Source organism: Sminthopsis crassicaudata, chromosome 1, assembly GCF_048593235.1.
Source record: "Sminthopsis crassicaudata isolate SCR6 chromosome 1, ASM4859323v1, whole genome shotgun sequence".
Taxonomy (NCBI): Eukaryota; Metazoa; Chordata; class Mammalia; order Dasyuromorphia; family Dasyuridae; genus Sminthopsis; species Sminthopsis crassicaudata.
Window position 1 is genome coordinate 214,247,219 of NC_133617.1, and position 144,179 is coordinate 214,391,397.

Consider the following 144,179-nt stretch of genomic DNA (forward strand, 5'->3'; position numbering starts at 1 on the left):
ATGAATTTCTCATGACAAATAGCATAAAACACATCATTAATAAATAATTAATAAAAACACATTATCTATCACCACTACCCACCACAGTCATCACCCTCAAAAAGAGGAAAAGTAGTCTTGTATAGAAAGACACCAAATGGAAAGCCTAAGTATACTATTTCATTCAGTGTTCACATTGGTGCCTTTGGATTCAATTTTTAGCTGTATACTAATGATGCTCATTCTACTGAACTCTAGTGTCATATCTGCTATTGACTATCTTGAAGTAGATGTGCATATAACCTTCTTAAATTCAACAAATTAAAGTTCAATTTATCTTTTCTCTAGTCCCTCTCCTCTTTTTTCTTGTTGTTGAGGGTTACTCAATGCAAATCTAACCTTGTACCATTAATCCCCTTAAATAAACTCCAGTCATTCTCTATCATCTCCAAAATGAAATAAAAATTCTTTATTTGACATCCAAAGTCCTCCTCACCTTTCCAGTCTTCTTAATATTTACACTTACTCTTTTGATTTCTATAGCCCAGTTTAGCCTTGCAGTTCTCTAGCTTAAAGATTGATTGCTAACTGAAAGAATATATAAATCCTACATTTAAGGAGAGAAGAAATTCATGTCTGGCTAATAAGAGAATGGTGAGGATTAGCAGATAGTATTTTCATATTGTATAGTGTTTCTGAATGGACCAATGACATTAAAGTCCTCAGACTAGAATTGTGAATTATTTTAAAGAAAATTGTTTTTTACCCCCTCTGTCATATGCTTTCCTGCTATGTTCCTGTAAAAGTGTGCTTTCAAAATACTAAGGAAATTGATGGGAGAATGACCTAGGTTTATATAGGGAATATGAAGGATTTTACTATTCATATGTTTAATATATAAGCACATATGATGTTCTAAATATTTCTTTTGCTTTATTAAATTAACGGTTTTGTTTAAGAGTAAAATGTGTCATTATTGTGGATCTCTGTTTATGTAAATGCAGCACCCAGGATGTGCAGGATCTATACTCAATGTAACCTGATATGTGTATAATATTATATTTAGCTCTTTTGTGGATAAAACCAGATGAGAGGTAGCCCAACTACAAAAAAAAAAAAAAAAAAGAATGCTTAACACAGAAAGCCAATAGTGGGGGTCTAGTAAAAGCCAAATCTGGGGCTCTTTAGGGGGGGAAAGTGAGATTTCAATAATAGGAAATAGTTGAACAAATTATGATACCTTATTGTTCTCTAAGATAATTAAGCCTAACAAATATGTGGAAAAAAAATATATATATATAATAATTGTGTATACACAACACACACATATACATAAAGAACTTCATGGAATACTTTTTCAAAGTAAAGTAAACAGAACCATCCACAAAATACTTATCTACCAAAGAAAAATAAATTAAAATGGAAATGAGTATAGATTATGTAAACTGAAATAAATTGATATGACCTGATTTGTCAGTAGAAATGTATTTATCCTCATCTGGGTTATACGTAGGACTTCATGGTAGTGATTCTTCTCTAAGAATCTAGACCTTCAAGGGTGACAGCTAGTTGTAGAGTGAGCCAGCTTCAGAAAATAAATAGGTATCAATACATCGTAGTGACAGGTCTAAGATCCTAGTAGTATATACTACTGTACTGTTATATACCTAGTACAAGAGAAGTTGGAGTTTCTATACCACAATATGAATACTGTAATCAAAGTTCTAGATTCCTTTTTTTTTTTTTTCCCAGAGGCAGTTGGTGTTAAGTGACTTGCCCAGGGTCAGATAGCTAGGAAGTGTTAAGTATCTTAAGATGAGATTTGAACTCAAGGTCCTCCTGACTTCAAAGCTTGTGCTCCATCTACTGTACCACCTAGCTGCACCTAGATTCTTTATAAAGGAGGGAAGGTGACATGGGGAAGGGTAGAAAACTGCTAACCTCATATAAACACAAAATACTAGTGCTATTTTTGATCATGCTGTCATTAGTAGTTTCTGAATTGTTAAGCCTTAAAGCAAGTTGAATAGGTGTTTTAACAAATACTTCTATCTTTACTAATCACTAAACCCTTTGATGATGGCAGGATCTTTGAGCTGAGCAACTTATAAAAAATATGCTTCACCAAATCATCACCATGCACATCTCACCTAAGCATCACTGAGCAAATCAATGACAGAGTAATCCAGCAAAGACAAGATTGGGGTATTCCCATCTCAGTAAATCTGGTTAATAAATGGTGACAGCACTGTTAGCTATTTCTATATTTAGCCAAAAATGTACTTGAGAGTAAAAGTTCATTGTTCATTTCTTTTTAAAAACCTCTCAGTGCAATAGGTTAAATACACACACACACATATATACATGCACAAACTGAAAAAGAATAAAAGGGCACATTCTTAATCTACATTTTGCATGCAAAATGAGCCTTTGTTAATTTGCCAGTTATGTTCCTTCAAGTTATAACAAAATGACCTAGTATTTTAAAGTCCTCTTAAAATTCATTCTTTTCCATACGTGTCTTTCCTTTTTCAGTTAATTTCATTTTCTTTTCTCACTAAATATACAGGGAATAAACTACACTCATTAAAAAAGGACTTTGAAAACATAAATCTGACTGTTGCTATTCTCTGGAATATTTTATTTTAAAGAATACACTGTATTATAAAAATCCCCATTAAAGAAAGGGATATGTCTGCCACTTCATAACGAATTTGGTCTTTAGAATTCAAAAGAAGCTATTCAATGTGAAAAGCAAGAAAGCACCCTATGGTGTATGTAAGATGACAAAAGATGAGGATTAAACTTTAGAGGACTTAAATGAATACAGTAGGCATGTCTATTCATGTAATCTAAAAGTATACTTGAATTAACAATCCTAGGAAACATTAGGGTAGACTAAAAAGCCTTGGTAGCAGCAAATACATAGAAAGAAGTAATACCAAAGATTAAACAAAAAATAAAAACCTATCTTCAATCACAAGGCTTAGTTATAACTTTCATTTTTGTATTTCATTATTAAAAATTGTTTATTTTTAAAAAAGGAATTCTCTATTTAAAGGGAGGCAGTGGTAATTTCTATCATCTTCAAGACATAGTGGGACAGTTTGATTCAATTTTACTCCTCACTTGTGAGTGGTAACAAACAACTCATCTTTCTTTAACAAGCAGAGTTGGAACACAGCTAATGAGATTTTGGCTTACAGAAGAGATTTTTTGTAGAGAGATGAGACAAATTCCATATTTTAAGTGATATTAAATTGCATCATACTCTTCCTCTTATTCCACAAATATTCCTGGAAATTGTCACAAACATAAGACACACATAGCTAATCAGTATTCTTTTAGCTGGGAAATCTAACCCTTTATACTCCATAAATTTATAGAAGGAGAGAGGAAGTTGTTTTCCTAAACTACAGAGCTTAGTATCTAGTTAGAAATAATGACCATGGGTTTTGTTCTTAAATGATGCTTCAATAAAACACTCTCATATGTTATTTTTTTACTGCAACGTTTTGTCTTCTGTCAAAAGGTTGTAGAATTCATAGCCTTCATGATAATTTCTGAGAATAGAACTGAATTATACTTGCATAACAATGATGTGAATTTTATTCCATGGTGCCAAGTTTAGAGGTATTTTATATTACTTGTAGTTTTTAAGCTGATAGAAACAACGGAACTTACTACTTATCTAGGTAAAGAATGATCAGTTTAAATCAAAAGCTGCCAGATGGGACAATAGGATGAACTTGTCTTCAGCATGATTCACGTCCTGCTTCTTGACAGGATCCTATGCAATATCTGTTCTTGTATCCTCCTTCTCACTCCTTCCCCTAACTACCATGGAAGTCTCTCTAACCATAGGGCTGGCTTCTCAGGATCTCTTTCTCTTAACCTGTCATCTTCTACACCAGTTGCCCCAGAGATGTTTGGTTGTCCTTCCCTGAAGTTTAACAATTTCTAATAATAACACTAGAGCAGAATGTCTAGATGCACAAAAACTAATATGAAAATTTGTCATTAAGTGAACAGATGAAAATCAATTACAAGAAAAAAAATGAATAAGAAGAATATTTTAAAATTTTAAATAATAGAAAAAAAAATGGACCAAAATGGAGGGGTCAGGAGCCTGAGTTAGGCTTATACATTTATGTTATTTTGCAAAGGCCTAGCTGGCTGATATCACTTGGATTTGGTTCTTAAATTCAAGTGGAAAAATATAACAAGAGCAAGGAGATGAGAAATAGATGAAATAAAACACATATTTACCCTTTTGGGAAAGCATCAGGAAACGCTTAAGAAACCTACATTTTAGTATGTGCCAGTAAATGTTCAATAGCTATCTCTTGGGGAGAAAAATGGATTGCTCTCTATGTGCATAATTTTAATCTACATTATCAATACTTTCTAAAATGTAGACATTCAATAAATCAAGTCCTGATTTGTTGATTTCTGAGGAATAAATACTCATACTGGCGCCGCTATTAATTGACTCTCAACAGCCAAGCAAGGAATGATTTCAGCACACCTATATCTCAGCTCTATCCTTTCTAATGAATGATGAATAAAATCTATTCATACTTCATAGAAACATGAGAGGTAAAAACATTTATGTATTAAAACAGGATAATAGAGTATATATTAGTAGTTAATTATTTAAAAAAGCAAATGAGAGTAGAAAAGTCGAATTCAGAACAATAGAGTCATGCAAAGAAATTTGTAATTTGGCAATTCAAAGGGAATAGAAAAATGGATATCAAAGACATTATTTGGACTTATTAGTTGTTTATTTTATAGATGAAACCAGACACAGGTAAGTAAACATCAGCCAAATCATCCTCTTAGCCTCCTAACTTACTCTCCCATCCAAAGGAGAATACAACAAAAATAAAACTCATTGCAAACATGTAAAGTCAATCAAAACTGATTTCTACTTTGGTAGAAAAAAGAAAAAAAAAATTATCCCATTGTGTAGCCTGAATCCTACATTTCTCTGCCAGAAGTGTAGGTAGCATGTTGCATCACTAGTCCTCTAGAATCATGACTGACCATTAAGCTGATATGAAATCAACAAAATAAGAATCTATTATATTTGTTTACCTTACTTGTTTATCAGTCCCCGAAATTCTAATTATCCCTTCAGATTCTTTGTCATGTGAAGAGAACTTTAAGAGACTTTCAATCAGTTCTTTTGGGGAAAAAAAAAACAAAAAAAACAAAAAAACAAAACAAAAACAAAAACAAAAACAAAAAACAGAAATAAACAGAAAATATAATCTACAAACACAGGAGTCCAGATAAACAAAAATCAAGATTAACAAATAAGGTTAAACAGGGAAAAATACATATTATTTAAAAGTTAAATTGTTTACATCCCTAAATAGGAAAATGATATCTGTAATTCTTTTTTTTTAATTTAATTTTTATTTTATTTTATAATTATAACTTTTTTTTTTTAATAGTACATATGCATGGGTAATTATTTACAACATTATCCTTTGCACTTACTTCTGTTCAGATTTTTTCCCTTCCTCCCCCAACCCCCTCCCCCAGATGGCAGGCAGTCTTATACATGTTAAATATATTACAATATATTCTAGATAAAATATATGTGTGTAGAACCGAATTTCTTGTTGCACAGGAAGAATTGGACTCAGAAGGTAAAAATAATAATTTACACTCATTTCCTAGTGTTCCTTTTCTGGATGTAGCTGATTCTGTCCATCATTAATCAATTGGAATTGGATTAGCTCTTCTCTATGTTGAAGATATCCACTTCCATCAGAATACATCCTCGTACAGTATCATTGTTGAAATGATCTTCTGGTTCTGCTCGTTTCACTTATCATCAGTTGATGTAAGTCTCTCCAAGCCTCTCTGTATTTCTCCTGTTGGTCATTTCTTACAAAACAATACTATTCCATAACATTCATATATCATAATTTACCCAGCCATTCTCCAATTGATGGACATCCATTCATCTTCCAGCTTCTAGCCACTATGAAAAGGGCTGCCACAAACATTTTGGCACATACAGGTCCCTTTCCCTTCTTTAGTAGTTCCTTGGGATATAAGCCCAGTAGTAGTATGGCTGGGTCAAAGGGTATGCACATTTTGATAACTTTTTGGGCATAATTCCAGATTGCTCTCCAGAATGGTTGGATTCGTTCACAACTCCACCAACAATGCATCAGTGTCCCAGTTATCCCACAACCCCTCCAACATTCATCGTTATTTGTTCCTGTCATCTTAGCCAATCTGACAGGTGTGTAATGATATCTCAGAGTTGTCTTAATTTGCATTTCTCTGATCAATAGTGATTTGGAACACTCTTTCATATGAATGGAAATAGTTTTAATTTCATCATCTGAAAATTGTCTGTTCATATACTTTGACCATTTATCAATTGGAGAATGGCTTGATTTCTTATAAATTAAAGTCAATTCTCTGTATATTTTGGAGATGAGGCCTTTATCAGAACCTTTAACTGTAAAAATGTTTTCCCAATTTGTTACTTCCCTTCTAATCTTGTTTGCATTAGTTTTGTTTGTGCAGAAACTTTTTAATTTGGTATAATCAAAATTTTCTATTTTGTGATCAATAATGGTCTCTAGTTCTCCCTTGGACACAAACTCCTTCCTCCTCCACAAGTCTGAGAGGTAAACCATCCCATGTTCCTCCAATTTATTTATGATTTCGTTCTTTATGCCTAAATCTTGGACCCATTTTGATCTAATCTTAGTATGTGGTGTTAAATGTAGGTCCATGCCTAGTTTCTGCCATACTAATTTCCAGTTTTCCCAGCAGTTTTTGTCAAATAATGAATTCTTATCCCAAAATTTGGGATCTTTGGGTTTGTCAAACACTAGATTGCTATTTTTATTCACTATCTTGCCCTGTGAACCTAACCTATGCCACTGATCAACCAGTCTATTTCTTAGCCAATACCAAATGGTTTTGGTGACTGTTGCTTTGTAATACAGTTCTAGATCAGGTACAGCTAGACCACCTTCACTTAATTTTTTTTTTTTCATTATTTCCCTTGAAATTCTCGACCTTTTGTTGTTCCATATGAATTCTTGTCATTTTTTCTAGGTTATTAAAATAGTTTCTTGGAAGTCTGATTGGTATAGCACTAAATAAATAGATTAGTTTAGGGAGTATTGTCATCTTAATTATATTCGCTCAGCCTATCCAAGAGCACTGAATGTCTTTCCAATTATTTAAATCTGACTTTATTTTTGTGGCAAGTGTTTTGTAATTTTGATCATATAATTCCTGACTCTCCTTTGGTAGATATATTCCCAAATATTTTATACTATCGACCGTTATTTTGAATGGAATTTCTCTTTGTATCTCTTGCTGTTGGATTGTTTTGGTAATGTATAAAAATGCTGAGGATTTATGTGGATTTATTTTGTATCCTGCAACTTTGCTAAAATTCTGAATTATTTCTAAGATATCTGTAATTCTTGAGAACTGTATCTGTCACTGAAGCAGACAGAGGATGGCATCACATAAATAGAGGTTATGGTACTGAATGGACTCTGATCTGATGATATCAAAGAAACAGACTTTAGGGGGTGGGAAAAGATCTGTACTGGAAAAAAAAAAAAAAGGAGGAAGGGGAAGACCTATTACACTCAATGGAAGGAGGAGAGAGGGGTGAGCATTGTCTAAAGCTTGAATTCAAAAGTTTCTCCTAAAAGAGAGAATAACTTAATCATTTAGTTGGATATAGAAATTTATGTAACCCTATAAAGAAGTAGGAGGAGAAAGAGGAAATAAAAGGGAGGAGCAGGATAAAAGGGAAGGCAGAGACACTAGAAAAAAAGGTAAGAAAAGAGGGGGGGAAGCTTTGATAGAAGAAAAAGTGGGTGGAGTGGGTTAAAAAAGCATACTAAGAGAAGGGGAAGGGACTAAAGGAGATAAGATAGTGTAAGGGGTGGCCAAAAAAACAAAAACAAACAAACAACAAAAAAAAAAAAACTAAGGAGAGAGTTGAAAGAAAGAACAAAATTATATACTGGGGGAGAATATAGGGTGGAGGCAAATGCAAAGCTGGAAATCATAATTATTAATGTGAAAGGGAAGGATTCTTCCATAAAAAGGAAGCAAATGGAAGAGTGGATTAAAAAACAGAATACTATAATATATTGTTTACAAGAAATACATTTGGCATAAGAGACACATAGAGAATAAAAGTAAAAGGCTGGAACAATGTATTATGCTTCAGCTGAAGTAAAAAAAGAAAAAAAACAGGGATAGCAATTCTGATTAGAGATAAAGCAAAAAAAAAAAAATTAGATCTTATTAAAAGAGATAAAGAATAGAGCAGCTAGTTGGCACAGTGAATAGAGCATCAGCTCTGAAGTCCAGAGGACCTGAGTTCAAATGTGGCCTCAGGCACTTAATACTTCCTGACTCTGTGACCCTGGGCAAGTCACTTCATCCCAATTGCCTCAGTTGATAAAAATTTAAAAGATATGAATAGACAGTATTCAGAAGAACAAATCAAAGTGATTTATAGTTACATGGAAAAGTGTCCTAAATCACTATTAATTGGAGATATACAAATTAAAACAACTATTAAGGACTACGCCTATCAACCTATCAGATTACCTTACATGATAGAAAAGAACAATGACAAATATTGGACAGGATGTGGACAAAATTTGGATGCTAATGCACTTTTGGTGGAGTTATGATAACCATTCTGGAAACCAATTTGAAACTGTGACCAAATGACAATAAACCATGCATTTACTTTGACACATCAATACACTCTTAGGCCTATATTCCAAAGACATCAAAGGAAAAAAGGGCCAATTTGTACAAATATATCTATAAAATCTTTTTTAGTATGGTAGAGAATTAGAAATTACAGGGATTACCATCAAATTGGATAAAGGCTGAACAAGCATGGTATATGATTATTATGAAATGCTAAATTATTAAAAGAAATGATGAGCAGCTTAGTTTCAGAAATTTTTGAGTAGAGTTATGTGAATTGATACAAAGTAAAGAGAGCAGAAACAGGAAATTATCATACCCAGTAACAGAAATATACAATATTTAACTGTGAATAAAAATTCTAACCAATACAATGATCCAAGACAATTCTGAAGGATTTGTGATGAACAATTGCTATCTACAAGTAATAAAAATCTAATAGAATCTGAAAGGAAATTGAAGCATACATTTTTCAACTTTATTTTTCATTTTCTTTTATTTTGTTTGTATTTTTTGATTTGTGTTTTATTTGCAACATGGTGAATATGGAAATGTGCTTTGTATGACTTCATTTGTCTTATCTGTATCAAATTGCTTCTTTTTTATAAAGATGATAGGGAAAGTAGGACAAAATTTGGAACACAAAAATTTTAATTAAATATTTTACATGTAATTGATAAAAATAATATAAGAGCAATCTGAAACAAACAAAAATAACTAGCCACAATTACAATAGGTGAAATTTAATTTCATTCCAAAATAAACACATTTGAAATTATAGACTCCTTCTGTGTGTGTGTGTGTGTGTGTATGTGTTTTAATTTTATGCAGTACAAAATCAAGTCATTTTATTCTTAACTTTTATTGAATAACAACTACATGGCACCTTTCAACATATATTTAACATAAAAGATTCAAAAGAAATAATAAACATAATACCTGCCTAAAGAACTTTGGAAAAGCAAATAGCTTGGTGTATTTAAGGGGGAAAAAGTAAAGCAAATGACTAGATCCAGGATTAGGAAAATTTGAATGATGCTTATAACTGAAATTTATATATGGTATTTTAAATTTTAACTAGCTTTACCCAGAATAATTATATATTAGTGATTTTTATGTTCCCTATATATGTACATACATATGTGTATTTATTTATTTGTTTCCCTATATATGTAAATAAATAAACACACATACATATATACATATATATGCATATATTATACATATATATATATATATATATATGAATGGATGTATATGTTTGTAAATAGATAGATAGATAGATACCTTATCTCCTAAACTCAACTTTTTCTGACTTTATACCCATGTTTCTCTAGGATTTTATATAAATCACTTACTTATCTTGCCTTTATTTTGTTACTGCTCTTTTGGGTAGTAATGGTGGTCTACAAATGTTCCTAAGAATCCAAATCCTTAATCAATAGTGAATATTACAATATTATGCCATATTAATCACAAAATTGGCCAACAGTAATCACTTGTATACTTGTCAAATGATATAGGATTGAATTGAAATAAGATTATGTTTTGCTCAAAACATTTAAGACTTGGGGAGTTTAGGAAGATTTTTGTCACTGCTGAAGTTAAGACCAAATTAAAAATAACACTGGGTTAAGAAGACATTTGAGAAGGATTTTTAGGTTCATGGACTACTCCTTTCACAGAAATATATGTTGAAAGGTTATATAACATTAAAAAGAATTAGAATAGATGAGAAAAGAATAGGAGGAAAAATGACAATTTTATATATATTCAGTCTCAGATAATTTCCTTCTGTGTAACTGGACTAATTACTTAACCCATTTACCTCAGGTTCCTCAGTTGCATCCACCATCTGCAAAATGAGCATAATAATGACACATACCTCCCATAGTTGTAGAGATTAAATAAGATAATAATTTTAAATTGTTTAACACAGTATATGGCACATAGTTAAGTGCTATATAAATGCTAGTCATTGTTTTTGATCAACAAATATTTATTAAATACCTTAATAGTGTTAGACATTGTTCTAATTACTAAAGAAAGAAATAAGATAAAAACAGAAATAAAAATATAGTCTTTGTTCTCAAAAACCATGCATTCTGATCAGGGAAAAAATATATAAACATGTAGAAAGAAAGAAACCAGGGATAATAAGACACATGAGTGATGATACAGAGCATTCCAGGCATGGAATACAGCTGATCAAGAGTAATAAAGAAGGGAGACAGTATCATGCTCAAAGAGCTATGAACAGGCCAGTATCTCTGGATCATAGTATCTATGAATCATAGGAAGGTAAGAAATACCAAAGTTTAGCCTCAAAGGTCAAAAAGAAGAGTTTAGTTTTTATCATGAAGATAATGGAGAGGCATTTGAGTTCCTTAAGTGGAAGATAGGTTGTACCATCAGGCTTACAATATGTAAAAATTACTTTGACAATTGAATGAATGACAGATTGAAATTCAAAATGACTTGAAGCAGACAGACCAGTTGGAAGGCTGTTTTATTAATCTATGCAAGGACTGATGAGAGCCTGACATGGTGGTTCACATCTAAATGGAAAGGTGAAGACATTTATGAGATGGAGAGTTAGAATGACAAAACTTGGCCAAAAAGTAGATATATAGGGTAAGTGAGAGTGAGAATTGAGTGTGACAGAAAATTGGTCAGCCTGGGTAACAGACATTGGTGCTTTTCACTGTGACATTGCAATTAAAAGGGGGGACTGGCATGGGTTTCAAAGAAAAACTAATGAGTTGAATTTGAAATACCTCTAGGACTTTTAGATGTCCACAAGGAAGCAGATGGTTGCAGGCTGTGGGTGGGGGACCATCAGGAAATGTTGTAAAAGTGATGTCACTGTCAAAATGAATAAAAATGCAGAAACCTGTCAAGAAGAGAACAATGAAGGGTAAAAAAAAATAATCAAAATAATGATTCTGAATGATTTTCTTTAACTGGGATTACTACCAAAATGTTAGAGAAGTAAATGAATATGAAAAAAGAAAAGGGAACAAAATCAGTGTCTTGTTTAATTTTTTAAGTATCCCCTCATTGGTGTTGCTTTTTTCAGTCTGTCTGTCTCTTGAAGATTTGGAGAATAAAATTTCATGTTCTATACATAGGTTAGCTATGTGTAATAAATAAAAAATTATTTTTCTGGGCAGTTCAAGAACTGCCTTTTTCATTTAAACTGAACGTGATTGATGAGTTAGCCTAAAGATAAGATTTACAATGGATAAAATAAAAGAGTATGGAAAAAACATCATACTGGGCTAGGTATTCAGATGAGATGGTGTTGAAGACCTGATGTGACTTCTGACACTGTTCTTCATCCAGTATTCACAGGTAAGGACTGAAAAAAAAATTTTTCTGTCAGTGTCATATAACATTAATAGCATTTTACAGGAAGAAGTGGAATTAAGCATGTTGTCTTTGTGGAAATTACAGTCATGCAGGTTTAAAGTGAGAAGGATTTTTTCTTCTATACTTTTTCAAAGATATGTAAGAGAAGGATCAGAGAAAATAAAAGCTAAAAGAATGATCAGAAACCAGAAAAGTAATCAAGGTGGAATGCAGAATGTTAAATAATATTTAGTGCAGAGAGGTTTTCAATAATGGAGTTTTCATTTCCTTTTGTTTTTCCAACTAAGAATTGGAGAGGAGAGAGAAAAATAGTTAAAAGATCATTAATGGGGGCAGCTAGGTGGTGTAGTGGATAGAACACTAGCCCTAAAGTCAGGAGGACTGAGTTCAAATCTGGCCTCAGACACTTAACACAGCTGTGTAAGCCTAGACAATTGCCTTAGCCAAAAAAAAAAAAAAATCATTAACGTTCAAGGTTTGACACAAGTTTTTTTGCCCCCACTTTTTCTAAGATTTTTCTCAATCATATGAAGACATTAACATATTCTTTGTAAATTTTGGGTTCTAAATTCTTTCACCCCTTCCATACCCTTACCTCTCCTTAAGGAAGTATAGATTATAGTATAGTATCTATACTATATATGTATAGATTATACATGTGAAGCCATACAAAACAATTCTTAATACCATATTAGAAAAAAGAATGATAAAAATTAGAAAAAATAAAATTTAAAAAGTATACGTCAACATGCTTTCTACTCGCTTCACTTTTCATCGGTTTATATAAATCTTCCCATGTTTTTTTGAAATCATTCTCATCATTCCATATAGCACAGTAGCATTCTGTAACAATTATATACTGAAACTTTTTCATCCATTTTCCAATTGATGATCATCCCTGAAGTTTCTAATCACCACTATAAAAAGAACTGCCATAAATATTTTTGCACATATAGGTTATTTTTTTTTTCTTTTGTCTTTTTGGGAAAATTGACCCAAGAGTGCCATTACTGGGTCAAAGGGTATGTAGTTTCATAGTCCAAATTTTATTCAATAATAGTAGGATCAGTCCACTATTGCACCAACATATTTGTGTAATTTTTTTCTTCATCCCCTCCATCATTTGTTGTAAAGGGCTAGAACTGAGCAAATGCACTTGGATAATGTAGCATGTGAGACTAATTGCCAATTGGACAATTGTCCATTAACATGTTTGAAGGTTGATCCTCCCCAACTATTCTGTGCTGACTTGATTGGTGGGACAAAGAAGGGGAAGTGACGAGTGTGGGTGGAGTAGGAGGAGGAAATTGATGTATTCTCCTGGCATTGGAGAGAGAGGAAGGTGCTGTGGGGATTGCTAGATTTCATCCCCTGACTGCCACTCCAAAAGGCCAAGAATAAAGATTTTTGGTGATCCTGACTACGGTTGATTTCTGGGAAGACAGAGTTCCATCAATTTGTCATTTCCCATAGTATAATGTCAAAGGTTCTTAGAGTTGTTTTAATTTGCCTATCTCAAAATAATAGTGATTTAGAATATTTTATTTGACTATGTATAGCTTTAACTTTTTCTGAAAACAAAATTTTCTTATCCTTTGACCATTTACAAATTGGAAAAGTAATATTTTTATGAATTTGACTCAGTTCTCTATTTGTTGATAATTGAAGGCTTTATAAAACAATGCGCTATCAATTTTTCTCATTTCCTGCTTCCTGTCTAATAGTGGATTATTAGTTTTCTTTATACAAAAACTTTAATTTCATGTAATCAGAATTTCTCATTTTACATCATGTAATATTCTCAATCTCTAATATAGTCATAAAATCTTACCCTATTCATACATATAATAGGTAAAATTGTTTTTCTTATGTAATCACTATTTATATCTAAATCATATACCTATTTTGATCTTATCTTATTATTCAGTGTGAATATTAGCATATATCAATTTTTTACCCAAACAATAAGTTTGTTAAAAAGAAAATTCCTGCCTCAAAAGATTACTACTTTTTTTTTTTGCTATATTGTGTGTACCTAATATATTACACTGCTCTACAACTCCATTTTTAAACCAGTGCCCATTTTTTTTTTGGAAGATTTTCATTTTGTAACACAGTTCTAAATTTTGTCCTACTAAGTCATGTTCCTTCACATTTTTTATGGTTTCACTTGATATTTTCAATATTATATTTTTCCAAAAAAATTTTTTTTTATTATTTATTCTGACTAGAAAATAATTTTTGGTAGTTTGATTGGTATAACAAAGCATAATTTAATTTAGGAAAGAATTGTCATGTATTTTTTATTGTTTCAATCTAACAATGATTATTTATCCAATTGTTAAAATGTGACCTTATTTATGTGGAAATAATTTTCTAATTGTGCTTATCTAGTTTTTATTGGAAAGCAGATCCCAAATATCTAATGATGTTCAACGTTATTTTAAATGGAATTTCTCTTTCTATCCCATCCAGCTGAACTTTATTGCTAATATATAGAAATGCTAATTATTTATGTGGGTTTATTTTAAAGCCTGCAATTAAACTAAAGGTGTTCATTGTTTAAATTAGTTAATTGATTCTCTAGCATTCTTTAACTATACTTTCAAATCATCTGCAAATGCCAGTTTTCTTTACTTATTTACTATTCTAATTTCTAAGATGTTTTATTGTTCCCTTATTGTTGTAGCTAACATTTCTGGTACAATATTGAATAACAATAGTGACTTCACACCATTACTTCACACTGATCTTACTGGGAAGGCTTCTTTACCTTTTCACTATTATATTTAAAGTTTGCTAAGGGTTTTAGATGAACAAAACATGTAATTTTTAAAAAAAGTCCACTGATTGCTATTTTTTTTTTTGCTTTTTTAATAAGAATCTAAGGTTTTCTGCAAAAATCATGAATTTTGTTTGCTTTTTTCTATTACTATCATCAATTAAATTGATAATTTTCTCAATATTGAATCAGTCCTGCATTTGTGATATGTAATCTCATCTTGTGATAATATATGATCCTTGTGATACATTATTATAATCTCCTTGGTAGTGCTTTTAAAACTTTTGATTAATGCTAATTAGGGAAAATTGTTCTAAATTTCTTATTCTGCTTTTTGTCTCTCCTTATTAAGTATTCATTACAATATTTGTGTCATTAAAAAAAAAAAGCAATATGTTAGGACTACTATTTTAACTTTTATTCCCCAAATCATTTGGATGGGATTGGAATTAGGTATACTTTTAATGTCTGGTAGAATTCCCTTGAATCCATCTGGTCCTGGGAATTTTGTCTTAGGGAGTCCATTTTTGATTTATTCAATTTATTTTTATAAGGTAGGGTTTTGTAAATATTCTATTTCCTCTTCTTTTATTCTGAGCAATATATATTTTTGTATATATTCATCCATTTCATGGAATAATTCTAAATTCATACCCACAACCCATATACTTATACACAAATATTTACTTACACATATACATACATAAATTTGAGCATAACATATATATATATATATATATATATATATATATATATATATATATATATATATATCTCATAATAATTGCTTGGATATTATCTTCATTGGTGGAGAATTCACAATTTTCTCCTTTGATTCAGATAAATTAGTTCTTTTATTCTTTTTTAAATCAAATTAAGCAATAGGTTATTTATGTTTTTTTTTTCCCCTGTCATAAAAGCAACTCCTACTTTTATTTATTACTTTAATGGTTTCTTGCTTTCAACTTCAATAATAATCTCTTCTTTGATTTTAAGGATTTGCTAAGGATAAGCTATTTGCTATTAAGGATTTTTAATTTGTTCTTTCTCTATTTTTTTTAATTACACACTGAATTTGTTGATTTGTTCTTTACTTTATTGATATAAGCATTTCAAAATTTAAACTTTCTCCTGAGTATTTCTTTGACTGCACCCACAAATTTTGGAATATTGTCTCATTGTTGTAATATTCTCTTTAATAAAATTATCAAGTATTTCTATGATTTGTCTTCTGATCCATTCTTTTTTTTTGATTAGATTATTTAGTTTCCAATTAATATTTAATATTTTAATAGTCTTTATTAAATGCAATTTTATTAAGTTATGATCTAGTATTCTATCACAATAATATACAATAACTTATTCAGCCATTTCCCAATTGATGGGAATCTTGTCATTTTCCAATTCTTTGAAATAAATAAAAGGAATCCCGTAAATATTTATATTTATATTGGTCCCTTTGATGTGTTTTGAGATCCCTTTAAAATTCCTTTCTCATTCCCAGCCTCCATGGCTGAAGAAGCTAGTACCTTTGATTCACAAATCCTGGTTAAAAGCACCCTTTTGAATTCCATTGAAAACCAGGCTTTCCCAGCCCCCACTCTAATGATCTGCTCAGGTCTCCCAAACCACAAACCCCATTATAAAAAGGGGAACCCTGGAGCCCATTCTTTGCAGGAGCCTCAAACATAGTATCCTTCTGGCCACGTAAGTGACCAGATCTGACCCTAGTGTCTTTCTACCTTTACCCTTGCTTCCAAACCCTTACAATAAACCCTTTTTTTTTTTTTTTTTTTTTTTAATCAATCTAGGTTTTTGGGCCCATAAATTCCTTTACAGGGGACAATGCACCATCACTGGACTGCATTTAAGTATGTATCCTTGTGCAGAACCAAAAGAGATTATCCCTTACCTAACTCTCATCACCTTAACCTTTTATTTTTCATAATTTAGTATACAGACTAAATAGGGAATTTTTTTAGTAAAAGGACACTTTCTTTTATAGTTTGGTGATTATTTTGGTAATAGTTCCACCTTGCTCTACAGAACATTTAAGTAAATATATGACTTCCTCAGGAATGCATTAATTTCTCAATTTTCCCACATTCCTTCCAAACTTAATTAATTTCCTGCCATATTAGTCAATTTGACAGATGTAGGATGTTACTACAAAATTATTTTGACTTCCATTTCTTTAATAAATAGTGCTTTTGGACATTTTAAAAAATATGACCATAAGTAATTGTGATTACATTGTTTGAAATCTGTGTTCAACATCTCTCAGATTGGCTAAGATGACAGAAAAAGATAATGGTGAATGTTGGAGGGGATGTGAGAAAACTGGGACACTGATGCATTGTTGATGGAGTTGTGAATGGATCCAACCATTCTGGAGAGCAATTTTGGAACCAAACTCAAAAAAGTTTTCAAACGGTGCATACCCTTTGATCCAGCAGTGTTACTATTGGGTTTATATCCCAAAGAGATATTAAAGAAGGGAAAGGGACCTACATGTGCAAAAGTGTTTGTGGCAGCCCTTTTCGTAGTAGCTAGAAACTGGAAATTGAATGCATGCCCATCATTTGGAGAATGGCTGAAAAAATTGTGGTATATGAATGTTGTGGAATATTATTGTTCTATAAGAAATGACCAGCAGGATGAATACAGAGAGGCTTGGAGAGACTTAAATGAACTGATGCTGAGTGAAATGAGCAGAACCAGGAGATCATTATACATTTCAACAACAATATTATATGATAATCAATTCTGATGGAAGTGGTTATTTTCAGCAATGAGATGATCCAAATAAGTTCTAATTGATCTGTAATGAACAGAACCAGCTATACCCAGAGAAAAAACATTAGGCAATGAGTATGAACCCCAACTTAGCATTTACACTCTTTCTGTTATTGTCTGCTTGCATTTTTGTTTTTTCTTCTCAGGTTATTTATACTTTCTTTCCAAATCTGATCTTTCTTGCAGCAAGATAATTGTATAAATATGTATTCATATATTTTATTTAACATATACTTTAACATATTTAACAGGTTTGGGACTACTTGCCATCTAGGGGACGGGGTAGAGGAAAGGAAGGGAAAATTTGAAATAGAAGTTTTTGTAAGGGTCAATGTTGAAAAACTATACATGCATATGTTTTGTATATAAAAAGCTATAATAAAAAATGTAAAAAAAAAGAAAACTGTGTTCATGTTTTAACCATTTATTAAAAACTGCTCTGTTTTCTGTAAATTTGACTTAATTACTTATATATTTGAGAAATGAGTTATCAGAGAAATCTGATATAATGTTTTTGTTATGGTTATTATGCATTTTTTATTTCCAATTGTTTATTCTATTCTCTTTATATCTCTCTGTAGCTCTCTTCTGCTTCTATCTCTGTCTCTGTCTTTGCCTCTCTCTCTCTCCTTCCTTCCCTCTTTCTCTTCCATTTCAGTATGTACCTTCTCAAAAGTCTTTTGCTTCTAGATTTTTAACTCACCCAATCTGTCTTCTATCAGCCCCTTCGTTCTCTTGTCCTCTTTTCTTAGTTTACTTGGTGGTAAGATAGATTGCTTATCCAGTTCATTGTGTATATTATTCTATCTACTCAATTAAGGTAAGAGCAAGGTTCACATTTTCCCCTACCATATCCATCATTTCCCCCTCCATTATAAAAGTTTTTTCACACCTATTTTATGTCAGATATTTTACCCCATTCTAAATCTTCCTATCCCTCTTTTCCTGTGCAGTCCTCTATCTCATCCATTAATTTTGTTTTTTAGATAAAGATCCCAAAATATTAAAATCGCACCTATGCCAATTCACACCTATGAATACTCTTTCTAATTGAGCTAATAGTGAGAAAGCTTTCCTGTAAAAAATATATTGTTGGTTTCTGGATCAATTTAAATGAGACTAAGGTTCCAGCATTGCCTACCACATTCCCAATAATCTTTTCCATTGTAAACTCTCTTGCTTCTGTGCTACTTTTATATGTAATTTTTTTGTTCTTCCCTTCTTTTTTTCCCATTCTTTAATGCATTCATTTTTCTCACTCCTTAATTTTATGTTTTTAAAATTATTAGCATAATTGACTATGTCAATAAACAAACAAAGACATGGGATTATCTCAATAGATGCAGAAAAAGCATTTGATATAATCTAAAAAACCATAAATAATAATAAAAAGATCATATTCATGAGGGTCCATCTTTCTTTTGCTTTATTGTAGTTTTTTTCTTTTTTTGTCTATTACATACTTTTTATTTTATTTTTTTCCCCTTTCAATCCCCCATCTCTCCTAAGCAGGCTACAGTTAAGCAGATTTACACACACACACACACACACACACACACACACACACACACACACACAGAAACACATACATTCATCCCCACCCAGAAAGCTACAAATAAACATATATCTACATACACACATACATACACGTGCACACATACCTACATATATTCAGACACACATATACATATGCATTTACTCATATGTAAACATGCACCTAAACAATATTAATGTTGCTGATATATAATGTAGATTTTTCTCATGATTAAATATTTAAAGAAAGGTCTGGTTTTGTCTAAGATCAATGACTACTAGTCCTACTTTTTTTTGTAAAACATTTTACTCCTGATCCTTGTTATTGTGTTTGTCTATATCTATTTTTTCTTGCCCTTGGTAACTCTTCTACTTTAATTTTTCTCATTATTTACCTTGCTATTACTTAACCTCCTCCCATCCATGAATCTCTTTTTTATCTTCTTCCTCCAACCTTTTCGTCCACCTTTATGCTATTCCCATCAATCTTTAATACTTTAATCTAAACATCCTCCTGGACCCCACCTTATCCTATGCCATCCTTTCCTGACTTTATCCATTTCTCATTAATCTACACACCTTGTCCCACTACCATAACTCTACAGACTCTTCTATATCCCACTTTGTTGTTTATTCCTGGTCCATTAATCTACATACCTTGCACCCAATACCATAAATCTGTGCATTCTTCTATATGTCACTTTATCCTATTCCTTCCCCACATTTCTTTATAGATTTTTGGAGGGTACTATACCATTTTTTGATACTTTTTAAATTAATTATATAATTATAATTTTTTTTGACAGTACATATGCATGGGTAATTTTAAAAAATTATCCCTTGCACTCACTTCTGTTCCAAATTTTCCCTTCCTTCCCTCCACCCCCTCCCCTAGATGTCAGGCAGTCCCATACATGTTAAATATTTTATAGTATATCCTAGGTACAATATATGTGTGCAGAATCAAAATTTTTGTTGCATAGGAAGAATTGGATTCAGAAGATAAAAATAAACTGGGAAGAAAAACAAAAATGCAAACAGTTTACATTCATTTCCCAGTGTTCATTCTCTGGGTGTAGCTGATTCTGTCCATCATTGATCAATTGGAACTGAATTAGATCTTCTCTTTGTTGCAGATATCTACTTCCATCAGAATACATCCTCATACAGTATTGTTGTTGAAGCGTACAATGATCTCTTGGTTCTGCTCATTTCACTCAGCATCAGTTCATGTAAGTCTCTTCAAGCCTCTCTGTATTCATCCTGCTGGTCATTTCGTACAGAACAATAATATTCCATAACATTCATATACCATAATTTACCCAACCATTCTCCAATTGATGGACATCCTTTCATTTTCCAGTTTCTAGCCACTACAAAAAGGGCTGCCACAAACATTTTGGCACACACAGGTCCCTTTCCCTTCTTTAGTATTTCCTTGGGATATAAGCCCAGTAGTAGCACTGCTGGATCAAAGGGTATGCACAGTTTGATAACTTTTTTGGGCATAATTCCAGATTGCTCTCCAGAATGGTTGGATTCTTTCACAACTCCACCAACAATGTATCAGTGTTCCAGTTTTCCCACAACCCCTCCAACATTCATCATTATTTTTTCCTGTCATTTTAGCCAATCTGACAGGTGTGTAGTGGTATCTCAGAGTTGTCTTAATTTGCATTTCTCTAATCAATGATTTGGAACACTCTTTCATATGTGTGGAGATAGTTTCAATTTCATCATCTGAAAATTGTCTGTTCATATGCTTTGACCATTTATCATTTGGAAAAAGGGTGCTATACCATTAATGGTATGTTCTCTATTTAATCATTTCCTGATGTGATTAGATTTTCAGAACTATGTGCCCGCCTCCTTCTTATTATTCTTCTGGTCAGTTCATTCTCTGTAGTTCATTGGTATAACAAATTACTATTTTTACTTTTTCTAAGAGAGTTTGGCTTTTCATTCACATAGACTCAACTCTGCCCCAATCTTGCTTTTGAGCTTCCCAATTAATGATAACAATCTTATATATACATCATGTATAAATAATTTGTTCATGTTGAGTTCCTTGGAATTAATCTTTGATATTGGCTCTTATATGTTAAAATTTCTATTAATTTTGTGTCTAATTGGGACAAAGTTCTGAAAATTGACAAGTTCATTGAATGTCTTTTTTAAAATTTAATATTATTGATAATTTTATTACATATGATATTTTTGGCCACAGACCTAGTTCCTACAATTTCTGGCATATATTATTCCAGGAAATTGTGATCTTTTATTGTGGCTACTGATAAATACTGTACTTTCTAATTATAGCTCAAGAATATTTGATTTTTTCCTTTTTTTTTTTTCTTCTTCTTTCCTCTTTGATCTGAGGGTTTCAAAATTTTACAATGATACTCCTATTTGTTTTCCACAAATAATCTCTATGAGGTAGTGATTGATGGGTTTTTTCTTTGATATTTTCTTTAGTATTATCAAGGTTCTTTTTTTTTTGTCACAGCTTCCATTTAGTTCAATTATTCTTATATTTTCTTTCTTTTTTTTTTTTTTTAATTTGTTCTCCATATCTGTTTGGTTTTCTGATGATTCACATTCTGTTCTATTTTTTTTCATTTTTTATAATTTATTTTTTTCTTTCTTGGTGCCATACCTTCACTTATGTCCCTTTGTTCAATTCTTATTTTAAAATAATATTTTCTTCTTTAAGACTTTCTATCTCTTTTTGCTAATTGAATAACTCCCCCCTGAATAATCTTGTTTTAGTTCTTCTTATTATTATTATTATTTTATTTTTTCCTCAATCTCTGTCACTTGTTTTTTAAAAGTTTTTTTTTTTTTTTTTTTTATTTCTTCTATAAATTATTTTGGCCAAGTGACCTTTTAAGGTTATTTTTTGGGATAAAAGAGGTGTTTTTTTTTTTTTTTTTTTTTTTTTTTTTTTTTAACTTGACTGTTTTCTGAAGATGAACGGAGTGTTCTCCATTCCCATAAGAAGTTTCTGTGATTGAGTTCTTTCTTCTTTTCATTTATTTAATGAGAACTATTCATGTAAGCACTTTTAACCTTGGGGTGAGGGGGATGATACCTCCATCTTCATGTCAACTGTTCCTTCTAACCTAGAATCCCAAACCAAAAGCTCCATACTCTTATAAGTGCCTGCATATAGCAGTGTCCCTACTTTTGCACTCAATAGGTATGATGTTTTTTTCTTGCCCAGGGCAAGAGCTTCAGATAAAACCTATGAGTCCCAGGATTCCTACTAAGAGTTTCGCCAGGAGATGTTTGCACTTCAGACTGGTCAACTGAGAACTTTCTGTTGGTCTTCTGGGGCATCCCAAAAGGATCCCTTTTCTGCCCCAAGTCTTCTTTGTTTTTCACTATTCTATATTCTCCCTGAGGTGTAAAATTATCTGTTTTTGTGGGAAATATGGAGAGCATGAAATTTTCTGACCTCTGCCATCTTACCAGAATCTTCCACCAAAATTACATTTAAAAAAATTAAATGCCAATACATGCAGCTGGAATTTATGGTAAAATTTCAGGTCATAGTATTACATTGTATTACAAAATAATTTAATTATCATTGAAAAAGGGAAATGGCAATAATTTAAAACAGGCATAGATTTACTAATAATAAATCATGAGATTAACCTTATTTCCTTTTGTGACAGGGTTTCTATATTGATAGAATAAAGGATTAAATAGTACATTTTGGATTTTTTTTTAGCATTCAAGGCATCATACACTTAGTAATAAGATCCCCAGATAAGGCTAGCCCAAAGTTGGATTTTCTAGACATACAGCCACTCAAAATCATATTTTGTAAGGCCCAATGTGTTTATGTTCACTAATAAAGAGAATAATGCAATTCATTCAACACAATGGGGAAATTGGGAATATCAATACACAAAGTGAATTCACCTTATACATAGTCATAAACCAGGGTGCAAAGAAAGACTTATACTGATATTGAACCTATTATTATTGGAAAGCAAATGAATTAGATACTAATAGAACATGCTTACCTGGATAATATGACTATGGTAATATTTATCTATCTATACTTATTATATAATTGTGTGTATATATATATGGGGGAAGAGAGAAACCAAGACACAGAGACATAGACAGAGACACAGAGAAACAGAGAGAGAGAGACTGAGAAACAGAGTGAGAGAGGACAGGAGGGAAGGAGAAACAGGGATCATAGAGGGAGAGGGAGAGAAACAGAGAAAGAGGGAGGGAAAGAGAACGTAAAAGTAAAGGTTGGTGAGTGACAGTTTATGTGCTTGAAGTGTATTGGTAGGAGGTGTATTGGTAGGAGAAATGAATAAGTGCTGTACATAAAGTACTACACAAGGAAGTCAGGGATAATTTCCTCTCCTTCCCCCTGAGGGGAATCCAGTTTTATGTGATTACAGGAAGATGAAGAGATTTAATAGGAAGGTCAAGTAGTTAAGAATAGAACTCAGATTCCAAACAGCAGAATGAAAGAGAGGACAGAGAAGGATATGAATACTGAAAGAGTAGGTATAACATCTAAGACTGTAGCAGTAAGAAATGGTGACAGAGAAGAAAAAACTGTAACTATGGATCATATGAATTTGTGTCAATCAAAACTACAGTAGATAGCACCATTTTTTCCAATAACAATGGAATTTGATTTGATTTTTAACTTTTCATTGATTAAACACACGGCTTCCTATCTGTTTTGCTTCATTCTTGTTACATAACCATCTCATTGTCATATAAAAAAGTTAGTAGATTAGATAACATTTAAGAAACTATATAATACATTATCAGCCTTAGGCCTCTCCTTTACTTAGAATCCACAATTTAAAAATAAAATAGAAAAAGAGCATTATTTCTTCAAGCAATGTTAAATGTCTATGAAGCATGGAAAGTTCAGTATAATAAGAAGCATAATTATGGGCATGGTGGATGTAAGCACACTACAGCATCCTGTCAGTGATAATTTGTTTCAATGATGAATATAAATAATATCAATCTGGTAATATGTGATGGGAAGTTGAGACAAATAAATATGGATAAATACATATTTTAAGGTAAGGAGAAACCCAAGTGAAGAGATTACACAGGATGGTTGTAATTTGATCAGTAATGTAAGAGATGAGAGTAAATGTATATTGGGGACAGTTTGTGGGATTGAGAAGATATAGATTCAAACTAGCAACTTTTGGCAAAATTCCTAGTGAGTATCAACTGCCTACTTGAAATATATAATCTGCCTTTATATTGGTCAGGTCTAAACTATTCTGTTTTTTTTTTTTTTTTTTTTTCCCCAGTAGTATTCAATAATTACTGGGTAATGAAACAGAAGAAATATGATGATGATTCACTCCATAAACATTTATTCAGGACATACAATCATTTAGGCATTATATTAAGAACTAGGAATACAAAGAAAAGCAAAACTATGGTCATTATCCTCAAGAACATGCTATTCTAATGAGGGAGATATCATGCAAATAGCCATGTATATAAAAGTTATTTACATAATAACACAATTTTGGTAAAAGACAAAAAACAAAAAGCACCAAATTTCTAATATATTTAATATGTGTGATAATCATTTGTATAAATACCTTGAAAGCATGTACTATTTAAGTTTTTTGTTTTGTTTCATTTTTATTTTTTTAGTTTGTTTCAATACAGAGTATTGTTGAAGAGGTGTTTGTTGAATTTAATTGACAAAACACTGTGTTCCTTTGTGTATGGCTTGAAAAATCATACAAAAACATGTATTTTCTTCACTTTAGATAAAATAGCTTTCCTAATTTCCAAGATATTACTTTCCACAAATGACTCTGGATAAAACTCTGTTCTTCAAACTGTCAAGATGAACTGAAAAAAATTCATGTTAGATTCATGAAGGAAGGCAAAATTATGAATTAAATGCATAATGTATTTGAAGGTTGTGATAAAAGGCCACATATAACATATAAGGCCAAAATGTATTAATGTCTTTGAATTTATTTTGGAAAAAATTAGTATTCACTTTATCATGGTTTGCCATGTACTCCACACCTCACTACACCAATTGTGAGACTCACTTCTATATTGAGATAAGAAGAAAGATAATAAAAATGTCAAAAATTGATGGAAAAAAAATCCACAAAGGTTTGTTCAAGATGTTGACCTTTTGATTTCTGAATTGGGATTGCTTACTAAAAAAAAAAAAATGAGATTTTTTCAGAGCAAACTGAAAGTAACAAGATGAAAGAACTGAATTGATTCAAAAGTGTGTGTTTATAAAAGAGATTGAGAGAGAACATTTTAGGCAGTTGCAGCTGGATATATGATCCTTTTTTAGCTAGATTATAGACTGTATCATACTGGCATTTAAATTGAAATTTACAGCTGTGCTACAGCACACCTGCTTTTTAAATTCTGCATTTATATTAATTCAGATTGGTCAAAACTTATCACACACAAGGGGAAAATGGTGGGTCTTGTAGTAATCTTATTATATATATTGTAGCTCTGGCTTCCAACAACATAACACATTTTGAAGGTGAGGTATTTGCTTTAGGAGAAACCCTTTGAAATAAAAATATATATATATATATATATATATATATATATTCTCTTCATCCCCCATAAGGATAGTTGGGATTCCCTAGAGAAGACTCCATGTTACTCTTGAATTTCAAAAGTGTGCTTCTCAATGTCAAACAAGGACTGTTGGTTATCCTTAAAAATTTTCAGCTGTATAAATGGGTTAAAAGATGGGCTTGTCCTCCTCTCTTTGAATTAAAGTTGTTGTTATAGTAAAGTTTTTGGAAGCTTTTGATAACTTAAACCACACTCCCTCCTATAAATCTGTGAGTGAGTAGAACTTAGCAGAACTACAGTTGCTTCTCCCTGAATTGCCCCTTATATTATGTTTAAAATTGTTGAACCTGCTGTCAAAAGTTTATTGTGAAGAGGATGACATTTCAGGAGTAGGCCTCTCTTAAAATTGAAGTTTTTTCCTTAGGGATGACTTTCCTTTTGCCATGGCTGGAGGTCTCAATAACAGTGTCTTTATTGCAAGGATAATTTAAAAACACATATACTCAGTGCTTGCAACCACCTCCACAAACCCCCATCCTCCCACTCACATTCCAAATATTACTCAGAAGCTAGAAAGAAAGGAGCAGAATCTCTAACTACTGATTAATGGACAAAGTCCACAGTACAAATGCCTTTCTGAGGAAAGGTGCTGTAATTGATTGAAGTTGTCCATTGATATTCAAGAGATAAGATGGAGATTAGAGCATTTGCTATAATAAGTCTACATATTCTAACATAGTCTTTTTCAATAACTATGACTGCTTTCTGAAATGATCTCTACCCTTTATTCTCAGTGCCCTGAGGTTAGAACCAGAGCACCATAGGTTCCTTTGGAATTTACTGAATAGGAAGAAGAATCACAGATGATAATGAGTTTTGACATCTCCACTAGGACTTTTATGTATAAATTCAGGCTCTTTCCCCAGGTCTTCTCCCTCCCTCCCTCAAAATTTTTATAATAAGATGTTTGCTTTTATTTTTTTTTTCTGTTTTGCTTATTCTCAATATTACATAAATATAGGAAAAATGTCCATGGTGAAGTAAGTAAACTAGTCAAATGAACTAAAAGTCTTGTTCTAGATATGTTTGCTTAAGAAGTCTTTGTTTATATTTAAGTGTACAGATAAAAAAATTAGTCTGAATATAATGTCTCGCACACTGCTATGCACTAGAGATACAAATACAAAGTGTGAAGTAATCTCTGCTCTTAAGGAGCTTAAATTCTAATGAATATTTGAGTCACTTCAATGAAGTGATATTTTGTTTGAGGAGTTGTTTTTTGTGATTCTTAAAAAGCTATCACCTTGGAAGGAATACTCTAGATTAATGAAGTGAAATTCAAATAGAAATAGAAATGAGAACTACATAAGAATCCACATATAATGATTCCTGTAGGTATATTTTAATTTCATTTTTAAATCTAAGATTATATATTTTATTGTAATTTTATTTATTTTGTTAATTATTTTCTGATAACATTTTAATCTAGTTCCAGCAGCTCAGGATTTTTGTAGATGGCAGGTGACCTGTGGTTGACTAATCTGATACCTCTTCCCTAGAAAATTGAAATTCCCCCGTCCCCCACCATATATGTGTTTGTGTATATATACATATATATATGTATATACAAACATATATATATATATATATATACAAACATTTGTATACATATATATGTATACAAATATATTCAAATGTGTATATAAAATGTATATACATACATGCAAACATATATATCAATATGTTAAGTATACACATACAACTATATATGCTTATACAGTTATATCTATATACATCCCCAAATAGATTAATTTTAACTACTCTGCCATGTTCCTTCAAAATAGAATATTGTATATTTTCAGTTTCCCTATTTCTGCTTTGGAAACAATAAATATGAATAGGATAGTGCTCAGCCAAAGCTACATAGGCAAGAAGACAAATTATATAATCATGTTGTCTGCATAAAATATTTATTATAATATCTCATAGATCTATGGAATAGTGTCATGAGTGCTAGACTTAACCTTAGATAACTACTATTCCAAGTCCAGAGCTCATCTGTGTGATTTAAAGTAAGCCATTTCAATTGATTTCACTTTCCTCATCTATTAAATGATGGTATAAGATTCCATCTAGTTCTATAACTATGATCATTTTGTGTGTGTGTGTGTGTGTGTGTGTGTGTGTGTGTGTGTGTGTGTTTGCATGTGTATTTCATTGTGGCTGCAGGTCATAACTCTTTATGTCTTTGTAGACAGTTTATCTGAGTTATGAAAGCTAAAAAATTCACCACTTGATATGAGGTTCTTTGAACTCAGCTATCCTGGCCACCATAGCTAGGCCTATGCTAAAATACTTCCCATTTTTGCATGGCCTTCTAAAAGTTCTACTCTATTTCACTGGCTTAGGCTTTATGAATCCAAGCCCACTTTTATATCAGGACTATTTTTTTAAATGCCTTTATTTTTTGGGGGAAGGGAAATGATTCTGATTTCTTAGGTAATTCTTCATCAAATATGAGAAATAACTTTTTGGTAAGTTATACCTTTGGAAAGTTTTCTGGGGCATATAGAAGTTACACAATTGTTCCAAAGTTATATATCTCTGATGTGACAAAGGGTAGGGGAAGAAGAGAAAAATAAGGTTTTGCATAACAAAATTAGGTCCATGTACTGTGATAAATACTTTTGAAATATCTCATTATATTCTCACAAAACTCTTCAAGATAGATGGCATTATTATTTCCATTTTATAGTCAAGTAAACTTAAGAAAACAGAGATTAAGTTACATAGCTCAAAATCTCACAAGCAGTAAATGTAAGAAGCTGAATTTGAACTCTTCTTCCTAATCCTAGGCCCATTAATCTACTATTGCACCTATGTGCCTATAGAGGCAAGGCTTGAACTGGCTTTCTGACACTCAACCTGTTTCTTTTGTTCACTGCTCTAATATGAAGTTCTTGAATTGTGAGGGTCCAGTCGTATGTTCAATTATAATCCTTCTCTGGGAGGAGATCTGTAAAATCTTCTCTGTGCGCAGGTTTCTTGGGAGCTCTGAATCTCCTCCAGCTCTTGTCCTTCCCCAAATCAGACTGGTCTCCTTTCAGCCTGCCTGGCATCACAACTCTATCCCAGAGTTGATTCTCTCAGACCCAATGCTGCCCTTCTTTTCTCCTCCCAGATAATTGGCATGTGAGAACTCAATGGGGCGTGGGGAAATGTATAATGAACTTGCTCCTTTTAGAATTCCTAAGGTGTAAACTCCATTTAAAGGCCTAAACCAAAGGTCTGAGCCAGAGAACTGTCAAGTCAACCTGAGTTCTCACCTTGTCACTGTCCAGACAACCTGAGTTCTCACCTTGTAATCCTAACACTCTAATCTCTATTAACAATTTGGAAATAGTAAAACATTGACTTGGGAGTGAATTTCTGTTTAAAATACAGTTTGTTACTCTTTCATTGTTGCGTGACCACTCATGAATGTAACACCTCTGAGAATACCAGAAATACCATTTGTTTAGATTTTTAGGAGAAAAAAATAATTTTTGTAAAGTATAATGTTAAGGGGAAGATCAATTCTCCCAGAGCCTCCACAGCTGTGGATCATATCATCTGAAGGACTTGCAAAGCAGCCTTTGTTGACAGGTGTTGTAGACTGGGAATGAAATAAATTGGAAGCAGAGGGAAGAGGAGGGAGGTTACTCAATGCAACAACCTCTCAGTCAGAGAGATCAGAGAACAGCAACTGCCTCTCAGTCTCCTTGTATCATCCTTTCACAAGAGGAGATCTATTCTGCAAGTCTGGGTTGGATCTCCAGCAGCCACTGTCAGGTGGCTCCCATGTATTCCAACAGTATAATTATTTGGAAAGAGTATTCATTCACTATCACTTGAATATTCCAGTACTTAAGAAAGGAACACTCAAATTACAATCACAGCATAGAGCCAATCTGTTATTCTAAAGGAGAGTAGGAGAATGAGATGTCATAAAAAAATTGTATAAAAAAAAGAAAAGGACCTACATGTACAAAAAATATTCATAGCAGTTCCCTTTGCAGGTCAAAAAAAGGAAATTGAGTGGATGCCCATCAATTAAAGAATGGCTCAATAAAGTGCAGTATATGTAATGGAATTGTATATAAAGTAATAGCAATGTACTGGAAGACCAATTATAAATGACTCAGCAATACAATAATTTAGGACTACTTTGAAAGACTTTAGAAAAATCCAATACATACCTAGAGAAGCTATTGATTGTGTCTGAATACTGATGAAAGCATGAATTCATATGTGGTTTCTTAATTGTGGGTGAGAATAAGGGAGAGAAGCTAAAGCTAAAACAAAATTTAAAAACAAATGTAAAAAAAATGTTTTAAATATAAATGGGTAAAAATAAATAGATAGATAGATAGATAGATAGATAGATAATTAAGGAAATAAATAAATAAACCTTCATTATAGAGCTTCCATAAAGAGAAGAAATCGATAGAATACTAAACTTGAAACAAAGAAGACCTTAGATATGGAGACATGGACAAGACATTTAACATCTCTGAGACTCAATTTCCTTAATTACAAAGTGGGAATGATAATTCTTCTTAACTCAGTAGATTGTTGTAAGGATTACATTAGATAAGTAAAATATTTAGCAAAACATAAAATGCCATAAATATTTAATTTATTATTTTGGCGGATTATTTTTGTTTTTATTATTCATGTGCATTAAATGGTAAGCTTTTTAAAAGTTCAAAAATTTTTATGAAAGAAAGAAAAGTTGATCTGGTCAAGTGAAAGATAGAGAAATGAAAGTGAACAACTAGAGAGTTCCAGCAGTACTTGACCCGACCTGCGGGTCTAGAACTAGGGGGGTCTGAAGCCCCGTGCCAACCTGTAAGCAAAATGCTAGGTAAGGCTACAACCTGGGAATGGGTGAAGAAAAGAAAGAAGCGGAGACGATTCTGTGTTATGCAGAAACGCTCGTTTATTAGAGGGAAATACAAGGTTTTTATATGTTTCCAGAGTATAGGTTTGAAAAAACAGTTCTGTGACTACGTGACTAGGGGAATTTTTGCTAGTTAGGAAACATCTGTGGTGGATCTTGTATTGTCCTATGGCAGGATATTTAAGAAAGAATGGTTTATTGTTAGTATCTGGGTCTTTATGACCGAGGTAGGATGTTCCCATGCTTTGTTGAGTAAGCAGGATGCTTGTTTAGGGTATAGGGCTTCAGCATGGGGCCCCAGCAAGTACTCATATGATGTTGGTATAAATTAAAGAAGCCCTCTATGTTGGATGGATCCTAAATGGGAAATTTCTAGGGGCAATGGATGAAAATTTCAAAGGGTGATTAGGAACAGAGAGATTTAAATCTGCATTACTGGAGAGATCAGTGTGGTCACAAATTGCTCCTAGTATTTATGAAACTGTGTGTTTCCAATGCCAGAGACTGCTTTAATGTGTAAAATTTGTACCTAATTTATGTCAGTGGTTTACAAGCGGGAACAAGAACAAAACCGACTATAATTTCGTGATAACTCTTGTGGTTGTGACTGTAGTTGTCAATTCATATTCTAAATTTTAGCCAGAATATGACAAAGATTTTTTAAAATTGAAATGGCAAACAAAGGTTTGTGATTTAAAAGGCAAGAATTATTGAATATCCCTTCAGTTGAGAATATTCAGCATCTTCATTCCTTTTTGCATAGGGAATAAAGCCCTTATCTCACTTAGAATAAACTCTTAAAAATTCACAGTTAAACTAAAAGTTCAACTATAGTTATGCATATGTATCTTAATGTACTCAAAACATAAAGGTGACAGTGCTGCAATGATTATAATTTTTTTTTACCTATGCAGAATATATACTAAAAAATGTTTTTCACAAATATTTTCCTTCACTTTCATACAGTAACAAAATGTTTTTAAATTCAGGAAACCTTTGTGAGTAATTCATGCACACAAAAGAACATTGCATTCAAGAGTAATGGCTTGGGATTAGAGCTAAGATTATGAAGAGTGGACAGGCCCTTGTCTGAGTTCTTCTTGGCTTCCTTCAGATCAACACCAGATCAAACTTGGATTTTGGAGTGACAGAAATTGCAAATAATTGAAGTATAACAAATTTCCAGCAGAAGATATTTGGAACAACTTCAGAAAATATTTGTTTCAATTGGGCATGGGAGGAGACAGGCAAAAACAGACATAGCACAGGGACCCAGAGTGCTGCGGCATCTGCACTATTTGAAAATCTATTGGGAGGCTCTTAGCCAAAATACAGCAACATTGGCTACTCTGTCTTTGATCAGAAGCCAGTGGAACAGCACACTAGCTGTGAGACATCTAATGCAAGTACAGAAGGCAAATAGTGAGCTTCTGAAGTAGCACAAAACTTGGGTCAAGGCCCTACCCACCCAGCACAGGAAGAAAGCCAGGAGCACCAACCCCAAGGCAGCATAAAGTCACTGTTTCCTGGAGAGGAAACTTGAAATAATCTCCCCTTTGCCCTAAAAGCAGACCTCAACCTTTAAAAATGATCAAAAAAGCAAAAAGGACTCTGACCATAGATAACTTTTATAGATACAGAGAAGAGATCTCAAACTCCGAAAACAGGGTTAATGTTGAAAACATTAAAGACAAATAATCTCCAGATGAAGCCTCAAAGAATGACATAAATTGGTTTCAATTTTCCAAAGTTCTCTTGGAAGAATTCAAAAAGGTTCTTGAAAGTAAGTTAGAAGAGAAATAGTGAAAGGAAGTAAGAGCTTTGGAAAAGGAAACACAGACATTATCTGCAGAAAATCATTCTTTAAATAATAGTTTTGGAAAAATAGAAAACAAAATCAACTCTCTGAAAAACAGAATTTCAGAAATGGGGAAAAAAAACAATGAACAAAAAACTCATTTAAAAGTTAAATTGACCAAATACAAAAGGAGATTTAAAAAGCTAATTAAAGAAAATACTTTATTAAAAATTAGAATTGAGCAAATAGAAGAAAATGACTCAATGAGACAACAAGAATCATCAAAAAAATAAAAATAAAAAAGAATGAAAAAAATAGAAGAAAATGTAAAATAACTCCTTAGAAAAACAACTGGCCTGGAAAATAGATCCAGGAAAGACAATCTAAAAATTACTGGACTCCCTGAAAACCATGATGAAAAATAAGTCTAGACAACATATTTCAAGAAATCAAGGAAAACTGCCCTAATGTCCTAGAACCAGAGAATAAAATAGCCATTTAAATCATTCAAAAGTCACCTCCTGAAAGAGACCCCAAAGTGAAAACTTCAAAGAATATTGTAGCTAAATTCCAAAATTATTAGATGAAGGAGAAAATCATGAAAACAGCCAGAAAGAAATAATTCAATATCAAGGAGCCACAATCAGGATTACCCAGGACCTAAAAGCTTCCACTTTAAAAGATCAAAAGGACTATAATATAATTTTAAGAGAGCGAAGGAACTTGACTGCAGCCAATAATAAACTATCCAGCAAAATGAAGCATTCACTTTCAGGGGAAAAGGTGGATATCCAATGGAATAGGGAATTTTCATTTATTTTTGATGAAAACACCAGAGATAAACAAAAAATTTGATCTTTGAATACAGAAATTCAGAGAAACATCAAAAGGTAAAAAGGCAAGAAAAAATTATTTGTTTTTTAAATGTTAAAATGTTTACATGTTTATATGGGAAGATGACATGCTTAACTCTTGAGAACTATATATTTGTTAGGGATATTCTTAGAGGGTATAGGTATATTTTAACATTACTGTGATGATATAGAAAAGAAGCTATAAATGGAAAAAGGACTATTCTGGAAGAAGAGGGGAGAGGTGGTAAAATGCCATAAATTATATAACATGAAGAGTAAGCAAAAACCTATTATAGATGTGGGGAAAAGTAAGCAGGATGAGCATTGTGTGAACCTTACTCTCATCAAATTTAGCTCAAAGAGAGACATGTTTATAAATTTGTCTCATCCTATAGGGAAGCAGTAAGAGAAAGGGGAAAAGAAAGGGAGAACTAATAGAAAGGAGAACAGAAGTAGAAGCAGAAAGAGATAAGAAAGGTTGGAGAGGTTGTAAAAAGGGAGTACAGATTTAAGGAGATGGGGGTCAAAGCAAAAACATTAGTGAGAGGGAAATGGGGGAAAGAGAAAAATGAAAAATAACATGGCAGAAGATAAAGTTAGTAATTTTATCTGTGATTGTGAATTGAATTAACTCTCCCATAAAATGGAAATGGATAGCAGACTAGTATAAAAGCCAGAATCCTACAATATGTTGTTTACAAGAAACATATTTAAAGCAGTGATATGTACAGAGCTAGAACTGAATCTCTTTTGATTCTGAGCTGAAACTTGAGCTGAAAAAGGGATAGTAATCCTGATCTAAGATAAAGTAAAAGTAAAAAAGCAGATCTATTAAAATAAATAAGGAAGGAAATTATATCTTGCTATAGGGTAGATAATGAAGTAATATCAATACTAATCACTTAAGCACCAAGTGTTGTAGCTTCCAAATTCCTAGAGGAAAAGTTAAGAAAACTGCAAAATAGATAAATAAATAAATAAATAAATAAATAAACAAACAAACAAACAAATAAATAAATAAATAAATAAATAAATAAAATTAAATGGCAAAACTTTACTAATGGGGGATCTCAATATTGCTCTCTCAGAATTAGATAAATTAAACCATAAAATACATAAGAAAGGAATTAAGGATGTAAATAGAATTTTAGGAAAATTACGTGTGATAGTCCTTTGAAGAAAATTGAATGGAGATAAGAAGGAAATACTTTTTTTCAATAGCATATGGCACCTACACAAAAATTGACCATATATTAAAGCATAGAATCTTCAAAATAAAATGTAGAAGGGCAGAAATAGTGAATGCATCTTTTCCAGATTATGATACAATAAAATTACATATTATAAAGTGACAGGAAAAAAACTCAAGGAAATACTCATTGGAAATTAAATAATCTAATCCTAAAGATTCAGTGGGTGAAACAACAAATCATAGACATAAGCAATAATTTTGTCCAAGAGAATGACAATAATGAGACAGCATACCAAAATTATGGATGTAAAGAAAACAGTTCTTAGGGGAAGTCTTATATCTCTAAATGCTTACTTGCATAAAACAGAGAAAGAGAAGATAAATGAAGTGGGTATGCAACTAAAAAAGCTAGAAAAAAACTAATTAAAAAAAAAACATTAAATACCAAATATGAAATTCTGAAAATAAGAGCAGAAATTAGTAAAATTGAAGTAAGAAAAATATTGGTGTAATAAACAAATCTAAGAATTGGTTTTATGAAAATAAAACTACAAAATAGATAAACCTTCAGATAATTTTATTAGGAAAATAGAAAATCAAATAATGAGTAAAAAATTGAAAGAGTGACTTTTCCATCAATGAAGAGTAAATTAGAGCAATAATTAGAAGTTATTTTTCCTAACTGTATGCCTAAATTAGCTAAATTAATGGAGAAGGATATAAATTACTTAAACAGTTCCATTTTAGAAAAAAGAAATTGAATAAACTATTAAGCACCTCCATAAGAAAAATTCTCCAGGGCCAATTGGACTTATATGTGAATTTTACCAAACATTTATAGAACAATTAATTTCAACACTATGCCAACTATTTAGAAAAATTGGAAAAAGGAGTGCTGGCAAGTTCATTTTATGACACATATATGGTATTGAATCCTAAACCAGGTGGGGTCAAAACAGAGAAAGATAATTATAGACTAGTTTCCCTAATGAATATTTCTGCAAAAATCTTAATTAAAATACTAACAAGTGATTAAATCAAGATATTATCAGAATAATACACCATGACCAAATAGGATTTATACCAGGAATGCAGGGATTGTTGAGTATTGGAAAAAAACAAAAACAAAAACAAAAACTATTAACATAATTCACTGTATTAATAACCAAACTAACATAAATCATTAACTCAATACATGCAGCAAAAGCATTTAACAAAATCCAACTACCCATTCCTATTAAAAACACTAGAATATAGGAATAAATGAAGTTTTCCTTATATTGGAAGGTATTTGGGAAAACTCAGAGACTAATACATTGTTGGTGGAATTGCGAACTGATTCTCAACAGCAATTTGGAACTATGCACAAAAAGCATACCCTTTATCAAGCAGTGTCTCTATTGGGCCTGTATCCCAAAGAAACTATAAAAAAGGGAAAAAGTACCCCGTGTACAAAATTGTTGTAGTACAAGGAATTGGAACCTGTGTGAATGCCCATCAGTTAGAGAGTGGCTTAATAAGTTATGGTATGTGAATGTTATGGAATATTATTGTTCTATAAGAAATGATCAGCAGGATTATTTCAGAGAGGTCTGGAGAGACTTACATGAATTGATGTTAAGTGAAGTGAGAAGAACCATGAAGTCATTGTACACAGTAACAGCAAGATCATATGATGCTCACTTCTGATAGACATGGTTCTTTTCAACAGTGAGGTGATTTATGCCAGTTTTTCCTTTTTGATCTGATTTTTCTTGTGCAGTATATTTGTGGAAATATGTATAGAAGTATTACACATGTTTAACATATAGTGGATTACTTGCCATCTAGGGAAGGGGATGGTGGGGAAGGAGGGAGAAAAAAAAATGGAACACAAGGGTTTGGAAGGGTGAATTTTGAACATTTTCAATACATATGTTTTAATAATAAAATAAAAAAAAAAATTTAATAAAAAAAAGAATAGTGGCTTTAGTGGATTTATTATGTTGAAAAGATTGTTTGTACTGGTTATAGATGAAATTCTGTTTATTATCTGTGTACTTGAGAGATGCTTTGAAGATGTCCTTTATTAATTACATGAATATACATATATATATATATATATATATATATATATATATATATATATATATATATATACATATATATATATATATATATATATATATATATATATATATATATATATAAAACATCATATGTGTGTTTGTGAATGATTGAGAAGAGGAGAAACATGATTTTATAAACTATTTTTTACAATATACCTACATTTTCATGTCCTCACAACATACTGAGAGGAAAAGATAATATAAGATCATATTAATTTTTTATGTTGATTTACTTAAGATATTTCCTTGATTAAAATATAGCTACAAAGACTTACTTAAAATAAAAGTCTTTTTCAAATTCATTAAATCAAACAAATTTCCATGAAAGATGAAACTGGAGAGGTTACTTTGATCAACAATTTACTTTACATTGACATGAACAAAATTATATAGCAAAGAGTAAAGCTCATCCAAGATATTTACAATTGACAGATAAATTATTTTATTCAAACTCCAAACAACACAAGTATTTCTCCATTAAGATCTCCAAGGCTCATCTTAGCTCTTTACTTTCTGCTATTTGTGCAAAACCTCCAATAATATAAAGATATCTCCATAGTAATCTATAAAATTATGAAAGGTATTAGCCTAATCCTACAATCAGAAAAACAAAATGGATGGATAAAAATATCTATATTATCTAAACTCTAACATGATAAACAAAAGACAGATTTTAAGTGTCTCTCTCCTCTCTCTTTTCCCCTCTCCCTCTCCTCCATCCAAAAATACAAATGAATGCAAACATTATATACACATATGTATATACATACATATACATATACACATATACATATACAGTGTATAAATATATGTATTATGTGTATATGTCACTAAAAAAGGAGACTGATTAGTCAATTTTATCTACAAGTACTAACAATAGAGAAAGAGTTTGACTCATTGGCATCTCCAAAATAATAAAAGAAGCAATAGCAGGCTTCTAGCAGATTAAATTAGTCCTGGACAAGTAAGACCTGAAAAAATATGTTTCAATTATGAAGGAAATGAATTCTTTTGAATAGAACATTCCAATTGGTAACAATGGAATTCAATAAAATTAGTCAGATAGGTTGGCCATTGTTACGTACTTAGTGACTAATCAAACCAGATGAGCTCCCCAAGGTATTCTATTACACAGAAATTTTGTCTTTTGTTTAAAAAAAGAGGCAGTATGTGAAACAATCTTAGTGATTACTACATTAACTTACTCAACTTTTTCTTCTAATATTAAATATATGCCTAGACTCTATTTGCTTTCATGAATCAATGTGGCTGAAAACATTTTTACAAAACAAAAATTAAAAAATGTTTTTGTGATAACTGTCACCACAATTTGCAAAGTCTGAAATATAAATCGGACAAGTAATGCTTATTTTATATAACAAAAAATCACTTCTATGGAAAAATTGTCTGTGAAATGAATTTCCAACATTATGGAATAGTTTAAAGAATACTGGGTTAGTGCTCAGAATAAATATATTCTATTTTTTGTTTCTCCATCAATAAATTTGTACCTACACAGAACATATATTAGAAAATGTTTTTCTTTTCTTAAAGAAATTACTCAGATTTTTCTGTTTCTTCATTTTTTCATTTGTATAATAAGAGTCAGAGTCCAAGATTTTCCCTTAAGTTTTACCCTTTCAATTATGAGTATTCTATAAATTCTATAAGGAGACAGAACTTCCAAGGACTTCAAAATTGAAAACTAAAGGGTACATACATGAGAGGCTATCTAATTAAATCCCTTCATTGTAAGGAATTGGGGGTCAGGTGTGTCAAATACATGTTTATAGAACAATACAAGGGTATGGTCATGTTTAACAATCAAGCTAAGCTCTTAAAAAATAAGATGTATACCCATGTTTTTCTAAATTTAATATGCCTTATTAATAGTTCCTTAAGACTAAATAATGAACAACAAAATGATTCATAAAAACTGCCTGTGCATGAGCTATGAATGAAAACTATGTGCATTTAATAGTTGATTCTAACAATCCAGTTAAAACTGGCTATATTATTCTTCTATGCCTTAGTCAAAGACATCCATATTGCTAGGACATTCAAGATTTTGCACTCTGCTGAGATATTCGTTTTATCCCCAAGGACACATCTATACCTCACTGAGGCATTGGAATTTATTGTTAGAAGAATATTTCACCAGTCTAACAATAAAAAACAAAATTGAAATCTGATTTGTTTAGTGTTAAGCTGGTACATTAGGACATATAGTGATTGGGAAAATGCAAGGTAATACAATTGATAGAAATGCTTAAAGAAGTCACAAAACCATTCCCTTGGATATAAAATTTTACATAGGAAGGAAGCTTGAAATCACTATAAAACTTAAACATTAAAGGTTTTTGCTGTCTTACCATTTTGCATCAGCAAGAGCAGATCACAATTGTTTCTGATACAGTATTTTTATTTGCCCATTTGTTTTTTGTCATATTTATATTTAATTATGTGTATGATTGATGGAATGAAATGAGGGTTCTGTTTCTTCTTGGCAGCCTGTCGTGCCTGTCTACTTCATGATATATTTTGAAGGAGATGACAGCTTTTTGACACAATTTGATATACAGCCAAGTGTATCTAAATGCATCACAAGTTTGATTTGTAGTTTTCTGCCATTTTAAACAAAATGATTTCTCCTAGCTAGCAAATGCCCATAGAATTGTTCATTTTAATAGACTTCAATGATTTTGGCCATGTGGGAGCAATTTAGAGAATATATTTGTGATTACACTTAGTGAAGTATTCAGTTTGGAAAAGCATAAATCTAAAAATCAATTATTTCTACTTTTATGAGAAACAATAGCATTAATATTTTTCCTTTAATTATACGATTTTTAAAAAATGAACCAATTATACTTTAGAGACAAAATATAATTGAATTTAATTTTATAATAATAATTTTAAAATGTGATCTTACAATTAGATTTTCATTGTCTTTTAAGTAGACATGATTCTTTGTAGAATGATTCTCTCAATTACTGAAGGACCTAGTTGTTCTGCTGCTGTTTTCTACTTTTGGCTTCTGGGGGAAGAGGATGACCAAGGATTTGAGATGAAGAAAAAAGGGAATAAAGAGAAGAAACACAAGGAAGGTATTCTTCAATGTTTGGGAATGGTTAAAAAGGTCAAAAATTGGACTTGGAAAGATGAAACTTGGAAGGAACTGAGGAGATATTGAAGAAGGAAAAGAATTCAGGATAAAGAATGAGAAATTCCAGAGCTAAAAGAAGAAAAAAACTAGAGGTGAAAGGAAAAAAAAATAGAATGGAAGGAATCAAATAGAAGTATCAAGGAGAAAAGAAAAGAAAAGTGAACATAAAAAACAAAAGAGCTAAGAAAAAGAAAGAGGAAAATTTGAAAGTGCAGAAGCAGGAAAAATATAATGAAAAGTTGGCAAAGATAGATAAAAGCTAAGTGAGCAAAGGAAAAGAAAATTTAATAATTGTCAAGGCACTAAAGAAATACTTGAGAGATATGAAAATGGGAAACTTTATAAGGAAAAATGTAAAAATCTTATACAGGTTAAAAAAAAAAAAAACTTCCTAAGTTTTAGGCAGTAGCAGCTTTGTTGTACAGTGGATAGAGCATTGGGCTGAGAGTCAGAAAGATACAAGTTCAAATCCACTCTCAAATACATTAGCTGTTTGACCCTTGGCAAGGCACTTAGCATCTTTCTTCCTCAGTTTCTTTATATGTAAAATGGAGGTAATAACACCAACTATTTTTCAGTATCAGATTAAATGAAATATTTGTAAAATTAATGTAATATAATACCATGAGATATTTCTACGTTCTCAGCACAGAGCCTGGCAAACAGTACATGCTAACTATCATTAGATATAAAGATGGGAATTAAATGATTAGAGAACATTATATTAAAACAAAAGTCTAAGGGTTTTCATAATCTGAAAGCTCAAGATGAATCACAATGCCATATTTCAGCCAATAAATATAATGAAATTGTACACTTCATTAAAGGAGTTATTTGGGGGAAGCTAGGCACAATGGACTTAGTAACATCTGAATTTAATCTGGTTTCAGACACTTACTAGTTGCATAACCATGGATCAATTACCCTGATTACCTCCCCCTAACTAAGAGAGAGAGAGAGAGATAAAGACAGAGAGATATTTTTCCAAGTATAACGAAGATGACAATCCCATTATAGTCTATCCTATTCAGACTATTCAGACAATGCATTATTGTTTTTCTTGTTTACTTCCCCTCTATTTTCATCCCCTACCAGAGAAGGTCATCATTCAACATACATATGAGCCATAATGTACAGACTTCTATTTATTAGTAGTTTCTCTGGAAGCAGATAGCAACTCTCTTCATGGTCCTTTATAACTAATATGACTATTTTAAAATATTGAGAATTATAAACCTTCAGAGGTATTCTTCAAACAATATTGATATTACTGTATACAATGATTTCTTGGTTCTTCTCATATATCCATTATTTCATGGATTTCTTTCCATGTTTTTTTCTAAAACTAACTTGCTCACCACAATTACATTCCACTCAATGAATATGAAAAGATACTTTTCAAAGGAAAAAATAAAACCCAGATACAGTAACATGAACAAATGCTCTAAATTACTATTGATTAGAGGAATGCAAATTAAAACAATTCTGAGGTATAGCCTCAGAATTCTCAGACTGGCTAAGATGAAAAGAAAGAATAATGATAAATGTTGGAGAGGATGTGGGAAAACTGGGACATTAATGCTTTGTTGATGGAGTGGTGAAATAACCCAACTTTTCTGGAGAGCAATTTGAAGCTATACCCAAAGATCTATAAAACTAAGATTAGTCTTTGACCCAGCAGTGCCAATATTGGGTTTATATCCAAAAGAAATCATAAAAGAGGGAAAATGACCCATATATACAAAAATATTTGTTTCAGCTTTTTTGTGGTGGCAAAAATTGGAAAATGACTATCACTTGAGGAATGGCTGAATATGTTATGGTATATGAAATGATGGGATATTATCATACTCTAAAAATGATGAATGGGCCTAGAAAAATTTACATGAACTTATGCTGGGTGAGACAAGCGGAATAAAAAAAAAAAACCCATTGTACACAGCAACAAATTTGTGCTATGATCAACTATGATCACTTCTCATCACTTCAGTGATCCAAGACAATTGCAATAAAGTTTGGATAAAAAAGGCAATCTATATCCAGAGAGAAAATGATGGAGACTGAAAGTAAGTCAACACATGCTATTTTTTTTTTCTTTTCCTTCTGTTTTTTTTATCATGTTTTTTTTTTCCTTTGTTCTAATTTTTTTTCTCCCAATATGATCCACAAGGAAATATGTTTTGAAAAAAATGAATGTGCAAGCAAAACCAAAAAAGGGTGCTGTTTTTACATGTAACTGGGGAAAGTAATTTTTTTTTTTAAAGAACTGATGTGTGAATACAAATTGAAGTATACTATTTTTCTCTTCATTTTTCCCTCTTTTCCTTTCTTTCCTTATTTCTTTGTTTCTTTTTCTTTATTTATTTTTTCTTTTTGTTTCCTACCTTCCTCCTTCCCTTCTCTTTCTCCTTTCCTCCTTTCCTCCTTCCTTCCTTCTTTCTTTCTTTTCTTTTATCTTACAGAATAGGACTGATTGGATGAAGAATTTCTCAGTATTGTCACATGATCTCTATTTCTGGAACTGGGACCTTGGGAGGTCATTTGATCTCTGGAGGATGAACTTTGACACTGGGGTACAGGAAGTTGCAGGAAGTGATATGACTTATGGGAGGTAGCCAGCATTGGTGACCATTGGGCAAGGATGGTTACATCCTTTTAGTCTATCCAATGAGAAGGCTTGAGTCTTTTCCTTTTAAACCCTATTCAAGCCAGAAGCTGGCCAGGTTCCAGGCGCACATGGTTGAGTTGGGATGGCTCACAGGTGAGCTTGGGCCTCTCCCTGTAGGGATTAAATAAATGCTTTCTCTTTGTACATGATGATTCTCTGATTAGTTCATTGAGAACAGGGGTCTTGCACCTGACCTGTCCCATACATTCCCTCTTTCTTTCTTCTTGCATGAAATGACTACTATGGAAATGTTCTATATGATTGCACATATATAACATATATCAGATTGCTAACTGTCTTGGGGAGGGAAAGAGAAGTGGGAAGGAAGGATAGAATTTGGAATTCAAATTTAAAAAACTGTTAAAATTGTTTTATATGTAGTTAAGAAAATTTTAAATATAATTTTAAGAAGAACAACAGAAAAATTGTATACTACAACTTATTTAACCATTTTCCCATTGATGAACCTCACTTCAATTTCCAAATCTAAAGGAAAGCTGCTTTAACTATTTTAGAATATTCAAGTTCTTTTTTCTTTTTTCCTCTGATTATCTTGGGAAGCATACCTAATAGTACCATTTCTGTGTCAAAGGGCTTACATAGTGTTAAAAATAATTGGGGCATAATTCCAAATGGTTCTCAAAAATGGTTGGATCAGTTCACAGTTCTACCAACTGTGCATTAGTTTTCCAATTTTTCATATCCCCTCAAACATTTGTCATTTTCCCCATTAACCATTCTAACCAACATGATAAGTATGAGATGATAGATCAATATTGTTTTAATTTACATTTCTCAAATCAATAGTGATTTGCAACATTTTTATATGCCTATATATTTTTTCTGACTACATTACTTCAAAACTGCCTTTTCACATTCATTTACTATTTATTAATTGAGGAATGTTTTACAATCTTATAAATTGAAAGGTTTTCTATATATATTTGAGTAAAAATAACTTTGTTGAGTAAATACATGATCCCCTCTCCAATTTTCTGTCTTGTTTCTAATCTTTGCTATATTGTCTTTATTTATATAAAATCTTTTTAATTTGGTATAATCAAAATAATCCACTTTATACCTCACAGTGCTATCTCTTCTTTATTCAAAAATTATTCTCTTATTCAAAATTTTATAGGTGATATGTCCCATGTTCTTGTCATTTACATGCTTTGTGTTTTCTGGAACCCACATGGATTCAAGTAGAATAGACTTGAATCAAGTAAACTCCTTCCTTTAGAAGAGTAGAGGGAAAAATTGGGGAAAGGAAGAGAGATGCAGAAACACAAGAAATACCTTATGGTTCTATGATAATTTCATTTTATCTTGATTTTTAATCTCTTTGGATTTCATTTCAATCACTTCTAAAATGTCAATATTAATATTTAGCTACCAACCTATACCAAAATGTATTCATGTAAGATTAACACCACATTTTTGGAGGGAGTTATTAGACATTACTTTATTCAAGTGGAAACAAATTCCTTCAGCTTCCTTTTCTGAACAGTTTGATGAGGATTTTTGGGTCTTTGGAAATGACCTTCGATAAAACATTTACTTTGGGGCATATAACTTTTAACAAACATCTGTACAGAGTATCACTGATAAATGTATGCTACATATAAAATATTTTCACCAAATATGTGTGTGTGTGTGTGTGTGTGTGTGTGTGTGTACCTTCCCCTTAGAAATGGTTCCTAAATTTAAAACACTTCAGAAATGTTTATAAATCTTGGGTGCTATTCTAAAGAGAGTCTGTTGTGGTAATTATGTTTTCAATGAGTACAAATTTCACAAATTAAAAATTGTAGATTCTAGCAAGATTATTTATTGATACCTATTTACTGACTTTCACCACTTATCATAGCTAAACATAAACTTAGTTTATGTTTTTCATGCTCCTATCTGAAAGCTGTTAATAATTATAAATAAAAAAGAATCTTGCTGGAATAATAAGACTATATTCTACTTTTTATTTCTATGCAAATGAATGTAATTCTACATTCATGTCATAATAAAATGAAATGAAAATTAGCTAGTAATATTTGAACTTTTTCTACCTTAATTATTCTGGATCATGTGTCTCCTTAGATTTTCTAGATGACCAAAAGATCAGATAATGAAGACAGGATTCTCAAAAAAAACCATACAAACAAAAAAAGAAACTTATTCATTTTTTTTTTTACTTCTGTTGATGAAATTTCATTGAAGATCATAAAATTTTTGCTTCTCATAAATTATGTACTCAATCACAGAAATTATTCTTATGGTTATTTCATCTATTCTATTGCATCAATATTAATGAGCTTGACTTTTTTCTATTTAAGAAGAACCTTTAGAAAACAATTTCATGATACATTATTATCCCCATCTTATTTACGACAGAAAAACACAGATGGAAAATTAACTTACACAACTCAATGAGTCACACTTTAGGACAGGAAGGATCTAGCTTGGCATGCTTTTTAAATCTAGCAATATTTGTGAATAGTTTTCAAACCTCATTTGGCCAGCAAAAACTCAAATTTGTTCCTCAAAATTTATAACAATTCTACCTAAAATTTTACTGAATATCATGCCCCTTATTAACCATTCCATTCTAATGATCTGTCTCAGAATCTGTCAATCAAAATATACATATTCTAAATTTTTCAACATAGATGCTAATCAAAAGAAAATAAAAGGACTGAAAGGCCAGGAGTAGCCCAGGTCATGTTGAAATTGATTATCTGAAATAAAAAGGAAATTGAGGACAAAGTTACTGAACCATCCATGATTTAATTTGCAAAACAAGCATTTGCATATCAAACCAAGTCACCTGATTCCTCAGAAGTCAGAGACAAGAAGTGAATTACAGAGATGATATAACAAAAATGAAGAATTGGAGAAATTATAGAAACTAAAAGTCTTCATTTCTTTTCAAATCATCTGAAACTCTAATTAAAATCTGCATTTTGTTTTTAATTATTCTTAAGATCCACAGAATATGACAATTTCTATGTCATTGAAACAGATATGTAAATCTTCAGCTGATACGATTCTTAAAACCATATAATATACTTTTGAATTTGAATAGAAATGCATCACTGAGGAGGCATGCATATGACTGTCATACAAGAACTAGGGGAATACATAATTTTTTTTTTTTTTTTTGATTCTCATTACTTTACAGAGCTAAAACAACAAAATTTCTCATAGATTTGAGAAAATATGATCCCTATATAATTCCTTTGATTCCTTATCCTGGAATGCTAGTGAGCCTGTCATTTTGATAACTATACTGATAGGGCACAAACTCAAATAGAGCCTACAGAATTTGAAAGACCATTAGGGTGGGAGCAATGACAGTGCTTTTTAAGAGCAGGATTAGGTGTGAATGGATAAACCTATGAACAGAATTGTGGCACAGTAGCAAAAGAATCCCTTCTATCTTGGGTGGTCCATTTCAACTTCTTCAGTGACAGTAGTGAAATAACAACAAAGAGGGAACTACTAACAAATATAAATTTCTTATGTCATTAACATTCATTTATTTAATTAATTTCCCTTTTAGTCTTCTCTCTTTATTCAGTATATCCCTCTTTGGAAGGGACTCACATTTTGAAAATTTTAGAAAGACTGTCAGTTTTTATCAGGATTTGTATTTCAGTCATGCCTGCACGTATTCTTTTTTTTTTTTTTTTTATTTTTTTTATTTTTATAATTATAACATTTTTTTGACAGTACATATGCATGGGTAATTTTTTACAACATTATCCCTTGCACTTACTTCTATTCAGATTTTTTCCCTTCCTCCCCCAACCCCCTCCCCCAGATGGCAAGCAGTCTTATATTTGTTAAATATATCACAGTATATTCTAGATACAATATATGTGTGTAGAACCGAATTTTTTGTTGCACAGGAAGAATTGGATTCAGAAGGTAAAAATAACAGTTTACATTCATTTCCCAGTGTTCCTTTTCTGGATGTAGCAGGTTCTGTCCATCATTAATCAATTGGAATTGGATTAGCTCTTCTCTATGTTGAAGAAATCCACCTCCATCAGCATACATCCTCATACAGTAGTATCATTGTTGAAGTGTATAATGATCCCCTAGTTCTACTCGTTTCACTCAGCATCAGTTGATGTAAGTCTCTCCAAGCCTCTCTGTATTTCTCCTGTTGGTCATTTCTTATAGAACAATAATATTCCATAACATTCATATACCATAGTTTACCCAACCATTCTCCAATTGATGGACATCCATTCATCTTCCAGCTTCTAGCCACTATGAAAAGGGCTGCCACAAACATTTTGGCACATACAGGTCCCTTTCCCTTCTTTAGTAGTTCCTTGGGGGTATAAGCCCAGTAGTAGTATGGCTGGGTCAAAGGGTATGCACATTTTGATAACTTTTTGGGCATAATTCCAGATTGCTCTCCAGAATGGTTGGATTCTTTCACAACTTTTCCAACAATGCATCAGTGTCCCAGTGTTCCCACAGCCCCTCCAACATTCATCGTTATTTGTTCCTGTCATCTTAGCCAATCTGACAGGTGTGTAATGATACCTCAGAGTTGTCTTAATTTGCATTTCTCTGATCAATAGTGATTTGGAAAACTCTTTCATATGAGTGGAAATAGTTTTAATTTCATTATCTGAAAATTGTCTGTTCATATCCTTTGACCATTGATCAATTGGAGAATGGCTTGATTTCTTATAAATTAAAGTCAATTCTCTGTATATTTTGGAGATGAGGCCTTTATCAGTACCTTTAACTGTAAAAATTTTCTGTGAAAGGGCTTTTGCCCCAGTGTGGATGCTCCGTCTTGGCAGCAAGCCAGGAGCAGCTGAGAGGGTGTAAACACCAGAGGTGAAGATTAAAACCCCAGAAAGCTAGCGTCTCTCAGAGCCCGGCCACGCCCAACCCCCACCTTGACTGACTCAGTGCATTCTCGGAGCCTCAGAGCGCAGACTCAGTACAGTCATTGCTGTTCTGTTAGTGGCTCTCTGCTGCCCTACCCCCAGTCTGTAGAGGAAGCCCATTAATACCATCCAGCCTCATCCCCGCAAAACAGAACAATTGTTTCTCTTGTCAGTTTGTTTTCTTTGATTCCTACTCTGACAAAATGAACAAAAAATTCAAAAGGGCTCTGACCATTGACAGCTTCTGTATGGAGAGGGAGCAGACTTCAAATGCTGAGGAGACTAGGAACAGACTGTCCCCAGCTGTATCCCCTGGGAGGGATATAAGCTGATCCTCAATACAAAAGAACCTCATAGAGGAAATCAAAAAGGCTCTCACAAGAGAGCTGGAAGAGAAATGGGAAAAGGAAAGGGAAGCTTGGCAAGAGAGCCTGGAGTCATCCCATGCATTCAAAGAAAGAGTGGATAAAGAGATCAAATCATTGAGAAACAAGATTAGTGAGCTGGAAAAGGTAAACAACTCCAAGGAAAACAGGATTAGTGAGCTGGAAAAGGTAAACAACTCCAAGGAAAACAGGATTAGTGAGCTGGAAAAAGAAATCAGCTCTCTAAAAAATAAAATGGATAAAATGGAAAAAAAATTCCATAGAAGATAAAAACTCAATTGGACAATTACAAAGAGATATAAAAAAAAGTGAGTGAAGAAAATACATCATTGAAAATTAGACTGGAACAAGTAGAAATGAATGACTCAAGGAGAAACCAAGAGGTAGTCAAGCAAAACCATAGAAATGAAACAATTGAAAAGAATGTCAAGTACCTTACCAGAAAGACAACAGACCTGGAAAACAGATCCAGGAGAGACAATTTGAGAATAATCAGACTCCCTGAAAAATGGGAGGAAAAAAAGAGCTTGGACACCATTTTCGAGGAAATTATCAAAGAGAACTGCCCAGACATTCTGGAAACAGAGGGTAAAATAGACATTGAAAAAATTCATCGATCACCTACTGAAAGGGACCCTAAAATCAAAATGCCAAGAAATATAGTGGCCAAGTTCAAGAACCATCAGACAAAGGAAAAGATATTGGAAGCTGCTAGAAAAAAGCAATTCAGATATGGAGGATCCACAATAAGGATAACCCAGGATCTAGCAGCGTCCACATTAAAAGAACGCAGGGCCTGGAACATGATATTCCAAAAGGCTAAGGAAATTGGTATGCAGCCAAGAATAACTTATCCAGCAAGAATGAGCATCGTTTTCCAGGGAAGAAGATGGACATTTAATGAAATAAATGAATTCCATCTATTTTTGATGAAAAGACCAGACCTACATAAAAGGTTTGATCTTCAAATACAGAACTCAAGAGATTTCTAAAAAGGTAAAAAGAAATCTTGAGAAGTATACTTCTGTCAAAAAAATATGTAAAGAACATATGTACAATTTGTCTTAGAAACTAGAGGTGGAAAAGAGATTATATCAAAAAAAAAAAAGTGTAAAGTGGTGGTACTACATCTCATGAAGAGGCAAAGGTAACCTATTATATCTGAGAGAAAGAAAGGAGGGAGATAAACATGGCGTGTATTAATAGACATATTCGATTTATGGTGAAACTTCTTCCACTTCATTGAAAAGTGAAAGGGAAGGAGTAAGCTAAGGGGAAGGGAATACAGTAATTTCGAGGAAAAGGGGTGAAATAAGGGGAGGATCTTTAAGGTGGGGGAGGGATCCTAAAAAGGGAGGGCTGTGAAAAGCAAGTGGTGTTCACCAGTTTAATACTGGATAGGAGGGTAAAAGGGAAGGAAAGGGGAAAAGCATAAGCAGGGGTTAATAGGATGGCAAGCAATATAGAATTAGTCCTTCTAACCATAAATGTGAATGGGGCAAACTGCCTCATAAAGAGGAAGCAGTTAGCAGACTGGATTAAAAGTCAGAATCCTACTATATGTTGTTTACAGGAAACACACCTGAAACAGGATGAGACATTCAAACTAAAAGTAAAAGGGTGGAGCAGAATCTATTATGCTTCAGGCAAAACCAAAAAAGCAGGAGTAGCCATCCTCATCTCAGATTAAGCAAAAACAAAAATTGATCTAATTAAAAGAGATAAGGAAGGGCATTATATCCTGCTAAAGGGCAGCATCAATAATGAAGCAGTATCAATATTAAACATATATGCACCAAGTGGTGCAGCATCTAAATTCTTAAAAGAGAAATTAAGAGAGTTGCAAGAGGAAATAGATAGCAAAACTATAATAGCGGGAGATCTCAACCTTGCACTCTCAGAATTAGATAAATCAAACCACAAAATAAATAAGAAAGAAGTCAAAGAGGTAAATAGAATACTAGAAAAGTTTGATATGATAGATCTTTGGCGAAAGCTAAATGGAGACAGAAAGGAATATACTTTCTTCTCAGCAGTTCATGGAACCGATACAAAAATTGATCATATACTAGGGCATAAAAACCTCAAAATCAAATGCAGTAAGGCAGAAATAGTAAATGCATCCTTTTCAGACCATAATGCAATCAAAATAACATTTAATAAAAGCCAGGGGAAAATAGACCAAAAAATAATTGGAAACTAAATAATCTTATACTAAAGAATGATTGGGTAAAACAGCAAATCATAGACATAATTAATAACTTCACCCAAGAAAATGACAATAATGAGACATCATACTAAAATGTGTGGGATACAGCCAAAGCAGTAATAAGGGGAAGTTTTATATCTCTACAGGCCTACTTGCATAAAATAGAGAAAGAGAGGGCCAATGAATTGGGCTTACAACTAAAATTGCTAGAAAAGGAACAAATTAAAAACCCCCAGACAAACATAAAACTTGAAATTCAAAAAATAAAAGGTGAGATTAATAAAATTGAAAGTAAAAAAACTATTGAATTAATTAATAAAACTAAGATTTGGTTTTATGAAAAAACCAACAAAATAGACAAACCCTTAGTAAACCTGATTAAAAAAAGGAAAGAGAAAAAGCAAATTGATAGTCTTGAAAATGAAAAGGGTGAACTCACCACTAATGAAGAGGAAATTAGAACAATAGTTAGGAGCTACTTTGCTCAACTTTATGCCGATAAATTCGATAACTTAAATGAAATGGAAGAATACCTTCAAAAATATAGCTTGCCCAGATTAACAGAGGAAGAAGTAAGTAGTCTAAATAGTCCCATCTCAGAAAAAGAAATAGACCAAGCTATTAACCAACTTCCTAAGAAAAAGTCCCCAGGACCGGATGGATTTACAGGTGAATTCTACCAAATATTTAAAGAACAACTAACTCCAATGCTATGTAAACTATTTGAAAAAATAGGGATTAAAGGAGTCCTACCAAATTCCTTCTATGACACAGACATGGTACTGATACCTAAACCAGGTAGATCGAAAACTGAGAAAGAAAACTATAGACCAATTTCTTTAATGAATATTGATGCTAAAATCTTAAATAAGATATTAGCAAATAGACTTCAGAAAATCATCCCCAGGATAATACACTATGACCAAGTGGGATTTATACCAGGAATGCAGGGCTGGTTTAATATTAAGAAAACTATTAGTATAATTGACCATATTAATAATCAAATTAATAAAAACCATATGATCATCTCAATAGATGCAGAAAAAGCATTTGATAAAATCCAACATCCATTCCTACTAAAAACGCTTGAGAGTATAGGAATAAATGAACTATTCCTTAAAATAATAAGGAGCATATATTTAAAACCTTCAGTAAACATCATATGTAATGGTGATAAACTAGAACCTTTCCCTGTAAGATCAGGAGTGAAACAAGGTTGCCCACTATCACCATTACTATTCAATATAGTACTAGAAACTCTAGCCTCGGCAATAAGAGCCGAGAAAGAGATTCAAGGAATTACAATAGGAAATGAAGAAATCAAATTGTCACTTTTCACAGATGACATGATGGTATACTTAGAGAACACCAAAGACTCTGCTAAAAAAAGCTATTAGAAATAATTCAGAATTTTAGCAAAGTTGCAGGATACAAAATAAATCCTTATAAATCCTCAGGATTTTTATACATTACCAACACAATCCAATAGCAAGATATACAAAGAGAAATTCCATTCAAAATAACAGTCGATACTATAAAATATTTGGGAATATATCTACCAAAGGAGAGTCAGGAATTATATGAGCAAAATTATAAAACACTTGCCACAAAAATAAAGTCAGATTTAAATAATTGGAAAGACATTCAGTGTTCTTGGATAGGCCGAGCGAATATAATAAAGATGACAATATGCCTGCACTTATTCTTTAGAATTCTCTTCTTTCTTCACTATTCCATTCTTCTTGCTTCTCCCTATTTCTAACCCTTTTCCAGATCCTCTATAAAAGTCTTCCTCCATTATAATATAAGCTTGAAGGTAGAAAATGACTTGTTCACTTGTATTTACACTCCCCTGACAATGTTTAGAACATTGCCTAGCACAAAATATATATTTAATAAATGTTCTATCTGGGATCTAGCTAAACATCTATTTATCTTCTATCTGCTTATGGATTGGCTATGGATTGAAGATGACCAAAATGACCTAATTATGTCAAAGTCAAGTTATTGTTTATCTGACTGTGGCTGATCAGATCACTATGAACTCACAATGCACTAGAAAAGATTAAGACACATAGCCCATGTGAACTTTTGGGGTGGATTATTTGGAGTGTCATGTTTCACATGACACATATATAATTCTAAATTTCTTAAAAGAAACTTTGAGAGTGTACTTCTATTGAGTTTCCTGATCACTATGTCAGTGCTTGTCCTGTATGACTTTCTTCCAAAATAGTCAAGCATATGCTTGACATCTGAACAATGTGGTCAGCTCAAATGGAATTGAGCTCTTTGAAGTACAGTTTGAGTGTTTGGTGCTTAAGTTCAAGAAAAGACCTCAGTGAGTTATTCTGCCATATAATTTTATATAATAATCTCATATAATCTTCTTTTTTTTTTTTTTTTTTTTTTTTGAGGCTGGGGTTAAGTGACTTGCCCAGGATCAAAGAACTGGGAAGTGTAAAGTGTCTGAGACCAGATTTGAACTGGAGTCCTCCTGAATTCAAGGCTGGTGCTCTATCCACTGCGCCACCTAGCTGCTCCCCATATAATCTTCAAAATCTTAAAACAATTCAAATGGAAGCAATTCAGTTTTCTAGCATTGAATTGGCACAAGGTACAGGTTTCAAAGGCAGACAACAATGAAATCACCATAACAGCTCTGTAGACCTTCAACTTGATAGTCAGTCTGATATTTCTTCTCTCTCATACTTTTCTTTTCCTTTCTGTCCCCCCAAATACTGAGCAATTTCTGGCAATGTTTACGTCAACATCATTGTCAATGTGTATTGCTGGGAAGTATATTGACAAGGAAAGTAAATTTATCCACAATTCAAAACTTCTTCATTTGCTTTAATTGATCATAGAAGCAGCAAAGAAGCTGTCCATATTTGGCTGAATCCCACCTTCAGAGGCTGCCCTGAATGCATAATCAACTATAAACAAAGAATTTTGGCAGCTGGAACCTAGATAACTGAGAACAGACACCACTTTCTGTGACTTCCTCTGAATTTCTCTCAAAGAAAAAGTAAATTAAGCTTCTAAACTGGTTTTGGAATCACAAACCCACAACTATTTGGAGTACAGCACATTTCCAGAAGAAAATATATTGGAAGAACTTCATAACAGATCTGTTTCAAATGATCAGGGGTACAGTCTGCTGAGCCCAGACTGCAACACAGGGAGCTGAGACAAGGAGTGGAGAGTTAGATAATTGCAGTTTCCATGCATCTGGGAATCTTCTGTGAGGCTCTTAGGCACTAAGTCCTGGTTACAAGTGGGTTATATAATAGATTGCCACAAAAGGCAAATTGTAAACCATTGAGTCACAGCAGAGCATGGAACCTATCAGTGGAACACTAGAAGTCAATCAGCAGAACTACCCCAGGGCAAACTAAAGCAGCTATAGATCCAATGTGTTAAGAATAGAGCTTAAGCCTTAAAAAAGAGCAAAAAACAAAAACAACTCTCACCATATACAACTTTTATGAGAGAGATAGAAGAATAGATCTCAAATCCTGAGATTCCTAGAGGAAAACCAACTCCAGATGAAGCCCCAAAGATGAGCTGGTTCCCACTTTACAAGGCTATCTTGGAAGATTTGGAAAAGAAAATGAGATTTTTGCAAGAAGGGATTGGTAAAGCATATAACTCCTTACAAAATAGATATGAAAAACATACCAATTTACTGAAAAATTGAATTTGTGAAATAGAAAAAGAAAATCAATGAAAAAAACAATTCAATTGGCCAAAGGCAAAAGGAGTTAAAAAAGCAACTGAAGAAAATAATACACTAAATTTAAAATTGAACTACTCATGCATATATACTGTAAAAAAATTATAAATAAAATTTAAAAAACAAGGAAAACTAGAATCAAACAAGAGGAAATTAATGATGTTCTAAACATTAAGAAATCATTAAATAAAATCAAAAGAATAAAAAAAAATAGAATGGGAAACCACATAAAAAACTAATCTGGAGAAGTTTAATATCAAATAAGAACAAATCAAAATAAGAATAGTCAGACTTCTACAAAATATGTTTAAAAAAGAATTATGTCATAGTATCACAAGAAGTTAACATGAGAAATTGTCCTGAAGTTCTGGAATAAGAATACAAAGGAGAAACAGTAAAGAAAATCCACTAATTACCACTTTCATGAAAGACACCCCAGGAGTAAAATTTTCAAGAATATTATAGCAAATCTGATAGCACCCGGGTTAAAGAAAAAATATTGGAAGCAACAAGAAAAAATAATTTAAATATCATAAAGCTATAATAAAGATCATGAAAGACCTAGCAACTATTATGTTGAAGGATTGTAGATTTTGGAATATTATATTCTGTAGAGCAAAAGAACTGGGGTTCTGGACAAGAGTATCTTGCCCAGCAAAGTATAATCTTGAATAGAAAAAAATTGGATATTTAATGATTGAAAGACTTTTGGTTTTTCTTATGACAAAAACCCAGAACTTAAGGGAAATTTGAACATATAACTTTCAGGAAAAAAATATAAGGTAATGCAAATATAAATTAAATTATAAGAAATTCAATAAAGTCAAATTGTATGTTTCTTTAAAAAAATTAAAATTGAACAAATGGAAGTGAATGATTCAATATGATTTCAAGAATAAAACAAAGCCAAAAAAAGTAAGAACATAGAAGACAATATGAAATACTTCCTAGGCATAACAACTGACTTGGAAAATAGATCTAGGAGAGACTAACTAAGGATTATTGGACTTCCTGAAAGCCATGATGAAAAAAAGAACTTAAAAATTATCTTACAGAAAATAATAAAGGAAAAAAGCCCTGATGTTTTAGAATTAGAAGGTAAAATTCCATAGAAGAAAAAACTCATTTAAAAACTCAATTGGACAATTACAAAAAGATATAAAAATTGAGTGAAGAAAATACATCATTGAAAATCAGAATTGAATAAGTAGAATTGAATGACTTAAGGAGAAACCAAGATGTAGTCAAGCAAAACAATGAAAAATGAAACAATGGAAAAAAATGTCAAGTACCTTATAGGAAAGACAACAGACTTGGAAAACAGATCCAGGAGAGACAATTTGAGAATAAGTGGACTCCCTGAAAAATATGAGGAAAAAAAGAGCCTGGACACTATTTTACAAGAAATTATCAAAGAGAACTGCCCAGACATTTTAGAAAAAGAGGGTAAAATAGACATTGAAAAAATTCATTGATCACCTACTGAAAGGGACCCTAAAATCAAAATGCTAAGAAATATAATGGGCAAATTCAAGAACCATCAGATGAAGGAGAAAATATTAAAAGCTGCTAGAAAAAATCAATTCAGATATGGAGGAGCCACAATAAGGATAACCCAGTATCTAGCAGCATCCACATTAAAGGAGCAAAGCATCTGGAATATGATATTCTGAAAGGCTAAGGAACTTGGTTTGCAGCCAAGAATAACTTAACCAGCAAAAATGAGCATCTTTGTCCAGGGAAGAAGATGGACATTTAATGAAATAAATGAATTCCATTTTTCTTGATGAAAAAACCAGTTCTACACAAAAAGTTTGATCTTCAAATACAAAACTCAAGAGATTTCTAAAAATGTAAAAAGAAATCTTGAGAATTATATTTCTGCTATAAAGATATGCAAAGAACACATGTATAATTTGTCCTAGAAACTAGCAGTGGAAAGGAAATTATATCATAAAAAAGGGTAAAGTGGAAGTACTACATCTCATGAAGAACATAGCGTGTATCAATAGACATATTTGATTTATGGTGAAACTTCTTCCACTTCATTGAAAAGTGGGAGGGAAGGAGTAAGCTAAGGGGAAGGGAATACAGAAATTGTGAGGAAAAGGGGTAAAGTGGGGGGAGGAACTTTCAAGTGGGGGAGGGATCCTAAAAAGGGAGGGCTGTGAAAAACAAGAGGTGCTCACAAGTTTAATACTGGGGAAGGAGGTAAGAGGGAAGGAAAGAAAAAAAAAAAAAACAAACAGAAGCACGGGTTAACAGGATGGCAAGCAATATAGAATTAGTCATTCTAACCATAAATGTGAATGGGGTAAACTACCCATAAAGAGGAAGCAGTTAGCAGACTGGATTAAAAGTCAGAATCCTACTATATGTTGTTTACAAGAAACACACCTAAAACAGGATGATACATTTATTATAAAGGTAAAAGGGTGGAGCAGAATCTACTAAGCTTCAGGTGAAGCCAAAAAAGCAGGGGTAGCCATCCTCATCTCATATCAAGCAAAAACCATATTTGATTTAATTAAAGGAGATAAGGAAGGGCATTATATCCTGCTAAAGGGTAGCATATATAATGAAGCAGTATCAATATTAAACATATATGCATCAAGTGGTGCAGCATCTAAATTCTTAAAAGAGAAATTAAGAGAGCTGCAAGAAGAAATAGACAGCAAAACTATAATAGTGGGAGATCTCAAACTTGCACTCTCAGAATTAGATAAATCAAACCACAAAACAAATAAGAAAGAATTCAAAGAGGTAAATAGAATACTAAAAAAGTTTATATGATAGATTTTGGCGAAAGCTAAATGGAGACAGAAAGGAGTACCCTTTCTTCTCAGCAGTTCATGGAACCTATACAAAAATTGATCATATGCTGGGACATAAAAACCTCAGAATCAAATGCAGTAAGGCAGAAATAGTAAATGCTTCCTTTTCAGACCACAATGCAATGAAAATTACATTCAATAAAAAGCCAGGGGAAAATAGACCAAAAAATATTTGGAAACGAAATAATCTCATATTAAAGAATGACTGGGTGAAACAGCAAATCATAGACATAATTAATAACTTCACCCAAGAAAATGACAATAATGAGACATCATACTAAAATGTGTGGGATACAGCCAAGGCAGTAATAAGATGAAATTTTATATCTCTAAAGGCCTAATTTCATAAAATAGAGAAAGAGAAGGTCAACAAATTGGGCTTACAAGTAAAAATGCTAGAAAAGGAACAAATTAAAAAACCCCCAGACAAACACAAAACTTGAAATTCTAAAAATAAAAGGCGAGATTAATAAAATTGAAAGTAAAAACAAAACAAAACAAAACAAAACAAAACAAAACAAAAAAAAAAAACAACTATTGAATTAAATAATAAAACTAAAAGTTGGTTCTATGAAAAAAACCAACAAAATAGACAAACCCTTAGTAAATCTAATTAAAAAAAAGGAAAGAGGAAAAGCAAATTGTTAGTCTTGAAAATGAAAAGGGTGAACTCACCACTAATGAAGAGGAAATTAGAACAATAGTTAGGAGCTACTTTGCCCAACTTTATACCAATAAATTCAATAACTTAAATGAAATGGAAGAATACCTTCAAAAATATAGCTTGCCCAGATTAACAGAGGAAAAAGTAAATAGCCTTAATAGTCCCATTTCAGAAAAAGAAATAGAACAAGCTATTAACCAATTCTCTAAGAAAAAATCCCCAGGACCAGATGGATTTACATGTGAATTCTACCAAACATTTAAAGAACAACTAACTCCAATGCGATATAAACTATTTGAAAAAATAGGGATTGAAGGAGTCCTACTAAATTCCTTTTATGACACAGGCATGCTACTGATACCTAAACCAGGTAGGCTGAAAACAGAGAAAAGAAAATTATAGACCAATTTCCTTAATGAATATTGATGCTAAAATCTTAAATACAATATTAGCAAAAAGACTACAGAAAATCATCCCCAGGATAATACACTATGACCAAGTGGGATTTATACCAGGAATGCAAGTTTGGTTCAATATTAGGAAAACTATTAGCATAATTGAATATATCAATACCCAAATTAACAAAAATCATATGATCATCTCAATAGATGCAGAAAAGGCATTTGATAAAATCCAACATATATGCCTACTAATAACACTGGAGAATATAAGAATAAATGTACTCTTCCTTAAAATAATAAGGAACATATATTTAAAACCGTCACTAAACATCATATATAATTGCCATAAACTCGAACCTTTCCCAATAAGATCAGGAGTGAAACAAAATAAGATCAGATAGTGCCCACTATCACCATTACTATTCAACATTGTACTAGAAATGCTAGCCTCAGCAATAAGAGCCAAGAAAGAGATTCAAGGAATTAGAGTAACTAATGAGCAAATCAAACTATCACTCTTTGCAGATGATATGATGATATACTTAGAGAACCCCAAAGACTCTGCTAAAAAGCTATTAGAAATAATTAAAAACTTTAGCTAAGTTGCAGGATAAAACATAAATCCACATAAATTCTCAGCATTTTAATACATTACTAACACAATCCAACAGCAAGAGATACAAAGAGCAATTCCATTCAAAATAACTGTTGATAGTATAAAATATTTGGGAATCTATCTACCAAAGGAAAATCAGGAATTATATGAGCAAAATTACAAAACATTTGCCACAAAAATAGTCAGTTTTAAATAATTGGAAAAATATTAAGTGCTCTTGGATAGGCCAAGCGAATATAATCAAGATGACAATACTCCCTAAACTAATATATTTATTTAGTGCTATACCAATCAGACTCCCAGGAAACTATTTTAATGACCTAGAAAAAATAACAACAAAATTCATATGGAAGAACAAAAGGTCAAGAATTTCAAGGGAATTAATGAAAAAAAAAATCAAATGAAGGTAACCTAGCTGTACTTGATCTAGAACTATATTATAAAACAACAGTCACCAAAACCATTTTGTATTGGCTAAGAAATAGAATAGTTGATCAATGGAATAGGTTAGTTTCACAGGACAAGATGGTGAATAAAAATAGCAATCTAGTGCTTGAGAAACCCAAAGATCCCAACTTCTGGGATAAGAATTCATTATTTGACAAAAACTGCTGGGAAAACTGGAAATTAGTATGGCAGAAACTAGGCATGGACCCACACTTAACACCACATACAAAGATAAGATCAAAATGCATCCATGATTTGGGCATAAGGAATGACATCATAAATAAATTAGAGGAATATAGGATAGTTATACTCTCGGACTTGTGGAGGAGGAAGGAATTTATGACCAAAGGAGAACTAGAGATCATTATTGATCACAAAATAGAAAATTTTGATTACATCAAATTAAAAAGCTTTTGCACAGACAAAACTAATGCAAACAAGATTTGAAGGGAAATAAAAATTGGGAAAATGTTTTTACAATTAAAGGTTCTGATAAAGGTGTCATCTCGAAAATATACAGAGAATTGACTCTAATTTATAAGAAATCAAGCCATTCTCCAATTGATAAATGGTCAAAGTATATGAACAGACAATTTTCAGATGATGAAATTGAAACTATCTCCACCCATATGAAGAGTGTTCCAAATCACTATTGATCAGAGAAATGCAAATTAAGACAACTCTGAGATACCACTACACACTTGTCAGATTGACTAAGATGACAGGAACAAATAATGGTGAATGTGGGAGGGGATGTGGGAAAACTGGGACACTGATGCATTGTAATGGAGTTGTGAAAGAATCCAACCATTCTGGAGAGCAATCTGGAATTATGCCCAAAAAGTTATCAAACTGTGCATACCCTTTGATCCAGCAGTGTTACTACTGGGCTTATATCCCAAGGAAATACTAAGGAAGGGAAAGGGATCTGCATGTGCCAAAATGTTTGTAGCAGCCCTTTTTATAGTGGCTAGAAACTGGAAAATGAATGGATGTCCATCAATTGGAGAATGGTTGGGTAAATTATGATATATGAATGTTATTGAATATTATTGTTCTGTAAGAAATGACCAGCAGGACGAATACAGAGAGGCTTGGAGAGACTCACATCAACTGATTCTGAGTGAAATGACTAGAACTAGGAGATCATTATACACTTCAACAACAATACTATATGAAAATGTATTCTGATGGAAGTGGATATTTTCAACATAGAGAAGAGATAATCCTATTCCAATTGATCAATAATGGACACAATCAGCTATACCCAGAGAAGAAACACTGGGGAATGAGTGTAAGCTGTTAGCATTTTTCTTTTTCTCCAGGTTATTTTTACCTTCAGAATCCAATTCTTCCTTTGCAACAACAACCACCACATAATTCGGTTCTGCACATATATATTGTACCTAGGATATACTATAACATATTTAATATCTATGGGAATGCCTGCCATCTAGGGGAGGGGGTGGAGGGAAGGAGGGGAAAATTAGGAACAGAAGGGAGTACAAGGGATAATGTTGTAAAAAATTACCTATGCTTTAAACTGTCAAAAAAGCTATAATTATAAAATTAATTAAAAAAAAAAGAAAGAATTCACCGGTCATCTCCTGAGACTCCAAAATTAAAAATCCAAGGAATATTGTGGCTAAATTTCATACAAGAAAAAAAATTGCATGTAGCCAGACAGAAACAATTCAAATACCAAGGAGCCACAATTGGGTGGCTTCCTAGCAGCTTCCACCTTAAGGGATAAAAGGACCTGGAATCTAATATTCGGAAAAGCAAAGGAACTTGAATTACAGGCAAGAATAAAATATCTAGCTAAAACAAGCATTAACTTTCAGAGAAGAAAATCGACATTTAATGATATAGGTGAATTTCATCTATATCTGATATAAAGACCAGAACTGAACAAAAAAAAAAAAAAATTGAACTCCAAACACAGCACTCAAGAGAAGCATATAAAGATAAAAAAATACAGAACTCTTCAGAATTATTTTTCTGTTATGGGTATACTTAGTGTGGTTATAATTTGATTTTATTATGATAATATGAAAAAACCTAGAGGTGAAAAGAGATTGTACTGCAAAAAGAGGAAAAAGGAGGTAAAATAATGGAAATTAAATCTCACAAAGAGTCAAAGAAAATCTATTATAGTTGAGGGAAATGTGTTAATGTTACTTTCATAAGATTTGGCTCAAAGAGAGAATTTTAGACATACTTGGTTTCACAGAGAAACCCTTATAAGAAAGTGGGAGGGGTAAAGTGAAAAGAAAGGAGAAAGCTAATAGAAGGGAAAACAGAAGTAGTAGGGAAATGGTATAACAGTTTCTAGTCAGAGGTAACTTAGAGATTCAGCAAAAAATGTCTGTGACACCAGGGTAGAAGTCTTAGAAGAATACATAATGGTACAGCTCCAGCCTCAGCCCCAGCCCAGCCCAGCTCTACTTCTGACTTAACATCAGTGCTGATGGCTTCCAATTCTCTCAGCCCAGAGACATCAAGGAGGACTTGGAAGGTCAGCAGAAAAGGTCTGTGGAATCAGGTGTGAGAGCCCACCATGCAATCTCATCTCCAGCTCATACCTCAGCATCATCAACAAATCATCAGTAAGGCTGGAGACTTCTGAACTTCTCAGCCCTGGGAAAACCACAGAGGACATGGAAGGTCAGTGGAGAGGGTTTGTTCACAGTCCCAATTCAACCCAGATCAGCAGAGCTCCAAACCTGGCCAGCACACTAGATCTTACATCTACACTAGATCTTACATCTAGAGGTACACCTAACAGCTTCAGGGAGGAAAAAAGTGCTTGTGGACAGGTCCCGAGAAAGATTTCAGAAAAATAGTTGCACAAAAACCCTTAAGTTTGGGATAAAGCACCGTCTTCGGTGCTTTGAAACAGAGGCAAGTAATAGGCTAGGAAAATGTGTAGAAAACAAACCAAAAAAAAATGTTTCTGATCATTGAAAGTTATTGTGGTGACAAGGAAGATCAAAACACATACTCAGATGATAACAAAATCAAAGCTCCTGTATCCAAAGCCTCTAAGAAAAATAATAATTGGATTCAGGTCATGGGAGAGCTCAAACGAGACTTTGAAAATCAAGCAAATGAGATAAAGGAAAAATGGGGAAAGAACTGAGAGGGATGTAAAAAGATATGCAAAATAAACTGATGAAAAGAAGAATGTCTTTAAAAGGAAAGTTGGCCAAATGGGAAAGGAGGTACAAAAGTTTACTGAGAAAAATTATTCCTTTAAAAATAGCATTGATTAAATGGAAGCCAATGACCTTATGAGAAATCAAGATACCAAAAAAAAAGTAAAACAAATGAAAAAAAATAGAAAAAGATATGAAATATCTCATTGAAAAAACAGCTGACCTGGAAAATAGATCCAGGAGAGATAATTTTAAAAATATTGTTCTACTTGAAAGTCATGATCAGAAAAAGAGCCTGGACATCATCTTTCAAAAAAATTACCAAAGAAAACTGTCCTCATATTCTAGAACCAGAAGGTGTAATAGAAATTGAAAGAATCCACTTATCACCTCCTGAAAGATATCCAAAAATAAAAACTCCCAATAATATTAGAGCCAAATTTCAGAATATTTGGTAAAGAAGAAAATATTGTAAGCATCCAGAACTAAAAAAAAAATCAAATATAGTGGAGCCACAGTCTGGCTAACACAAAATTTAGCAGCTTCTACATTAAAGGACAAGAGGGCTTGGAATATAATATTCCAAAGAGTAATAGAGCTAGTATTGTAACAAAAATCACCTATCTAGCAAAACTGAATATAATCCTTATAAGAAAAGATGGTCATTCAATAAAGCAGAGTATTTTCTTTTTTTATTTTCTTTTATTTAATTTATAATTTTTTGACAGTATATATGCATGAGTAATTTTTTTATAACATTATCCTTAGTATTCATTTTTCCAAATTATTCCCTCCATCCCTCTACTCCCTCCCCTAGACAACAGGCAATCCCATACATTTTACATGTGTTACAATATAACCTAGATACAATATATGTGTGTAAATCCCATTTTCCTGTTGCACATTAAGTATTAGATTCCGAAGGGGTAAGTAACCTGGGTAGATAGACAGTAGTGCTAACAATTTACATTCACTTTCCAGTGTTCCTTCTCTGAGTGTAGGTGTTTCTGTCCATCATTGATCAACTGGGTGAGTTGGATCTTCTTTATGTTGAAGATATCCACTTCCATAAGAATACATCTTCATACATCATTGAAGTGTATAGCAATTTTCTGGTTCTATTCATTTCACTCAGCATCAGTTGATGTAAGTCTTTCCAAGCCTCTCTGTATTCCTCCTGCTGGTCATTTCTTACAGAGCAATAATATTCCATAACCTTCATATACCATAATTTACCCAACCCTTCTCCAATTGATGGACATCCATTTATCTTCTAGTTTCTAGCCATTATGAAAAGAGATGCCACAAACATTTTGGCACATACAAGTCCTTTTACCCTCCTCAGTATTTCTTTGGGATATAAGCCCAATAGCAAATGCTGAGGATTTATGTGGATTTACTTTGTATCCTGCAACTTTGCTAAAATTCTGAATTATTTGTAATAGCTTTTTAGTAGAGTCTTTGGGGTTCTCTAAGTATACCATCATGTTATCTGCAAAGAGTGATAGTTTGATTTCCTCATTTCCTACTCTAATTCCTTGAATCTCTTTCTTGGCTCTTATTGCCGAGGCTAGTGTTTCTAGTACTATATTGAATAGTAATGGTGAGAGTGGGCAATATTGTTTCACTCCTGATCTTACTGGCAAAGGTTTCAGTTTATCTCTATTGCATATTATGCTTACTGAAGGTCGTAAATATATGTTCCTGATTATTCTAAGGAATAGTCCATTTATTCCTATACTCTCAAGCATTTTTAGTAGGAATGGATGTTGGATTTTATCAAATGCTTTTTCTGCATCTATTGAAATGATCATGTGGTTTTTATTAATTTGATTATTAATATGGTCAATTATATTAATAGTTTTCCTAATATTAAACCAGCCCTGCATTCCTGGTATAAATCCTACTTGATCATAGTGTATTATCCTGGGGATGATTTTCTGAAGTCTTTTTGCTAATATCTTATTTAAGATTTTAGCATCAATATTCATTAAGGAAATTGGTCTATAATTTTCTTTCTCAGTTTTTGATCGACCTGGTTTAGGTATCAGTACCATGTCTGTGTCATAAAAGGAGTTTGGTAGGACTCCTTCATCCTCTATTTTTTCAAATAGTTCATATAACATTGGGGATAATTGTTCTTTAAATGTTTGGTAGAATTCACATGTAAATCCACCTGGTACTGGGTATTTTTTCCTGGGTAGTTGATTAATAGCTTGTTCTATTTCTTTTTCTGAAATGGGACTATTTAAACAATTTATCTCCTCCTCTGTTAATATAGGAAGCCTATATTTTTGGAGGAAGTCATCCATTTTACTTTAGTTATCAAATTTATTGGTATGAAGTTGGGCAAAGAAAATCATTATTATTTCTCTAATTTCCTTTTCATTGGTGGAAAGATCCACCTTTTCATTTGTAAGACTAACAATTTGATTTTCCTGTTTCTTTTTTCTGATAAGATTTACCAAAGGTTTATCTATTTTATTGGCTTTTTAATAAAACCAACTCTTGGTTTTATTTATTAATTCAATAGTTTTTTTTTTTTTTTTTGTTTTGTTTTGTTTTTTGTTTTTTGTTTTTTGTTTTGTTTTGTTTTGTTTTTTATAAAGCAGAGTATTTTCAAGCATTCATGATGAAAAGATCAGGGCTGAATGGGAAATCTAATTTTCAAATGTAGGATTCTGGAAAAGCATAAGGAGATAATGAGGAAAGTGATATCATAAGTTATAGTTTAATAAGTTTTATCTACTTACATTCCTAAATGGGAGGGTGATGCTTGTAACTCATTAGAATATTCTCATTATTATGGCAGTTAGAATGAGTATACATAGTGAGAGGCCGTGGGTTTTAGTTGAATATTAAGGGATAATATCTTTTTTTTTTTAATGATGAAGTTAAGGGGCACAAGAAAAATTTACTGGGAAAAAAGGGAAAGGAAGAAGTGGAATAGTGTAAATTATCTTCCATAAAAGCAAAAGAAAGGTTTTAAAGTAGAGGGAAGAGAGGGAGGAAAGAGTGAGTCAGTGAATCTTAATCTCATAAGAATTAGCTCAAATATGAAATAACATAAATACTCAGTAAGAGTATAGAACTTTATCTTACCCTGCAGTAAATAATAGGGGAATGAGGTATAAGGACAGGAGTAGGATGATAAAAGAGAAGGCATAGTGGGAGAAGTAGTAGTCAATAACAAAACACTTTGAAGGAGGGACAGAGGGAAAGGAGAGAGAATAAATGGAAGTGGAATTCAATTAGCAATAACAATTGTAAAATAAATTTTTGGAAGCATGGAATATTATTGTTCTTTTGAAAATGATGAGCAAGATAAGACCATGTGCATCCAAAAAGAGTACTTGTGGGAACTGAATGTGTATCACAGCATTTTATTTGTAGCTTTTTGTAGTTTGCTTACTTTTTGTTTTCTTTCTAATTTTTTGTCCTTTTGGATCTGATTTTTTTCCCTTGTGCAACATATATGCATAGAATTATGCATAGAATTATTATACATGTTTAATATATGTTTAGTTATTTGTTATCTAGGGAAGGGGTGGAGTGAAAGGAGGGAGAAAAATTTGGAGCATAAGATTTTGCAAGGGTAAATGCTGAAAAGTATCATTGCATGTATTTTGAAAATAAAAAGATATTATTTAAAAAAAGTGTTTCCATCAGCACTGTGCAACAGAGATGCTTTATACATTTTGGCCCATAAATAGTCTTCAGTGCTTCATAACACGCCTTTGAATTATTACTATAAGCAAAAAAAACTATCTTATTAAGCCAATAGTCCTGCATTTTTCTTATTTTCACTTGTACTTTACTTTTGCTTTAACTTGAATGGTACCTTCTTAGAGATGAATGTATTATTTTGCTAGTTCAACCTGTGGAGTTTTTTCATTTTTTCATTTTTTAATTTTTTTTTAATTTTTTCATTGAACAGCTTCTGAAATTCCCCTCCATTTTCATTAAACCAATCTTCATGTTTTCAAGCGTTCTGACCAAGTTGAACAACTTCAGTGCCACATAACAAATCTCTGAAAGCTGCCCATTACTTTTTCTATTTCACTATGGCCAAATATGTTTCAGCTCAATTTTCCCTCCAAGTTAGCAACAAACTATTCCTCCTTAGAAAAGTGCCCTAATTTGTTGACAATAATTCTCCTGCTAGTCATTTACCTTGGAAACACCACTTTTTTTTAATGTGAATATTTATTTTTGATAAGGCATATGAGTATATGTATGTATAAGGATATATAAGATATTTAAGGATAAGTGTAGGAACAAACATTCTGCACTACACACCATTATCTTTGCCATTCCCATACCCTTTCAATTTCTTCTTATAATTACATAAATTATAGTACATATTAAATGTTAATGCTTGTGGTGAAAGTGCATTGACAAAGTTTTATTGCACGTGGATAAATGGAAAACAGTGTTGGTGATGTGAAGATCATGAGATATATAAGTCTTCAATAGTAAATGACCATTGCTGTTGCTGTTTTCAACTCCATTCCTTCCAAGGATTCCGCCCTATGTCTGGTATTCTGAATCCAATGTAGTATTAAAGTCACCCAGAATTATAAGCTTGTGTTCTTTTGACACATTAATGATAAGGGTCCCCAGGTGTTTATAAAAATTTTCTTTGACCTTGTCAAAGTTCATCATTGTGCACTAATGATAATGACATGTATTGTTTTCTTTTGTTTTCCTGCAAGTGGCAATCACATTGTTTTGATTTATTCTTTTTTTGTAAGCATATACTCTTGTTAACTAGATCAGTTTTGATTGCAAAACCTACACCAAGTTCACGATGCTCCATTTCATTGTGGTCATTCTAGGAAAAAAATGTATCCATCTCCAGCTTCAGTAACTGTCCATCATTTGTCAGCATCGTTTCAACCAAGGCTTCTATTTTGATATGACGTCTGCTGAATTCTCTTACAACAAGGGGTGCTCATTTTTCAGGTCTACTGGATTTTATATTGTCTGTAAGTATGTACACATTCCATATCGTGATGGTGAATGAAGTCATCTTTGAAGAAGTTGTGTGTGTGTGTGTGTGTGTGTGTGTGTGTGTGTGTTTTGCCTATGGGGTGGGAGTCTGGCATTCATCAGACCAGGGTTGAATAAGGAGATGATTTTTAGGGCATCTTATCTAACCCTTTGTCATAAATGGAATCCTGAACAGGCTGCTCAGACATCCAGGGGCTGCCCAATCCTATTGCTGTTTCCAATCAGATGATCCCATGATTTGGGTCACCTGTGTGCATGGTTGTGACTAGAATTCCCAGTGTATCTGCATTTGCTGTTTCATTATTTGTCACCACAAGACAAGACCACAAGAAGGTAGAAATCATAAAATGAGTACAATTTGTTTCAATAGGCATGAAGGAAGATGAAGTGGGCATAATGGAACACTTAACGTTTGATTAGACATCAAAGATATTAAGGTCACCCACTGCATCTCCAGTTATCACCTGTTGTCTTTACTCTGCCATGTTACTGGGTTGTATTGTCTCTAGGAGAAAGAGTAAGGTAGATGACTCTGCCTCACTTAAATCTAATTTACATATAAATCAAAAGACATCACCCATACCAAAAATATGTCTTTTTTGTTTCTTTGGTTTGTTTTTTTTGTTTTTTTTTTTTTGCTTTTTACTTATCTATGCAATTGATTTATATAGTATGTGGATTTTTCCTTTCTTGCTTGTTTTACTGAATTCATGTGTAAATCCTGTTCCTGATGATTTTTTTTTTCCTTAGGGAGTTCATATATGGCTTCTTTCTTTCTTTTCTTCTTTCTAATGTGGGTAATATATGTTTTTGTTAATGTTTATTCATTTGACTTAGATTGATAGGGGTTTTTTGACACATAATTGAGCAAAATAACTTCTAATAATTACTTTAATTTTCATATTCATTGGTGGTACTTTTAGCCTTTTCATATTTCATGTTAGTAATTTGGTTTCACTCTTATTTTTATATCAAATTAACCAGTAATTTATTCTATTGGTTTCTTCATAGAACAAGTTTGATTGTTCATTTGATTGTTTCATTTTTGATTTAATTTTTGATTTGATTGTTTCATTTTTTTTATTACATTTGACTTCATTAATCTAACTTTGGATATTCAGGATTTCCATCTTTTTGTTTAATTACAGATTTAAAATTTATTCATTTTCTTGATTTTTAGTGGTATGTCCAATTTCTTCATCTACTCCTTTTCTCTTCTGTTGAGACATGTATTTATAATTTTTTTCCCATAAGTATTGGTATGATTACATCCCAAAAATTTTGGCCTGTTTTATTGTTGTCAACTTTAATGAAACAATTATTTTTGTGATCTCTGCTTTTACTCATTCGTGTTTTTAAATTAGATAATTTAGTTTACAAATAATTTTACTCCATACTTCTTTGGCACATTTTTAATCTTTAATTTTATTGTATTGTGATCAGAAAAGGATTCATTAGTATTTATGCTTTTCCTGAATTTCTTGTAAGGTTTTTAATGAAAAACAAAATGGGTCCCTTTTTTATGTTTTCATTAGCCAAAACAAAATTACATTTTCTTCTATTCCCATTTAATTTTCTCACGAGTTTGAAGTGTCTTACCTTTCTCCTTTTTTCTCCTCTCCTTCGCTTCTTTCTTACTTTTTAGTCATTAGATTTATCCAGCTTTGAAAAGGGAAAGTTGAAGTCCTCAACTAATATAACTTTAATATCCATTTTCTCTTTTAAGTTGCTTAACTTTTCCTTTAAGAATTCTAGTGCTATAGAGGTTTATGCCAATATTTACATAGTTCTTTTTTTATTTTTTTTTTAATTAAAGCTTTTTATTTACAAAACATAAACATGGGTAATTATTCAACATTGATCCTTTCAAAGCCTTTTGTTCCAAATTTTTGCCTCCTTCCCCCAACCATTCCTCTAGATGGCAGGTAGTCGAATATATATGTTAAATATGTTAAAATATATGTTAAATCCAATATATGCATACCTATTTATAGAGTTATCTTCCTGCACAAGAAAAATCAGGATTATTTTGTTCGGTGAACCTAACCTATTCCACTGATCAACTTAGCCAGTACCAAATAGCTTTGATGACAGCTGCATTATAATATAGCTTTAGATCTGGTACAGCTATGCCACTTTCATTTCCTTTTCTTTTCATTAATTCCCTTGAAATTCTTGACCTTTTTTTCTTCCAGATGAATTTTGTTGTTATTTTTTCTAGATCAGTAAAATAGTTTCTTGGGAGTCTGATTGGCATAGCACTAAATAAATAGATAAGTTTAGAGTATTTTCATCTTTATTATATTCACTTGACCTACACAACTTCATTTGATATTTTTCCAATTGCTTGGATCTGACTTTATTTGTGTGGAAAGTGTTTTGTTACTTTGTTCATATAGTTCCTGAGCCACCTTTGGTAGAAAGATTCCCAAATATTTTATCCTATTGACAGTTATTTTAATTGTAATTTCTCTTTGTATCTCTTGCCATTGGATTTTGTTAGTGATGTATAAAAATGCTGATGATTTATGTGGATTTATTTTGTATCTTGCAACTTTGCTAAAGTTGTGGATTACTTCTAATAGTATTTTTAGTTGATTCTCTAGGGTTTTCTAAATATATACCATCATATCATCTACAAAGAGGGATAATTTGGTTTCCTCATTACCTACTCTAATTCCTTTAATCTCTTTTTCTTCTCTTATTGCCAAGCTAGCATTTGTAATATAATATTGAATAATAATGGTGATAGTGGGAAACCTTGTTTCACTCCTGATCTTACTGGGAATGATTCCAATTTATCCCTATTACATATGATACTTGCTGATGTTTTTAGATAGATGCTATTGACTATATTAAGGAAAAGTCCATTTATTCCTATACTCTCTAATGTTTTAATAGGAATAGGTGTTGGATTTTATCAAATGCTTGTTCTGCATTTATTGAAATAATCATATTTTTTTTGTTAAATTAGTTATTTATATAGTCAATTATGCTAATAGTTTTCCTAGTACTGAATAAGCCCTGCATTCCTGGTATAAATCCTACTTGGACATGGTGTATTATCCTGGGGATGATTTTTGGTAATCTCTTTGCTACTATTTTATTTAAGATTTTTGCATCAATATTCATTATGGAGATTAGTTTATAATTTTCTTTCTCTATTTTCATCCTACCTTGTTTAGCTGCCAGTACTATGTGTCATAAAAGGAATTTGGTAGGAGTCCTTCATTCCCTATTTTTCAAATAGTTTATATAGTATTGGAGTTAATTTTTCTTTAAGTGTTTGGTTAAATTCATATATAAATCCATCTGTTCCTTGGGATTTTTTTCTTAGGAAGTTGTTTAATAGTTTGTTTGTTTGTTTTCTATTTATTTTTCTAAAATGGGACTATTTAAGTAATTTATTTCTTCTTCTGTTAATCTGGGTAATCTATATTTTTGTAGATATTCCTCCATTTCACTTAGGTTGTGAAGTTTATTGGTATATAGTTGGGCAAAATAACTCTTAATTGTTGCTCTGATTTTCTCTTCATTGTTGGAAAGATCTCCCATTTCATTTTTGAAACTAACAATTTGATTTTCTTCTTTTCTTTTTCTAATCAAATTAACTAAAGTTTATCTATTTTGTTGTTTTTTTTCATAAAAGACAACTCTTAGTTTTATTAATTCAATAGTTTTTTTTTAAATTTTAATTTGATTGATATGTCCTTTTACTTTTAGAATTTCAACTTTGGTATGTGATTGGGTTTTTTTAATTTGTTCTTTTTCTATTTTTTTTAATTGCAAGCCCAATTCATTGCTCTTCTATTTCTGTATTTTATGTAACTAAGCATCTACAGATATAAAATTTCCCCTTATTATCACTTTGCCTGTATCCCAAAAATTTTGGTATGTTGTCTCATTATTGTCATTCTCTTGGATGAAATGATTGATTGTGTCTATGAATTGCTGTGTCACCCGTTCATCTTTTAGAATGAGATTATTTAGCTTCCAATTACTTTTTCCAATTCCTTTTATTGAATGTAATTTTTATTGCATCATGATCTGAAAAAATGCATTTACTATTTCTATCTTCTGCATTTGATTTTGAGTTCTTTATGTTCTAATATATGATCAATTTTTACATAGGTTCCATAAACTGCCAAGAAGAAAGTGTACTTTTTTCTGACTCCTTTCAAATTTCTCCAATGATCTATCATACCTAACTTTTCTAGTTTTCTATTTATGTCTTTAGTTTCTTATTTATTTTGTGGGTTAATTTATCTAGTTCTGAGAGTGCAAGGTTGAGATCTCCCACTATTTCTTCTTGCAACTCTCTTAACTTCTTTAGGGATTCAAATGCTACATTATTTAGTGTATATATGCTTCATATTGATATTGTTTCACTATCTATGGTACCCTTTAGCAATATATAGTTTCCTTCCTTATCTCTTTTAATTAGATCAATTTTTGCTTTTGCTTGATCTGAGATAAGCATGGTTACTCCTGGTTTTTTATTTTTTTAATTCACCTGAAGCATAATAGATTTTGCTCTTGCCTTTTACATTTACTGTCTATGGATAGCTCTGCTTTAAATTGTTTTTTGTAAACAACATATTATAGGATTCTGGCTTTTAATCCAGTTTGTTAAACACTTACAGTTTATGAGAGAGTTCACCTTATTCATATTTATGGTTAAAACTACTAATTTTGTATTTTCTGCCATCTTATTAACCCCAAATTATATTTTTCTCTTTCATTTTCCCCTTTCCCTCTTCCTCAGTATTTTACTTATGAACACTACTTGCCTTAGGCAGTCATTCCCCTTTAGAGACCCTCCCACTTTTTATACCTTTCCCCTAATATTTCTATTTTTCCTTCTATTAGCCTAGCCATTCCCTTTTCCCCTTTCTCTCTCTTTTTTATAATGTGAGAGAAGTTTCTTGGTGAAACCAAATAGGTCTAATATTCTTTCTTTGAGCCAAATCTCATGAGAGTAAGATTCACACAATGTTTATCACCCTCCTTTATTTCCATCAATTATAATAGGTTTTCTTTGCCTCTTCCTGAGATGTAATTTCCCTCATTTTACCTCCACTTTTTCCTTTTGTTTGGTACATTCCCCCTTCTACCTCTTGTTTTTTTTTTTTTTATATTATAACAGTAAAATCAGATTATAAATGCACTCTCTATGTATACCCATAATAGTAATATAGTTCTTTTCTTTTTAGCTTTTGATGCTTCTCTTGAGTTCTATATTTGTAAGCCAAATTTTTTGTTTAGCTCTGGTCTTTTCATCAGAAATAAATGTACTTTACCTGTTTCATTGACTGTCCAACTTCTTCCCTGAAAGAAAATGTTCAGTTTAGCAAAGTAATGTATTCTTGGCTGCATTCCAAGTTCCTTTGCCTTTCAGCATATTGGATTCCAGGGTCTTTCATCCTTTAAAGTGAAAGCTGCTAGATCCTGGTTGGTCCTAATTGTGGTCCTTGGTATTTGAATTTTTTTTTTTTCTAGCTGCTTGTAATATTTTTCTTGGTCTGATAGTTATGAAACTTAACCATGATATTCCTTGGAGTTTTAAATTTGAAGTCTCTTTCACTTGGTGTTCAGTGAATTCTTTTAACCTGGCACTCTTTAACCTGGCTCCCTAGCCTGGGTGGCTAAGCCGAGATGGATAGCCGAAAGAGGTAAGTATTTTGGTAGTGAACACGTGGGTCTTCTGACCAGGTGTTCACTTGGGAACCAACAAGTCAGGGCATCAAGTCAGGGCTTATGTGAGTAGGTATAATAAAGGCTTTTAAGATTACACGTGGCTGTTCTTGAGCATGCTACCAGTTATTAAGCTATAGATTCAAGAGATCGTGGCCAGAGACCTTTGAAGGCCTCAGAGGAGGCGAGCCGGGTAGAGTTGACACTGCAAAAGTCAGTGGTCAAAGGTACTCTGTTGGGCCTAGGACAGACTAGTAATTGTAACTGCCAGGAGGGCATGTTACAAATTACCTTCTGATTCTTTGACATCCAGGCAGTTTTCTTTGATGATTTGTGTCTAGTCTCTTCTTTATAATAGTGTTCAGAAAGTCTAATAATCCTTAGACTGTCTCTCCTAGATCTATTTTTGTTTTCCCTACTATGTAAAGTGCTTCTAACAGTCCAAGTAATTTATACTTTTTAGGCTATAGTTACATATATCGTCTTTCTGCAAACAAATGAAAGATAAATTAATCTTATTGTTTTATTTTTCTTGCGTCTATCTTTTTTTTTCTGCTTCTTTTCACTTTTGCATTTGAAAGACAATTTTTTCAGTTTACCTCTGGTAATTTTTTCAGAACATTTGAAAATCCTATATTTCTTTTAAAATTCAATTTTTTCCCCTGGAGGATTAAACACATTTTTGTTGGGTAGATCATTCTTTGTTGTAATCATAGTTTTTTTTTTTTTTTTTTTTTGTTTTTTGTTTTTTGTTTTTTGTTTTCCCTTGTAGAATATCATGTTCTAAACCCCCTACTCATTTAAGTTGGTAGCTGTTAAATCTTATGTCATCCTACAGGTAGCACTTAATAGTTAAATGGCTTCTCTCTGCCTTCTTAAGGTATCTTTTTTATTAGTCCTAGGAGCTCTGGAACATAGAAAGACCTAAAGAGACTTACATGAACCAATGCTAAGTGAAGTGTGTAAAACCAAAATAACATTGTACACTGCAAGAGCTAGATATGTGTAGGCACCCAGCTAACAGATGTAGCCTCTTTCTAACAATTTGCCTATTTTTTCTTATCATAATATCTATTTCGACAGTTCTCAATTGCTGTTGGGGCCACTTCCAAGACCTACACATGCTGTTGTTACCATGTGGCTGCTGAACAAGGCCTTACCTCAAAATCACAACCTCTCCTTCTAAACTCCTAAGTAGTCCTGTGTAGGGAAAAATATATGAGCCATTTTTATCTCTATTTAAGATATTATTTTAAAGTTGTTTGGAGGCATGGCTAAATTATATTTGGTGTTTGGTGTAAAACAAATACCCAACTTCATATTAGAAGCATCCTAGACATGAAACCCAGAAGGGACCTTTGTTTGAATGCTCCCTAGGACACTGGTCACACAGAAATGAAAAAGTCATTTGATCCCAGTATGTTTCCCTATCTCCTAACCTGAAATGTCTCTAGTGAAACAAATGGGAAAATATATGTTAAGTGATTTGGCTTTGCAAATCTGAAATTATTATTATTATGCAAAGTAGAATTTCTCCCAATACAAAACACATAATTCATTTGCTTCATTTGTTTGCAAAGAGAAATAAGGGTCTGATCCTTCAAATCTCTTGCTGACTCCCAAAATTTTACAATCTTACAGAATGCCAGACCATGTTGGCTGTTTCATCTATGTTTACCACTGGGAGAATAGAGTGTTCATTATCTCTACACCTTCCTTTTTATTCTTCTATCTTTTATTTAGGTTTATTCTGAAAATAAACTACTTGTGGGAGATTTTAGAAAATAATACCTGTAAGAAATATAAATGAGGTTTATGTTTCTATTTTATTGTTTTTAAGCTACTGAAAACTCTTCTTTTTTTCCACTCATATCACCTGTCATTGATTCCCAGATTATTTTGTTCAAAGCATTTTGAACATGCCTTGGCTCAAAATGCTGAAAAAGCCGAAAAAGAAAAGTTTAAAAGAATTTTAACTTCTTTCACCTGAAAATCTTTTTATTATGTTATATTCACACACCATCACCAACATTATCAACAAGCATATACTAAACCATTTTCCTAGCTGTGATGGAGGGGATCTTTCTCTGAGTGCAAAAATTCTAGGTCATCATGTCCAACAATAATTTCTATAATCTCTTCCTAATGTATTGTGTATGATAGTCAGCAGTAAGTGTAGTTATTATGGACGTGTTTTTCTACCTAGTGTTTAAATTGCTATAAAATCAATGAATCACTTTGAAGTAATTTTACTTGGAGGTACTATTAATTTTTGGGAGGAAAAGATAGATCAATAGAGTTCTTGTCTCACTCTTCATATGTTAAAAAATAAAATATCAGTATTTGAATCTAACAAAAGGAATGGGTGGCAATGATAAAAATATATTAAATAAGCATAGCTTAACCTGATGGGTCAGTACCATAATAGGTATTGTCACAGAGAAAATATTGGCTTTGTAATAATTGGGATAGAGTGTTCAACAAATGACTATAAATGGAGGAAGTACTACATACATTGTATAACTTTCCTTAGCCAGAGATAAGAAGTAACTAATTAGAAATATAGGCATACCTGGGAGAATAAGTAATTTATATCATTACATGAAAATTGTAAACATTTATTAGAGGTAATATATTTAAGCATTCAATTTAAACTAGAATCAACTTAATTATAACATATACTTCAAATCAACTGAAATTTTCTTAATAGATGTGAAGTGTTAAATAAACACTTAAAAACTTCTGGAATCACTAAATTCTTAATGTGGGAAATTGAGAATATTTTGCTGCATAAAGATTCTCTTATAAGTGGAGTAATAATGATTTTTATTAAAAAGCATAAACTTAATATATGAATAGGGTGAAAGCATATTTCAAATGTGAAAAGAAAATCCAAGAAGAGTATCAACTAAATTATCTAATGACATTCTATCTATCTTTTGCTTCACCCACACACTCCAAAACTTCTTAGTCCTACCTCATACTTCTCTTCCCAAATTCTGTCAGTTCACTTTTAGATAGAGAAGATTATAAAATTCAGCTATCATAAGCAAATCCTTTTGATGGCCAGTGTGAGTAAAATGATGTAGGATTATGTTTATGATAATGGATTGAACATTAGACTCAGGTTCCAGAAGATCTGGTTTTTAATCTATTTTCTAACATTTCTCAGCTGTGTGAGCATAGGTAAGTCACTTCATCTGGATTTAGACTTTCCCAACTTGGGTTTAAATCCTGGCTCTGTGACTTACTACCTTTTTCATTTATCTGGGCTTCATTTTACTCACCTATAAAAAGGAGAGGATGAAAATTACTTCTAAGAGCCCTTCTAATTTTCACTTGATAGATCTATCAAGTAGATTTCTGAACCTCTGTTTACTCTTTTTCAAAATTAGGAAAAGTGAAGTAACTGGATGGGCCAGTGTTGGAGCCCTGGTCCTGTAGTCAGATAGATCTGAGTTCAAATGTGGCCCCAAATATTTAACACTTTCTGGCTATGTGATCTTGGATAAATCGCTAACCCTTATTGCCTCTCCAAAAAAAAAAAAAAAAAAAAAAAAAGGACATTTGTCATCATAATTACTACCTCACAGATAGTAGTCATCAGATGAGATAATATAAGAATTACAAAATGTATTCTTTAGAAAACTAGAGAGCTAACTAAACTGATCTTCCATGATCGTGTTTTCATTAATAATGTGTGAAAATGAAGATTGATGGGGGCAGCTAGGTGGTGCAGTGGATAGAGCACTAGTCCTGAATTCAGGAGGCCCCGAATTCAAATCTGGTCTCAGACACTTAACACTTCCTAGCTGTGTGATCCTGGGCAAGTCACTTAACGCCAGCCTCAGAAAAAGAAAAAAAAAAAAAAAAAAAAGAAGACTGATATAATGCCTGGCAGTTGAAAGTCTATCCAAAATTGGCAGAATAAATCAAATTAGTTGGGGAGGTGCACAGGTTAGTTAAAACTTTAGAAATAAAGTAACAATGAACTTCTTTAAAAGCATTTGAAAATTAAATAAGTATCACTAAAATCTTACTGTCCTAAATCCCTTCTTGTTTCTTTTCACTTGCTTTAAGTCATGCCTCATGGTGGTCTGATAAGATAATATAGTGGAAGACAAGACAGAAATAGAGAGCTTCTGTCCTGATTATTCAAAACTGTACAAGTCTCCACTATCTCCATGGACCACAGGAAACCTAGTCATGTGTCTAAATATGAAAGACTTACATGATAAATGCTTTTCAGCAGCCCAGTTATAAGGGCTGATACAATGACTACAAGACATTTAACAAAGGGCTGATGGTACCGACAATTTATTTTCAAAGTAGTGCTATTCACTTTTCTTTTTAATACAGTGTTATTCTGTGTATTTCTTTTTTCTGTATTAACACACTTTTTTTTTTCAACAGAGAATACTCTATTCTTTTTATTCTAAGAATGCTTCCAGATATTTTAGAAGCTTAATGAACTTTCATAGTTAGGTCACCTTTCAAAATAGCTTGATCTATTCATGGGGACACGTTGTCAACTTGTTAGAGATTTACATCTTTCCTCTCCTGTCCCTCCTTGAGAAAACCCTTGAACACTAGTCTGTTCAGAGTGATAATTTATAATAAGCTATGGTCACATACATCTTTCTCTACATGCTTCAGGGAAGAGAATATATTTTCTTTTACAGCAAATATCATCCACATCATAACATTGCATATTTATGCTATGAGTTATTGTGACACTGTAATAGTACAGCAGTGTGAATGCATATACATTTCTTGAGTTTAAAGGAAAAGATTGAGGCTAAAGAGATTCATTGAATAGATCTAAGATTTAAACTTAAGATACTTCAAGGGATCTTTGATATCATTGATGTTCTTAAATAATATAGTCTTCATTTTTTTCTGTCTTTTCATCTTTTTGACTATTGGCATAAAACTTTCATAGGTCACCTAGGTTGATGGCATTTCTCCAGATCATAGTAATGGTATCACTAAAGCACAAGGACTAGCCATCTGTTATCTCTTGCTCTTGACATATAATTGACTCAACTTATTTTCCAGTCAAACATAAAATGCTTAGGGCCACTGAAAGTGTTCTGCAATTTTCCAATTTCTATCTAAGTAAAAAAAATAATATCTTCCACATTCATCTTTTCTGCTATTCATGGAACTATATAGATTTGATGGATTATGGAGTGAATTGAGGGTTAAATAGAAAATTGAGGGTTAAACAAATGATAGTAATAATAATGATGATGCTAATAATGATGATGATATATAATAACAAGATATTACTATAGATCCAATATACATTTTATTAATCAACCAATAACAAATTAAAAGCAATTTTTATTAATGTTCTTATAGAAGCAAATAAAGCAGTTGATTTTCACATGCATACTAAAGAAAAATGAAAACCATTCCTTGTAATATTGTTTTTTCTTATATTTCAAGATTCATAATAAAAAGAAGAAGACAACTAGTATGAAAGAAATGGAAGCATATGAACAATTCTGTTAGGGTGACATTTTTATGAATAATTGTAAAACTATTCATGTTAAGTCAGTATGCACTTTAACTGTGGGCAATTTCAAAATAGATAAGGCAAGAAAAGATAAGCCTAAATGAGGTTGGAAAACAGCACTAAGGAATAAGGAAAAAAAGAAGCCAAAGTCTTCTAAAGTATCATTTATATATATGATTAACAATTTTTAAGAAATTCAGGAGTTTGGGTAAATTACATTGAACAGTAATATAATATAAAATTAAATTGGTTGCCTCAATTTATAGGAAATAAGTTATTATTAATATAAAATTATTTCTAAAATATATGTTTTATATAGTTACTAATACAGAACAAAAATCATAATCCATATCATACTACATGGAAGAACTAAAGATATGATATTTGATTAGCTAAATGAATCTGACCTTTTTAAACAAGTTATTGATTCACTGAAAAGGGAATTATATAACTAGGTATCAATATTATTTATAAATAACAATTCCCAAGGAAGTTTAATTGATATAAAACCTTCATTTAAACAAAGAGAACAAAAGAACTTATGAAATCTATTAGCCAAAAAAAAAAATAAATCTTGATCTCCTAATCAAAGATAAAACATTCATTAAAAAGAAAGACTACTTTAGTGTTTAAGTCATAAGTTATATAATTGCAGAAGACTATCAACAATATAAAAATCTAGTAAAATACCATAAAATAGAGAATAGAAGGGAAAATAATGCTTGATATGATCATTCCAAGAACATTTAAGGAAAAAAGTCAAAAGAATCAAATTGAAAAATCAGTGAAGATTTTTATAACATGCTCTCTTTCACCACCAATTACAGGGGAATTATTGCCTCTCAATGCTAACATTATGGACTACTCTATAAGAAAGTATAAATTTAATTAAATAAAACAAAGATAGGAAGAGCATGTGTACTAAATCATTTGTACACAGACAAATATATTTTGGAGATGATTCATTTTTGAATGCATTAGATAAAAATATTAAAAAGCATCCTCAAAGAACTTGAAAGAAAAATATAAAAGCATTATGGGTAAACACCTCCAACCTGGCTGTAATGTGCCCCAAAATAGGGTCACAAGAATATTAAGAATGACCAACCCACATGCCTATATCCCCATCTTTCAAAAATTATTTAATTAGTCTACATACTGTTGTTAAAAGCATGAGAAATAAATAAGACTTTTGCAAAGTAGAACAAAAAAGAAACTTTTACAACTTCACAATTGATTGAGGTCCAGAAAAATTAAGGGAACGTTGTGTATGCTTTGTTGACTAGAAAATTTTGTTCAGTTGGGCAATATGTCATCCCAATAATTCTATGCATAGGCCAAATGAATATAAAATTACTAAATGTATAATAAAAAAGAATCCCATAGATTCATGTCAATGACTCCATTTTGCTTTTTAAGCTTGATTGTTATTATGTTATGGGGTTCTGACAATATACTTTCTTGATCTTCCTCAAGACACCAAAGAATACTTTGTTCTATAGCTATTTGATTATTTGACATCAAGTCAAGCATGAAAAAGGGAGATAAAATTCATCATTATCTATGATAAAGTTCATCATTATCTTGGAGAATAAATGGTGCAAATCCAAGTAGAAGTAACATTTTATGAATAGTGAGAAGCTTTAGATTCCCATATTGACAGATAATTTGCTGAGAGCATCCAATCCTTGGACCTTATGGATATTTCTAAATAATAAACATAGTAAACAAAGAAGTTCCACTTAATTGTATACATTAAAAGAATGAAGACTGATCATTATTCAAAATATGAACATAAGAAGGGATCAAAGCTTTTTCAAAAGCTTTTTCAAAGCTTGATCTCATCAGTTTTAGATCTGAGGAAATAACTTAATAATTCAAATGGGTATATAAATTTTTCTCACTATAAGAAAGAAAAAGGAGGGACAGGATAGATGGGAGGGCAGAGACAGCAGGGGAAAAGGTAAGAAAAGGAGGGAGAGGTGATAGGAGATAAGGTAGTGAATGTAGTAAGTGAAAAAAAACACTTCTGATGGAAAGAGAGAACATAAATATATATATATATATATATATATATATATATATATATATATATATATATATATATATATATATATGGGAGAAAGTAAGATGGAGGAATATTCAGAGCTAGTGATCATAAATGGGAATGGTAATGGGAATGAGATGAACTCTCCCATGAAACAAAAATTAATACAGTGGACTTAATAGCATAATACTTCAATAAGTTGTTTAAAAGAAACACATTTGATACAGAGAGACAAATAAAGAATAAAGGTAAAAGTCTGGAATGGAATTTATTATGCATCAGCTGAAATAAAAAAAATAACAAGAGTAGCAATTCTGATCTCAGATGAAACAGAAGTAAAAATAGAACTTATTAAAAGGGACAAGGAAGGAAAGTATATCTTGATAAAATTATCTTAAGCAATGAAGTAGTAAAGCTACTAAATGTACATACAACAACTGGTAAAGCAGCCACATTCCTAGAGAAGATTTTAAGCTAGTTACAAGGAGAAACTAGACAGCAAAATGATACTAATAGAGGACCTCAACCTTTCACACTCAGAATCAGACAAATCTAATAACAAAACAAACAAGAAAGAAATTAAGGAGGTTAATAGAACCCTAGAAAAGATAGATATGATATGCCTCTGTAGAAAATTGAACAGGGGCAGAAGGGAATGTATCTTTTCCTCCAGTACATGGAAACTGCACAAACATTGACCATGCATTAAGTCATAAAAGCCTAACAATTAAATGCATAAAGGCAGAAATAATAAATGCTTCCTTTTCAGACCATGACGCAATAGAATTGTACTCAATAAAGGGGCAGGGGGAAGATAAACTAAAACCAATTAAAATTAAATATTTAACTTTAAAAAGGAGTGGGTCAACAAACAAATCATAGAAACAATCCATAATTTCATCCAAAAGAATGACAATAATGAGAAAACATACTAAAACATATGGGAAGAATGAGTAGATCAAATAACAAATACCAAAACCTAAGGCACACAGCCAAAGCAATTCTTTTTTTTTTTTTTTTTTTTTTTTTTTTTTTTCCCCTTGAGGCTGGGGTTAAGTGATTTGCCCAGGGTCACACAGCTAGGAAGTGTTAAGTGTCTGAGACAAGATTTGAACTCGGGTCCTCCTTAATTCAAGGCTGGTGCTCTAGCCACTGTGCCACCTCGCTGCCCCCCATAGCAATTCTTAGAGAAGATTTTATATTTCTAAATAGCTACTTTAATAAAATAGAGGAGGAGATCAATGAATTGAGCATGAAACTAAAAAAGCTAGAAAAAATGTTTAAATTTCAATTAAATCACAACTTAGAAATCCTGAAACTCAAAAGAAAGATTAATGGTATTGTAACTAAGAAAACTACTGAAATAACTAATAAAGCTAAGAATTACTTTTATGAAAAAACCAACAAAATAGACAATTTTTGGTTTATTTGATTAGAAAAAGGAAAGAAAAAAAACATCAAAAATTAAAAGAGTGAAGTTATCACTAGTGACAAAAAAAAATAAGTTAATAATTAAAAGCTATTTTGCCCAACTTTATGGCAGCAAATCTGACAATCTAACCAAAATGAATGAATGTTTAATAAAATATGAATTGCCCAGAAGAGCAAATAAATTACTTAAATACTTCCATTTTAGAAAAAAAAATGAATAAGCCATTAATAAATTACTTAAGAAAAAATCTCCAGGGCCAGATGGATTCACAAGTGAATTCCTCTTAACATTTAAAACATTAATTCCAATACTAGGTAAACTATTTGAAAAAAATAGGTAAAAAATGTCATGTCCCTTCTATAGGACAAACATGGAACTAATACCTAAATCAGGAAGAGCCAAAACAGAGAAAGAAAATTACAGACTAATATTTTAATGAATATATATACAAAAATTCTAAATAATTTGTTAGCAAAGAGATTACAGCAATTTATTAACTGGATAATAATAAAATGGGATTTATACCAGCAATACAAGCCTAGTTTAATATAAGAGAAACTATTCCATAATTGATCCCATCAATAACAAAACTAACAGAAATCATATGATAATGTCAATAGATGCAGAAAAAGCTTTTGACAAAGTACTTCCTCCATTCCCATTAAAATCACTAGACAACAGAAGGATAAATGGAGCTTTTCTTAAAATAATAAGCAGTATTGATCTAAAATCAATAGCAATCATTATTTATAATGGAGAGAAGGTGGACACATTCCCAAAAAGATTAGGGATGAAACAAGGATGCCCATTACCATCACTAATATTCAACATATACTAGAAATGTTGGCTTTGGCAATAAAAAATGAAAAAGATATCAGTGGAATTAGAACAGGCCATGAGGAAATCAAACTATCACTCTTTGAAGATGATAAGATGATACAATTAGAAAATTCTAAAAAAAATCCAAAAATCTACCGAAAACAATTCACAACTTTAGCAAATTTGCAGGATATAAAATGAGCTCACACAAATCATCAGCATTTCTACATATTATTGATAAAGTTCAGCAGCAAGAGAAGGAAAGATAACTTCTATTTAAAATGAATATAGACAAAATATAGTACTTGTCATGAAACATCCAAAAACTCTGTGAACATAATCAATTATAAAACACTTCTTATACAAATAAAATGAGACCTATACAATTGGAAAAATAACAATTGCTCATGTATAAGCTGAACTAAGATGCTAAAAAAGAAAATTCTGTCTAAATTGGTCTACTTGGGACTGCCATATCGTTAGGATTACAAGGTGAGAAATTAGGTTGTCTAAACTCTAGCTCAGAATTCACACCTTTGGTTCGGGCTTTTGAAGGGAATTTATACCTTTGAACTTCTGAGATAGAGTTTACATGTTTAAAAGAAGTTTGCACCTTTAAGAAGTCTGAGTTAAAGAAGCCTTTAAGCCCCTGAGTTCTCACATGCCCCTTTAAAAGGAGCAAGTTCATTAATTGAAGTATTTCCCCAGGCCCTGTTGAGTTCTCACTACAATCTCTTCGAGGATAAAAGAGGGCAGCATTGGGTCTGGAGAGTTAGTCTACTCTGGGACAGAGTTGGGATGGCACTCTGGAAGGAGAGTAGTCTGGAAGGACAGGAGCTGGAAGAGATTCAGAGCTCCCAAGAAACCTGCATATAGAGAAAAAGATTCACAGAGAAAAGAAATCTCCCAGAGAAGGATTCTAATTGAAGAGATGACAGGATCTTTACACCATATCAACTAAACTGCCAAAAAAATATTTTATGGATCTAGGAAAAATAATAACAAAATTCATCTGGAAGAAGAAAAGGTTGATAATGTCAAGGAAAGTATTGAAAATAAAAAAAATAGCAGCTTAGAACTACCAAGCCAAAAACTATATTATAAAGCAGCAGTCATTAAAAGCATTTGGTATTGGCTACGGAATGCAGTGGTAGATCAAGTTAATAAATTAGATACACATGACACAATAATTAAGGCCAATACTAATCTAGTATTTGATAATACCCCAAAATCCAGCTTTAGGAATAAGAACTCACTATTTGACAAAAATTGCTGGTAAAACTAGAAAATAATATGTCAGAAATTCGGCATAAACTTACATCTCATACTCCATACCAAAATAAATTAAGATACCATAAACAAATAAGGAGAATAAGGGATAATATACTTATTAAATCTTTGGAAAAGGGAGGAATCTACCAAAGAACCGGAGAGAACATTCTGAAAGGCAAAATAGACAACTTTGATTACATTAAATTAAAAATGTCTTACACAAACAAAATTAATAGAAACAGGATTTAAAGGGAAGTACAAAGCTGGGGGAAAATCTTTATAGTCAGTGTTTCTGATGGAGGTCTCATTTCTAAATCTATAAAGAAATGTGAGAAATGTATAAGAATACAAGTCATTCCCCAATTAATAAATGGTCAAATGATATGAACAGACAAAAAGCATCTACAGATATATGAAAAAAAGTTCTAAATCACAATTGATTTGAAAACTACAAATTAAAATAACCATGAGCTACCACCTTATACTTCTTAGATTGACTAAGAGGAGAAGAAAAGATAATGTTAAATATTGATGACAATTGGGAAAACTAGGACACTAATGCATTGTTGGTGAGTTTTTCCATTCTGGAGAGCAGTTTGGAACTATGCCCAAAGATCTGTAAAACTGTGAATACCCTATGACCAAGCAGATCCATTACTGCGTCTGTATCCCAAAAAAATTATAAAGGAGGAAAAGGGACTGACATATACAAAAATGTTTGAACAGCTCTTTTTATGGTAGCAAATGGCTAAAACAAGTTGTAGTATATGAAGGTAGTGGAATATTATTGTTCAATAAAAAATGATGAGCTGATTTTAGAAAGGCCTGGAAAGATTTTTATGAATTGATTCTTAATGAAAGAAGAATAAACAAAATTACATTGTACACAGTAACAGCAAGAATGAGAGGTGATCAACTATGAAAGACTTGCTTCTTCTCAGGGGTTCAGTGATGGAACGCAATCCTAAATATACTTTGGACAAAAAAATTCCATGTGTATTCAGAAAAAGAGCTGAGGCTGTATCTAAAGCAACACATGCCATGTTCACTTCTTTTTTTCTGTTTTTTTTTTTTTTTCATCTCTCTAATGGTTTTTCCCTTTTGCTATGATTTTTTTTTCCCTCCCAACAGGATTCATAAAGCAATGTGTATTAAAAATCAATGAATTTACTAAGAAAAATAAGAATTAGAGATATTACAAATACCCCAAATTGAAGACTGAGTACTTGTAGTAACAAAGATGAATTATAATTATCTGAATAGGAGTTATGAAAATGTAGCTACTTCTATTTTCAGGAGTCGATGATTACTGATGTGGTACATTGTCATATTGGCAATATGAGCTGATTGTTGTTTAGTTTTGTTGAATTATTTCTTTTATTTCTTTCTAAAATCTCTATTATAAGGAATGTCTCATTTATTTGAGAAATGAAAAAATCAATAAAAAGAAAAAGTGTGAATAAACAATAATCATAACAACACAAAAAGAAAAGAAACTTACTTTGAAACACATTTCTTTAAAAATTTGGAATTAGAAAAAAAACTGGAATATAAAATACTGCTTCTAATTAGAGGAAAAGTAACTTTGCAAAAATCAATAGCAACTAATATATATATATATATATATAAACTGTATTAATACATAAATTAATCATTAAAGCAATACATATTTGTAAGTTTATTTTACTAGATTCTTTATTAGGTGCAGATGATATAAAGACAAAAGCAAAATAATTGTCATCCTTAGATGTTTTATATCCTATCAGGTAAAATAATACATACTTGCATATAAGTACAAGCTATATAGTAGAAATTGTATAAAATCATTTCATATCTTGAGCAGTGAAAAAGAACACCAACTTTACAACTTGTAGTTTTAGAGATTCCAAGAAAATTGAGAGCTTAAGTGACTTGTCAGTGCATATCAAAGGCAAGATTTGAATCTAAGGCTTCCTGAGTCCAGCTTTGAAATATCATATCTATACATCCATACATTTGTATATCTCTCAATAAACACACAGATACTATAAATACAAAATCACTTCTGGAGTGAGAGGATGCAACATTTGGGGAGATCTTAGAAAGAACTCAGGTTGAAAGGAACATTTTGGCTGAGTCTTGAAGGAAGCTGGAATTTTTTTCCTGAGGCAATTGGATTTGAGTGACTTGCCCAAGGTCACAAAAGATAGTAATTCTTGTGTCTGAGGGTAGACTTCAGGGCTGGTGCTTTATTTGCTGTGTCACCTAGCTGCCCTGAAGCTAGAAATTTAAAGAGGTAGAGATGTAACACAGGAATGAAGAATAGTCTTACAAAGGCATGAAAATGGAAAATGGAGTAGGAAGAAACATGAGGCATGACAATTTAGCTCAAATTTAGCCTGAGTAAAAAGATGTAATGGAGAATAAACCTGGAAATATGTTAGATAAAGTCTGTAAAGGTCTTTAAATATCTAAAATAGATGAGTGTGTTTAAAAACCTTGCAATTCATGTATATTTTACATTATTAAGTTATCAAACATCAAGATTGTCTGTTTGAATTTTTGAAATCATGAATAAAATATGCTATTAAAATTAGGAGTAAATCATGATCTTTTAAAATTCATCTGGTTAATCAATAGTATGCACTATTATTTCAAATTACCAAATTTAATTTTCTTTTCCAATTGAGGATTTTTTTTAAAACCAAGTATATGTGTGTGTATGTAGTTGTACCTATAGCTAGAGATAGATAAATCTTACATTGTGTGTGTGTGTGTGTGTGTGTGTGTGTGTGTGTGTGTGTGTTTCCATCCCAATAGTCTTGCCATGGAAGTGAAGTTGTTAAATACTAGAATTTTTGGAAGGCATTAATTTACATTAGAAGGATGACAAGGAGATTTGGTTATAAACATATGATGGATATAAAATTCAGCCATTTACTTAGCAAGACACACAGGCATTTCACTATATGTTTTAGCAAGACATCTCGAGATTGAGTGGTACAGCTGAGATTAGTTATCACCAGTATCCAGGAGAGAGGAGTGTTTATAAAGCTTTTGTGCACAGAGCCCTGTTGTTGGTAAGGATAGACAGGGTAGAATAGGCTGTTTGCCAGCTGTCTACTAAGAGATACACAGGCAGCCAACAAGACCACGGATACCTACTGTGTACAAAGTAATGAATGAAGACTAAAATGAGCACAACCAAGGAATATTATATAGTGTAACAGCAATATTGTTTTAAGAACAACTATGAGTAAATAAGTAGTTTTGATTTTTATAAGTATCCAAGTTAACTACAAAGCACATATAAAGGAGGATGCTATCGGCATCCAGAGAAAGAACTGATAAGTTGAAGTATATTACAATAATTTCACACACATAATGTGTATTTTTATATATAGGCGTACTTATTTGTGTTTAATGGCAGCCATAATTAGAATAAGAAAGAATTAAAAAGGAAAAAAAAAGAAATGTACATGATAACTTCATTATATATTTAAAAGAAACAAGAAGTTGTGCATAATAGATTTGTGGTTTTATGTATAACCATTTCTTTTTATTTATATCGTAGAAATGCTTATTTTATTCCACAAATTAAAAATAAATAACCCCTAAAGCCCACAAAGTAATGAAGTCCTAAAGTACTAGAGTAGAAAACAGTGGGGGAAAAAGCAGGTATCAAGCAAATATATTAACTAAAATATTATCATGGAAATTGAATCCATAAATGTTTATGATATGCAAGTAAATGAGTGATAGATAAATGATAGAGCTAATAAAAATGTATGTTGAAAGTGATCATAGTAAATTTTAAGGAAATAATGAGTATAAATGTATTGATGTGAAAAGAAGGAAAGTCAGTTTAAGGTCAATCAATAAACAAAATAACTGAGGCACAGATAATAACAGAAATTCCATTTACCCTTATTGGCCCCTACTCATATCATACTACCTAACAAATAGTGAATGTTATTACATTCAAGAGAAAACAGAAGGGTGTAATAGATGGAAGGCAGGTCTCACAGACTTATAGCAATAATTCTATGTTTTGCTTTAAATTTGTTTGTTATCACTTCTTGATATATCCATTCTGATACATGGTCACTTCTGAAATCTCTTCTAGCACTAAATCAATGATCCTATTAGGGTGACTCTTCCTTCCCAATATCCTCTCATGTTTTATCTTTCTCATCACTAAGCAAGGATCACTAAGGATCCTTCCTTGAGATTGTAAACTCACCTACTTTCATTCTTTCAATTTTTTAACCTGCCCTCTGATTTGAGAATCTCATTTGAGGCCTTCTATAGTCTTAATTATCATGTCTTTGGAGATGGTTCAAAAATCTATATATTCAGCTCTAATCTTCCCTACAAACCTTAGAATCAAATTATCTTCTGACAATTGAATATATATACCTGAATATCTATAAGAAACTTCTAAGGCAACTTGACCAAAATTTAATTTAGCATTGTCTTCTCTAAATCTCCCTTGTCCCAACCTCTCTTTGTATTATTCTATCAGACATCCATCCTTATATGAATATTTCTTTTTAACATATGATACTAGCTTTACCTTCTTTGTCCCTTTATTCTCATATATTGGAATGGAGCAAAACTCTTGTAGAGTCATGATTCCTATCCCACAAAACCTTTATTTGTTTGTGCATGTACATGTGCTTATATGTATATGTTCTCAAATTTATATCTTTTTATTATATTACTTTACCTTGCTTTTTACCAATGAGTTGTGACAATGTACAGTTATTTGAAACCATAAATTTTATCCTTGGCACCTTTCTTGGTTTTGTCTCCTATGATTTTCTAGGGAACTCTATTGTTATTTCTCTTTTCATATTGCAGTTGCTACTCTCTTTAGTATTTATCTTGGCAGATAAAAATAGATGGTCTTTTTTCTTTTCCTTTTTTTTAAAATTAGATTTACACTCTCTATATAAGTATATTTTATTATTCCACTTTAGGAAAACACTATCCCTTGCTAATGACCATCATTCTAATATTTTAAACTGTCATTTGAAAATCCAAACTCTGCTGTCCTTAGAATCCCTCTTTTTGAACCAGCTATCTACACTATCTATGTCTGCCATGGTAGACAGAGGTAGCCTTGAAACAAAGAAAATCTTGCCACACATTCTGGCTACGTGATCCTGAGTATATTTTATAGGTATCTCTTTTAAAACTTAAAAGTTGTTGAGAAGCCACTGACCTATTAAGTAAAAAAAAAAGTTTTCTTATTCTAATTTCTCTATTACCAGTGAAATAAAAATCCTTTACCTATCTTGTACCCAATAACTTATAGCCTATTTATGTAAAAAATTCTATCTTTTGCTTCCAAAGTTACTAATTTCAAAAGGCAACTGAAATATAAAGACCCCTAAGATCTTCAATTATATATCCAGAATCTTATAATGCTTCATAATACTTAATGTTTTTCAGCTTCTGTCATCCTCCTACCTTAATCAATTAAATACACATGTAAGCAATAGGAATACTATTTTTTTGTCAAAACATGTTCTGAAATAAAGATCTACCAACATATTTGTGAGGCAACACATAGAGGAGAATGTAAATAAAATATTTTCAGAAGATTTAGGTGCTTTTTGAAGCTTTATTGATAATACAGACAATCTTGTTTTGTATATTAATAATTATAAAATTTTAAAGAATATGTAATTATCAATGTTACTAATATATTTATGATATTTTGGCCAACACAAGTGGACATTTTACTGAAGAATCATATCTTGACATTTCCACTTTATGTGAAGTTGAAAGACAGAAGTTTTACAATTAAATTAAGTTGGAATTAAATTCAAAGTTATTTTTACAGATATTCCTCAGAGAGACAAATTAAGGAATTGCTATTAGGCTGTTAGATTTTAAATCAGAAATATCTTGGTTCACATCCTTCCTCTGAAACTTTTTAGTTAGTTATGTTATCCAAGAAAAATAACTTACCATCATTGATTATAATCATTATAAATTGTAGGGATTGAACTAGATGACTTTTAAAGTGCCTTCCAGATCTAATGTTGTCAATCCTATGTTCTTATTTTTCTAGAAGTTAAGAAAAATCTAAAACTGGGGAAAAAAAGATCTTCATTTGATAAATATATATGGGAAAATGGTTTGGCAAACTTCTAGAAAAGAGGTATATATATTTTTTCCAAAATGCATTGCAATAAATTATTTTATATATGTATATGTTTTACATATGTGACTTTATCGTTCACATATGTGTATACATAATAAGATCAATTCTTGAAATAAAATCAACTTGCTGATTAATATTCAGTCACTTAAATTCAATTGACATCAAACAATCCTCCCCCAAAATCTTACAACATCATTTTGAGGAAGAAATGAGATTAAAAAAAAAAAAATAGGCTTACAGATTTCACAGAAACCTCATGAAATTAAAGCAGTGAAAAGGAGGAAAGTGTTTACTTAAGGCCTACCCAAAGTACCAACTAAGCAAAATCAAAAAAAAAAAAAAAAAAAAAAAAAAAAAAAAAAAAACTTTTGAAAATAAAACTGGGACAAGAACAAAAAAGGGGGAGGGGTTTAAAAAAATAATCTCTCTTCTCTTACTGATACTACATTTGGACTCTAACCCCAAAAGAGTGATGTACTACAAATATAAATATATATTGCATTAAAGGTAACAAAGGGTCTCCACTGGACTAAATATATAGAGAGGAGTTCAGTGCTGAAGGCAACACAATTTTGAAAGTGTTAAAAGATTCATTCACAAGGTACCTGAAAGAGTAAAGAATCCCAAAGGCTTAGAATAAAAACAACAACAACAACAACAACAAAAAAAAAAAAAAAAAAAAAAAAAAAAAGAGAGAGAGAGAGAGAGAGAGAATAATAGCGAATGTTTGACATTTCTTTTCTTTTCCTTTTTTTTTTTTTTTTTTTTTTCCCTTTCTGAGGCTAGGGTTAAGTGACTTGCCCAGAGTCACACAGCTAGGAAGTGTTAAGTGTCTGAGACCACATTTGAACTCGGGTCCTCCTGAATTCAGGGCTGGTGCTCTATCCACTGCACAACCTAGCTGCCCCATCAGTTTGGCATTTCTAAAAAAATTGTCATAGCAATAATCAGGGCAGTGTCTTTTGATTTTAATGTTTAATTAAATGTGAACATTAAAAGTCAATGTAATGGCTTAAGTTTTAGGAATTATATTTAATTAATTCATGTCAATACATAAAATATTATAAACAATTTGATATCCCCTATTTGATAAAAGTCTTTGTTCATTGTCTCAATCCATTCATATTATGATAGTATATATTCCCTTTAAAGTTCAATTTTTTCAGCTTATGTACTTTCCCATTAACTTTCTGTGTTTCTTCATACATTCTTCATTCTAGTCACAGTTGCACTATTGTGTTTTATTATATTAATGCACTATATGTATTTATTGATTGTTTGAGAGGATAATAATTTCATTTAATATAAAAGATGTAGAAATCTTTTGTCAGAAATTTTTTTTAATTTCTTATACATGTTATGAGAAGCTTTAATGTGTAAAATTTGCTATAAATATTTTCATACACTATTTTTTGCTTTTCATCTTTATTAAATTATTTTATTTAATGGGAAAGGTATTTATAGATATATGTACATATATCCTCTGAATAATTACATAATAAGATTTATTATATATTATTGATTATCCTTGCATTAAAAAATTCATTGCATTAAAAATTCAACTCCTTATCACAATTTGAATCCATAATTTATTACTTCATTACATAACTTAAAATCTTCTTGATGGTTTTCTATGATTTTACCCAATTACAATTTACTACAATACATTTTGGAAATTATGTCTACTGCTTTTCTAGAAGTTTGCCAAACAATTTTCCCGTATATATTTATCAAACGATGAATTTTCCCCCCTGTTTTAGTTTTCAATTGGTTTATTGAATATCAATTCTATTAAAAAATGAGGCACAGACAAAATGGAAAAAAAGCAGACAAGTCTTTATCAGAGCTCTTCCTAGCATTACCTCAGATCAAGACTAGATATTTGGATTGTTAACAAATTTCCAAGAGAAGATATTTTGGAAAAACTTCAGAAAAGGTCTGTTTTAAGCAGGCAAGAGAGACAGTTGAGGACAATCCAGGATAGAGACCTAGGGCAGTGTGGCATTCACATACATGGGAGTCTACCAGGAGGCTCTTAGCCAAAATACAACAGTGTTGGCTACTCTGTGCTGATTCAGAAGCCAGTGGATCAGCAGATTAGCTGCGGGACATCCAAATACAAAAGGTGAATAATGAGCATCTGAACCCCAAATTAACAGAGGACTTATCCACATCAACCCAGCACGGGAAGGAAGTCAGCAGCATTGGCACATGGCCAGATGAAGTTAGAAAAAGAACAAATTAAAAAAAAAAAAAAAACAATTAAATACCAAATTTGAAATTCTGATAATAATAAAATTGAAAGGAAGGAAACTATTGAATTACTAAACAAAACTAAGAGTTGGTTTTATGAAAAAAAAAAGAACAATAAAATAGATAAAATTTTAGTTAATTTGATAGAAAAAGGAAAGAATAAAATGAAGTTGTTAGTATCAAAAATGTAAAAGGAGAACTTTTCACCAATAAAGAAGAAACTAGAGCAAAAATTAGAAGCTATTTTGTGCTACTATATGTCAAAAAGTCTGATAATCTAAGTGAAATGGATGAATATTTACAAAAGTATAGATTGCCCAGATTAACAGAAGAGGAAATAAATTAATTAAATAGTCCTATTTATGAAAAGAAATTGAACTATTAGTCAACTCCTTAATAATAAATCCCCAGGTCCAGATGGATTCACATGTCAATTCTATCAAGCATTTAAAAAAAACAATTAGTTAAAATACTATGCAAACTATTTGAGAAAATAGGAAAAAGAAGGAGTCCTATGAAATTACTTGTGACATATATATGGTGTATATAAAGTCAGATCTAATCATTTGGGTAAATATCAAATGCTCATAGGTAGGCCAAGCCAATATAATAAAATGACATTACTACCTAAATAAATCTACTTAGTCAGTGCTGTACCAAACCGCAAAGAAATTATTTTACAGAACTAGAAAAAATAATAACCAAATTCATATGGAAGAACAAAATTCAAGAATCTTAAGGGAATTAATGAATACAATCTAAATGAAAGTGCCCAGCTGTCCCAGACCTAAAACTATATTATAAAGCAGTGATCATCAAAACTATTTGTTACTTGCTAAGAAACAGAGTAGTTTATCAGTGAAACAGGTTAGGTTCCCAGGACAAATTAATCAATATCTATACTGACAAAAACTGTTTGGAAAACTAGAAGTTAGTTTGGCAGAAACTAGGCATTGACCCACATCTAACACTATGTACTAAGATAAGGTTGAAATGGGTTCCTGATTTAGATATAAAGAGTGGTATGATAATCACATTGAAGAACACAGGATAGACTAACTTTGAGATCTCTGGAGAAGGAAGGAATTTTTGGCCAAAAAAGAATTAGAGAACATTTTAGAATGCAAAATGGATAATTTTGATTATATTAAGTTAAAAAGTTGTTGTGCAAACAAAACCAAGGCATACAAGATTAGAAGGAAAGCAATAAACTATGAAAACAATTTTACATTCAAGGATTTTGTTAAAGGTCTCATTTCTAAAATATATAGAGAATTCTCTTAATTATAAGATTTCAAGTCATTCTACAAGTCATATGTTCCAAGGGTATTAACAGATAGTTTTCAGATGGAGAAATTGAAACCATTTCTAGTCATATGAAAAAATGCTCTAAATCACTATTGATTAGAAAACTGCAAATTAAGATATCTCTGAGGTATCATTACATACATCTCAGATTGTCTAAAATGACAGAAATAAATCATGATGAATGCTGAATGTGATATGGGCACGAATATATGATGGTAGAGTTGTGAACTGATTCAACCATTCTTGAGAGCAATGTTGCAACTATGACCAAAGGCCTATAAAACTGTACATACCATTTGATCCAGCAGTATCTCTACTGGGCCTGTATTCCAAAAAGATCATAAAAGAGGGAAAGGGAACTACATGTGCAGAATGGGTGTAGCAACCCTTTTTGTAGTAGCCAGAAACTGGAAATTGGGTGGATGCCCATCAGTGGGAGAATAGCTGAATAAGTTATGGTATATGAATGTTTTGGAATATTATTGTTCTATAAGAAATAATCAGCAGGATGATTTCAGAGAATCCTAGAGAGACCTACATAAACTGATGCTAACTGGAGTGAGTAGAACTAGGAGATCATTGTACATAGCAACAGCAAAGTTATATGATGATCAGTTCTGAGGGATGTGGCTCTTTTCAATATTGAGATGATTCAGACAAGTTACAATGGTCTTTTGATGAAGAGAACCATCTGCTGCCAGAGAAAGGATTATGGGTACTGAGTGTGGATCTTAAGATAGTATTTTCACTTTTTGTTATTGTTTGCATTTTTTAAAACATTTTTTTTCATTTTTCTTGTGTATTATGTTAATTGTGGAAGTATGTGTAAAAGAATTGCACATGTTTAATATATATTGGATTACTTGCCATCTTGGACAGGTAATGGGAGAAAAGGTAGGGGAAAATTTGGAACATAAGATTTTGCAAGGATGAATGTTGAAAATTATCTAAGCATATGTTTTGAAAATTAAAAAAAAACTTTATAATAATAAAAAACAAGAAAAATATCATTTAAATATATTTGGTTCCATGACTGATGTATCTATTTTTTGTATTAAATAATTTTCCCTTTATATTTATATTGTATTATTGAGAAACATCTTATAAGAGGTTTAGAGTATTAGATTTCAAGACCAGAGTCAACAATTTTCAAACAAACATGTTTCCTTAATATTCTGCAGCTATCTCTTTGCAGTCATACAATTGACTGAATTGCAAAAAGTATAAAATTTTTGTTTATTCTTTGTTGACTATTTAAAAAATCTGCATTAAGTACAGGGGAATATCACCTTAATATGATTCTCCAATGTGGTATTTTCTATAGAATACAATCTTTGAAGGATGTAAGAGCAGGTGTAACTTACTTCAAAAACTCTCTGATCATTAATAATAAGTGAGAAAAATAAGAAATTATATTTTAAGTGTCATGTATATTGTTATTGATGTAATAGAACTATGTCCCCTAATCTTTGTGGAGGGTGGGCCACCTGGCTTAGGGGAAATTGCTAAAAATGATCCCCACCCACCTGAATCTCCTTTGGGAAAGCTACCTGGTTTCCCATGGGAATCCCCCACCTTCAATTATTTTGTGAGTAACTTTGGTCTGAAAAACAGTCACAACCCTTTTTGATTTGAAAGTTAGCCCTTAATAGCACCTTAGCCCCTAACCATAGAAGACCAATAAAAATGACTCTGTATCAAAAAATTTTACTAAATCACTCTTTGGAACTAGCCCTCTGGAAAGTTGTTTCTCAGTATAAATATGTGTGTGTATATATATATATATATTTATTTTTGTTAAGGGCATCACTATCCTCCCAGTTACTCATGAAATGAGATAACATATATAAGGTACAAATTTTTAAAAATATTTTTAACAGACTTTTTTTTATCATCATCATCATCATCATCATCATCATCATCATCATCATCATCATCATTATCTCCTCACTCTCCTTCCCCTCACATGCACAATCAATTGTCTAATCTTGTTCATTCTTCTTCTAAATTTTCTTTTCATTTATTCTCTTCTCTCTTATAATTGTCAAACTAATGAATCTCTTATCAGCTCTCATATGGAGCAGAATAGGCTTCTAATTGGCCTTGCTTCCTCCATTCTCTCCTCTCATTGATTTATGTGCGACAGAATTTTCAAAATGATATTCTTGCATAGTTCTTACTTAGTTACTCTCTGTCCATTAAACTCCAGTGTTTAGGATTAGACACAAGTTCCTGTTGGGCATTTAGGCCATTGCATTCTGGTTCCTACCTACTTTTCCAAACTTATTATATGTTACTGCCTTTCAGGCTTCAAGTTACTTCCAAAATTAGCCTTCTTACTCAAAGATTCCACATAATGTGGAATTGTTTCTTTTTCTTTACTCTCATCTCATACTTTATAGTTTTCTCCAAAATCAGTCCTAATACTATCTTATAAATGAGATTTTTCATGCTTTCATGACTCCTTCCTTCCTCATTCCACCTGCTAGTCTCCAAAAATTCTCTATTATTTATTTTTGTATTTTGTTATATTATACAGATGTATATTTGACATTTTGTCTCTCCTTCCCTCAATGGAAGCTGGCCTTCTTCAGTACACTATTGATTTCTTTTTTTTTTTTATCTCCAGGATTTAATACAGTTTCTTGCATATAGTATGTGTTTAATAAGCATCTGGGGGCTTAAAATAAATTGACATTTCATGTCAACTTTTCTGAAATGCTTAAGAATAAGACTCAGCATTAAGTTCAATGAAAATTTGCTTTCCATTTGAAAGCATGGCGACAGATGAAACCAAGGAAAAACATCTAAAAAATACCTTGTAAGCATATTGCATTTTCATAAAAGATGGAAAAATATCTTCAAAAATATGCTGCATTATGAAAGAGAAAGAATAGTACAAAGCAATCTGACTAAGATGTATGGTTCAATCAGAAAATAAACCATGTAATTTTCCACTGAAGCAACACACCTGTAAATGCATATCATACTCTCCCCTTCCTGAGTTTCACATCCTAAAAGTGAAAAATGATAAATGAATAGTTCTTTGTTTTACATAGAACAAACAAATTAAATGTTAATTGCCAATGAAGTATAGTGAATAGATTACTGGAGTGGGAGTTAGGAACACTTGAATTCAAATACCACATATAAGACTTATTAGTTTGTGAACATCCACATTCAATTAAATCTCCCTAACCCTCAATTTTCCTTTCTGTAAAATATCATTAATACCAGTAATAATTTTAATGCAAAATTACAGAAGGTGAAATTAGCAGTATAATACTATAGAAAGAAAGTACTAACTCGAGACAGAAAACAATGGGTTCAAATTTTACTTCTCATGCTTACTACTTATAATATCTTGGGCAAGTAACCAACAGCCTTCCAAGGCCTCAGTTTCTTCATCCAAAAATTAAATAATTGGTCTAAATAGTTTCTGCAGACCCTTGAAACCGTATCCTCCTGTGTATGTAAAGTGATGTTAAAAGATCAGTGATTATTGGGGAAAGGTGACAAATATTGGCTTAATGAATATGAACCATTGGTTCTTAAAATAGGTAAATAAATATATCTAATTATATATAACTAAATGGAAAACAATCATGAGCAAAACAACTTATCTTTCTCCATGCTTCAAGAACTGAATCCCTCAAGATACAGAAAAGAAATTGTCTATGAATCTTCTGTCACACACAGGATATATGGATATAGCACAGCTTTTGCTCTGAATATTCAATAAACTTGCAATGTTTTATAGAGTTCTTAAAAAAAATTGAAAGTGTTTGACGTAAAAGAAAAAAATTGATGCCTTTAAGAAAATTCCAGCAGAAACCAAACTGGGACCTTAAAGATCAGTAGTGGAATTCAAATTAAACAGAAGAGACAAAAAGATAGTGAAGGCACAATTCAGGTATAAAGTAGACAGTTCCCCCTCTGACTTGTTGAAAAATCACCAGAAACTGTTAGTGGATTAACCAGTAAAGAAGATGCTATAATATTCAGATAAATTTGGTTCTGACTCTGTTCTTCCATAGGTAAATCAATGATTCTCTCAGGGTCTCTATTTCCTCATTTGAGAATGAGATATATTTGATATAACATCCTGCCATAATTTTCCAATGCATAAGAGTTTCTGGATCTACTCAATGCCTGCCTACCCAGCTCCTATGCTTTCCCCATATAGTATGGCATTATTCTTTTTCATTTTAATTGAAAAAAAAAAGCAAGATTAAGATTTTTGTAATGAAACTTATACTAAGAAAGCCAATTTCTTCTAAAATAAGTACAGAAAGTGTAGAAATGAGTGAAGTCACCAAGGAAAAGTTTCTTCCCCAAATTTAATTAGTCTGGTTACTAATGAGATTAACACAAAAAAGGTATACAGGTTACTCAAGTCCTTGGGTCTTTCCCTCTATTCATACATTGTCTGAGGATTATTATTTTTAAAAAAATTCTCTTTTCAATAACTTTATATTTTCTCTCTTTTTCCCATTCTCTCCTCAAAGGAGCCACTTGGGCAAAAGTTTGTGTTTTGTCTTTTAACCAACTTGGAAGAAAATGATTAATGGTTTAGTTATTCACTGATTGGGTTAATAGAATATGACTTGCGTAACAATGGAAGCACATTTTAGTAAAAGAATAGTCCCAGAAACCTTCTAAGAATTAAAATAGTCTAAAGCTTTCTTTATATCAAAGTTGTTGTTGGTTCATTGATTTTAAACACACACACACACACACACACAAACACACACACATGTATATATATATATATATGTATGTATATATATATATATATACATATATATATGTATATATATATATATATATATACATACATATATATATATACATATACATTTTATATATTTGAGAACTGCCTATTATATAATACATGATTCCTAATGATCTGAAATCTAAGATACCTTAATAAGGTATAAGAACTATTAGGTAAAATATGAATACTTCTGAGCATAGATAGCATTTTCACTATTGCTGCCAACTGCCAGCTAGGTTGCAATGAGTATTGAGGAGCTCTGGGTCCAGAGTTAGAAAGACTTGAATTCAAATATTGATTCAGAAACTTAATAGCTGCATGATTTGGGGCAAGTTACTTAACACTTATTTTTCTCAGTTTCCTCATCTATAAAATGGGGCTATAATACTAACACTGAACTCTCCAACAGTTGCTGTTAGAATTAAATGAAAAGAAAATCACTAGAACATAGGAAATACTATATAAATGTTAGGTATTATTATTACTTAATGCTATGCAGGCAAGGGTCACAAAACAGAAATTCAGTTTATATAAATAAAAACAATGTATCTAAAAATAGGTTAAGCATTTGAATAAAATGACATTATGGAAAGACATTATTTATTCAAATTGCACAGATTTAGTAAAGAGAGATTGAGAAGGAAAATCATTATACATATTAAAAGTGTATATATATTAGTGATAGAGGGAATTTTGATAAAGACATGGAGAGAAGCCATGTTGATAATATCATTAAGGTATACCTCAGTTGTCTGCAAAAAAAGAGGAAATAGCTGAGGTGGTAGAGGAACAATTCACAATACTGTTAAAGGGATATGGCATGTTAGTCATGAAGGACTTCAATTATGTGAGCATATGTTATCTCTTTCTTTCTCTGCAAGAGCAATCTATTTTCAAAATCAAAGTAGCTAATCATTTTCTACTTGGCTGCTAGTTGGCATTTGACGCTCACCAAACATCCATCAACCCATCAATGAGCATTTAAGTAACTTAGTTTAAAATCACCATGATCCCTTACTGCATCTGGGGTCATCTCCATTCTTCATGATCTATGTTTTACCATTGGACTAGATGTCCCTGGAAAAGAGAGTGAGACTGATGACTTTGCATAACTCTGCTTCACTTATAACCAATTCAATATTTCAAGTCAAGACATCATCCTCCTGATGTCACTGGTTCTTTTTGAGAATGAAAGACAAACAACTACAAGAATCTATGCTATACTACTAGATAACATCTGGGGATAAAAAGATTAGAAAAACAATAAAATAGATCTTTTACTTAAATAATTTATATTTATCAATGAGGAATAATTAGATGTTTGAATGGAAATATTAGAAACCAGTGAAGTGATGATTTCATATGAGAATTTTGCACAAATATGAAGAAACTTTCAATTTTGAGAGGTTTCAACTAATTTCCAAAAAGTGTCTATTAGATGTCATTGAGGGACTCTCTCAAAATAAAATTAAGACATTTTTAGATAAGTAAAAAGAAGTTGTATAAAGAGCAACCGAAATATATACACACACACATATATATACACACATACATATGTACATGCATACACATATATGTATATACACATATTCATATATACAGATATGCACATAAACACTATATATCTATAATCATACTATATCAATATACATACACATATATATAGAGACATACATATTTTTATATATATAATATATATATATATATATTCACATACATACATGCACATAAGCATATATTTGGTGTTAGCACCAAGAAAAAGTTGGAATTAGACATTTTTCCAATCTAAGAAAACTTAAGAGGCTAACAGGGAAAAGTTTGTATTATCAGGATGGATGTTTGCTCAGAAACCACACATATGTTGCCCAATTGCCCCTGCAGTAGTAGTAACAGCTTTATGAGCTCTCAACCTACAGACAGTAAGGGTATCAGGCAAATGTTCAAAAAGAGATTACAAGGGAAACAGGGTTAACCTTGGGTACAGTTAACTTTGATTAGCAACACTATACTTTATATGCAGTTCTGTATTACAGTTCCATATAGAAAGGTGGGCCAATGTTTGGTCATGAAAGTAGGGGCCCTGTTGACAGTTGCAAATAAAAAAGAAACACTATCACATGCAGCTGCAGAGCAATACAAGTAGTTCCTATATCAAGACCAGCTTTCAGAACAGGAGAACAGTAATCACACATATTCTAGACAACCTTCAAATTCCCACAATTGGCACTTAAAACAGCAGCATGAGAAAGCCCAAAGTATAGGATAAAGGCTCCCATATCCAAAGTAAGCAGAGTTCACTTTTAATATAAAAATTAAAGTCAAGAAATAAGCTAGGAAAATGAACAAACAAAAATATTTTGACAATAGAAGGTTGCTGCAGAGCAAGATATAAACTCTGAAGAAAATAAGAATGTGAAAAGAGCTACTCAAAAAAATCCTCAAAGAAAAATGTTACTAGCACCCAAATCAAATAAGATTTCCTAGAAGAATTAAAGAAAGCAATGAGTGGCAGAGAGAAGTTTAGGAAAATAAATTAGAGTAATGAAAGAAAATTAGGAAAAACAGTGAACACCTTGGCAAAAGAGACACAAAAATACTAAAAAAAAATAATACTTCGAAAAATTAGCTAAATACTGAAAAGCACAAAAATCCACTAAAAAAAAAAAAAACAACTTAGAAAAGCAGAACTGGTCAAATGCTAAAAGAAGTGGAAAAACTGAATGAAGAAAATAATTCCTTAAAAATTCGAATTGAGCACAGAGATGTCAATGGATCCAAGAAAAATAATTTTACCAGGAAAACAAGTGATCTGAAAATAGAGAAAAGACATAATTTAAGAATGACTGGACTGTCTAAAAAACATTATCAAACAAATAACTTCAACAGCAAATTTTAAGAACTTGTCAAGGAAAATTGCCCTACATAGATCTTAGATCTAGAGGGTGAAATAGAAATTGAAAGACTCTACTGATCATCTCCTAAAAGAAATCCCAAAGTAAAAATTCCCAGAGATATAGATTCTGAGCTCCCAGAAAAAAGAAAAAGTATTTCAAGAATACAGAAAGAAACAATTCAAATATCATGGAATCACAGTCACTAAGATTTATTGTCTTCCAAATTAAAGAAGAAGAGAGCCTTGCATATGATATTCTAAGATTGTGATAAAGAATAACCTATTCACCAAAACTGAATAAAACCCTTTATGAGAAAACTAAATATTTAATGAAATAGAACATTCTCCAGCATTCTTGATGCTTGATTGATCAAATATAATGCCCATATTTGAATAGGAAATCTGACATTCAAAAGAAAACTGAAGAGAAGCATAAAACAATAAATAATAAAAAGTTATAAGGGATCTAATAAAAATTAAGTTGTTTATATTCCTAAATGGGAAGATAATACATTTTCCCACAAGAAATTTCCCATTCTTAGGACTGTTAAAAGGAATTTACACATCTATAGGGCATAGATGTGAATCAATTATGATAAAATTATTTCTCCACAAAATAAGTTGAGAAGAGAGAAGGGAAAGGTAGAATGGGGAAAATTTTCTCATTCAAATAAAATGTGTAAAGAAGAGCTGGAGAAGAAAGGGGAAGGGGTGGCAGGTAATGTTTGTAACTTTCTCAGAAGTAGTTCAAGGAGGGATAGATGTATGTCCACATGCAGTTACATATATACAGGTTACCCAATAGGGAAAGAGAAGGGGAAGAAGATTATTGAAAGCAAAATGATAAAAGAGATGGTAATGAAGAAAGGAAGTAGTTATAAGCAAAATAGACTCTTGTGGAGGTCCCAGAGAAAGAGACTATCAGACAGAAAGACAGAAACAGAGACAGAAAGATAGAGACAGAGACAGAGAAAAACTGAGAGAGATAAATGGCCATGAATAAAATGGGAAACCTTGGCCTTTTTAGGTTAAAATCTTTAATTTATCTCAGTCAAATTGAGGTTCCACCTGTTTAGTGATTAAGGATAAGTAGCAATTGAAGCAAAGAATGATCTCTTCCATCTAATTCAAATACAAAATATAAATAAATAAATCTGGGAGGGAAAGACACTCAGGTTCTCTGAACAAAACAGAAATAAGTGCTATTTGCATTTGCTCTGAATAGATCAGCACCAAAACAATGATTCTTGGTCTGGGACCTATTGTTGGCCAATCTGGGAGAGTCAGAGTATTTTTCATTTAAGGCATGTTCCTTAAGAAAGAAATCTAAACTACAAGATATCTTGATAGAGTTCAGAATCCAAAATAAATAAAGGTTTTTTTTTTCTTTTTTTTTTCCCCCTGAGGCTGGGGTTAAGTGACTTGCCCAGGATCACACAGCTAGGAAGTGTTAAGTGTCTGAGACCAGGTTTGAACTCGGGTCCTCCTGATTTCAGAGTTGGTACTCTATCCACTGCACCACCTAGCTGCCCCCTTAAATAAAGGTTTTAAGAGTATCTGAAATAAAGGTATGATACATACCTTATTTAGAAAGAAGAAAGTAAAGGAAGGAGGAAAGCAAGAGAAGGGAGGAGGGAAGGAAGAGAAAAAGTGAAAGGAAGGAAAGAAGGAAGAAAGGAAGGAAGGAAAGAAGAAAGGAAGGAAGGAAGGAAGGAAGGAAGGAAGGAAGGAAGGAAGGAAGGAAGAAAGGAAGGAAGGAAGGAAGGAAGGAAGGAAGAGAGGGAGGGAGGAAGGACGGAAAAAAGGAAGGAGGAAAAAAAGAAGGAAGGAAGGAAAGAAGGAAGGAAAGGAAGAAGGAAAGGAAGAAGGAAGGAAGGAAGGAAGAGAGGAAAGGAAGGAAGGAAGATGAAAGGATTCTAGGAAAAGAAGGAATGTGAGATGAAGGAAGGGAGAAAGAGAAGGAAAATAGATTTAAGGAAAGAAGGAGCAACAAAGAAAGGGGAAGAGGGAAGGAGAAAAAGAAATTATTTAGGGAATGGCTGAATGTGTATATTATTGTGGTAGAGTACAATTCATTGAAATGAAAACAAAACAATGAACAAAACAACTCACTTAAAAGTTCAATTAATTAGTAACTGCAAAAGGAGATTTTAAAAGACTAGATAAAATAATTCACTAAAAATTAAAATTGAATAAATGTAAGTGAATGGCTCAATGAGACATCAAGAATCAGTCAAACAAAACTGAAAAAAAAAAGAAAAAAAGAAGAAAGAAAATGTAAAATACCTTGCTGGAAAGAAAAACTGACCATGAAAATAGATCCAGGAGAGAAAATCTAAGAATTATTGGACTTATTGAAAACCATAATGAAAAAAAAAAGAGCTTAAACAACATCTTTTTTAAAAATAAAAGAAAATGCCCTGATGTTCTAGAATCAATAGTCATTGAATGAATTCACTTATGACCTCTTGAAAGAAATCCCAAAATGAAAGTTCCAAGGAATATCATAGAAAACTATCATAATTATGAGATCAAAGAGAAAATATTGTAAGGCGCCAAAAAGAAACAATTCAATTATCATAGAACTACAATCAGGATTACCCAGGATCTAAGCATTTTCACATTAAAGTATTAGAAGACCTGGAATGTGATGGTTCAAAGGGCAAAGGAACTTCAATTGCAACCAATAATCAATTATCTAGCAAAATTAATTGCTACATTTCAAGAAAACAGATGGACATTCACTGAAACAGGTGAAATCCATCTATGTCTATAGAAAAGACTAGAACTGAATAGAAAATTTGATCTTTAAATACAGAACTCAAGAGATGCATAGAAAGATAAAACTGAGAGAAAAAGTAGCTTTCTTTAAGAAGTTAAAATTTTTACATTCCTACATGGAAAGATAATATATTTAACTCTTGAGAACTGTAATTCTGTCATGGGTATACTTAGAGGATATAGGCATAATTAGATTTTATTGTGATGGTATAAAAAAGAAACTAGAGGTATAAAGGATTGTACTGGAAGAAAAGGAAAATGTAGGTAAAATGGGGTAAATTACAACTAAGGAAGAGGTAAAAATAAACCTATTATAATTAAGGAAAAGAAGGGAGTAGGGTGAGCATTGTGTGAATCTTACTGTCATCAGATTTGTTTCAAGGAGAGAATATCAGACATTTATCTTCAAGGAGAAACTTGTCTCACTCTAGAAGGAAGGAGAGGAAAGGGAGCAGGAAAAGGGTAGGCTAATAGAAGAGAGAACAGGAATAGAAGGGTAAAGAGATTAGAAATGTGAAGGGGCTTTAAAAGAAGAGAGATTTTTGAGGGATGTTATGGTCAGAAGCAAAACATTGGTGAGGAAGACAAAGGGGAAAAGAAAGAGAAAAGTATAATTTGGGGAAAATAAGATGACAGGAACTACAGAGTTAGTCATTTTAACTGTGAACATGAATGGGATGAATTCTCCCACAAAATGGAAGCAGATAATAGACTGGATTAAAAGCCAGAATCTTACAATATGTTGTTTATATGGAACACATTTAAAGCAGGGTGAGGCATTCACCATAAAGGTAATAGGCTAGAGGAGAATCTATTATGCTTTAGCTGAAAGGGAAAAAAAAAAAAAAAAAGGAGATAGTGATCCTGATCAAGCAAAAGAAAAAACAGATCTAATTAAAAGAGATGAGGACAGAAACTACATATTGCTAAGAGGTACTATAGATAATGAAGTAATATCAATATTAAATATATATGCACAAAATGGTATAGCATCAAAATTGCTAGAGGAGAATTTAAGATTCAGGAAGAATTAGACAGTAAAATTATACTAGTGGGGGATCTCAGCCTTGCTGTTTTAGATCTAGATAATTTGAACCGCAAAATATATAATTAAGAAGATAAGGAGGTAAATATAACTTAAAAAAAAAGTTAGACCTGTGGAGAAAATTGAATGGAGACAGAAAGGTATGTACTTTTTCTCAGCAGTATATGAAACCTATAGAAAAAATGACCACATATTGGGTCATAAAAATCACAAAATTTAGTGCACAAAGGCAGAAATAGTAAATACATCTTGTACAGATCATAATAGCATGAAAATTACCTGTAATAGAGGGTCAAGGAGAGATATGCCAACAATTAATTGGAAATCTTAAAGAATAAGTGAAACAAATCATAGACACAATTGACACTTTCATACAAGAAAATATCAATAATGTGACAACATAGCAAAATTTCAGGGAAGTAGCCAAAGCAGTTCTTAAGGAAAGTTTTATATCTTTAGATGCTTATATGCTTATTTGCATGAAATAAAGAAAAAGAAGCTAAATGAATTGGGCATGCAACTAAAATTACTAAAAAAAGGAACAATTAAAAAAATTACATACCAAACTTAAAATTCTGAAAATAAAAGAGATTAATAATATTGAAAGTCAGAAAACTATTGAAGTAATAAAAATATTACAATTGCTTTTATGGAAAAAAAACCACAAAATAGAGAAAAATTTAGTTGATTTGATTAGAAAAATAAAAGAAGAAAATCAAATTGTATATAAAAAAGAAAAGAATGAACTTTCCACCAATGAAAATTAGAGCAATAATTAGGAGCTATCTTGACCAACTGTATGCCAATAAATCTGATAATATAACTGAAATGAATGAGTACATATAAAAATATAGATTGCCCAGAATAACAATGAGAAAATAAATTAAACAAATATTCCCTTCTTTGAAAAAATAAATTGAACAAGCTATTAATCTGATACCTAAACCAGATAGAGTCAAAATAGAGAAAGAAAATTATAGACCAATTTCCCTAATGAATATTGATGCAAAAATCTTAAATAAAATATTAGCAAAGCGATTATAGTAACTTATGCCCAGAATAATATGCTATGACCAAGAGGGATTTATACTAAGAATGCAGGACTGGTTAAATATTAAGAATACTATCCACATAACTGACTATGTCAATAAACAAATTCATAAAAATCATGATTTGTGATAAAATCCAATACCCATTCTTATTAAAAAAAAAAAAAAACACTAGAGAGTATAGAAATAAAAGGAGGTTTCCTAAAATGATCAGTAGCATCTATTTAAAACCATCAGTAATCATCATATGTAATGGGGATAAATTAGAACCATTCGCAATAAGATCAGGGGTGGAACCAGGTTGTCACTATAACCATTACTATTCAATATTGTTAAGGACCATGTCTAAGTTCAGGTCAATTCTCTGAGAGCCTCCATAGCTGTGAACATTTGAAGGAGTTGCAAAGCAGCCTTTAATGACACAGGTGTTGCTTATGGACTGGGAAAATAAATTGGAGGTAGAGGAAAGAGGAGAGAAGTCAGACAATGCAATAGTCTCTCAGTAGGGAAGCCAGAGAACAGCGACTGCCTCTCAGTCTTCTTGAATCACCATCATCCTCTCACAAGAGGACAAGAAAAAGTCTCCCAGAGCTACATATTATGTTCCAAACACAATATCATATTAGAAAAATCAGTTACCAATAAGAGAAGAAAAGGAAATTTTAAAAATTAGAGTAGGTTATGGTGAAATCAAATTAGCATTCTTTGTAGATGGTGTGATGGTATAATTAAAAAATCCTAGCGAATGAATTAAAAAAAAAAAACTACTAGAAAAATTTCTTTAGCACAACTATAACAAAGTTTCATTATAGGAAATAAGTCCATAGAAATCATCAGCATATTTATATGTTTGCAATTATATCCAATAGCAAGAGATACAAAGAGAAATTACATTGAAAATTATTATAGATAATACAAAACATTTGGGAATCTACTGGCAAAGAATGGAATTATATGAATATGATTACAAAATGCTTTCCACACAAATAAAATCAGATTTAATCAATTGGGAAAATATCAAGTGCTCATAGGTAGGCCAAGGTAATACAATAAATATAGCAATTCCACCTAAATTAATATTTTTATTTAATGTCATATCAATCAAACTTCCAAGAAATTATTTTTCAGAGTTAGATAAATAAAAACAAAGTTTATATGGAAGAACAAAAGGTCAAAAATTTCAAGAGAATTAATGAAAAAATGCAAATGTAGGTGGCTTAGCTGTACCAGACCTAAAACTGTATTATAAAGCATCAGTCATTAAAAGCATTTGCTAAGAAATAGACTACTGGATCAGTGGAATAGGTTAGGTTCATAAGACATAAAAGCCAATGGCTATAGTAATTTAATGTTTGATAAATGAAAAGAACCTAGCTTCTAGGATAAGAACTCACCATTTGACTAAAATTAATGGGAAAATGGGAAATTAGTATGGCAGAAACTAAACACTGACCCACACTTAACACTCTATATCAAGATAAGATAGAAATATGTTCATGATTTAGTCATAAAAATGATATTACAAGGAAATTAGAAGAACAAAGGATAGTTTACCTCTCAAATCTGTGGAGAAGTAAGGAATTTGGGACTAAAGAAGAATTAGGGTACATTATGAAGGGAAGCAATAATGAGAAAATATTTGCACATTCAAGGGTTCTAATAAAGTCCTCATTTCTAAAATAAACAAAGAATTGACATAAATTTTCTAATTGAAAAATTGTCCAAGGATATGAAGAGATAATTTTCAGATGAAGAAATTAAAACCAATTCAAGGCATGTGACAAAATACTCTAAATCACTTTTGATCAGATAAATGCAAAATAAGACAACTCTGAGGTACCCCTACACATTTCTCAAATTGGCAAAAATGACAGGAAAATGAATGATGAATGTTGGAGGTCATGTGGGAAAACTGTGACACTAATGTATTGTTGGTGGAGTTGTAAACTGATCCAGGCATTCTGGATAACCATAGTCCCAAATGGCTATCAAAACATGCATACTTTTTGATACATCTCTACTGGGCTTATCTGAAAAAAGATCATAAAAAAGGGAAAAGGATACACATGAACAAAAATGTTTTTTAGCAGCAAATTTTTCTATTGGCAAGAAACAGGAAACTGAGGGGATGACCATCAGTTAGAGAAAGGATGAATAAGTTATAGTATATGAATATTAAGTAATATTAATGTCCTATAAGAAATGATTAGCAGTTTAATTTCAGAGAGACCTGGAGAGACTTACAAGAGGTGAGGGTAAATGAATTGAGTAGGACAAGGAGAACATTATACCCTACAAAAGCAAAATAATAAGATGAACAATTCTGACACATGTGGGTTTTTTCAAAAGTGAGGTGATGCAGGCCAATTCAAATGGTCTTGTGATGAAAAAAGCCATGTATACCTAGACAGAGGACTGTGGGAATTATGTGGATCAAAACTTAGTATTTTAACTTTTTTGTTGTTGTTTACTTGCATTTTGTTTTCTTTCTCATTTTTTTTTCCTTTTTGAGCAGATGTTTCTGGTGCAGCATAATTGTAAAAATATGTGTAATGTCCGGGCTAGCTTTCTCAAGGATTGGAGTCTGAGATCGAGCTCACTCTAGTCTCTCCAGTCTGCTCTTCCACAAGTTCTCACAGCCCTTATTTCCTTCATACAATTACATAACTATAGCACAGTGAGCATGTGCCAACTGTAGAACCATTACATCACCACACTAAGTACTAAGTATATGTGAGCTGGAGAACCATCATCTCATCAATCACACTGAGTTAACACCCTGATGTAAGTATCTTTGCTTCAAGTATACTTTTGTCAGAATTCCCAAATACCTGAAGTCCTCTAAATATGTATGGAAGAATTTTGCCTGTTTAACATATATTGGATTACTTGTCACTTAGGGAGAAAAAAGAGAAAATATTTGGGACTCAAGGTTTTGCAATGTGAATGTTGAAATTTATCTGTGCATATGTTTTGAAAATAAAAAAAAAAAGTTTTAATAAAAATATTTTAATTAATTTACTTTTAATTCAAATTGCTGTATGAATCATGGTGAGAAAGAAAAATCATAACAAAAAGGAAAATTCATGGGAGAAAAAAAAAGTAAAGATACCATGTGTTGATTTTCATTCATACTCCATATTTTTTTTTTTCTGGATGCAGGGATATTTTCTGTCCAGAATCTATCGAGATTCCTTTGGATCACTGAACTACTAAGAAGAACCAAATCTTTTAAAGTTGATCATCATGCATTCTTGCTTTCATTGTGTACAATGTATTTCTGGTTCTGTGTGTTTTGTTCAGCATCATTTCATGTAAATCTTTCCAGGCCTTTCTAAATTCAGCTTGTTCATTTTTTTTTTATTGAACAATAATGTCCCATTACTTTCATATATCATAGCTTATTCAGCCATCCCCTAATTGATAGGCATCTACTCATTTTCCAATTCTTTGCTACCACAAAAAGAGCTTATACAAATATTTTTGAAAAGTGGATCTTTTTCCTTCCTTTATGATTTCTTTGTGATACAAAACCAATAGTGGCATTACTGGGTCAAAATTATGTATAGCTTTATTGGCTTTTGGTCATAGTTCCTAATTGCTCTCCAGAATGGTGAGATCATTTCACAATTCCACCAACAATGCATTAGTGTCCCAGTTTTCCCATATCCCCTCCAACATTTCTCATTATCTTTTTCTATCAATTTAGCCAATCTAAGAATGTGAAGTAGTGTCTAGTGTTGTTATAATTTGCATTTAAATAATCAATAGTGGATCATGTTTTTCATATAACTATAGATAATTTTAATTTCTTCATGTGAAAATCATTTGTTTATATCCTTTGACCATTTATCAATTGGGTAATCAATAGTATTCTTATAAATTTGACAGAGCTATTTATTTATTTTAGAAAAGAGACTTTCATCAGAAACACTGGTTATAATTTTTTTTTCTCAGCTTTGTACTAACCTTTTAATCTTATTTCTATTGGTTTCCTAATGTAAAACCTTTTTAATTTAATATAATCAAATTTGATAATTTTGCCTTTCATAATGTTCTCTAGTTCTTTTTTGGTCATAAATTCATCCCTTCTCCAAAGATCTGATAGGTAAATCATCCCTTGCTCTTCTAATTTGTTTATGGTATCATCTTTTATTTCCGAATCATTTACCCATTTTGATCTTATTTTGGTATGATGTATGAGATGCAGGTCTATGCTGAGTTTCTGACATATTATTTTCCAGTTTCCCGAAAATTTTTTGTCAAACACTGAGTTCTTATTCCAGAGTTAGAGTTTGGGGAGTTATAAAATACTAGATTTTTGTAAGTCTTGATTATTTTGTCATGAAAATCTAATTATAGTCATCCACCACTCTATTTCTTAGCCTGTACAAAATGGTTGAAAAATGTTAAAATAAATAACATTTTATAAATACTGTTCAGGTCTGATTGCGCTGCAATTGTCAAGATTTTATGAATGTCAAAAATTTTTTTAAAGGCCATATTTCAGTAAAGGCAATATTCAAATAACAGATAAGCCAGCAACATAAGGAGAATGAGACACTGATAGCATGCAAAATACAGGGGAATGGAAAGAAAGTAGAGCCATTTAACTCATTTTGTTTCTGTTTTATCTTTCAAGGAGAATACTCTTCAGATAAAAAAAAAATTGAATCTATTTGATTAATTATTTTTTAATTGTTGAAATTAAGATAATAAGGGAGATACAACTAATGTTAAAAAGAATAGGTTTCTAAGCCCAGAAAATATGTTTCAGTATATGAAAAGATTAGAAAGATATAATTACTTTTGTATAAGTTATATTTGAAAGAGTTTATAAAGTGGAAGATGTTGCAGGATTGTTTTTAAAGAGGTCAGATTATAGATTGATTCATTTCATTTCCTAAAACAACAGCAATCTAAAATATATAATAAAAGAAGTGTTTAGTAAATCTTTAGCCTAGGATATGATATTTGTTCATAGGCAGCAAATTTTCCTTTATCATAAATTTATTTCTTTCCCATTTATTCTATCAATTACTTCTTAGAGAAAATTTTATTTTCTCCTAAAGACACTGACTTTCTTCATGGTCTGTATTTCGCTCAATCTTTTCTGTTCTATTCAGGTGAGGGAGCTAGAATGCTCCTTGTTCCCCTTGCCACTTCTCTGGGTGCTAGTCTCCTTTCAGCACCCAGTAAATTATCTTCTTTTGAAGTCCATGGTATTCATATACACCATCCACTGAAAGTTTTAATAACTAGCCAGGTCAGTCTTATATATTACTCAATGTGTTTGATAGTAGTTTTACAATTTTTCTCTCTTCTCCAACCCTTGCCTCATACCTGGAGATTTCAATATATGTATTGATTCTCCTTTAAATGCCCTAAGTACTTACTTCCTCAACCTACTCATCTCTCATGATCTACTCCTCCACTCCACTTTGATATGCAAATATAGGACCACAAATGTACTACCACCATGATAAAGAATTTCATAATCCCCTATCCAATCATAATACATTAGCTTTTCACTTTTCCTTTTTCCTTTTTGCACATAACCCAAATCTTCATCCATCCTGTTACTGCCAATTCCTTGAGTCTTCAATTCTTTCCCAGACCCCCTCTTCTTCACTAGCCACTGTCTCCTTTGAATGAATTTAACTCTACATTGTCCTCCTACCTTGAATTTTTAGTCCCCTATTATATCACCTTTTACACCCAGCCAAAATTCAACCATGGATCTATCCCATCATTTTCCCCTACAGGTGTGCTGTTGAATAAAGGTATAGAAAATCTTCTGACTGGGTCCACTACACATTTATGTCACATAACCTCAATAGTGCTTTCACTGCTATGATACAATTCTACTGCATTTCCCTTATCAACTTGCTTTTCTTCTCTTCATAGCAACTCTTCCAATCTTCCAAACCCTCTTCAAACCTCCCATAGCTCCTACCTCCTTCCACCTGCTCAGAATCTTGCTTCATATTTTATAGAAAAAAAAAAAAAAAAAAGAGATGATCACTATAAACTCCCTTTTTTCCCCTCTTCTCATCTCCTATCAGATTCCTTTCACTGCTATCTTTTCCTTCACTCCTGGTCACATGATGAGTGCGCAGACTGTAGGAAAGCATTTTACAAAGTATAACATGATATTTACATGGAAAAAATGGCTAATGGTATAGTACAGTGAATTAGGAAAAGGATTAAATTGTGACAAAGTATTTAATTAATAGTCTTATGTCAATTTGGAAAGATTACTCTATTGGAGTGTGCCAGGAATCTGTCTTTATTCCTATGCTGTTAAGATTTTTTATTAATGACTTTATAAAAGACATCCATGGCTTTCTTATCAAATTTACAGCTTGTACAATGCTGGCAGAGATAGCTAACATGCTGAGTGTCTGAAAAAGGATTCAAAAACTAAGATCAAATATTGGGTAAAATCTAATAAGATGAAATCTTACATAGATAAATATAAAAGCTAATACTCATGTTCAAAAATGACTTTCATAATTTCAAGATGAGAGTAAGGGGTGACATTGTGATTCTGTAGAATAATAAGGTCTAGATATTTTAAAGGATAACAACTGTAATATTAATCAAAAAAGTGACATCTCACCCCAGAAAATTTATCAAAATTTGGCTATGACAGCCAATGTAAGGAGGGCCAAAGAAATAATTGTTCCCTGCATTCTGCCCTGGTTAAACTACATCTATAGATACAGATACAAATATAGATATAGATATAGATATAGATATAGATATAGATATAGATATAGATCTGAGTGTCTGAAATATATATATATATATAGAAATATATAGAAATATAGATATATAGATCTGAGTGTCTGAAAAAGGATTCAAAAACTAAGATCAAATATTGGGTAAAATCTAATTAAACTATATCTATAGATACAGATACAAATATAGATATAGATATAGAGCATTATATTCAGTTCTAGAAAGCAAATATCAAAGTATCATGCAACAAAAATTTAAATTTCTTCTAAGGAAAATATTCCTAACAATTGGAACAACACAAATGAAATAGATTGTCTTCAGGCACAGTGTATTCTCCCTCACTTGGAAAGAAGTTTTCCTTCTGATTAGAAAGGCATTTTCCAAACATCTTTGCTAGAATCAATTTTACTCTATATGAAACATTCTTTTCAGTTCCAGATTAGAACTAGATGAAATCTTCTATGACTGAGATGCTTACTTTTAGGATTTTGAAAGGAATATAAATAATACTACTGAGGATTCTTGCAGAGGGACTAAAGTTCATGGTACTTTTTATCTATTGGGGAAAAATGCCAGTAGGGTTTCAAGGGCAGAATGAGGCATAGGAAATAGTACAAAACAAAAAAAAATAAAGAATCCATTCTTCATTTAAATAATACCAGCAGATAGAATCAGCTACACCAGAGAAGGAACACTGAGAAATGAGTGTGAACTGTTTGCATTTTTGTTTCTCTTCCCAGGTTATTTTTTCCTTCTGAATCCAATTCTTCTTGTGCAACAAGAGAACTGTATAGTTCTGCACACATATATTGTATCTAGGATATACTATAACATATTTAACATGTATAACACTGCCTGCCATCTAGGGGAGGGAGTGAAGGGAAGGAAGGGAAAAGTCAAAACAGAAGTGAGTGCAAGGGATAATGTTGTAAAAAAAATTACCCAGGCATATGTTCTGTCAATAAAAAGTTATAATAAAAATAAATGAATAACACCATCAATCTTTTAAAAAAGGTTAGTTAATCTCCTTATAACAAATAGAACAGTATTTTAGATGATATAAAATGATGGTCAGTATTTTAGATGATATAAAAACAACAATAATAAGGTGGAACCATTAAAAAATTAAGGTTATAAGAAAATATTACTATACCAATGCATAGTGGCCTCATGGTTCTATGAGCGATGCTTTGGTGATAGTAGAAAGAAATACTATTTTTTAAAAAAATACAGATGTAGGAAGATCACAAATCAATTATTCTTCCAGGGTGATTGACAGACATGGCTGTCATAAAATCCATAGGGGGAATTTTTAGATGCTAGATTAAGAAGCATCTTCTTTGTAATGAGTTCACTCTCACACTGCCACTAATAAAACAACAAAATATATTCTTCAAAAAATGAGTTAAGAATCCCAGCAACCAGAACAATCTAAATTTACCTCAACTAAAGCCTACAAAGTCTGAGTTAGTTCCTCAATCCATAACCTTGAGGGAATTGATTGGAAACAAAATGGAAAAAATGTGTCTTCTAAGCAAGAGAAATAGGTTTTAGAAATATCAAGGTTTAATTCTATCTATCTATCTATCTATCTATCTATCTATCTATCTATCTATCTAGAAAGCCGAGGTTCCCTATGGAAAACATTTTGTAAATTTCCCTTCTATCTGTTTGTATAAGCTATGGCATATATCTTTGTTTGTAGCAATAAAAACCTTAGAAAAATCAAAAGCATATTATTTATTTCTAAAAATAAGGCATGAAAAATACTACAGGCTCCACACCATTTTAGGAAATCTTCAGAAAAATAGAATGGATTGGCAGTATTATAGAGGGGAAATTGTGAAATTAAATATAAAATCAGGGCATTCTTGACGTAGTCCAGGAATTCATTTTGCATCAGAAAGACTTAAAGGTCATTAAAAAGAAAACTCTTTTATGACTCTACTGACTAAACTGAACTATTACATTCTATCCATTTCTATAAGGTTGTAAATATTGGTGTGAGTGGAAGATTGTTCTTTCTTTGAACAATAATCTATATATGCTCTGGCAACATTAGAAACATTTTTTGTTGTTGCTGTCTTGGTGAATTATAGGAAAGTAATGATTTTTGTCTACAGAAACGAAACACATTGTTCAAACGATAAATGATATATGACTATGGTGGTGGAGTGAAAAGATAATGTGTCATTTTCTGATATGTGCTTGCGTTGTCTGACAAAAAGTTAAGGCTAAAATGCCTTGGTCTAATTTTGACTATGAGACTAAGAATCAAAATACTTTTTGGAAAATTGGAAAACAATCTATAATCATTAATATTTACTTGAAATTAACTCTCATAATTTAATTACCATATTTAAACCCCACAATACTTTTTTTGGGGGGAGGGCAAAGCCAAAAATCTGTTTAAAAAAGAAATCCTTGTGAAATTTAGGTATATGAAGGAAATAAATAGGGAAATAAAAGAGCTGATGTTAAGACAATATAAAATGCTGTTTCTGTTCTTACCTTTGCATCTGATTTCATTATTCATTGTTCTGGCCTTGAAAATGGTATCTCAGTTTAGACTGTTTGTAAAAGCCCAAATTTTATTCAGCACATAGTAGAGGAGTTTGAACATGAACTATGAATTGGCAATTTATGCACCCTAGGTATGCTCAAGAATTATGAACAAGGTGACCTGATGGTATTTCTGAATAATTGGTTATCTAGTTTCCTAGGAAATTTCACCTTTATTACCTCAGCATGGTACCACCCCTATAATATCTCATCAGATCAGGCCCCAACCAAGAAGTTTGTCATCAGTTTTTATATCTCTCAAAATCAAAAAATATTATAAAAGGATGGAAAAAACTTTGCAACATATGAAATATGCATTTTTCTGAAATAGAATTCTATCTATTAACATGAAAACTATCTTGACTGAACTAGTCAAGAGAACTCTCTATGATTATGAATATAAATAGGATAGTTTTATTCCCACATTAGAATGGCTTCCTTCATATCAACTGGGATTCTTATTCAGTCAACCAGTTGCCCTGGAGTTATAAATAAATTTGAAGCAAGCTGGTATGTGCTACTGAAGGGCACATCTGTCCACAGAGGTCTTTGAAAATAAGATCAGATTTCATCTATCAGGTTTAGGTGTGGCCATATATTACTGCAAGGTTATTTGTATTATGACCTCTCAAGGTCCATTTCAGTACAACCATTCTATAGTGTTTTAAAGTCCAATCCTTGCTATATATTCAATATCAGCAGTCATGAAATGTGATTAATCTTCTTGAGAGCTGCATATATTTAAAATTCCCTTTCAGCAAATCTGTAGCAAAATCATTCATTGAAATAACAGTGAGAATAGCTCATGCTTTCTCTATTTCAAGAGACAGACATTTTGTGATGATAAAAGTGGAGAAATAAAATCATGGAAATATCACTTATACTAGCAAGAAAGAAATGCATAGATACCACTATGTTTCTGAAATTGGAAAGTAAAAACATCTCAACTTTTCTTAGAGCTAGAAGGAACTTTAGAACTTAGATCACTGAGCTCACTTCCCTCATTTTATAGATGGAAAAAAGGTTCAAACACTTAACTTGGTTGCCCAAGGTTGTACCAGATGTGTCAAAGCTAGGAAGTATTGTGCCCTCTGACTTCACGTATAGCCCATGTCACCCAGCCTTTGGAAATATTTGAAAATATTTCACAGAAATTTTCTTCACAAATAGGGTTTAGGAAATATGAAAAAAATTCAAATATTGAATTATATTTTGAATTCAGTCTAAGAAATTATCTAATAAAAAGTAAAATACAATAAGTAAAAATGCTGAATTTGGAATTTTACAATTGAGATTCAATTTCTATTTCTGTCACTTTCTAACTGTCTTAAGCAAGTGACTTAATGTCTCTGAGACTACATTGAGTAGTCTCAAATGTCAAATAAACAATTTGGATTAAATAAACTCAAAGATCCCTACAAATTCTAAATCTATGATCTTGTGATTTACAATGAAATGACATCAGAACTACTCTAACTCCCATTTTCTCCTACAAAATATATATATCAGAACTATACCATTTATGTTATGATCCTTTTCTATTTATGATATCACAATCCTCCCATTAATCTAGTTTCTGGGATTTTTTTTTCCTCTTAGCCTTGTCCCTTTTAAATTAGTCACTTTGTTCTATTGTTTCTTCTTTCAGTATATAGTGATAATGATGGGTTATGATAGTAATAATAATGATTATGTATATATATATATATATATATATATATATATATATATACATATATATATATATATATATATATTTATGGAACACTTTAAGGTTTGCTAAGTGCTTAACAAATGTCTTATTTCCCCCCTCAAGACAACCCTGGTAGATTAATCTATTATTATTCTCATTTCACAGATGAAGAATCTGAGGCATAAACAGGCTAAGTAATTTTTTTCAAAATCACACTAGTGTCTAAGTCCACATTTGAACAAAGTTCTTTCTGATTCCAAGATTAATATTTGATCCACTTTATCTATGCAACTATCCCACTTTAAGTACTAAAAATCTCACAGTTGAAATGATCCAATAATTTCTCTACTTGAAATCTCTTTACGCATCTTTCTTATACATCAATTAATCCATTATAAATTAATATTTATTGGAACTATGCTCAAAAAGTTATCAAACTATACATACCCTTTGATTCACTAGTGTTTCTATTGGGCTTAGAACCCAGATCTTAAAGGACAGAGAGGGACCCACATGTGCAAAAATGTTTGTGGCAGACCTTTTTGTAGTGGCAAGAAACTGGAAATTGAATGGATGTCCATCAATCAGAGAGTGACTTAATAAATTGTGGTATATAAATGTTATGGAATATTATTGTTCTATAAGAAATGACCAACAGTATGATTTCAGAAAGGTCTGGAGAAACTCACATGAACTGATGCTAAGTGAAATGCACAGAACTAGGAGATTATTATACACTTCAAAAACAATACTATGAGGATCAATTCTGATGGAAGTGGCTATCTTCAACAATGAAATGATTCATGTCAGTTCCAATTGGAACTATCTATACCCAGAGAGAGGACCATGGGAAATGATTGTGGACATAACATAGCATTCTCACTCTTTCTGTTGTTTGCTTGCATTTTGTTTTCTTTCTCAGTTTTTTTTTCCTTCTTGATACTATTTGTCTTGTGCAGCAAGATAGCTGTAAACATATGTATGTGTATATATATATATATATATATATATATATATATATATATATATATATATATATACACACAAGGTCCAGTGCTGAAAATTACCCATATGTATGTTTTGCAAATAGTTTTAATAAAAATAAATGTTTATAAATACTAGTACTATGCTATGCTGTAGATACACGAGGATAAAGATTAAACACTTTCTAACTTCAAGAAATGTAAAAAATCAAGAAATGAATTTTCCTAAAACACCACTTTGATCATATGACTTCTATTAAGAAATCTTCAGGGATGTCCCATTTTCTATAGAATAAATTGCCAACTTCTTCAACCTGGAAACAAAACTTCCACCATTTTTTGTGACTCATTTTTCTTTTTATTTATTTTCTATGAGATAATAGCATTATATTTGTATTTTTTAAAAAAATTAATAGCTTTTATTTATTTTTCCAAATGCATGCAAAGATAGTTTTCAACATTCACTTTTGCAAAGCCTTGGGCTTTCTTTTCTAGCTCGATTTCTCATGAATCAACTACACAGACCTATTCCTGCCAATCTGTCATCTTGCCATTTGTTAAAGTCTGCTCCTTAAACCTGCAATATACTCTGTCTTCATTTTCTCTCTTGACAGTTCATCTCATGAATCATTTTTTATGAGACCTTACTTAATCACCTCAAATGCTTGTGTATCCTTCCGATTTTTTTTTCTATATTTGCTTAATGTAACTTATGTACTTGTTCCTCCTGGCCTACTCTCTCCACAAATATGATATAAACTGGTTGAGAAAAGAAAAAAATTCATCTTTATATCTGTATCCCCAGTACTTAGCACAGTGGCTAGCATGTAATAGACATTTTAGGAATACTTGCTGTTTGGTTAACATCTTCAACATGCTTTTTAATGAACACTTTTTACCTTTCCTTCTACTAACTCTTCTGATTCCTCTGCTTTAGTATCTATTTCCTATAGCCTCACAATGAGATTTCCTTACTATAATAAGATGATCTTTCCTTTCACTGAACTATAATTATGATTTTACCATTTACTGTAATAACCATTTATAATTTTGTTCTAGGTATCTCACCATGTTATATCTATTCACCTACATTGTGAAGTCCTGGGGACCAAAACCTGAGATTTGATATACATTTAGTTCCCCAAAGAATCTAAGAAGTGATGTAACAGGTAAAGTTATTTGTTCTCTCATTTAATTTATAACCTTGTTCCTGTCTAGTTCACAATATCTTGTTCTTCCTGCAAGGAATTTTCTTGTACTAGGGAAAAAATAAGACCTATACTTTCTGAAAAAATATGAACAAATCATTCTTTTTTTTTTTTCTTTTACTTTTCTTTTTTTCCCCTTTCTCCCTATGTTCCTTCCTCCTTTCCCCTTTTTAACTTCTTTCTCTTTTTCATTCCTTCCTTTTCTTCAATTTTTAAAACATTTTCTCTCATTTCCTCCCCTTCTTTTTTTTTCTATTTTTTTTTCTTCCTTCCTCTATCCCTCCATTTTTCCTCCTTCTCTTCTTTATTTTTCCTTCCTTTTTTGTTTCTTTTCCTTGGATCTTCCTATCTAGGTCAAAATGGAAATGAATAGATTAACCTGATTGCTGATTTGTACAGAAGGTCTAACTTAATTGATTTCTGATCTGGAACTATTTATCTGTACTCACACAACCTGGTGATTTTCACTCCCAGATGCTCTTTTATTGGTAGTAGACTAGACATAATGCAGATACCTGGTTGGCTATAGCAGTTCAGAAATCCCAAACTCAAATTCATCCAAAAAGCTCTGCTTCCTTAGTATCAGGGACTATAGGAGTCCATTGACAATTTTCCACAAAATTTCCATGAAGTTCTCTAATTTTTTTTTAGTGAAAATAGGATTTTATTTACATTTTATATAGTACTTTATTATATGAAATTATGAGAAGACATGGAAAAAATTCATACAGATAAAAATGCATGGATCAGCTCAATCTGTAACACTAGAGGGAACACCCATAATAATGAGATCACAATTCCTTGGCAATATCAAATTAATGAAAGACTCAAATGAAGCAGTGGAAATGGTTACATTTATGAAAAAATGATTGCATAGTAATTGGTTCATTTTAACCAGTCTCTATAGAAAGAAGGAATTTTTAACTCTTATATAACCAACATAATTTACTGGCAAATCTTTTCAATGTATTAAATTGAGATAATATTATGGTTTCTTTCTTGTGGAACATATGAAATTCCAAAGCACAGAGCTGAAAGATTAATCTAATTTAGGAATTAGTCCTTTCTTTTCTGGTGAGGATAGACTTAAAGAGCAAAAGATGACTCTTTGGGGAGGGGGGTTGAATTAAAATGGCAGAAAATAGGCAAGGACTTACCTAAAATCTTGCAAATTCTCTTCCAAAAAATTAAATAAATCTCAAAACAAATTCTGAAAGCAGAGAACCCATAACAGGAAGGAAGGAAATATTTTTCTAGCACAAGACAACTTAGAAATTTAGTGTAAAATCTCTGCTGGACTGTGATAAAATGGAGTGAAGGCTAGCTCAGGTGATGACAGCTTAGACCTGATCCAGGAAACCAGTAACAGACCCTAGGGTCAATCAAATCAGCCACTGATAGTGGCTCCCTTACCAGTCAGCCCACAGACAGTGAATGATCTTAAACCTGGTCAGAAGAAGATAACAAAATTTCCTTTTTTGCTTGCACTGGGTCCAGGATTCTATTGCATTACATATATATATATATATATATATATATATATATATATATGCATATATATAATACATATATATGCATATATATGTATATATGTATATATATATATATATATATATATAAAGAGAGAGAGAGAGAGAGAGAGAGAGAGAGAGAGAGAGAGAGAGAGAGAGAGAGAGAGAGAGAGAGAGATATCCTGGTCAAAGTCCTGTGTTTTAGTCCCAGGTTGAGGATCACTAACATATCAAAGATTAAGCAGGAAGGGGTCTATGGACCATGGTAACAGTTTCAGTATAGAAAAGAGTGCTTGTGATTCCTTGGAGACTAGAACACGGGCAAACCTTGAAGAACTCACAACTTACAGACTCTCTAGAGAGAGACCCTAGATAGAACTATCTCTGGGAGCACAAGCAAGAAAGGTTTGAAGTCCAGAAAGGTTTGAAGGCCAAAAGTACAGCACAACTTTAATTTAGGATTAAAAGTTTTAAAAAATAGCCCAAGGACAACCAGCATAAAACAATAACAGCAAGAGTGAGAGCAACAATAACAACAGTTTACATAATTACTACTGAGACAGGGAAAATCAAAACACAAACTCAGAAGAAAATACATCCAAAACCTCAAAGAACTATGTGAATTGGTTTTTAGGACATGAAAAGAGCCCAAAAAAAGGAGTTAAAATCAAATAAAAGAAGTACTGGAAAAACTGGGGAAAGATATCAGAGCGAGGGAGGAAAATAATGAAAAAAGAGCCTCCTTGGTAAAGGAGGTGAAAAATAATAGTTTAAAAATAAATTAGGAAAATAACTTTTTTAAAAGGTACAAAAATCCAATGGAGAAAACAATTTAAAAAGCTGAATTGGCACAATAAATTGGAGGGGAAGAAAAAAAAAAAAAAACGTTATACAGAAACTTACTGAAGAGCAGACTTCCTCAAAAAGCAAAATTGGCCACATTGAAGAAGAGATATAGATATTCAATGAATAAACACTTCTAATAAGTATAATTGGCCAAATGAAAAAGGAAGGTACAGAAGTTCAATGAAGAAAATAATTGCTTAAAAATAGAATTGAGTAAGTGAAATTCAAAATCTTGAGGAAAAAAAGTGTTTTCTGATGGAATTAGTGGGAAATAAAATGTTAAATAAAGGAGTTATCTCAGTGTGTGGGGAATAAACAAAATAAATAAATAAATAAAGAAGACTTTTTTCCTTCCTTCATTGATTCCAATGCTTTTACTATTGATCCCCTAAAACAACATGCTCCAGAAATGTATTTGGTCAGTCTCTATCAGAAATATAAGAAAATGCTCAATTAAATATATATTTTTTCTTTGTAATGGAGCTATTCTTAAATAATCTCTCTGTGGCTTAGTTTCTTCATCTTTAAAATAAGAGTAACAATAAATTCACAAGAGATAGCCATGATGTAGTGAAAAGAGAGCTAGTCTCAGATTGAGAAGAAAAAAAAAAGGTTTCAAATCCAACTTTTTACATAAGATTTGCTGTGTAACTCTAGAGAAGTCACTTTTTATCCTCTCTAAAATTATATATTTCAAAGGAAATGCCAATCTTCAATGATGGAGGAAGTTTCCTCACTTACCCTCATTTCCCCTTGCAGTATGTACATATGTGTGTGTGTGTGTGTGTGTGTGTGTGTGTGTGTGTGTCTGTGTCTGTGTCTGTGTCTGTATGTGTGGGATATTTGAATCTAATGATAGTTTTATATTTGGAATGACAAAATAATAAAATATAAGAAGTCCAATAATGAAAAGGGAACAAAGAAGGTTAGTGGTAATGAGGAAATTTGGGATCATACTTCCCTCCTGTATACAGCAAAAACACCACTATCTCAAAAAAACTAATGTGTGAACTAAACTGAGAAGAAAGCATAAACACCGATCAAGCCTTATGCTCACAATTAAGATGTTTGTATGTCAGACACTTGTTTGTCCTAGTAAATCACAATAATACTATGAAAATTCTGTTTGCAGATATTAGGAAAAAATATCTAAGGGAAAATATGTTTTAATAAGCAACTATTAAGGCAAGACATCAAGAACTGACGTGCAGTTAAAGGTGACATAGATTGAAAAGATCAAGATATAGTTTGAAATAATTGATTAATATGAATTGGATGATTATAAAGTAGATAAAAACAACTTTGATTTTATCTGAGTTATAAAGAAGAGAATAAAAATCATAACTTTTAGTGACTCAACTTTGGCATTTGTATATCAGCACCAAAACATTTTGATTGAATTCTAGGATAAGGCAAAATTAGGAGAGAATATTATAAGAGATGGCATTTATGGTGCTATATTTGACCACTTACTCATTTGGTGTCTAATGTCTGTCAGATGCTGTGACTCGAAAAAAAGAAATGATTCTTGTCCTGAAATAGCTTACAATAAATGACAAGTGGATATATGACCTCAGTATTAAAGATCTTAATGTTAAAACAGTTAGAAGAAAAGCAGATCATTTAACTTTCATAATTATCAATGTGGTACTCATAACCAACAAGAATATAGACAATTATAAATGAAGTTAAAATATATAACTGTGATCAAGTGAAACTAAAAGGATTCTGCATAAAGAATGTTAACACACCTAAGTTAAGAAAGGAAGAGGTCAAATAGGGAAAAACAAAAAAACAAAAAACAAAAACCTTCAACTGCATAGAAACTTTCTCAGATGAAGGTTTTTCTCAATAATATTTTATTTTTTCAAATACATATAAAGACAGTTTTAGCACTCATTTTTTTCTAATTTTTCAATTTTTCTCCTTCTTCCCTTATCTCCCTCCTTCCTAAAATAGATATAGGTTAAATATACTTACATATGTGTTATATTGTGCATGAAAAATAAGAGCAAAAGGGGGAAAAACAAAATAGAAAAAGTAAACCAAAAAAGTTGAAAATACTATGATTTGATCCTCATTTCGTCTCCATAGGTCTCTCTGTCTCTAATTAAGATTGGTATTTTCTACCACATGTCTATTGTAATTGTCTTGGACCACTGCATTGATGTATAATTACCTAACATTTCTCAATAGAAAAGTTATCAAAGCATATGAAGAAATATTCACAAAACGGTAACAGCAAACTGTTAATAGCTCCATGAAAGAAGGCCCAACCTCACATTGGAGAGAGGAAGATAGAATTGGCGGGGGAGGGGAAATGCTGGCACACAGGTGTGGTCTCATGCATTTTTATCTGTATTGACCAAAGGAGAACAGAACAAAAATAGTTGGAGTAGAGAGAGCTAATGGGGAAAGAGAAGAAAGGGATATAAGAGGAAAATAGTGTCCTGAAGGAAATAACTATAAAGAAAATTAAATTTTAGCTTAGAGGGCGATCTCTGAAGATGAGTTTAACAAGAAGCAAGAAAAAAAAATGTGATTAAGATTTAAGGAAGGGGGAACAAAAGACAGGGGAGAATAAGAAAATTTTATCAAGAATATGAGGTATCTCTTTTTGCTCACCAACTACCCTTAATGGTAATTAAGGGATTTGGGAAAAGGAAAATAAAACAAATATTAAAGTACAGGATGTAGAAAAACAGTTTTATACATCTTTAAAGATATTTATTTATTAAACACTTAATTCATATGAATGTATATGTTAACATAAATAAGATATGCTATGAAAAACATTTTTTCAAAACAAACAATTCAGAAGAATGTATTCTTTTACATATAGCAATACAAAATTAGCAACTTTCAGATGATAACATAAAAGTCATTAATAGTCATTTGAAAAAATACTCTAAATCACTATTGCTTAGAGAAATGCAAATAAAATAACTCAGACCTCTCAGATTGGCTAAATTGAAAAAAAAAAGATAATGATAAATGTTGGAGGGGATGTGAAACTGCAACACTGATACATTGCTGATGGAGTTGTAAAATGATCCAACCATTCTGGAGAGCAATTTGGAACTATGTCCAAAGAGCTGTAAAACTGTGCATATCCTTTGATCCAACAGTACTATTACTGGGTCTATATCCTAAGGAAATCATAAAGGAGGGAAAAGGACCCACACATTCAAAAATGTTTGTAACAGCTCTTTTTGTGGTAGCAAAGAATAGGAAAATGATTGTATGCCCATTAATTGGGGGATAACTGAAAAAGTTGAGGTATATGAAAATAATGGAATATTATTGTTCTATAAAAATGATGAACAAACTGAATTTAGAAAGGCCTGGAAAGATTTACATAACCTGTTGCTGAAAGGAACAAGCAGAACAAAGAATACATTGTACACAATAACAGCACCAATGTGTGGTCATCAACTATTTAAGATTTGGTTCTTCTAAGTGGTTCAATGATTCAAAGCTATCCCAATACATTTTGGACAGAAAATGCCATCTGCATTCAGAAAAAAGAAGCATGGAGATGCAATATAAGTCAACACATACTATGTTCAATTCTTTGTGCTGTTTCTGTATGTCTCTCCTGGTTTTTCCTTTTGCTCTGATTTTTCTCTCCCAACATGATTCATAAAGCAATACATATTAAAAATAAACAAAGTAAAAAAACAACATCATCAACAACAACAACAAAGATATCTGTGGGATAGAACCTATTCAAAAATCTATATTGGTTTACACCCATAAACTCCAGAATTAAATATAAAAATATTATTTTTGATGGCTCTTTATAGCTTACTATTACCTCATCTATTATCTTTTCATTATTCTTATAGCTTATACCTCACCTTCCACTACTCCTCTTAACTGTTAGATGCAATGCTGCTAGCCTTCTTTCTCTTCTGACATGACACTAAGGTTTCTCATTTATGGGTATTTTCATTAATTCTCTCTTCAATGCCTGGGACATTTCACTTAACACAGTGCCAGATACTTAGGAAGCATAATAATAAGCATTACCATTACTTTTATTATTTTAATAATCCTCATCCTCATCTTCATTCTCAACTTCATCTCTGCCTTCTGAATTTTCTGGCTTTCTTTTTTTCCTAGCTAAGACCCTATCTTCTATAGGAAGCTTTTCTCAATATCTGTAGGTTATTTTCTAATTATATTTTATAGTTTGTTAGTACTTGATTAAATATTGTCTCTTCTTTTACATTATGATAACCTCAAGTGCAAAGACATTATTTTGCCTTTCTTTTTATTCTCATAACTTGAAACAATACGTAGTACATAGCTGTTGCTTAATAAACACTTCCTGAATCACTGGTTGACCAATGAAAATAAAAGAAAAGGAAAAAAATCTCATTGCCTAACTTCTAGAGAAGATGTGAAGGGAAAAATAAAATATTAGTAGGGATATAATATGCTTCTTTATATATCCTTTATGACTCTTTGTACCTAATCCATATCTTAAAGGGATACATCAGTAAAAGAAGAAAAAAGCATAAAAAACTTGATAGCTTTTAATCAAAAAGGTCTTTTATTGAAAATTCAGTACATTGCCTTATTTATTCTTTTAAGATTTAAAAAAATGAATATCACAAACATATGAACTGATAAAGAAACTACTACAGTATTTGTGAATGAGAGTTGAAATCAATAGGTTTTCTGTCATCACTATCTTTTAAAATGACAAGGCAATGTTTTTTGCTTATCTGTGAACAAATAAAATTGTATTGTTATATGAAAAAGAAAAAAAATGACTAAGCAATACACATTTCCATATCAAGTGAAAGAAGTTACACAATGAATGCATAGAATTATTTATGGACAACTAATAAGTAAAATTCAGGATAATATGCATAAGATTCTGTCAAATGTTATGCAGTAATGAAGCTTTGATATTGTTTATTTTTTTATTTGGCTAAATAATTTGCTTCTCCATTTCCCTTATTGATAGTTATATGTTTTGTTTCTAATTCATTCATACTGTAAAAAATGACACTTTAGTTTGTTGTACTTGACTCACAAGAATGGCCAAAGATGGAGCCTGTTTATTTCAAGTCCTCTCAGCCCTTAAATACCTTAGTAGGATTACATCAATACAGCACACTGAGGATGTGCCAACTGTAGAACCATTATATCACCACATCACCACAGCATTGTAGTAGCATTACATTATCTCAGCACACTGTGCATTGTTAACCATAAGCATCCTACTATAGATATGCAATAGCCTCTTACTGTAAGTATCCCTTGCTTCCTGACTTCTCAGGAAGGATGAGAGCACCAAAGGGAGATAGGGAGTCAAATCAGATATTGTAAGCAGGTATCCTCAAGGGTCTTATACCTCACTCAGAGTTCTCCCATTATCTACAGCCCTCTACAAGAATCTTTCAAAAAGTGTAGGTATTTATTCATTTTATTTGTAAAGTCCAAATTGCCTTTTAAAATGGATGTACTACTTCATGGTTATATCAACAATATGCATTATTTCTATCTCTCCTGATTCCCAAACACTTAAAACCCTGTATTTTTTCTTCAACATTTTTCTGTATGTGAAGTGGATTCTCAGAGTTTCTTCAGCTTCTGCTTTTTATTATTATTGATTTGACATATTCTATCATAAAATTGATAGTTTATAATTCTTCCTCTGGAAACAGTTCATGTCATTTCACCACTTATCTATTCAGGAATAATTTTTGATCTGCATTATCTGTTGGTCATGTTTAACTTTGTAATTTTTATGAAACTGCCATAGCTCAATCATGAGTATCTAATTCGTGTAGCAATTTAATGTATGTATATTTATATAACTATATATGTATATCTGTGTATATATATACACATACATATATATATATATGTATATGTACATATATATATATATATATATATACATGCACTTGTATGTGTGTATCTATTCATCTCCATCTATCTGTTTATCAAGAAACTTAAGGAGCATTTTGTAATTGAATTACAAAAATACTGAATATGATTTGATAAATCATTTATTTTTTGTTTATATTTACTACTTGTTATTATGGCTCTTTCATTGTCTATTAGATTTTCTTATCACATCCAACTGCTTTTTGTTTTATGGTTTATTTTGTAGATTTCAAATTTGCTGAAGTTAATAATTTGCTCAATTGGTATCTATGCTTCTTCCCTAGGATATTCTATGTCAATCACCAAGCCATTAACAAATAGAGATAACTTAATCTATTGGCCACTTAGCTTTACAAATTTATTTTCATTCCCCTTCCTTTTACTAGTATTCCCTTCACTTCATTAAATAATAGTGGGACAGCATTTTTTTTTGTTACTGTATTGGGGGGGCAATTTCTATTGTACAGCTATTAATGTTGATGCTTCTTTTGAGGTTTAAATAGGTACTATTTATGGTATTAAAAAAGTTATTTGTATTTATCTCTAAAGTTTGCTAGAATTTTAATATAATTAAAGATTGTAGTTTGTCAAAGCATTTAATATACTATTGAAATAATTATGTAGTTTTAGGTGATTTCAATTTTAAAGTGTTTATTTGTATGGATTTCCCCCTTTTCCTCCCCCTACACCCTAGTAATCTCATATCATATTTAAATCTCTGGTCCAATATTACTTTGGTTATAATGAATGATTTCTTGGGTAAACCATTCTATACTAATAGGATTTTGCTTATAAATTTGAATCATTAATTAATTATGATTAATGTATATCATTAATGATATTTATTGTTATTTATTTGAGGGTGTCTAGAATTTCTAAAATTTATTTTGTACTGTGATAATTTCTATGATTTACTCATTTCCCAAGACTGAATGAATATTTCCACATATAAACAGTTGAATCCATAAATTCATCTATCCCAATGTAAGAAAAAAAAATTTGCATAGGTTAAGAAGATTAGTAACAAATAAGGATTAGTCAGAACAATTTCCATTATCTTGAAGAACATTGAAAAGGAGGAGAAAATGATATAAATGAATGAGAATCTAAGAATGTGCAATTTTCCCTAAATAAAAGTTGTAATGTGAATATATAACATATTATTTTTTTCTACATAGTAACAAAATTGTATGAGTGCATCCTAGAAAATATGAATTGAATTACAATGAGTTAAATAGATCCAAGGAAAGTTACATTGTAAAGAAAACAACTTTTAAAAACCAGCTTGATCAATACAATTATAATATATTTTTTAAGCACCTCTATGATGGAACATGTTACCTACTTGCTTACATTAGAAGTGATTGGCTCATGATGAAGAGAAATACATTTTAACATGATATTTTGTGTATTTTTTTTCTTGACTAAGATTAATTGTAACTTTCTCCCCATTTTTCTTCAGTGTGGAAGGGTGAAAAGTAAGAAAATTAGGGAAAATAATGTCAGAAAAGGAGGGCCATTGAAACATTTTTAAAAAGTGAACAAAAGAGATTGAAGTTCAGAAAGAAACAGAGATAAGACAGTTTTAAAAGTAATGTGTATTACAAGCTTTAAAAAAGTAAGTAGTATGAAATGGAAATTCACAGTTTCATATAGAATGATCTTTTTGTGCTTTCAGTTATATCTCTGGAAATGTTCTTTTATGGTGCTTAAGTACAGAAAATTCAGGATTTTACTGTCTCTATGCTTTTTTCTTTTTCATGCATTCCCCTTCATAGAATGCCTTCAATCCTTGACTTTCATAAAATTCTAGCCATTCTTTAATGTTTTATTCAACTTTTGCCTTATCTATGAAAACTTGCTGGACTTTTGCCTATATATTTTCTCCTTTCAACACCTATTGTATTATTATGAACTTTCAAATTTAAACTTAAATTATAATGCTGTAAAATTTTGCTTACCTATTTACCAGATATATTATTTCTTTATTTATTTGATTATGGTTACAAATTGCTACTGAGTTCTATAACATGTCATGGCTAACTCCCATAAAATATATTTCTAAATGTACTAAATAGGAATACTATCTGGAGACACCATATGGTCTCTGGTGCTATTTTCTTTGGCAGAAGATATATAGTGTAGTAGTTTGTATTCTGAATGCTCTTTTTTTTGGTAGGGGGGAGATCTAAATTGTTTCCCTTCAGTTTTCACCTTGCAAGTTACTGGAATTTTTCTTTGAACTCTCGGTATGTAGTTCTGTCATAATTTCTAAATTATTGGGAAATGAAAGCAATATTTAATCATTTGAAAGAGATTAATTCACTATCATGGTAAAGAAAAATATGTATTACATTATGCTGTCACTTGTCCAGTTTACTGATAATATTTTCACATCACTAATGTTTTACTTGTATTTGCAGATTGGTGAGGATAGCTAGGTTATGCCATAGAGCACAGAATGCTAGGCCTGGAGTCAGGAAGATTCATTTTCCTGAGTTTAAATTGGGCCTGGGACTCTAACTATGTGACTCTGGGTAAGTCACTTAAAACTTTGACTTTTTTCAAAATTTACTTATAAACAGTGATATAGCCCATAGTAAATTCTTAATCAGAATTTTTGAATTGTATGCTAGACAATTAGGTAAGAGTAAATATGTTTGTATTACAAAGGGGGGAAAAGTGTCTTTGTACCTAGAATCTTTAAAAGAAAATTATTACTTCCCTAACTGATAAATGGTCAAAGGATATGAACAATTAATTTTCAGATGATGAAATTAAAGTCATTAATAATCATATAAAAATGCTCTAAACCACTATTGCTTAGAGAAATGCAAATTAAAACAACTTCACACCTCTCAGATTGGCTAAGATGACAAAAAATATAATGATAAATGCTAGAGAGGATGTGGGAAAATGGTGCACTAATGCATTGTTGGTGGAGTTGTAAACAGATCCAAACATTCTGGATAGCAACCTGAAACTAAGCTGAAAGACCTATAAAATTGTGCATATCCTTTGATCTAGCTGCGCCTCTCTTTTATGTTTGTATCCCAATAAAATCATAAAGGAGGGGAAAAGACTCACATGTGCAAAAACGTTTCAAATAGCTCTTTTGGAAGTGGCAAAGAATTGGAAAATATGTAAATGCTCTTCAGTTGGGAAATGTCTGAATTTGGTATATGAAGGTAATGAAATATTATTGTTCTATAAAAATGATAAACAAGCTGATTTTAGAAAGACCTGGAAAGATTTACATGAACTGATGCTGAGTGAAACAAGCAATAGCAGGAATATATTGTACATAGTAACATCAAGACTGTGCAATAATCAATTATGAAAAACTTGGTTCTTTTCAGTGGTTCCATGATCCAAGACAATTCCAATAAACTTCTGATAGAAAAAGGATAGCATGTTCACTTCTTTTTTCTGTTTCTTTTTCTCTCTCATGGTTTTCCCTTTTTGTTTTGATTTTACTCTCCCAACATGATTCATAAAGCAATGTTAATTAAAAAATAAATATACAAAAATGTAAAAAAAATGTTATTACAAGAAATTGTAGTCTTTATGTTAAGACCCCCCTATTATCAAGCAATGTTTTAGAATGTGTTAAACATTGTTCTGAAAATTCCTGATTTTCATGTGGAAGTGAGTAGTTTATGGAAATCATACTTAGCAGGACAGCTCAAAAATTCACTCTATTTCCACAGTCTGAAATAAAAGCAGTAGTACCCAAAGCAAAACTTAGAGGCATTTTCAGAAAACATTTTATATAAAACAGAGCCGAATTTTAATTTTTTCAACATGTCCCATTCCTTATGGAGGGAAGAAACTTCATTATAGACTTCCAATTTATCATTCACTCTTATCTTAGCAGCACAGTTTTAGGTAGAGATCAACCTTTCTCTTTGTTGATAAGGTAAGAGACTGGAAGACAAAGCTAGATAGGCAGCATTTTGTGGTTGGAAGAGCTCTGAGCAATTACTTGCCTCAGTGAATAGAGAATGCTAGGCCAGAAGAGGAAGACTCATCTTCCTAAATATTTGAATATGAATATCAGTAACTTACCAGCTGTGTGACTCTGGGCAAGTTACTTAACCTTGTTTGCCTTAGTTTCCTCATCTGTTAAAATAGTGTTCAGATATAATTCATGTCAATAAATTATTTTCCTAAATCAAATAACCAGATTGAGAACAAAACCAAATATTGCATCCTTACACATAATGCATCGCATTAAAGATTATTGTCTGTTAGGTTCTTACTAAGTGCTAATGAGATAATGAGATGATAGGTTCTTACTAAGTGCTAAGTAAGTACTTAACAATTCTCTAGTTCTGGCCTTTAAGGGGAGTTTTACCCCTTTGAACTTCTGGGGAGGAGCTTGCATGTTTAAAAGGAGCAAGTTCATTGGTAGAAGTAATTTTAGTAATTTTCCCACAAGCCCTTGCATTCTCATACACCCATTTTCTGGGAGGATAAAAGAAGACTCCATTGAGCAAAGAGGGAGTTTCTACTCTAGGTCAGAGTTGGTGACTCTCTACAGGAAGAAGAATCTGGCCAAGAGATTGAGTTCAGACATCCTCCCAGAGAGAGATCAGCAGTTTCTGGAGACAACAGAACATTACAATTGTCCACAAAAAAGTGAACTGAAATGAAGTTGAGAGTATGTATATATCATTCCATAGCTCAGGGTACATCACAGTTCTAATTTTTTTTCTTTTTTGCCTGAGTATTCAACCAATTTCCTCAAAATTATCTGGAGCACTCTGATGGTATTTCCATGATGAATTTACAGATTAATACAAGAATATAGATTGTAATTGATGCAAGTCCTACCTGAGAACTAAATTCATTTTAAGAGGTAAAAGCCAATTCAATGAATTTGATTATTTCTTTGCATGGTCAGTGTGCAAGGAATAGTGGGAAAATAGGTTTCCACTTCCTAGGAACTACTAGGGACTGCTGCTTTAAAGATAGTAGAAATTCAACAAATATACTTTAATTGATTAATTCTTGACAAGTCTCATTTGCACATCTTTTCACTTTGTGAAAAAAAATGCCTTTCTAAATTGTAGCATCTTTTGAGTGGGATAAAGCATAATATAGGAAGAAGATATTCATGGGGATTTCCAGTGTGTTTAAACAACATATGTAATGTTGAGATAAATAACATACCTATAAATGGTTTTGACAAAGTATTCACATTTTGTCCTAGTACATTGCATATATCAGCAATGAATGAATCTCAGAAAGCATGAGCATTAAAAGAAATGACATTATAAATTTGATTGAGATAAAAAGATACCATATTGCTGTTGTAGAAATAATATATCTTCTTCTATCCTAAGAATATTTTTGTCTTAAAAATAATACTAATCTTACCTTTCTAAAATAATATTTAATATAACTTGGTTTTTAAAAAATATTTTTCTAAGATTCTGCATCTAAGGAATTTGGGATGTGTTTAATTGGTACATTTTTAAATGATCATGCTTCTTTCAATTCCCCAAAATTTTTATATTTGCCTTTTAATTTACCTAAATCAGAGGATCCCTGATTTTCTAAATTTTAATTCTGAGCAATTAGCAGTTGTGGAATTTCTTTATTATGTAAAGCCATGCTTTGATTTGCTAGTCAGAGAGTTTCTGGTAAATGATACTTTTATATTTTATTTCTGATAAGGTCACTTATTCATATAAATTTTTAGTAATTTCTATATAGTGATAAGATATGATTTTCTGAATTTCTATGGAAAATAAGTGATTACTATAAAATAACTAATGCTATTTTCATTTCAAATAATAATGCTATTCTCATTATAGAAGCATTGATATTCATCATTTTAGCCCTAGAAGGGTTCTTAAATAAGCTAACTAATTTTATAAATGAGGAGGAATCTAAGCACAGGGGGTGAAGTGATCTTATCCAATCTAATTTCTATCTGAGTAGGTCCCAGGTTTAACAAATGGTATATATTTTATACTTAAAAGAATGGTTTAAGTCCAAGTTAGTCTAGTTCTCATATATTGGTCAATAACAGTCCCCAGCCCAAGTCTCATATGGTCACTTTTTGGGCCAGGATGGATCACAGTGAATGTAAATAGCACCTCTTTCTAGTTTTGGCCAGAGAATATTCTTCTACCTGACTGATTTTTTTTGATTAAGTAGAAGAGACTATTGTTTGCTTCATTTCTTATCCTTAATCCTATCCTTCATTCTATCCTCAATCACTTAGTGGAAATTGCCTCAGACAAACTGAGACCTGGGAAAGAGTCTAGCTTTAAAATTGCATGGTCTCCCATGGCATCCAAGGCCATTTTCAGTCACCCAGATCTATATCTTGCCATTGGATTCAGATGGCTCCAGAAAAGAAAGTGAGACTGGTGACTGCACAGCTCTCATTCACTTAAATCTAATTCACTTGCAAGTCATGGCATTGTCTTCCTGATATCATGTCCTCTTTGAGACTGAAAGACAAACAATAATATAACTATCTGGTGAGAGAGCTCATTATTTCCAAAGGCAGCCCATTTTAGTTTTGGAAAGTTTTGACCACTTGGGAATTTTTTCTTATGCCAAACTGATGAAATCCTTGATCCTTGGTAGTTATATGGGCATTGATAAGACAGGGCATGAAATATTGTAAACAATCAAAAAATGAAGGTACTTTCAGGGGCAATCTTAATCTTAATTAGGCCTTTTGTCATCATTAAGTGGACTTTTATTTAAATCCCTCCCTTGATTGAGGCCCCTGGTTGAATTCCTATCCAAATTCTTTGTATTGACAAAATCACCATACTATGACACTGTACATTCAATCAGAATCATTCCAACCCCTAAGGTATTTTTCTATTATTTAAAAACCTATGGGGGGGGAGTCAAGATGGCAGAGAAGCTACACATGACTTTATGAGCTTCTCTCATACCCTCATTACTAATTATTAAAATCAGACTCAAAAATAATACTTGACTGGTAAAATTTACAAAGATTGGTAGTGCAACAACTCACTAGCCAAAGATAATCTGGAAGATGGCCACAAAAGGTTTGTCTTGAGTGGATGACAGCAGACCAGCACAAACTGGGATAGAACCAGAGGCTAGCATCTGGAGCAGACTGGGAGGGAGGGTGATTTCCATGATTGTAAAATTTACAGAGATGACTCTACCATAGATTGGGCTGTTCTGATTTGGTTGCAAAGCAGTAGATCAGCAGAGAAATTAAGCCAAAGGTAGAGGTTACTCTAAAAAATGCCAGAACCTAACAGGATCTGGCTATGCCCACCCAAAACTGGAAGTGAATGAACTAGCACAGCCCACAACACAGCTCTTCAGTGGTATTCTGCAGCAGGGGCTTTCACAGGGGCAGTCACAAATCCACACCTCAGGGGGGGAGGGTGCAGCCCAGGGCAGTCTCTAATCTGCACAATGGGGGGCTCAGCCTAGAGCAATAGAATTTCCCTGTCTCCCTAGGCAGAGACACTTCCTGTATTGTGAGGGATAGGGCAACTGCTAATATCCAAAGCAGGCATTTGAGGGGGAAGGGGACAGTGACATTTTCACTGCTCAGCCTCTAGCCCCAAAGCAGTTGCTAATCCTCATAACTGGGTTCCTTGCAGGGCATTTCTGCAGCTCAGGACCTGCTATTCAGACCTGAGTCAGATCTCTTCTGGGGTGGAGCTTTTCCCAGTTGTTACTCTCTTTTATAGCTTCTCTTTCCTTTCCCCATTTTTCTTCTAGCTCTCTTTTAAGATTTTTTTATAGTTTCTTCTAAGAGAGCCTTTTGTGATGCGGACCAGGTTACATCCTCCTTTGGGGTTTTGTCTGGAGACTGTCTGCTATTAGTCTCCTGGGGGTTGAAAACCTTCTCTCTTTCTATATAGAAGCTATCAATGGTCATTTTGATTTTTTTAAAAGCCTGTAGGGTCTGCCTTCAGGGCAAGGAGGTTACCAGCTTCCTCTACAGAGCAGGGATAGATATATGAACAGTAGCTGTCCTGCAAATAGGCTGCAAAGATTGGCCAAGCTGTGGGAGCGGTCAGGGAAAATTAAAAACTCCAAGGAATATTGTGGCTAAATTTCAGAACTGGCAGACTAAGGGAAAAATATTACAAGCAGACAAAAACAAACAAACAAACAAACAAACAAACAAAAACAAATACAGAAGTGCCACAATAAGGATCACTCAAGATCTAGCTGTTTCCACATTAAAAGATCAAAGGGCCTGAAATCTGATATTTCAAAAGGCAAAAGAACTTGGAATGCAGCCAAGAATAAACTATCCAGTTAAGCTGAGCATTTTCTTTCATGGAAGAAGATGGACATTTAATGAAACAGATGAATTCTATTTATTTCTAAGGGGAAAAAAAAAAAAAAAAAAAAAAAAAAAAAAAACAGAACTAATCAAAAAATTTGATCTCCAACCATAGGACTCAAGAGAAGCAGAAAAAGGGAAGGGGACAAAAAGGGAGAAGGGATTCAAAGGGTGTGGGAGGGATCCTAAAGAGGGAGAGCTGCTTGACGCAAGTGGTGTCCATAATTTTAATACTGAGAAAGGGAGTAATGGGGGGAGGGCAAGAAAAAGAAAAGCATAATCTGGGAAGGGGTTCAATGAGGGTAAGGGAAAAAAGCATAATCAGGGCATATTATGATGGCAGGAAATACAGAATTAGTCATTTTAATTGTAAATGTGATGGGATGAACTCTCCCATTAAATGGAGGCAGATAGCAGACTAGATCAAAAGTCAAAATCCTACAATATGCTGTTTACAGGAAGTACATTTAAAGCAGGGAAATACATACAGAGTAAAGGTAAAGGCTGGACCAGAATCTATTATTCTTCAGGTGAAATAAAAAAAAACAGAGGTAGCCATCCTTATCTTAGATCAAGCAAAAATTGATCTAATTAAAAGCAATAAGTAAGGAAACTATATCTTGCTAAAGGGTAGTGTAGATAGTGAAGCAGTATCAGTACTAAACATATATGCTAAACAGCATATAACATCTAACTTCCTAAAGGAGAAGTTAATAGAGTTGCAAGAAGAAATGGACAGCAAAACTATAATAGTGGGAGATCTCAACCTTGCACTCTCTGAATTGGATAAATCAAACCATAAAACAAATAAGAAAGAAATTAAAGTGGTAAATAGAATATTAGAAAAATTAGGTATGATAGATCTTTGGAGAAAACTGAATGGTGACAGAAAAGAGTATACTTTCTTCTCAGCTGTTGATGGAACCTATACAAAATTTTACCATGTATTAGGACATAAAGATCTCAAAATTAAATGCAGGAAGGCAGAAATAGTAAACGCTTTCTTTTCAGACCACAATGCAATAGAAACTAAATTCAAGAAAAAGTTAGGGGTTAATAGACCAAAAAGTAATTGGAAATTAAACAATCTCATCTTAAAGAATGATTGGGTGAAACAGCAAATTTCACCCCCCAAAAATGACAATAATGACTTCATACCAAAAGGTGTGGGATTCAGCCAAGGCAGTAATAAGGGGAAATTTTATATCTCTAGAGGCTTACTTGTATAAAATAGAGAAAGAGAAAATCAATGACTTAAGTTTGCAACTAAAAAAGCTAGAAAAAAGAGCAAATTAAAAAACCCCAATCAAACATTAAACTTGAAATTCTAAAAATAAAAGGAGAGGTTAATAAAATTGAAAGCAAAAACAAAACAAAACAAAACAAAAATGAATTAATAAATAAAACATAGAGTTGGTTTTATGAAAAAAATAACGAAATAGATAAATCCTTGGTAAATTTGAGTAGAAAAAGCAAAAAGGAAAATCAAATTGAAGAGGAAATTAGAGCAATAATAAGAAGTTACTTTGCCCAACTTTATGTCAATAAATTTGATAACCTAAGTGAAATGGATGACTACCTCCAAACGTATAGGCTTCTCAGATTAACAGAGGAGGAAGTAAATTGCTTAAATAGTCCCATTTCAGAAAAATAATTAGAACAAGCTATTAATCAACTCCCTAAGAAAAAATACCCAGAACCAGATGTATTTACATGTGAATTCTACCAAACATTTAAAGAACAATTAGCCCCAATGCTCCATAAACTATTTGAAAAAAATAGGGAATAAAGGAGTCCTACCAAATCCCTTTTATGACACAGATATGGTACTAATACCTAAACCAGGTAGGTTGAAAACAGAGAAGGAAAATTACAGAATAATCTCCCTCATGAATATTGATGCTAAAATATTAAATAAGATATTAGCAAAAAGACTACAGAAAATAATCTCCAGGATAGTTCACCATGATCAAATAGAACTTATACCAGTAATACAGGGCTGGTTCCATATTAGGAAAACTATTAGTATAATTTACCATTTTAATAACAAAATTAATAAAAACCATATGATCATCTCAATAGATTCAGAAAAATCATTTAATAAAATCCAACATCCATTCCTATTAAAAACACTTGAAAATAAAGGAACAAATGGATTTTCCCTTAAATTAATCAGTAGCATCTATTAAAAACCATCAGTAAGCATCATATGTAATGAGGATAAACTGGAACCATTCCCCATAAGATCAGGAGTGAAACAACTTTACCTACTATCACCATTACTATTCAATATTGTATTAGAAATGCTAGCTTTGGCAATAAGAGTCGAGAAAGATATTAAAGGAATTAGAATAAGTAATGAGGAAACCAAATTATCACTCTTTGCTGATGATATAATAGTATAGTTAGAGAACCCCAGACATTATACAAAAAATCTATTAGAAATAATCTACACCCTTAGCAAAGTTGCAGGATACAAAATAAACCCACACAACTCATCGGAATTCTTATATATCACTAATAAAATACAACAGTTAAATTTACAAAGAGAAATTCCATATAAAGTAACTACTGATAAAATAAAATATTTAGGAATCTATCTGCCAAGGGAAAATCAGAAACTATATGAACAAAACAAAACATTTTCCATACCAACTAGTCAGATCTAAGCAATTGGAAAAATATTAAATGCTTTTGGATGGGCAAGCAAATATAATAAAGATCGCAATACTACCTAAACTAATCTATTTATTTAGCGCTATACCAATTAGACTCCCAAAACTTATTTTAATAATCTAGAAAAAAATAACAACAAAGTTCATATGAAAAAACAAAAGGTCAGGAATTTCAAGGGAACTAATGAGAAAAAAAAATCAAATGAAGGTGGCCTAGCTGTACCAGATCTAAAATTACATTATAAAGTAGAGGTTACCAAAAGCATTTGGTATTGGCTAAGAAATAGACTAGTGGATCAGTCGAATAAGTTAGGTTCAAAAGCCAAAACAGTCGATGACTTTAATAATCTAGTGTGCATCAAACCCAAACACTCTAGCTTTTGGGATAAGAACTCACTGTTTGATAAAAACTGCTGGGATAATTGGAAATTAGTATGGCTGCAAGTAGGCATTGATCCATACTTAACACTGTACACAAAGATAAGATCAAAATGGGTTTATGATCTAGGCATAAAGAATGAGATTATAAATAAATTAGAAGAACATAGAATAGTTTACCTCTCAGACTGGTGGAAGAGGAAGGAATTTATGACCAAAAAAGAAGTAGAGATCATTATTGACCACAAAATAGGAAGTTTTGATTATATCAAATTGAAAAGTTTTTGTGCAAACAAAACTAATACAGACAAGATTAGAAGGGATACAATAAACTGGAAAAACATTTTTAATAGTCAAAGGTTCTGATAAAGGCCTCATTTCCAAAATATATAGAGAATTTACTCTAATTTATCAGAAGTCAAGCCATTCTACAATTGATAAATGATCAAAGGATTTGAACAGACAAAGAAATTGAAACTGTTTCTAGCCATAGGAAGAAGTGCTCCAAGTCATTATTAATCAGAGAAGTGGAAATTAAGACAACTCTGAGATACCAGTACATACCTGTCAGATTGTCTAGAATGACAGGGAAAGATAATGCAGAATTTTGGAGGGGATGTGGGAAAACTGGGACACTAATGCATTGTTGGCGGAATCTTGAATACATCCAGCTATTCTGGAGAGCGATTTGGAACTATGCTCAAAAAGTTAACAAACTGTACATTCACTTTGACCCAGCAGTATTACTCCTGGAATTATATCCCAAAGAGATTTTAAAGAAGGGAAAGGGACCTGTATGTGCAAGAATGTTTGTGGCAGCCCTCTTTGTGGTGGCCAGAAACTGGAAAGTACATGGATGCCCATCAATTGGAGATTGGCTGAATAAATTGTGGTATATGAATATTATGGAATATTATTGTTCTGTAAGAAATGACCACCAGGATGATTTCAGAAAGGCCTGGAGAGACTTGCATGAACTGATGCTGAGTGAAATGAGCAGGTGCTAGGAAGTCATTATATATTTCAACAACAATACTATATGATGATCAATTCTGATGAATGTGGTCCTCTTCAACAATGAGATGAACCAAATCATTTCCAATAAAGCAGTAATGAAGTGGACCAGCTACACCCAGCAAAAGAACTCTGGGAGATGACTATGAACCACTATATAGAATTCCCAATCCCTCTATTTTTGACTGCCTGCATTTTTCATTTTCTTCACAGGTTAATTGTACACTATTTCAAAGGTACTTATTCTTTCTGTACAGCAAAATAACTTTTTGGACATGTATACATATATTGTATTTTACTTATATATTAACATATTTTACATGCATTGCTTAACCTGCCATCTGGGGGGGTTAGAAGGAGGGAAAAAATTGGAACTAAAGGTTTTGCAATGATCAATGCTGAAAAATTACCCATGCATATATCTTGTAAATAAAAAGCTATAATAAAAATATCTTAAAAAACCTATCTGGAACCCCCTTCTTTGGTAAAACCCCACAGGGAGATTAGCTCACTGTTAGCAGCATAATAAAATCTTTGCTTCTTGATTTGAACATGGCCTAATCTCACATCACAGGCTTGTAAGCTCAATATATTTTTGGGTTCCAACACTCCTGAACAAAATTATGGTTGCCTTCCCCACCTCCCACTGTCCTACTTGTCTTTCCTTCTACCAACACTTCCAATTTCTGCCTTCTGGAACCAATCATGAGATAACTTCAATTATCTGTACAATATTCACTGTAATTTTTTTTTCTTTAATTACTATAGACTACATTAGGAGATGGGGAGGTAAGAGAACAGGGTAAAGTAATAAACATTGATATTGTTTTTACTGAGTAGAAAGTAATTTGAAAATAATAAAACACTGTAAATTATTTCTATTAGTGGCATTTTAAGAAAAAAATAAATTAAATCAATTTGATGCTTTCCTTCTCAAAAACATTCAACCTACAATATTGGCAGACCAATATTTATACACCTTTATAGATAATTATCTAACTTTCCAGTTTTACTTCATAGAAGTTCCCTTGAAATATATTTAAAAATTGATCAAATAAAATACTCTTTTAAAAATCCTCATCCACAGAATCATGATAACACAGAAATGTAGAGTTAGAAGAGATATTGGAAGCCATCTAGCCCAACATATTGATAACCTACCATTAATGATGAGTAAAGAGATTTAACTGTTAGGATTACTAAGTGAGAACTCAGGTTGTCTGGATGGTGACAAGGTGAGAATTCAGGTTTTCTGGACAATTACAAGCTGAGAACTCAGGTTGACTTGATAGAGGGGGCAAGCTCATTGGCTGGGGTGGTTCTTCCCAGAAGCCCTTGCATTATCCCACGCCCATTCTCTGGGAGAATAAAAGAGAGGACTCTCAGAGAAAGAAGAAGACTCTCTGCATTACATCAGGCCTGACGGGGCTCTCTGCAGGAAGGGAAGTCACTTCTAAGGACAAGAGTTAACAGCAACTGCCTGGAGACAACAGTTCACTACAGGAAGAAGAATCTGTCTGAGAGATTTGAGTAGACACAGCAGATCTCTTCCCAGAGAGCGATTCAGCAGCTTCTGGAGACGACAGCTCGCTACATTTGGCGTCCACACGTGGGGCAAGGACTTTTGCTTATCCTGACAAGAGGAGCTAGACCAGACCTTCGCAATTTGGCGCCCGAACAGGGACAGACACAGTCCTGATTCCAGTGGAAAAGCTTCTGATCTAGATCTCAGTCTCTCTGACCCAGAACCGTGAGTAACAAGGAAACTTTGTTAAAGATTAAGTGAGTGTGCTAATAGATAAATAAGGAACTTGTTAAGGGCTAAACCAGGAATCTCTTATAGTGAAATGGGGCAAACACCTTCTGTTCAAGGAAAATGTTTAGAGAGCATCATCAAGGTTATGAAAAGCCAAGGATTGATTATAATTTTAGAGGAGATTACTGAACTTTTAAGAACTGTGAAGGTCATATGTCCTTCTTTTTCTCTGGAAGAAGAATTGGATCCAGATGAGTGGAAATTAGTAGGAGAGCAATTAGGTGAACAGTACAATTACCTTTGTGACATTTTACCCTTTGGTTCCAGACCAAACTCAGTTTCCAAAGATACAATTCATACCTACAATTTAATCCAAATGGCTTTAAAAAATGTTATTCTAAAGGAAGAGATGAAGGAGCAAAATGGGGAGGTGTCAACTAAACTAGATGAAAAGGATGAATCAGATAACAATGAAGTTAAGTACAATTCTGAGCAACAGCAACAGGAGCACCTCCCATCTCCTCCCTCAATTAACCCTTCAGGGGTGGAGCAAGAAGGAGGAGAGGAAGAGGCAGAAACACAAACAGAATTGCCTGTGAAGCAGTCTAAGCCTATGACAAGATTAGAAAAAGCATTGGTTAAAGCTAAGAGAGAAGGACAGGATATAAGTGATTTTATACATGCATATCCTGTGATTGAAGAGATTGACTCTGTAGGCCATAAAAGGAGAAGATATGCACCTTTAGATTTGAATAAAATTAAGGATTTGAAAAAAGGTTGTACCCTTTATGGGGCTACATCAGCTTATGTTAAAATGTTACTAGATGGTTTGTCTTATGAAGTCCTAACCCCGAATGATTGGAAATCCATAGCAAGGACATGTCTGGAACCTGGAGAAAATTTATTATGGCTTGCGGAATTTCATGAATTATGTAAAATTCAAGTCAGGTGCAATTTGGAAATAGGAGTTAACACACAATTCACTTTTGAGCACTTAGCTGGTGAAGGTCAGTATGGAGAGAATTCGGAACAGATTAATTATACCATGACAATATATGAACAAATTGCTAAGGCTGCAATAAAAGCTTGGGGTGTCCTTCCTGGACAGAAAGATCGTGGAGAGGCTTTCACTAAAATACAGCAAGGTCCCAATGAACCTTTTGCAGATTTTGTGGGACGTTTGCAAACTGCTGTCAAAAGAACTATTGGAGAAAATTCAGCTACAGAAATAATGACCAGACATCTGGCTAAGGAAAATGCCAATGAGATTTGCAAAAGAATTATATGGGGATTAGACAAAGATGCTCCTTTAGAGGAGATCATAAGATGCTGTGCTACAGTGGGAACAAATGCTTTTTACACCCGGACAATGATGAACGTGGAAAGACAGGGTCCCTCCTGGCAAGGGACTTCTAGAGAAACTCGGCGATGTTTTCAATGTGGAAAAATTGGGCATCTAAGAGCTCAGTGTAGGTATGGAGATACAGTGAGAAGACAGGGTGAAAGAAGACCTAAAACCCCATGTCCAAAATGCAACAGAGGACTCCATTGGGCATCAGAGTGTAGAATAATTCAGGGAAATGGGATGAGGGGCCCAGGTCCAGGGCCCCAGGCAAAAAAGACTTGGGGCATGATGGCAGCTGATGTTACACCCAAAGAATCTTTAGAAGTCCAGGACTCTGATTTAATCAACCAGCAGAAAAGCAATCACATGGCAGAAAGGGATTACCCAATCAGTCAGCCAAAAGGCAATCAGATTGCAAAAATGGATTACACTTGGGGAGAATACAGGCCTTTTAAACCAACAGGGCTGTGTCCAGTGCAAACAATTCCGATGTAATCGCCAGGTGATGTGGAGAGATCCAGAAAGTGGTGAATGGAAGGGACCAGATAGGTTAACTGCCTGGGGGAGAGGGTTTTCTTGTATTTCTTCAGCAGGAGAAGGAATCAGATGGGTGCCAACGAGTCATATTCGCCTTGTCCACCAGAGAGAGACAGAAAAAGAGAAAGACCTCAAAATAAAGGAGAAGATCTAAGAAACATCTGACACTGAAAGAGCATGGATAATAAGAAGACTGTTAAAGAACTTTAAAAACCAGCAGGAATCATTGGACTTCCTCACACAAGATGAGACTAATGGACAATGGACTTATGGACATTTATAAATTTTCAATTTATGATTATGTTATATACTTCTAGCATGTGTTATGTTACTATGTTACTATGTGCTTATGTAATTCATGTAATTATCTGTAATACTTCCCATATTGATGGATTTATGTTTCAAGGTCATTTATGTAATTATCTGTAATACTTCCCATATTGATGGATTTATGTTTCAAGGTCATGACTGTCCTATGTTCTAAATCAAAAGAAAGGGGGAGATTTTAGGATTACTAAGTGAGAACTCAGGTTGTCTGGATGGTGACAAGGTGAGAATTCAGGTTTTCTGGACAATTACAAGGTGAGAACTCAGGTTGACTTGATAGAGGGGGCAAGCTCATTGGCTGGGGTGGTTCTTCCCAGAAGCCCTTGCATTATCCCACGCCCATTCTCTGGGAGAATAAAAGAGAGGACTCTCAGAGAAAGAAGAAGACTCTCTGCATTACATCAGGCCTGACGGGGCTCTCTGCAGGAAGGGAAGTCACTTCTAAGGACAAGAGTTAACAG